The sequence below is a fragment of the Oryza sativa genome, chromosome 6 (genome assembly GCF_034140825.1).
Source record: "Oryza sativa Japonica Group chromosome 6, ASM3414082v1".
Classification (NCBI taxonomy): Eukaryota; Viridiplantae; Streptophyta; class Magnoliopsida; order Poales; family Poaceae; genus Oryza; species Oryza sativa.
In genome coordinates this window covers 31,028,800-31,168,680 of record NC_089040.1, presented here as the reverse complement: position 1 = coordinate 31,168,680, position 139,881 = coordinate 31,028,800, and the positions used below count along the sequence as shown (strand labels likewise).

The 139,881-nt window shown below is 44.0% G+C and overlaps 13 protein-coding genes across 25 annotated transcripts; 8 read left to right on the top strand and 5 right to left on the bottom strand.

Moving 5' to 3' along the window:
- Positions 1 to 18,162: 18,162 nt before the first annotated feature.
- Positions 18,163 to 20,489, top strand: LOC4342058 (NADH dehydrogenase [ubiquinone] 1 beta subcomplex subunit 9). Its single transcript, XM_015785886.3, has 5 exons — positions 18,163 to 18,381; positions 18,470 to 18,511; positions 18,638 to 18,719; positions 19,421 to 19,476; positions 20,169 to 20,489. Exons 1-5 carry the CDS (start codon positions 18,256 to 18,258, stop codon positions 20,202 to 20,204), a joined length of 342 nt encoding a protein of 113 aa, XP_015641372.1. The 5' UTR covers positions 18,163 to 18,255; the 3' UTR covers positions 20,205 to 20,489.
- A 444-nt stretch (positions 20,490 to 20,933) lies between these two features.
- LOC4342057 (PHAF1 protein At3g51130) lies at positions 20,934 to 25,456 on the top strand. Of its 3 annotated transcripts, none has more exons than XM_015785696.3 (16): positions 20,934 to 21,240; positions 21,439 to 21,521; positions 21,610 to 21,684; positions 22,041 to 22,108; positions 22,238 to 22,343; positions 22,450 to 22,510; positions 22,622 to 22,791; positions 23,007 to 23,069; positions 23,174 to 23,221; positions 23,808 to 23,921; positions 24,028 to 24,127; positions 24,204 to 24,277; positions 24,707 to 24,811; positions 24,914 to 24,962; positions 25,085 to 25,140; positions 25,222 to 25,456. In XM_015785696.3, the coding sequence occupies exons 1-14, from the start codon at positions 21,075 to 21,077 to the stop codon at positions 24,959 to 24,961; spliced, it is 1,281 nt and encodes a 426-aa protein (XP_015641182.1). In that variant the 5' UTR covers positions 20,934 to 21,074; the 3' UTR covers position 24,962; positions 25,085 to 25,140; positions 25,222 to 25,456. The 3 variants fall into 3 exon arrangements, with proteins under 3 accessions (XP_015641182.1, XP_015641180.1, XP_015641181.1); XM_015785694.3 differs by having other exon boundaries at positions 25,055 to 25,140; XM_015785695.3 differs by having other exon boundaries at positions 25,027 to 25,140.
- Positions 25,457 to 27,113: 1,657 nt separating this feature from the next.
- LOC4342056 (uncharacterized) lies at positions 27,114 to 29,952 on the top strand. Its single transcript, XM_015785818.3, has 5 exons — positions 27,114 to 27,452; positions 28,040 to 28,209; positions 28,588 to 28,645; positions 29,357 to 29,411; positions 29,503 to 29,952. The coding sequence occupies exons 1-5, from the start codon at positions 27,248 to 27,250 to the stop codon at positions 29,621 to 29,623; spliced, it is 609 nt and encodes a 202-aa protein (XP_015641304.1). The 5' UTR covers positions 27,114 to 27,247; the 3' UTR covers positions 29,624 to 29,952.
- Positions 29,953 to 33,013: 3,061 nt separating this feature from the next.
- On the bottom strand, positions 33,014 to 37,151 carry LOC4342055 (alpha-amylase isozyme 2A-like). The gene is made up of 4 exons (NM_001421904.1): positions 36,761 to 37,151; positions 36,547 to 36,679; positions 34,197 to 35,017; positions 33,014 to 33,653 (listed from the first exon to the last, which is right to left on the bottom strand). The coding sequence occupies exons 1-4, from the start codon at positions 36,839 to 36,841 to the stop codon at positions 33,351 to 33,353; spliced, it is 1,338 nt and encodes a 445-aa protein (NP_001408833.1). The 5' UTR covers positions 36,842 to 37,151; the 3' UTR covers positions 33,014 to 33,350.
- Positions 37,152 to 59,764: 22,613 nt separating this feature from the next.
- LOC107281435 (uncharacterized) lies at positions 59,765 to 65,082 on the top strand. Its single transcript, XM_015788284.3, has one exon. It carries the CDS (start codon positions 60,091 to 60,093, stop codon positions 61,051 to 61,053), a length of 963 nt encoding a protein of 320 aa, XP_015643770.1. The 5' UTR covers positions 59,765 to 60,090; the 3' UTR covers positions 61,054 to 65,082.
- A 3,551-nt stretch (positions 65,083 to 68,633) lies between these two features.
- On the top strand, positions 68,634 to 74,661 carry LOC4342053 (F-box/LRR-repeat protein At4g14103). Of its 7 annotated transcripts, none has more exons than XM_015785825.3 (6): positions 68,634 to 68,990; positions 69,113 to 69,208; positions 69,818 to 69,922; positions 72,942 to 73,835; positions 73,916 to 74,077; positions 74,185 to 74,661. In XM_015785825.3, the coding sequence occupies exons 1-6, from the start codon at positions 68,808 to 68,810 to the stop codon at positions 74,494 to 74,496; spliced, it is 1,752 nt and encodes a 583-aa protein (XP_015641311.1). In that variant the 5' UTR covers positions 68,634 to 68,807; the 3' UTR covers positions 74,497 to 74,661. The 7 variants fall into 7 exon arrangements, with proteins under 7 accessions (XP_015641311.1, XP_066167996.1, XP_015641312.1 ...); XM_066311899.1 differs by having other exon boundaries at positions 68,689 to 68,990; positions 69,821 to 69,922; XM_015785826.3 differs by having other exon boundaries at positions 68,689 to 68,990; positions 69,110 to 69,208; positions 69,821 to 69,922.
- A 1,405-nt stretch (positions 74,662 to 76,066) lies between these two features.
- LOC4342052 (uncharacterized) lies at positions 76,067 to 78,418 on the bottom strand. Of its 3 annotated transcripts, none has more exons than XM_066311911.1 (5): positions 78,069 to 78,418; positions 77,155 to 77,882; positions 76,665 to 76,889; positions 76,458 to 76,583; positions 76,067 to 76,306 (listed from the first exon to the last, which is right to left on the bottom strand). In XM_066311911.1, the coding sequence occupies exons 2-4, from the start codon at positions 77,327 to 77,329 to the stop codon at positions 76,474 to 76,476; spliced, it is 510 nt and encodes a 169-aa protein (XP_066168008.1). In that variant the 5' UTR covers positions 77,330 to 77,882; positions 78,069 to 78,418; the 3' UTR covers positions 76,067 to 76,306; positions 76,458 to 76,473. The 3 variants fall into 3 exon arrangements, 2 of the variants coding, with proteins under 2 accessions (XP_066168008.1, XP_066168009.1); XM_066311912.1 differs by having other exon boundaries at positions 78,138 to 78,405; XR_010742220.1 differs by having other exon boundaries at positions 77,155 to 78,418.
- A 14,369-nt stretch (positions 78,419 to 92,787) lies between these two features.
- On the top strand, positions 92,788 to 96,981 carry LOC4342051 (protein FMP32, mitochondrial). Its single transcript, XM_015785861.3, has 7 exons — positions 92,788 to 93,200; positions 93,427 to 93,558; positions 93,643 to 93,702; positions 95,357 to 95,433; positions 95,524 to 95,580; positions 96,340 to 96,406; positions 96,492 to 96,981. Exons 1-7 carry the CDS (start codon positions 93,042 to 93,044, stop codon positions 96,609 to 96,611), a joined length of 672 nt encoding a protein of 223 aa, XP_015641347.1. The 5' UTR covers positions 92,788 to 93,041; the 3' UTR covers positions 96,612 to 96,981.
- Positions 96,982 to 102,357: 5,376 nt separating this feature from the next.
- On the bottom strand, positions 102,358 to 103,980 carry LOC4342050 (B-box zinc finger protein 20). Of its 2 annotated transcripts, none has more exons than XM_015785885.3 (2): positions 103,035 to 103,980; positions 102,358 to 102,944 (listed from the first exon to the last, which is right to left on the bottom strand). In XM_015785885.3, exons 1-2 carry the CDS (start codon positions 103,644 to 103,646, stop codon positions 102,633 to 102,635), a joined length of 924 nt encoding a protein of 307 aa, XP_015641371.1. In that variant the 5' UTR covers positions 103,647 to 103,980; the 3' UTR covers positions 102,358 to 102,632. The 2 variants fall into 2 exon arrangements, with proteins under 2 accessions (XP_015641371.1, XP_015641370.1); XM_015785884.3 differs by having other exon boundaries at positions 102,358 to 102,947; positions 103,035 to 103,826.
- A 6,710-nt stretch (positions 103,981 to 110,690) lies between these two features.
- LOC4342049 (uncharacterized) lies at positions 110,691 to 112,850 on the top strand. Its single transcript, XM_015785684.3, has 3 exons — positions 110,691 to 111,124; positions 111,470 to 111,576; positions 111,776 to 112,850. Exons 1-3 carry the CDS (start codon positions 110,708 to 110,710, stop codon positions 112,515 to 112,517), a joined length of 1,266 nt encoding a protein of 421 aa, XP_015641170.1. The 5' UTR covers positions 110,691 to 110,707; the 3' UTR covers positions 112,518 to 112,850.
- A 260-nt stretch (positions 112,851 to 113,110) lies between these two features.
- On the bottom strand, positions 113,111 to 117,074 carry LOC4342048 (probable methyltransferase PMT24). Of its 2 annotated transcripts, XM_015785683.3 has the most exons (4): positions 115,246 to 117,074; positions 114,177 to 115,156; positions 113,678 to 113,872; positions 113,111 to 113,568 (listed from the first exon to the last, which is right to left on the bottom strand). In XM_015785683.3, the coding sequence occupies exons 1-4, from the start codon at positions 116,914 to 116,916 to the stop codon at positions 113,352 to 113,354; spliced, it is 3,063 nt and encodes a 1,020-aa protein (XP_015641169.2). In that variant the 5' UTR covers positions 116,917 to 117,074; the 3' UTR covers positions 113,111 to 113,351. The 2 variants fall into 2 exon arrangements, with proteins under 2 accessions (XP_015641169.2, XP_015641168.2); XM_015785682.3 differs by having other exon boundaries at positions 113,111 to 113,872.
- Positions 117,075 to 121,932: 4,858 nt separating this feature from the next.
- Positions 121,933 to 126,511, top strand: LOC4342047 (MADS-box transcription factor 16-like). The gene is made up of 7 exons (NM_001421903.1): positions 121,933 to 122,334; positions 122,436 to 122,502; positions 122,707 to 122,768; positions 122,938 to 123,037; positions 123,486 to 123,527; positions 125,720 to 125,764; positions 125,888 to 126,511. Exons 1-7 carry the CDS (start codon positions 122,147 to 122,149, stop codon positions 126,056 to 126,058), a joined length of 675 nt encoding a protein of 224 aa, NP_001408832.1. The 5' UTR covers positions 121,933 to 122,146; the 3' UTR covers positions 126,059 to 126,511.
- A 10,442-nt stretch (positions 126,512 to 136,953) lies between these two features.
- Positions 136,954 to 139,033, bottom strand: LOC4342046 (protein SHORT INTERNODES 1-like). Its single transcript, XM_015786689.3, has 3 exons — positions 138,882 to 139,033; positions 137,814 to 138,587; positions 136,954 to 137,738 (listed from the first exon to the last, which is right to left on the bottom strand). Exons 2-3 carry the CDS (start codon positions 138,502 to 138,504, stop codon positions 137,350 to 137,352), a joined length of 1,080 nt encoding a protein of 359 aa, XP_015642175.1. The 5' UTR covers positions 138,505 to 138,587; positions 138,882 to 139,033; the 3' UTR covers positions 136,954 to 137,349.
- Positions 139,034 to 139,881: the final 848 nt, after the last annotated feature.

The following is a 139,881-nucleotide window of genomic DNA, read 5'->3' as shown; positions in this document are numbered from 1 at the left end:
AAAAAAAAGAGGCCTGATAGATTGACAGCGGCAGCTTGACCTGTTGCAACCAGTGATTTCATCTTTTGCTATCTACTGTGGAAAGGAAGAACCATGTGCCTTTTCAAAAGAGATTTTGCCCTTCTTCAAGACAAGATCATCTCAGATGCTTACAGCGCCATTGATTTTCAACATATGTTTAACTATTTGTTTTATTAAAAAAATATGTACTCATTATTTATTTTGTTGTATATTATTTTTGGCATATCTGTAATTTTTTGTTAAATAGATGAATGGTCAAACGTATATCTAAAAGTCAATGATATCGTGCATAAAAAACTGAGGAAGTATATTTTTTTTTACTTCGTGCTTAGCATCGCGTGTGGGATCATACAACAGGAGATGGGAGTGAAAAATAAGCAGAAGTGGCAAAAGGTTTTATATTCTGTCTGCATGCTTTTCTATCTTTATCCAAAAGGCTTGATTATTACCATATCATTGTCAGTGTAGCACTGTACTTATCTCCTTTTTTTTAGGCTGTCAGCAAAAGCCCCTTTCATTGCCAAATGACAAGCTTCTGTGCATTAATCTGAAGAAAGAAATTACAGGAGAAGATTTCTTCTGCTGCTAACCAGGGCTTAGAGGATCATTAATATCCTTTGGGTCCAATATTTCTTCTCCTCTGGAATATCTCTGAAATTTTTAATTACAGAGTATGCACCAAGCCTTTCCTGATGACTACATTTAACTGTAGATGAACACGACCTCATCTTGTTTCAGAATACATATTCTTTTTGTACTTTTATCTTGGTCAGAATACGCTGCAGGACGAACTAATCCAATAAAAAATATATAAAATTATAAGGACTATTAATTAATCAAGGCATGTACTTAGATACTTTCTGGTGATGAATACTAGCTAAGCACGTGTGTAATCCCTGTGGATAGGTTGATGACTGACGGTGACACTTGAGCACTTGTATAATACTACGTAGTTAAGATTTTGTATCTAATAATGTGTCATCCATGATGCAATTGGCATGCTTTTTGTATGCCTACCTGAAGCTTTTGATGCTAACACATTTCTTAATCTTGCATATATATAATTGCAGCTGCAATTGGATCATATGATCGATATCTGTGTGCATATTTAAGCATATTCATGTCGCCTAACCGCGTTTAGGTATAGTATTTGAAGGCTTTGGAAATTTTCTTTCTTTTGGATTTGAATGCGGACTGCGAAGCTGAGCTGCGCCAACCTTTGAGAAGTCATAAATTTTGCTGACCTACCCTCTCGTTATGAATCAGATCAATGTTTGTCTCTGTAATGTAGTCCAAACCAAGCTTAAAATTCATTATTTCACACCATGTGACTATGTGAGCCATGGCCACCTCACCATGAATGGTGCCAGCAAATTTGTCGATTGAGCTTTATTGTTTTCTTTTAGTTGACACTTGCCACACTGTACAATTGATTAGTACCATGTATTGACAGACGATCAATGATATTATGGGAATCAAAATTGTCGAGTGTTTCCATTTTTGGTTTTTAACGAAATTATTATTATTATTATTATTACTCGAAGATTGTTATGTAATGTGTTAAATTATTGTGCCACAAGAAGGAGCGAAATTACATGATCTTCAACAACTTATGCAGAGTTAGGATGCACACAGCTAAACATATTCACGCTTGATGTAATAGTGCTTCCTAGTTCAATTAGCCCTTAACTTCATTTCTGCTCTCATAAATGACTAGAGGTTTTCTGACTAGCTTCACAAGGTGGTGGGCTAGGCAACTTGGGTTCGAAGCCTCACCCCTTCTAATTATTTGATATTAGTTCTTTCCCTAATATTCACGTTATTTTGTAACTTCATTTCCTCTCTCCCCAACCCCTATGGCCGCCGCTGAGTGGATCACATCATGTATAATTAATAGTACAAAATTTTCAATCCTCCTAATATATCAACACACAAGCCTTTTGTCCATTCGCGAAAAATGTAATTATCATGTCTGGAGAGTTTAAATCCATGATAGGCACATGGCTAAGTTCCATCAGCAATTAGGTTGAGAGCGTCTTTTCGCGACGAAAACTCGCACCTTTGGCATCTGCTTCAGGAAGAACCACAGTGTATAGTTTGAAAAGATCCATTCTGTCCTAATATTTTCTTTTGAAAGATCCACTCTGTCCTAATTTCGAGGAATTATTAGCCACAGTTGTCCATTCTAACAGCCACAACTTTTTTGATCAGTTGAGTTACTGAAACTGCACGAAACTGGACTAGACTTTTTTTTTTCTAGCAGAAGAACAAGTTAAGCGTCTTAATCAGTGGCTGCTCATTTCAGTGGCCAAAAGTAAATCTTGCGACTACATATCCAGCCGTTTGTTTTTACCTGCTCAACAGATTTTTCACACCAGTGTAGCTGCAATAGGATTACTACCTCTGTTCTCGAAAGGATGAAGTCTTAAATGCGTAGAACCAAATCTTGAACTCTTAAATCATTAATAGATTACAAATATTAGGATTTAATGTGTGAAAATGCACTAATAAATTTGTCAGGAAAAACTCTTTCATACGGTTATATTTTCAATAAATTTTATAAATACATAATTAGGGAAAATGATAATGATAAGACATGCGCATTGGAGATTGCTTCGATGTCCAAAAGAATAAGTAAAAAAGAATAGAGGTAGTAATAGGATAATTTGTGCAATAATTTACACAACTGTAGCTGCCTCAGTCCGTTTTCTGCATCAGGGACCACCTGCATCGATCTGTACCTCAGTTAATCTTTTTCTTCTATTTAAATAATTTTCCAGGTATTCTGCTGATGATTCATGGCTTGTCATTTTCAGTGAACAGCTATCAACATTTTAATCCAGAGAAAAAGATGCACGCAGCAAAATCTGGAGAAAAGCTGAGATGAGCTGCTGATAATGGATTCAGATTCAGGCAGAGTCAGCAGTGTTAGCTGGAATTCTGAATTTGTGTCTGAACTGTGAGGCAAAAGTACAGTTGCATTGCACCCACAAAACTCCAGCAGGAAGAGGCGTACTACGAGAAGACGAACTCGAACGAGTAAAGAAATCACACTATCACAGGCAGGAAGAGAAGGAAGCAGGTACACAGTCTACAGATTACAGAAGCATCTATCTCCTCGTCTCCATCTGCATAATTAACAAACTGACACTGCAACCACACCACTCCATATAATACTCCTACTGCTCCATTGGATGCAGTAAAAAAATTGTCAGTGCTAGCTGCTCGTAATTGGCGCTCATTAGCAGTTGCAGACACTGACAGATGAAGGTTCCAAGCCATTAAACAAGACCCAACCTGCAGCAAGATTCAGAAGAGAGGAGCCTGTGGTAGTTAATTTTTCTCGCTGCTTATTCAGAGCAGATCATGAAAGGTCCGGGAGTTAAATCTCCCACACCCAACTTGCCATCCACAGAGTAAATGCAGCGATGGACAATGCGAAATATGCAATGGCATCCTTGTCTGAACTTGTTTTTGGTTGGACAAACAGAGCTAGCTTTGACACTTGCTCGAGAAATTCCTTGCATGCCAGTCTGCCAGCAATGAACCATCTCATAGGCTGTATTTAGATCGTGTGGTGAAAATTTTTACCGTGTCACATCGGATATACGGACACACATTTGAAGTATTAAATATAGTCTAAAAACAAAATAAATTACAGATTCCGCCCGTAAACTACGAGACGAATTTATTAAGCCTAATTAATTCATCATTAGCAAATATTTACTGTAGCACCACATTATCAAATCATGGAGCAATTAGGCTTAAAAGATTCGTCTCACAATTTACATGCAATCCGTGTAATTAGTTTTTTTTATCTATATTTAATACTTCATGCATGTGTCCAAACATTTTGATGTGATAGAATGAAAAAAACTTGACAGGGATCTAAACAGGCCCATAGTAGAGTGAAGCAGTACTTGCCACAAGAGTAAATGTTGCTACTAGATCAGAGAAGAAAAAAAGGCAGTGCTGCTGCTCATAAATTGGGCTACTGGTACCATGTCCATTCTGCATACCACTATGCTGCACTGTATCATGAGCTGTAGTACTGCAAGTCTACTACCACTACCTTAGTACCATGTACACATATGTACGTTTGAATCATGTATAAATGTACATTATTCTCCTGCTAGTGATTGTGAAGGTGAGGAAGATGAACACTGAACAAACTGCACTAACTGAAAATTGCTCTCACCAGGGAAAAAAAAAAGAGACAGCAACTGAAATACTACAAGTCACATTTTATATTTTTTTTTGCCGGATGTGCTACAGTTGTTTTTCCTATTGCCTCACCTTCCTAGCTTGTACTGTTCATAACTATTTTCATCTTGATGGGAAGTGCAGATATTCTCCTTCCTTAACTTAAAAAAGATAAGTACACAAACTTTCAGTCAATTGAAGATGACGGTGCAGCCGATCTCGATCTACCTACCATATAGATCTGCTCATTATTATAATCTTTTTCTTTAAACATAGAAGGATTGAAAAAATAATTGTGAGACCAAAGAATTTGTGTTTCTCATCTAAATATCTCTCTTGCAGTACAAATAAGACTACTGGCATATAGTCAAAGGTTAGCATGTTATTAGGACTTTTGTTTATTCATCGTGCTACATACGTAGTATTATATTCTGGAGACAACAACCTCAACAAGTATTCACCAATACTGCCAAGATGACTATGAAGTTGAGAAATTTGAAGTTTCTGTCTTCAAACTATCAATATCTGATATCTCAACATCCACGCATTTACAATAATAGGGATGTCCAATGAACATTATTGTACGAAAATAGCATAATTGTCTAAGAGCATTTGATGTACTAAGGTCAACTTGACTAGGTCAAAACTTTGACTTCAACAGTACATTGCATCGATCAGCTATATTGGTTTCATTTTTCCAATTCACAGTACGTTTTTTCGTATGTCAAACTTTTCGACATCTGCACAGGCCACATGCAGTTCAGTACACATGCATCTAAAAGAAAAAAAATGTGTTTAATTTGACATAAATTTTGGGCTGTAAGATTTTGTTTCCTGTTTAGACTTAGAGGCACCACTGTAAAAGGCCTCTTAGCCTTAATGGTATATTTTCTGTAATCCGGTTGAAAATTTTCATGACTGTTCAATGTCATACGACATATCCATCACAAAAGAAAAAACTGACTTTCATTCCTTCGATGGGAGAAAGCTAATTCTAAGTTTTCTAACATCAAACTTCTGCATCCTAGTTAAATAGGCATCCAGAAGGATTAGCAAAACTATTTTACTCGCAGACAATGAGTGAAGGCTATACCTTAACATTGCCTTAATTATTTAGTTCATCGATCGAATACAAGTGAGATCAATATCATTGTACGTAGGTGATTTGGAAGAGAGCTAGACAGCTAGCTCCTCTTATGTTGCATTGTTGCTAGCTAGTCACTGTCACAGCAATCTCAATCTCCTGGCTTTGTCTGTGGTGTTAATATATAGGTTAGGCTCTTAACTGTGCTCCTTAATTAAGGTTTGACTAATTGGAAAAGCTAATAATATAATATAATAAAAATTAGGCGAGACTAACTAATCTCCAAGTCTTCAGACTTCGAATGGGTGGCCTGTCTATAATTAATCTTGTTTCATGCTTTCTGCACAACATGTACATCAAACTTGCAGTTGAAGGTTTGAAAATTTGAACTTGTTATACGCAGAATCATAGTCTAGTCAAGCTATTCTGACTTGACCTATCATCCTATCATCTCGAACTATATGAAGACTCAGCGGGAAACAGCTTAGTTAGTGTGTCGCCGTCTTTTTTCCTGACTTGTAAAGAAAAGAAAATATTTAACCTCAAATCTGAAAATTGTTGAAACAAGCTGGCACTACATAGAAATCCGAGACTTACCGAAGCTTTGCTTGATAATTTAGGCTGTGTTCGGACATCCATTTTCCCAACCTATCTCCCTCGTTTTCCGCGCGCACGCTTTTCAAACTGCTAAACGGTGTGTTTTTTGCAAAAAGTTCACTGGTGGAGAAACCATCTTTCGTTGGTCGGCCGATTTCCACAATAGTCCCGGATGCAATAAAAACCGGGGCAAAAGATGATCTTTAGTCCCGGTTCAAAAGGGTAACGGGCATATTTGATCTTTAGTCCCGGTTCGAATGCTGTCAGGACCTGTCAGGCCCCCCCGGGATCTTTAGTCCCGGTTGGTAGCACCAACCGGGACTAAAGATCTTAACTTACCAACCGGGACTAAAGATCCCGGTGATCTTTAGCCCCGGTTGGTGCTACTAACCGAGACTAAAGATCTTAACTTTAGTCCCGGTTGGTAATACCAACCGGGACTAATGATCCCGGTGATCTTTAGCCCCGGTTGGTGCTACCAACCGGGACTAAAGTCCCACCCCTATATATATGTCTTCTTCCTCCTCCAGCTGCCCGAGCAAGCTTCAAAATTTCTTCAAAAAAGAGGGGAGGTCATGCCAAAATTTCTATTGAATTTATTTTGGTGATTACATACAAATCGGAGGTGCCTAAAAGGTTTGCAACTTCATCCTCCAATGTTTTTTTTGTCATACTACATTTGCACCTATGTTTTGCACACTTTTTTTGTCTCCAAAATTTAGTTGTAAGTTGATGAGAGAGAAAATGTGTGTGGGGAAGAAAGAATATATAGAAATTTAGTTCATTTGCTAAACAAGGTTTTATAAAATAGTTGAGAAGGAAAACTCTAGTGAAAGTTAATATTAAATAATAGAAAACAAACTAAAATAAAAATTAAAAGAAGTAAAACACATTAAAATTAGTTTAAAACTTTACAAATAGTTTTTAAGAATTATTTGGTGTAATATTTTATGATTTTTGTATGAATAAAGATATCTTATAATTATTGTATGACTGTCATTATTGTAAGAATAATTATTTGTGTGCGGTTTTTTTGACTCATGTAGATGGATCGGCAATGGATGTACGCTGACTGGCGGTCCAAAGAGTTTATTGACGGCGTGCACTATTTTTTGAGAGTGGCCGAAGCTAACAGGCAAAGGGGTTTTATTTGTTGTCCATGCAATAAGTGTAAGAATCAGAAGGAGTATTCTGCATCCAGGACTATTCATTTCCACTTGTTTGAGTCGGGGTTCATGCCAAGCTATAATTGTTGGACATCCCACGGAGAGCAAGGTGTTGAAATGGAAGAAGATGAAGTGGAAGACGACAATATTCCGGACTTTGCTCAGTATGTTGGATTTGAAGGAAATCAAACGGGCGAGGAGGAACTAGCTGCTGATGGTAACGACGTTGCGGATGATCTTGGTCAGATGTTGCAGGACGCCAGGGAAGACTGCGAAAGTGAAAAGGAGGCCCATAAATTGGACAAGATGTTGGAGGACCACAGAACTTCGTTGTACCCAGGTTGCGAGCAGGGGCACAAAAAGTTGGATACCACTCTGGAGTTGTTGCAATGGAAGGCAAAAAATGGGGTTAGTGACAAGGCATTTGGCGATTTATTGAAACTCGTCAAGAACATTCTTCCGGGGGGAAACAAATTGCCCGAGACAACGTACGAGGCTAAGAAGATAGTCTGCCCGTTAGGACTGGAAGTTCATAAGATTCACGCATGTCCGAACGATTGTATCCTATATCGCGGTGAGGAGTATGAGAACCTAGAAGCATGCCCTGTTTGCAAAGCACTACGATACAAGATTAGACGGGACGATCCAGGAGAAGTTGACGGGCAGCTAACAAAGAAGAGAATTCCTGCTAAGGTGATGTGGTATTTCCCTATAATACCACAGCTAAGGCGTTTGTTCAGGAACAAGGGGAATGCTAGAATGTTGCGATGGCACGCTGAAGAGCGTCAACAGGACGGGATGCTGAGACACCCCGCCGATGGTTCGCAGTGGCGAAACATCGACAGAAAATTTAAAGAATTTGGAAAGGACGCACGAAACATACGGTTTGGTTTGAGTACGGATGGCATGAATCCTTTTGGAGAGATGAGCAGCGGCCATAGCACTTGGCCCGTTACGATGTGTATCTACAACCTCCCCCCTGGCTATGCATGAAGAGGAAGTACATAATGATGCCGATTATTATTCAAGGCCCCAAGCAACCTGGTAACGACATCGACGTGTACCTAAGACCACTGGTCGAAGATCTTAAACAGTTGTGGAAGAAGGAAGGTGTCCCCGTGTGGGACGAGGACAAACAGGAGGAGTTTAACCTACGAGCGCTGCTGTTCGTAACCATCAACGATTGGCCTGCACTTAGCAACCTATCCGGACAGTCCAACAAGGGGTACAAGGCTTGCACTCACTGTATGGATGAAATAGAAAGTACGTATCTTAAGCACTGTAGGAAGGTTGTATACATGGGTCATCGTCGATTCCTTGCAGCAAACCACCCGGTACGGAAGAAAGGCAAGCACTTCGAACATAAGGCCGACCACCGTACGAAGCCTAAACATCGCAGCGGGAAAACAGTGTTTGCTATGGTTAAAGATCTTAAAGTAGTGTTCGGAAAGGGGCCTGGAAGCCAGCATATAGAGAGCGAAGATGGTCACGCGGCGATGTGGAAAAAGAACTCTATATTTTGGGAGTTACCATATTGGGAATTCTTGGACGTACGCCACGCAATCGACGTGATGCACCTCACTAAGAACCTTTGCGTAAACCTTCTTGGCTTCCTAGGTGTATACGGAAAGTCGAAAGATACACTGGAAGCACGTAATGATCTGAAGCATATGGAACAACGCGGCGACCTTCACCCGGAACCAAAGGAGAAAGGAAGCCATTACTTGAGTCCAGCCAGCTACACTCTTAGCAAGGCAGAGAAGGAAAGTATGTTTGAATGCTTGGAGAGCATAAAGGTACCGTCTGGATACTCCACGAATATCAAGCGAATAATAAGCACGAAGGAGAAGAAGTTCACAAACCTAAAGTCTCATGACTGTCACGTGTCGATGACACAACTGCTACCAGTTGTAATAAGGGGTATCCTTCCAGACAATGTCCGGGCAACAATAACAAAGCTATGTGCATTCATGAACGCAATTTCGCAGAAGGTCATCGATCCGGATAGATTAGAAGCCCTTCAGAATGAAGTGGTGCAATGTCTCGTCAGTTTTGAGTTGATATTTCCACCTTCATTTTTCAATATAATGACGCATCTGCTTTGTCACCTTGTGAAAGAGATCCGTATTCTCGGGCCTATGTACCTACACAACATGTTTCCTTTCGAGAGGTACATGGGCGTTCTGAAGAAGTATGTTCGTAACCGTGCTCGTCCAGAGGCAAGCATCGCCAAGGGTTATGGAACAGAGGAGGTCATCGAATTTTGCGTAGAATTTATCGAAGACCTTCGCCCAATCGGGGTACCTGAATCACGCCATGAAGGGAGACTACGGGGAAAGGGAACTCTCGGAAGGAAAGCAATAATGACGGTAGACAACAATTTATTCCGTAAAGCCCATTTCACTGTTCTGCAACACTCTTCATTGGTAGCTCCTTACATCGAGGAGCACTTGGCTCTAGTTCGCGCCAGGAACATCGGTAAGTCCGATGCATGGATTACACGGCATCACATTGATACTTTCCCCGCGTGGCTACGACAACATCTCATGGGTAACGAGTCGATCAACCAACAACTTGCCTTCCTGGCGAGGGGACCGTCTGGGTCTATCGCGACATTCCAGGGATATGAGATCAATGGGTACACATTCTACACGAGAGCCCAAGACATGAAGAGCATGAACCAAAACAGCGTTGTTCGTGTCGATGCCATGGGACACGATGGAACAACTGCCACGTATTACGGTGCCATCGAGGACATATGGGAACTTGACTATGGTCCTCTCAAGGTTCCTCTGTTCCGGTGCCAACGGGTTAGGTTGACTGGTGGAGGCGTAATGATTGATGACAGTGGGATGACAACTGTTGACCTTAACAAGGTTGGATACTCGGACGAACCTTTTGTCCTTGCCAATGATGTAACGCAAGTCTTTTTCGTGAAGGACATGTCTAGCAAAGGAAAGAAGGGCAGAGGGCCTGATGAGCCTAAGCGTCAAGTGGTTCTCCCAGGCAAAAGAAAAATCGTCGGAGTTGAGGACAAGACTGACGAGGATTACGATCGGTTGGATGGGCAACCCCCTTTCACGGTGACGATTGACCCTAGCATCCTCCTATCAAATGAAGACACCCCTTACTCACGCAGCGATCACAAGGAGGGAACAATAGTGAGGAGAAAGTACGTGCGGTCAACCGTCACCGCCGATGTAATGCCGTAATTATTGTGTACACGATGTAAACTATTTTGGATGTATTGATTATCCATATAAATCAATTGATGTATGGCATATGTTAATTACGCACGATTATTAGAGGTTTCAACAAGTTTAAATCATGTATATGTTAGTTATATGTGATACTTACAATTTTTAAAAGTTTTAAATCACACAGGTGGCAATTTCATATGTATGTTAATTAGAGTTTTTAACATTTAATTTACTAGCATTCATATGCTAATTATAATTGACTAGAGGATTTTTAAAAGTTTTAAATCACGCAAGTGGCAATTTCATATGTTAATTAGAGTTTTTAACATTTAATTTACTATCATTCATATGCTAATTATAATTGACTGGAGAATTTTTAAAAGTATTAAATTTAATATATTTTTAAAACTATCATTCATATATTAGAGTTTTTCACAATTTAATTTACTATCTTTCATATGCTACTTATATATGACTATTCGAATTTTTAAAAGGTTTAAATCATGCATGTGGCATTTACATATGTTAATTAGAGTTTTTAGCATTTAATTTAATATAATTCCTACGCTAAGTACATATGATGATTACAATTTTTATTAATTTTAAATCATGCAGTATGTACATTAATATCTTAATTAGAGTTTTTACCAATATAATAATATCATTCATATATATGCTAAGAATATATATATATTGGAATTTTTATTAATTATAAGTCATATATTTGCTTATTACGATTTATCCACTTAATTTATTACAGACAAAAATAATTTTTCGAAGTAATTGTCATCAATCTTTGTACTTTAAATAATGTTAATGCATTAACTTCTATTTTATAAACACATATGTAAGCGAAAATCATATGCAGTGCTATAATCTTTAGTCCCGGTTCTTAACCCTAACCGGGTTTAAAAAGAATTTCGAAATAGCGGGAAAAGATATTTACTCCCGGTTGTTGAGAACAACCGGGACTAAAGATCTTTTCTTTACTCCCGGTTGTTCTCAACAACCGGGACTAAAGATATCAAGATATCTTTAGTCCCGGTTGTTCTCAACAACCGGGAGTAAAGATTTTTTCTTTACTCCCGGTTGTTCTCAACAACCGGGACTAAAGATATCTTTAGTCCCGGTTGTTGAGAACAACCGGGAGTAAAGATCCAGGGGTATATATATTCCCGGTGCGCCCTCGTCTTCTTCACCAACACTTAAAAGTTTTCGGCCGATCGATCTCTCTCGGCCTCTCTCCTTCGCCGCCACTGCCTAGGGCAAATCCCCGCGCCGACGCCGCCGTATCTCGCCGTCGTCTCGAGCTCGTCGTCCTCGCCGCCGCCTCCGCCTCCTCCGCTGCCGCCGCATCTCTGGGGTGAGAGCCGCCGCATCTCCCTTCATGCATCTCGATCTCTCCGATCTCGATCTCTCTCCGTCGCCTTCAACGTCGTCGCCTTCGACGCCGCCGCCTTCGACGCCGCGCAACGCCGCCGCCGCATGCCAATGCCACGCCGCCGCCGCCGTCGCCACGCCGCCGCCGCCTTCGCCGACGCGCGCGCAATGCCGCCGCCGCCACGCCACGCCGCCGCCGCCACGCCACGCCACGCCACCGCCGCCACGGCCCCACAACGCCACGCCGCCGCCGCCGTCGCCACGCCGCCGCGCCAACCGCCGCCCCGATGCCGCCACACCGCCGTTAACGAACGAGAACGAGAACGATCGAACGAACGAGAGCGAGAACGAACACGTCAACGTACGTTGCCGCGACAACGTGAACGAGAACGAGAACGATCGAACGAACGTGAACGAGCTAGGGAACGTGAACGAGCGAACGAACGAGGACGAACGTTAACGTGAAATGCAATATATATATATATATATATATATATATATATATATATATATATATATATATATACATGTATATATATATATATACATGTATATATATATATACATGTATATATATATATATATACATGTATATATATATATATACATGTATATATATATACATGTATATATATATATATGTATATATATGTATATATGTATATATATGTATATATATGTATATATATATATATATATATATATATATATATATATATATATATATATATATATATATATATATATATATATATATATATATATATATATATATATATATATATATATATATATATATATATATATATGTTACTTCGCATTTATCCTAATACATTTTTTTTATCTTGCAGAAAAGACGTGTTGTCGGAGTCGTCTGTCAAGCCTGAGTGGAAGAGCTAGCCCTAGAAGGAATTGGAGCAGGCAAGTGACGTAATAATATAAATGATTGTTATATTTGTAATGCAATTAATTAAGATTATTAGACCTGTAATTAGACTTATCATATAAGATTGTGTAGTGTTCTAATATTATTTGAGTTTTAATATAAGATTATTTTATTGCAAATTAGACTTAGTATGACATTATTGACTACGGAATTGGTGCGACTCCTAGGAATTGACTATTGTAGTCTTAATTAGACTTAGCATATACGCACGAAACACTTAGCATACATTACTATTTTAGTCTTAGCATGTAATATTATTTGAGTTTTAATATAATATTACTTTATTTGTAATTAGACTTGGTATGTAATTATTGACTACGGAATTGGTGCGACAAGTAGCAATTGACTATTGTAGTCTTAATTAGACTTAGCATATACGCACGAAACACTTAGCATATACATGACTATTTTAGTATTAGCATGTAATATTATTTGAGTTTTAATATAAGATTATTTTATTTGTAATTAGACTTAGTATATAATTATTTACTAGCTAGGGTTGTATAATATACGTCACCTAGACTTAGCTTATATCACGATTTGTAATTAGACTTAGCACGTAAGGTTGTGTAGGGTTCTAATGTACGACATTTACACTTAGCATACATGACTTAGATTGTTAAAACATAAATGTCTCGTGACTTAGCAGATGTTTCTTGTATCAACAGATGGCTGACCGCGATGAGGAACAGATATTGTACGATACAATCGTGGAGGGAAGCAGCCAGTACTGGAATGAAGAAGAGGGGAACGAGGATCCAAACCAGTACTTGAACGAGGAAGGGAACGTGGAGAGGGATGCGGAGGGGAACCAGCAGGGGCACGTGGAAAGGGATGTGGAGGGGAACCAGGAGGAGGAGGCTAGTGGTAGTCAACCCTCCGTTGGACAGAAGAGGGCACGCGGGCAACGAGGTGCAGCGAAGAAGCTTGAGGGTCGGCACATCATAACAGAAGTGGAAGAAGATGGACGTCCTAGTGCCCCGGCCGAAGCCGCCAAGAACTATGTACGTCACAGCGGTTGGGTTGTGCGGGATAACGTGCCTGTCAGTACGGTGTACTGGCGAAGAACAAGGGCACGCGGAGATCATGAGAGCTTTGTCCCAGATTCGGAGAAAGAGATGCTGTGGACCACAATGCTTGAGACATTCACCCTTCCTGCGGGTACAGAGGACAAAGTGAAAAGGTGGACTCTGAAGAAAATGGCAGAACAGTTTCAGAGCTTCAAGGGAGATCTGTACCAGAAGTATATACTGAAGGGGCAGACACCGAACTTCGACACATTCCCAAAGCTAAGGGATCACTGGGACGAGTTCGTTGCATATAAGACAGGTGAACAAGGGAAGGCGATGATGGAAAGAAACAAAGAAAATGCCGCCAAGAAGAAGTACCATCACCACTTGGGGTCAGGAGGCTATAGCGTCGCGATGCCGAAGTGGGAGCAGATGGAGGCTAGCTTGATTGAGAGGGGTATCGAACCGGCAACAGCCAATTGGCCGGAACGATCGAAGTTCTGGTACTATGCTCACGGTGGAACGCTCAACCCAGCTGATGGCTCACTGGTCTTCGGCTATCAGATACAAGAGGCTGCGCGACGACTAACAGATGCAGTGGAAGCCTCCTCTCAGGGCACGTTCCGACCAGACAGAGATAGGGACGAGCTGACACTCGCCCTGCAGACTCCAGAGCATCCAGGACGAACTCGAGGGAAAGGGGTGATTCCTTGGAAGATTGGTTTCAAGGAGGACATCCACACGTACAGGAGTCGGATGAGGAGCAAGAGAGATACCGAGGCGAAGATTGCAGACCTAGAGTTCCGGGTATCGAGCTACGAACTCAACATGCAAGAGGAGGTGGCAAGGAAGGTTGATGAACGCATGGCCGCACATCGGTCCCATGATCCCCAGCCGACCATTCCTCCTGCAATGGTGAGCCCGTCAGGAAACCGTAGCAGCTGCGCCTCAACGGGGCAGGTAGGATCACAGAGCATGGACGCCATGCAAACACAGGACGAATCGACCTGTCCCGTTGATGACATCACTCAGCGGACACCATGTGAGCTGCATATTCCTTTGAAGAACTTATCAATAAAGGTAAGATTTAGCCATTCCGCTAGTTGCTGCTTATATATGTTGATTACTAATAAATAATCTCTCACAACATGAAGGTGGCGTCGGGCATGGCCATCCCAACGGACCCTTCAGGTACTTACCACTGCAGGCCGATTCCAGCAGGATACTCTAAGGTCGAAGTTGAGTTGGTCGAAGACGCGTACGAGGACCTCGAGCTGGATTACCCTGGAGGAGACGGTGAGACGCATCTACGAGACACATGCCATGCCATTATTCTATGGCGCAGGCGGTACATCATCCTCCCTGGGCGACAAGCGGCGTCTCGTGCACCATCTCCTCCGGCTCCGCCATCTCCTCAGGATCCTGCACCGTCTCCTCCTCATGCTCCGCCAGCACCGTCTCCACCTCAGGCTCCAGCATCGACTCCTCAGGATCCTGCACCGACTCCTCCTCGTGCTCCTACACCTACTCCCCCGCAAGCTCCTCTTCCGGCACCTTCAAAGTCAAGGGCCCCCCCAGCTCCACCGCTTGCCCACACAAGGGCAACAAAGAAGGCGAAAGTTGACGCCGCCAAAAACAAGGACCCGGGGTACGATTGCACGCAAGAGGAGCTTGACGCTTACGTTGCATCAGAAGTCAAGAGACAATTCAAGCCTCGAAGTCCAGAAAAGAAGATTCCTATAGACCCCAGTGTCAGGAACTTCTTCAGGGGTATGTCTGCATCTGTCAAGGAGGCCATCAAGCTATCGGACTATGAGCGAACGCTGAAGAAAGCATCTTCTGGAAAGTCCAAACCAGTCCCTCAGCTTGGAGAGCAACCAAACCAGGAGATCGAGCCGTTGGTGACCGGTAAAGAAATGACGATAGAACAATTTATTACTGACACCGGTCTAACTACGGATCAATTGCTAGGAGTCGCACCAATCGAAAAGGCGGAAGTGAAATACATGTACGAACTCGGTAAACCGCTTGTCAAGCCTGAGCTGCTGCAGTCCCTACCCACACAAATGTACAAGTTCCATCAGCTGTACATGGAGATGAGCGCCACCGGTAGAGAGATGATCGGAGCGAGGATCAGGGACACGGACTTCTTGCAAGGAGATGACATTCTCTGGATCAATTTCAGGGGAATCTACGAACTATACCAGCTGGACGCCCTCGACGTCTCTATTATGAGTTGCTGGATTTTGTAAGTATATCGTTCAGTTAGATTTCTTACTATACGTCTCCTTTAATTAATTAGGTCCTTGTATATAAGTAGACCATAGAAAATAATATACTCCCTTTTATCGTTGTAGAATGGAGATTCAAAGGGCCCGACGGCGGAGGGTTTTCGATACTGGATTCATCGACCCTCGGAAAGTAAACGTCGCAATGCTCGACCAATATCCACAAGAAACAGAGGACAATCTCGTCCATCTCCTGAAGGCGCAGCATTACAAGACGTTCATACTGTTGCCATACAACACAGAGTTAGTTTAATTTTACTGTCTTCCTACATACCAAATTTCATTCCCGTACGAACTTGCTAAGTGTTTCATATGTAATGCATCCCACGCACATTGCAGATTCCACTGGGTGCTTTTACTCATCGACCTGGAGGCCTGCACCGTCAACGTATATGACTCAATGGATAAAAAAGAGTCTACGTTTGACAAGGTTTTCGAACTTATAGACAGGTACCGTCATAAGTTCCTTTGTTAATTAAGAAAATCTTGTTATGTTAATTGCTACTACGAATCATAGCTTTAAACTCCATGTAGGGCTTGGTATCGGTTCCATCATTTGGTCCGCGGCAAAGGGAGAGAAAGACTTAGGCGGAAGTTCAAATTTCCTGTGAGTACACATGCTCTACATTTATATTTCTCCGATTCAAATACATACAAGTGTATATTAATTAGATCTCTCGTTGTTTGTCATTTATTTGTAGTGCGCAAAGCAAAAGCAGGGAACTAACTTGTGCGGCTATTACGTGTGCGAGTATTGCCACTGCCTTGCAGACCAAATCATCACCACAAGAGAGCTCGATGTACGTACAAATAAATTCAAAATTTCATTACGTAGCGATTTCTTGTTTAATTACTAATCAATTTCATACATTCATATAGTTTATTCGCATGAGGGATAACCTGGAATTTATCGCGGCGGTTCAAGAACAACTCATGGGATTCATCAACGAAGAAATCCTTGATCCCAAGGGTGAATTCTACTACGACGGAAACACAATTCACTGGTCCTTAGCTTCTGAGCTAGCAGCGAGTACTACTACGTCGAAACCGTAGCTAGCTAGGACATATAATGGATTGTAATTAATACATGACTACATATGTTTCTATATGCATGTGTACACATTTTCTATAATGTAAATATATTTTGTTCATATATATATCTATATACATATGCATTTGCATAACATATATATGTATAAATACATATATATATGTATGCATATATATGTATTGAAACATATATATGCATGGTTTATATATATATATATATATATATATATATATATATATATATATATATATATATATATATATATATATATATATATATATATATATATATATATATATATAAACCATGCAGCACCAGGGGCATGCAAAAAAAAAAGGTCAGCTCTAGCTTTAGTCCCGGTTGGTAACACCAACCGGGACTAAAGATCGATCTTTACTCCCGGTTATTTCACCCGGGACTAAAGATAGCGATCTTTAGTCCCGGATTGGTACTCCCGGTTTGGAAACCGGGACTAAAGGGGGGTTACGAACCGGGACTACAAAGGGTTTCTCCACCAGTGGTTTCTATACAAAAGTTGCTTAAAAAAATCAAATTAATCCATTTTTGAAAAAAATAGCTAATACTTAATTAATCACGCGCTAATGGATCGCTCCGTTTTCCATGCTACTGTTCCAAGTTGGGAACAACCCATAGCGAACACAGCTTTACTCTCATATGAGTTCTTTTCTCCTCTTTTTCTTGAGAATTTCTGTCTGAAGAAATTGCTTAGTATTAGTAGCTCAATGTCATTGGAGAATTTGTTTATTTTGAATAGAGGCCAGGCAATACCAAGGATCAGCTTGTGGTACATTGAATATATGTTTTTTTTAGAATGTTTCATTGAATATATGTTGAGAACATGTTTGTTTTGTATTAGAACTGTTACAATATTTTTTTTCATAAACTTGGTCAAACATAAACATATTTAAATAGGAAAAAAATCAAAGTGACTTGTAATATGAAATGGAGGGAGCAGAAAAATATTTACGGATTTCGCTAGGATACCCACAAATGTAAGAAAAGATAAAAAAATAAAGGAAAATACAAGTGGTTTACAATGAGGTCCTTACCAGATTAGTAGAAGCCCAAATCCATCAAAAATTGGCCCAACTACAATAATACCCTGTGTGCTAAAGCCCAGCCCACTACTATACAAAAGGCCTAGCCCATCAAGGCCTTGCTAGCCAGTATCCACCCTCCTCCGCTTGGGCCACCTGTCAGTTGGGTCTCCTCTCCTCCGCATCCGAATCCCACCACACCATCGGAGAGGAGAGAGAAGAGGAAGCAAGCGGCGGCGGCGGCGGCGGCGATGGCGACGTCGGCGGGGTTCCTGGCGCGGCGGGCGGCGCAGAAGGAGAGGGTGCGGCTGCTCTACCGCCGCGCCCTCAAGGACACCCTCAACTGGGCCGTCCACCGCCACCTCTTCTACCAGGACGTGAGCTCTCCTCTCCTCTCCCCCCTTTCCGATCTGCTCCCCCCGTGCTCGCGGATCTGACCTCGTGTTCCTCCCCCCTCCCTCGCAGGCGTCGGATCTCAGGGAGAAGTTCGAGGCGAACAGAGATGTGGTAACGCCTCCGTTTCCGCTTCCCGCATCTCCGCCTCCGCTTGTTGTGTTGTGTCGCGAAATGAACTCGCGAGTTGTAGTTTACGAATGGTTTTTTGTGTGTTTGATTTTGTGAGGGGAATTGCAGGACAACCCGGATGTGATCGATAGGCTTATCGATGATGCGGAAGCGCAGTACAGGAATTTCCAGCATCCCGATCCCTACATTGGTAAGCTCTGAAATGCTGGAGAATTTTGCTTTCACTGCCGAAACCTCTCTTTCAAGCCGAATTTCTCTTGTTAAGTCATGTAGGATGGTAGCATTTCTGTTTGGTTTGGCGTTTAATTTTTTACTTTCAAGGCTTCAGAACTCTTAAAATGGGTACAAGATAAGTAGGGGTGTTCAACTATGATTTGTAAGAAACCTTCCAAAACAAACTTAAGCAAAAGTAGCTAGTGATTAGCGTTGCCACTGATGTGATTACACGGTTTCACTGGAACCATATATGAACATCCCTGCTGATAAGTATGCGGTGCCATACAGATTTGCTTCTATAAAGTAACTGCCTTACAGATTATTATCTTTCAAATGGCAATGCCAAATCACCATTCAGCTCATAGTTATTTCTACCTATATTGTTTAAGATTACCCCAACTTGCTTGGGAGTTGGGACTAAAAGGCTGCAGCTGTTTCTGAGATGTATTGCTAGTTTCAAGTCAATGTACTGGACTACTGGTGCAATGAGCTGATATGTGAATCTCACAAATCAGACTGACTTTGTATTCACCGTTGCTGTAAACACTACTGCCTTGTACTAGAGATATTCAAACTTCCCTTAGGAGTTAGTAGTATGTTTTAGGCATATTATGATGCCCTTGATGATGTGATCAATAAGGTGGGGTTCTTATATGCTTGTTCGAATCTCTGCAGTCCCATGGGCTCCTGGTGGCAGTAAATTCACAAGAAACCCTCCTCCACCTAAAGGGGTAAGAACATAAATTCATAATTTTTTATCTTATCATGCCTGACTCCTTTTCCTCGTCCAATATTTGCTTGTCCTTAGTAGAAATTGATGTAGTGCTTGTCATTTATAATGGTTTTCTTGGAGATTTGTATCTAAATGTTTAACAAAATTACTCAGCAGATTTAGATCACCTTAATTCAAACATTAGTCCACATTGGAGTACATCTCTGTTTGTCGAAACACATAACTCTTTGTTCTAAATCTTATTTTATGCTTTTAGATGTGTGACTATAAACTGATTAATAAAGAGGTAACTGCCACAAACTGTATGGTTAGTTAAGTTGCCTGTTCTGGTTTTGGTGCTGCATTCTCTTAGTCACCATCCACTTTACTAGCTCAATTTTTATTCTTTTGGTACTACCAGAGAGTATTTTGTTCCAGTTGTATCCAAATTACTTATATGGCATGTATGCTTCAGTCAAAACTTGACAAGCATATGTGAATAGTATGCAAATTTTAGTTTTATGGATAAACATATGTGAAAAGAAGCAAATTCTGTGCAGTTTGCGATGCATTTTAGCTTTATGAATAAGGATTTACTTGCTGCCATACTTGTTCCGGTTTTGCTGCTGTCACATTGTTTTCCTTTGATTTTGTGTTTCGTGCATCAAAGTGTCGCAATCAGTTTATAAGGTGATTATATGACTCCTGCAGATCGAGATTATCTACAACTATGGAAAAGAAGACTGATGAACAGGAGCCCTGCTGCATCTAGGAGCAGAACTTAGCACCTCCAGGGTGCAAACAACTTAATTTCCCTTTTTCCAGTTGATAACGTGCAATCGACATGTTGTATGATCAATAAGAACGAAGCCACTGGTCTGTCACCCTTTTGTTTCGTTTTTCCATCAGCTAGTGCATTGTTGTTACATACACATCGCTATGCCTATGCATCATTTATCTTTCAGTCAAGCATAAACTGCTTAATGTGTTACGTTCGATTGATCCATCCAACCTACTTGCATTTGGTTGTCAGCGTGGCGTCACAACTCTGGGCCGTTGCCTTTTTATTATCCGTTAAAAATGGCGCAAATGTTTGTATTCGTATGAAATCCTTGTGAATTTTTCTCTATCCCTAAACGGTTCGTCCTGAATCCAACTGTTGCGATTCCGAGTCTTGGAAGGCACGGATCCAACGGTTGCCCCGATGCAGCGCACGCGGCGGCACAAGCGATCTCCACCGTCTACCTACTTAACCTTCGTGGCGGGCGGCGACGCTCCTCTTCCTCTTCACGAAACCGAAGCGACGGCAAAACTCCCTCACTGACGACTGGGTCCCACCACTCTTTCCGACCCCACCTGTCAGTGTAACCCACTCTCACTGAGGACCGGGTCCCACCACTACTCGGACCCCACCTGTCAGTCTGACCCAAGCCCCGTTAGTTTCTCGTTAAACCAAAGCGAAGCAAAGCAGTCGACGGAGAGGGGGAGAAGAAGAGGGAGGAGTAGACGCAAGCCCACGCGAACCGAATCGAATCGAATCGAGAGGAGAGGGGAGGAGAGAGCGCAAGGAATAATCCGTAATCCGTTCGCGGCGAGGAGGAGGAGGTGGGCCCAGCGATGCAGGCGCACAGATCGCCGGCGATGGTGGGGGGCGGCGGCGCGGGGGCCGTCGGGCCGCCGTCGCCGGCGACGGTGCCGGTGAGGCGGCGCTGCGAGGGCACGGCCATGGGGGCCATCACGCTCGACCTCCGCCCCGGCAACGGCGTCGGGCCCTTCACCCTCGGTGAGCTCCTCCTCCCCCCCAACCCTAACCACCCACCTTCCGCCACGGTTGGGATCGCCGTCGTCGTCGGTTGCTTGCTTGTTTCCTCTCGCTTTGCCACGGATATGTATATGCTTGTGTTGGAAGCAATCGCCGGGCTTCCATTCTGTGGCTGGTGAATTCTTACGTGGGAGGTCGCGATTGCTGCTGCTGCTGCAGGGATGCCGATTTCCGATGCGTTCGCGCAGATAGAGGGCCAGCCAACACTCTACGACGTTGTCCACGTGAAGTACTTCGATGAGGTTCGTGATAGCGTGTGGCTCTGTTTGCTACCAAATGCGCCGCCAGTAAAGCTCAACTGATTGTTTGCTGTCGTTTCTGTGGCTTCAGGAGCCTCTAAAGTTGGATTTTGTCATAAGCTTTCCTGACCATGGGTTCCACCTGCGCTTCGATCCTTGGTCACAGGTAAGTTTGTATGGTACAAACATGAAACATGTGCTTTGATTTCCTGGTAGTCCGGTTACATCTCAGGCATCATTCGGCTAATTTGTGCCTAACATGTTAATACGAAAAATGTTTTTGTGAATATAGAGTACTGTAGTGCACCTCTTATGTGATCGAATTGAACTTGGAGCGATATATGTATTCTGATTAATTGTAAAGTGTAATGCAGATCCTAGAGAGCATGAAAGTCATTACTCTAGGAAAAAAAATAATCTAGTTTTAGCGCCAAAAAGAATTGCTATTCCTGAACTTGTGTGGTTGGTGAAACATATTCAGCGTACTTAAGCAAGTGATAAAGATAATTTCTCCCCTTACAGAGGCTTCGTCTCATTGAGATCTATGACGTGAAAAGACTGCAACTGCGATATGCAAAGTCCTTAATTGGGTGAGGAGCTTGTTATTCGTTGAGCCAATATTTGGCATGTTTACTCGTTTCACTGAATCACCTTGGCCATTTAACCCAACTCTCTGTGCTATGTTATTGATAATTTTATTTTCTCCTTTTCTCTTTCAGTGGCCCATCAACATTAGCCACTTTTGTGGCTGTTTATGGATTATTCGGACCTACTTTCCCGGGTATATATGACAAAGAGAGGGGCATTTACACCCTCTTCTATCCAGTACGTCATGACAAGTAGCCTGCCTTGTGTTATTCTTTTACATTTTTTTCCTGCCTTTTCTTCTCATGATCAGTAGGGTATCCATCTTACTCACATTTTCTTGTAGGGGTTATCCTTTGCATTCCCTATCCCCAGTCAATATACAAATTTGTTTACCAATGGGGAAGGTACACTGCTGCCAAGTTGCCACATTTAATTATTCAAGCATCAATATTCAGTTGTCCTATATACTTATATTTTCTCAGAATCTCAGCTCAGCTCCCTAATTGTTATGGCAGTGGCAGATTTGCCTCTGGAATTTCCTGACGGAACAACTCCTGTTACTTGCCGGGTTTCTATATATGACAGTTCAACGGATAGCAAGGTTGGGGTTGGATCACTGATGGATAAAGCAGTTGTTCCTGCATTACCTGCAGGCAGCCTGTACATGGAGGAAGTGCATGCAAAGGTATATCACCATATTATATCGATAATATTTTCAGCCTTAGTAGTTGTATAGAAACCAAGGAGATATATATACTTCACAACCCTCATCTCTTACCCAGGAACCTTTTCTTTAAGCAAATGCACATATGGAACAAAAAGGAATTATATTTTTTTTTGGAAAATGTATCTCCATATAATCTTTTGGCATCCCTAAAAAGGATATTATCATGTTTCCAGCTTGGTGAAGAGCTTTTGTTCACGATAGGCGGGCAACATATTCCTTTCGGTGCATCACCGCAGGTAGCAAATTATGCCGTCTACTCTCTCTATCTCTCTCTGCTTTCCCCTTCTCACCACTTTGATGCGATGGTCTTATTTATTTCTTGATTTGGCATCTCTGGCAGGACGTGTGGACTGAGTTGGGTCGTCCATGTGGCATCCACCAGAAGCAGGTCGGTTTTTAATCTATTAGTGAAACCATTGCAATATGGATTCCCGTAGATGTTTTGTAGCATGTAAATATTTCAATATCTATTTCACACAAATAATATGCTCTAAATTGAGTTTGTTGAACATGAAGTATGGTATTGTAGTAAAATCTTTCATGTATTTGAACTTCCACATTTATCGTGTACTTAGCTCCTGTTAACATCTGACCATGCTATAGAACACACAGATCTTCTCTGTTTTAATATGCTATGACATGCCATGCATGCATAATCATGGGCACACAGGCAATGAGTATGTATGCCCTTACAAGATCTCAGGGCATCCCATTTTCACATGGCATATCTTTTGGGTGCTGGGATAGCATAGGACTGTTACTTTGTTAGGAGACGACAATGTGTTGAAATTAGACAACAACTCACTGCTTCACTGAAGCATGTCAAAAGAACTCTTTTCCAAACTATTGCATACTGTTTTCTGATATTGTAAAAACATGATGTGGCACCTTGTGTTCAATATAAAGGAGTGTGCTCCTTAATTCAATCTACTCGCTCTCATCTGCAAACCATATTTTGCTCTCCCATCTGTCAGGTTGACCAGATGGTAATACATTCAGCATCAGACCCCCGCCCTCGGACAACTCTTTGTGGGGATTATTTTTACAACTACTTCTCTCGTGGTATTGATATCTTATTTGATGGGCAGGTATTTATATTCTTACACTAAGGATGTCTGCAGTTCAAAGGGCATGTTTTTTTCAGAGACTCAAAATGCTTGCTAACCTTGCTCTACATTTATTTTCTCCTTGCAGACACACAGGATAAAGAAGTTTGTTTTACACACAAACTTCCCTGGTCATTCAGATTTCAATTCCTATATGAAGTGTAACTTTGTTATCTATGATGCCGAAGGTCTGAACTACTTGCTGTAGAATTAGTTTGTTGTGAAGAAACCAACTACATCCTATTAACTATATGTCTTGATCAGCTGAAGGGACAGATCAGCCTGGTAGTATCCCTAAGAGTTGCATAACGCCTCGCACAAAGTGGGAACAAGTCAAGGTATGGTGGTTGACATGACTTTTGCACTGCCAAGATACTAATTGTCTTGTCTTGATTTAATAGATAGGTTCTCAAGCTCAGCTTTGCTTTGAACTAGGATTTATTTAATCACAAGTTCACAACATTGTGTTCATCTTCTGTTGCAATTCTGTTTTATATCTCCTTAACTTCCTAGGTTATTTTATGAGAGATCCCTTTATTTTTGAATAGTGAATGCCAATTTATTCTTCCAGATAAACATAATGGCCAAAGTTCTTATGTTAGGAATGTCGTTTCTGTTTATGACTGCTGTAAATGTATCTATGCTTTGAGTTACAATGCTGTTTTTTTGTTATGGTTCTTTTTTTTTTTTGACCAAGTATGGATGTCTCTTTAACCTTTTCCCTTGCCTTGTGTTAACAAAACCATCTATTTTGGTTGTTATATTAGGAGATCCTTGGTGATTGTGGTCGAGCAGCAATCCAGACGCAAGGCTCCATGAATAATCCATTTGGGTCAACTTTTGTCTATGGATATCAGAATATTGCTTTTGAGGTGGTTTTTAATTAATCAAATAAGAATAGAGTTTTCCCTGTGCAAACTGTATTGTCATTACTCAGAAGTGAAACCGTTTGTTCTGCCTTCACTGATTAACAGGTCATGAAAAATGGATATATTGCAACTGTTACCCTCTTTCAATCATGAGGTATGTATTTGTCCTTGCTGCACATAGTATGCAAAATCTGTAACACTGAGTCACTGACCAACAGTGAAACGGGACAAAAATTTCAATCTCAGTGCTAACAGCTGATGGTGATGCATATCCAGCCGCATCTGCATTAATGGTTAGACAGTGCTGCTACTCCAAATGGGACTCTAGAAAGGTATTTAGTCGTTTTTGCCTGATCGAAAACTGCATTTTTTTTTGTGACTCTGAGACTAATTCTTTGTTAACTCATTGACAGTGCTTGGTTCTGGCCATGGAATGCAGCCGCAGCGCTCAGCATGGATAAGCATCACTACCTTGTATTCATTCTGTAGATACAACTCATTGTACAGGAACTAATTGTATCCTGCAATCTTACGTTTTGTACATATGATATTTATTTGTTGAAACAAGAATTCAGATATACCAGCTGTACTGCCTGTTTAATTCGATCCCAGTGATGAAATAATGGGCGTGCTTTCCTTTCCATCCAATTAACCTCATCGTTTGTCTTGTCTGGTACTATGATATGCAAAGAGATGGTTTCTGTCAGCTGAATTAAATCATTCAGTGCCCATGTATCGTTGGAAGCCATCGTTTGGTTGATTTTAAGCATAAGCAAAACGGAATATTTGCCAAAAAAAATGTGAATAAACTTTTATATACGTGTTCTTAACGATTTAAAAACAAAGGCTGAAATATAAACTTCGATAAAAAACCTTAAAATCAACTTTAAATTTAAAATTAAAAATTCATATTTTGATTGGTAAATATAAACATAAGCAAGGCCGAAGCCAATTGTCAGCAAATGAATGGTTGAACATAGTTCACGGATTATCTACTTATAATTATCGAAATAAATTAATTATTTTAATACAAAATACTAAATAGCTTAAAACAAAAATCTAAAATTTAATCAATGCGATAGATTTTTTGAAAAACAATATTTTCTAGAGCGTGGAATAAATGATTCAGTGAATAAGCTGAAAAGGAGAGAGCTACTGTACGATTTGATGCACATTTCTAATCTAGTGCTCTTTTTCATACACTGTCTTTGTATATTTGCCGTTTTTAGATTACACATCCTTACTTCAAATACAAAACAATATGAAATTTCAAACTGTAAAAAGGAAGGGGAAAAAGAAAGGGACAATTACATTCTTACCCCTATTTTGGATTGTAATTGTGATTTTACCCCTTCTTTTTAGGGTTTGTGATTTTGCCCTTACTTTTTTCAAACGAAGTTTCAATTTGCCCTTACTCTGTTAAGACCAACTAACAGTGTCAAATGAGCTGCAAGAAGACATATATACCCTTCACATTTTCTCTCAAATTTGACCAAACTTGACAAATTTTGATAGAGTTTGGATATCACTTTTACAGAAGTTGCACAGGGCGCAAAAAATTCACCAAGGATTCATCGCATTCACAGGAAAAAAAATATTTACCAAACAAAATTCTCCCAAATATATACTCTCAACTATGAGATGGGGAAAAAAAAAGAAAATCAGGAGGCAGCATCCCTTGCATTGGCCTCGTGGATGAGCTTGCTTGTCGTGTGTCCTTGTTGCTGCTCCTACTCTGAACGATGTTCGCAGCAAGCTACAGCGTTGCTGAGCCAAGCTAAGCCACCCCTTCCCCTGCTACAGCGTCGCTGAGCCACCACCTGCTCTCTACCGAGCAGCCGCTGCTCACGCCGGCGAGCGCTGCCACCGTCGCAGCCTGCTCGTGAGTTGCTCCGGTGCTGCCACCTCTGTCTCCGTCGCCTGCATCCACCTGTTTGGAATGGGAGAGGAGAATGGGTTGGATGGCTTAGGTGGTGGTAACTGGTAAGTGTTTTTTACAGGGGTACAATGGTCTTTCTATATTTTGTAAACATTTTTTTCTTTACCTTATCCATTTTATTATCTTACAAAATCTGGACCCACCTAACGCCATCTAAAGCAGGGGCAAACTAAAGCTTCATTTTAAAAAAACTAAAAGTAAAATCACAAACGCTAAAAAAAGGGACAAAATCACAATTGCAACTTAAATTAAATAAAGCACGATTGTCAAAAAAAAAGAAAAGAAAAGGGAATGCTTCACAAATCACAACACAAACACGGGCTCATCTCATCCATTATGTTTCCTTGGGAGGCTGAAATGGTAAATAAACGGAAGTTGGAGTAGCCAAAGAGGTGAAGCCCCCCGCTCCACTCCTCCCAACTCCGCCGCCTCACGCCGCCGCCGCCGGTGCCCGATCCCGCACACGCGTATCCCTCCAGCTCGCCGCCCGCCAGCCCGGCATGGAGCGCGTCGCCGGCGGCGGCGGAGGAGGAGCCGGCGAGGCGCGGGGTGCAGACGCGCCGCCGCCGCCGCCGGTGGCGGCAGGGGGCGGGGGCGGGGCGGTGAAGGGGAAGTCCTGCAAGGGCTACCTCTTCTACTCGTCGTCGCTCAGGTCGCGAGACCGCGGTCCCGTCTGCGCCGGCATCACCCGCGCCATCCCCCAAGGTAGTGCCCCTCCCTTCATTTGTGAGCATATGCTATGCTACTGCGCGCTAGCTTTAGGGTCTCACGAGTTCTAGGGTTTCTTCTTCTGCTGCTGATTCAGCCGCGGCTGCCTCTGAGCCGAGCGCCGGAGCTTTTTCTGGCACCTTATTCCAGTGACCCTGCAAACACGCACGCACGCACGCAGGAACAATGGGGAACGTAGATGTTCAATCGCAACTGCTGGATTGGCGCGGTCATAGTAGCAACTGTAACTTTTGGAAGTAACCATGATCCTTACCACACACCACAACGCACGATCGATATTTGTATTCATCCTGACTTGTTGCTAGTTAGCATGCCACTGCCACTGCTAATGCCTAATAGCAGCAGAACTGCAGATCTGGACAGTGTTACATGCCATCGCACTGCGCCGTAACTCCTTGCTTGGTTTGAAATGTTTTGTTGTCATTTACTCTGAATTTGCTGTCATTTAATGGAGTACTTAACTGTTGGCCTAATTTTTATGGATTGTTTAAATGCTCAATCTGAATTGTTTTCTTCGGTCGCAATGGTTGGCATTGGCTGACTGTTCTATGTTTCTGCATCAGTCCCTGATCACATGGTTGGAGAAATTGAGATGGAAGCTATCCAGGAAGGTCGCAACCTTTCCGACTTCAGATATGGATGTATCGGCTATTCCATGTATCTGGATGACAAGAAGAGTTCTGAAGGGAAAGGTGACAAGCACCCGCAACTGCCTATTTGTGTTGGAATCGAGGTATTTCCCACTTAACCATGTTATTGCTCTGAACCTATGCACACATTATTGTCAGTTCACATGTTGGAGCATGTTAGTATGACATAATGTGCAGAGTAAGCAGTTATGAAACAGTTCTCCTACCATAAAGAATTATTGTGATGATTCAGACATGCTGTGAAAAGTATCAGTGTGCTAACTTAGCTCTGTAGTATGTACAAATGGTTAGACTTCGTGGTAGCTTGCTTCCTCATATTCTGCTTACAAAATAGACTTCTTCTTTCTTTTTTATGAACGACAGTACAAACAGATGCTACCCATGCTATTCGCCTATTCCATTTGAAATATATATCTTTTGTGTTTTTTCCTGATCTTTTTGCACTGCAAATGCCCATGCAGCTATTGGCTGATAGAAAAACTTCGACTAATCAGGCTTCATCTCACCATAAAAAGGAAGGTAGGAATATATTTTATTTTTATTGCTTGACTAGCACGTAGAACAGCAACACCAATTCTACCACAGTATGCTAATCACTGACACATTTAGTCTAGCAAAGTTGATTGTCTGTGTAGTGGCTATTGTGTTCTACCTGATGAGCCTTGCCTGTTGTCACATCTAGTTGGTTTAGATATTGGACCTATTATACATATACCTGAATTCTACACAGTATGCCTTTTTTTTTAGCGTTGTAACTGATGTTTCCCTCCTATCAATGAAATGGCAGAGCTCCTGCCTGTTCCCTCCAGAAAAAACTTTGAATGAGGATTGTTAGTGCACAACAATGGTCGAGTGCGAATGTTGCCTCCTTGATTATCCCTATTATTTTTGGTGAGCCTGTGTAAAATTGAAACCGCCAAATGTTATCATGATAGACCAATTTTGCCCTTACTTGTTGACCCTTTGTGACCAACCTGCACACATGGTAGCACACTGTACTTTTATCACGGTTGTGTAGAAATGTTTCCTGGCCACTACTTGTATGACCAATTTCTCATTAATCGGAGTTACTGGATCTCAGACTGGTCCTGACTTTATTGGTGAAACAATCTGGTCACTTCGGAAATTGCATTAATATGAATCTCTTTGAGTTTGTTATGAGTAACTGTCCAAAGTATCTACATTTCATTTCTATTCTTGAAGACTTAACTTATCTTGATAACACTGCAGCTCCCCAACCACGGCGATATAAGCCTGCACAGAGAGGAGATGATTTCTTAACCAAGTGAGTTCCTCTTCTGTTTTAGATTATGTTTAGATCCCTTAAGATCGGCATCAAAATTTAATGAATGACGGATTTCCCGATGAACCTGCAGATTTCAGAGGAATGCTGGACTTGTGGCTAATGGTGTAGCAAGGAACTTAAATAAAGTTGGGGCCTACATTAAAGACACCATGGATGATATCATGTATCCTTACCGCAAACGTCCAAAGTAAAACCTAGATCTGGTTCTTTTTTAATCCTGAAGAAGAGTAGACAAACGGGGGAGTGTCTAATCCACTACTTCCTGAAACACCTGGCTAGCACATAGATAGGCTCTGTAGGCAGTTATATGGAGGCCAAGTTGCACTCTATTCCGCTAGCTGTTTGGTGCCTTCACTTCATATCATGTTTCCCCCCTAGCCTTCTCCCGCTATTGCAATGAGTTCATTTTACTGGGTTCCATCCAGCAATGTATAGGAGGTATGATGTAACACACAATATCACCTGCTTGAGGTCATACTTGCGACTTCTGAGAATAATATCATGTCACCATTGCGAGCCACCAGCTTGAACAATTAGCAGTATAGGAATATGATGGACCTTCTGTTGTATGATTTCTCAGACCTCTGTCACAAGTGCTGAGCATGCCTACTACCCTACAGCACCTGGTGCATTCGCGAATCGCGAGTACTCCCTCCGTTTTACAATGTAAGTCATTCTAGCATTTCTCACATTCATATTGATATTAATGAATCTAGAATGATATATATGTCTAGATTTATTAACATTAATATGAACATAGGAAATGTTAGAATGACTTACATTATGAAACGGTGGAAGTACATGTTAATGGTGACATTTGTGTGAGATTTTGTGCTCTTCACGTTGATGTGATTACAAAGATTATGTGGGGGGCCCAGCAGAGGTGGCCGCCGGCCGTGCCGCCTCGAAGATCAGCGACACGTTGGCGATCGTCTGCACGCCCTTGCCGTGGAGCGCGCCGATCGGTGACTTCAACTCCGCCGCCGTGCCCCTCGACGTGTCTGGCCACATTAATTAACTAATTTTACATCAACAAAGTTAATTATCAATCCTGTAAATTTAAAATGGAACATATCTTGTGCACACGAGCTTTCATGCACACTTCGTAAATATCAAATATTAAAAAAAATTCTAGAAAAAATTAAACACATACTTTCAATAGTATTATACCTATGTATAAAATTTTATCTTCAAATTCATTATATTTTAGACGTAACAAAAAAGACAGAATTTTACCCTTAAAACTGTTAGATTTTTCACATCTTTGTTACCGCTATAATATAATGAATTTCAATATAAGACTTCGCATATATGTGTAATACTATTAGGAGTAAGTGTCCATTTTTTTCTAAAATTTTTTGTGACATTTGTTAGTTGGTGTGCACGGGGAACTTGTGTGTATAGGATATATTTTCTAAATTAAAAATGCTCAACAATACAGTATGTGGAAACGCGTAATTCTTTTTATCAAACAAATTATCTAAGGTATGTATTTTGAATATCCGAAATGCCACATCGCCTCCTTGTGCTCATCTTTTCTGCCACACCCACAGCACGCCACGTGTCACCACCCTAGCCAACCTTCGGCGTTTTACCCTCTAACAGTGCCAGGGTTTACCTAATAACGCTTATGCTGGGACACGGTAACGGTTTACCGTGGTATGGTTTGGATGAAATTTGAGCAAATTAAAAATTCCAAAAAAAATAAAAAAAGAAAAAAAATCATGGATGTAGTTCTTGATTTGTAGTGGCAGATGATGAAGATTTTTTTTTAAAAATAGGGTAAGATAAATTCAAATTTGAGGACAAAACCAAAAATAGTTTAGAAATTGAAAAAATAAAAAAATTATCGGGTTTAGGTCAAATACACTGTGAAAATTTGATGTTTGTTGAGATACGAAGATTTGTGAAATAGCTGAAATATGGTTTGCTAGTGATGCGGAAAATAGTTTTGTAGAGTTGGTATGTTATTTGTTGGGTGAATAGATATGCTCATGTTTCGTGACGTAAATTTATTGTAATGATAATGGATCATTTGTTGTCATGTGAAATATGGTAGTGATTAGGGTGATTTGTGACTCTACAATCACCGCAAAGCGTTTAGGTGTTGCGATTATGTTTGTCTACTTGCCAAAAAAGTTGCCAACAATATGTACCATTGTGTGGTTGAAATGGAGAAGAGTTGAAAAATTGCTATGTTATATTTCATCAAGCCTGACCAAAAGTGTGAACTGTTAGGCTGAACAATAGTCACATGGGCGTAAGGTTTTACCCAATCGAGATATATATTTGTGAGCAAATTTTAGCTGACCCAATCCTCATCATGTATTTGTATAGCTATTTGCTCAACAAGCTTCGTGCCTCATCGTTTGCCCATGGCTTATAAGCCAAAGCCAAATTTAAAATTTAAAACTTGATTTTAATTTGAATTTGATTCTTTTCAACATAGTTTTTTTTTCAATTTTAGCTTTTCAATCACTAAGAACATATATACAAAAATTTTACTCATATATTATTTTTTTAATCGCTAACAAGCCGTTATGACTTATAATAATAGTAGACCAACTGATGAGGACCTTCTATTTTTCAAATCTATTTCATCCCTTGATCATTTGACGTACACATGTACGTTCCAGCTGGCGTCCCTCAATCCTCCGTATCCTTGCTCGTGTGCGTCAACACCATTGGAATTTGGAACAGACATGGCCGGCAAGCATCGAGCGATGCATGACCATGCACCATCGTGCCGCCACGGTGAAGCGTGTTCATGTCGGCCGGGGTTTGTGTCGGTGCGAGCCACCACGTTCAAGTGACTTTAATGAGCTACTCCCTCATTAGTCGTAAAAGAAGTTGTTTAGAACAGCGACACGGTCTCTAAAACATAACTTTGACTTCTTGTTTCTATAAAAATGTTTATTGAAAAATGATATATGTATATTTTTATGAAAATATTTTTCAAGATAAATCTATTCATATAATTTTTACATTTTCAAACTTAATAATTTGAGAGTTATTCATGATTTATATTCCCAAGGTTTGACTTAAACATTATCCTAAACGACTTCCTTTATGAGTATGGAGGGAGTATCTCTTTATCTAATCTCAATTGGATATGAAAATAAAGTTAGTCATAATAGCCATAAGTAGAAAGTTCGAATTGTGTAGATTAATGCTTTTTTTTATAATGGAATATAATACCATATCTGTCTTTACTTAACGAGCTATAAACAATTATTATACCAAATCACTTAAAATGAACAGATTAGTGCCTTTATTTAATATCCCACATTACAGTAATCAGGATTTAATTAGCTTGGAGACACAACTATATATACTCTCTCCGGTTCCATAATTCTTAACGTTTTGGACAATGACATGTTCTCCAAAATATATATTTGATTTTGTTTTTTTATTATAATATATACAATAAATAAATGCATGTTTAATTTTCTTATAATACTTTGAAAGATAAATCTCTAGCTCCTTTAAACTAAATATATTTAAAATTATTGATAATCAAAGTTATAAAAGTTTGACCTCAACTTTGTTCAAAACACAAAGAATTATGAAATGGTAGGAGTGCTCGGTTAACTGTGTATATATTTTTCTCTTAAGATAATATAAATGGTTTACATCTCCAGCCAATACCGACGGTCGATCACAGCCAAGGCAATGTAGTGTATATATATGTCACTAATCATGCGTATGTATATTACATATGTACTTATCTATATACAGGGATTGAAATCCTATATCTTCAAAGTCATCATGGCTTTATCACTAACAGTTAGACCCATGGTTTATCGATCCCACATATCAGTGACGAAAGTACGTACCTTTAAAGGTAGAAGAGCCTGTTCCATATACAGCAGAAGTAAAACATAAGAGGTGGCACACAAGCATCATATCGCTAATCAATCAGAGCGATGCGCTGGAAGAGGTGCGATGATCGGCGGCGGCGGCGGCGGCGGCGATTTTCTCCCAGACGGCGTAGCCGTTGCCGTGGGCGGCGAGGTGGAAGCCGGGCGGGATGAGGCTGGAGACGTCGTAGCGGGAGCCGATCTTCATCACCACCTTGCCGTCGATCTCGGCGACGTAGGCGTCGGCGTCGTGCAGCATGATCTTGAGCGAGCTCGTCGCCGTCACGCCGTTCCGCTGCCTCACCGCCACCAGCGCCGCGATCTGCTCCTTTAACCCCCAATCGAAGAAATGGTCGTAGAACTACATGTACATATATACAGGCACATTATTGTGCAATTTTAGATGACTGATGAGTGTATATATATGTACACACGTGCATTATGCAAGTTTAGTAGACAACTGATAAATAAGGGCAAAAAAGTATTAGACGGCTAATAAATAGCAAAAAATTGATGAAGTATTCAATATTAAACTTTGACTACTTCCTTACTTGGAAAAAATTACAAATAATTATAAATATGTTTTACTACTGAAGTCTGTAGGGTCACAAATATAGCTATTACCAAAGTGTGTTTCTTAAAAAAATATTTATAGTCAACTGAAATGACAATAATCAATTAATAGTGCATGTTATTCGAGAGTCAATTAACCAAATAATCAATTAATTTATGTAAATGTATAACATATAAATCATGCTTAAAGTACTTTGAGTGATAAAACAATTCATAACAAAATAAATTATAATTACATTATTTTTTAAATAAGACAATGGCCAAATATGTGATAAAAAATCAACGACGTCATCTATTTAAAAACAGAGGTAGCAGTAGTAGGAGTACTTACGATGCATGGGTTGCCGGGATGGGTGAGGATGTAGGCGTAGCCCTGCATGACCTTGTCGGAGGGGAATGGCCACATCTGTTGCGTCGAGCCAGTGTCGTGGTTGTCGACGAAGGTGACAGCCTTTGCCGGCCACCACCCGATCACCCCCGGTGCCTTCCCCTGCTGGTCGATCAGCCGCCACAGCTCCCCCTCCACCGCCGTGTTCATGATCCCCTTCGTCGTGAAGTCGAACACCATCCCCGCCGACGCCGTCCCACCCACCCTGTCCACCCAGTCCACCAACGCCTGCCGGTGTGCGTCCTGATTGTACTCCGGCTTCCCGTCTCCGCCGTACGCCATCGAGTCCCACAGCTCCGCCACCGCCAACCCCACCGGCGTTGTCCCCTCAATGTACACCTTGGCCACCTCCGGCGAGTACCCCCTTGCGAAGTCGAGCCGCCACGCATCGAAGCCAACCTCGTCAGACTTGAGCCAGAGGAGCCAGTCGGTGAGCTCCCGCTGGACGACACCATTGAGGTGGTCAATGTCGGGGGCAGCGGCGAAGTCGGCGCCGGTGTCGAGGTTGCCTGTGCCGTCGGAGAACTGGGTATCATCGCGGCAGATCATGTGGGGGCCCCAGTCGAGGCGGCCGTCAGGTGTGCCGCCCTCAAAGATGCAGTAGATGCCGCGGCTGTCCTTGTAGTCGGCGCAGCGGTGGTTGATCACCACGTCAGCGATCGCCTGAATGCCCTTGCCGTGGAGCGCGCTGATCAACGACTTCAACTCCATCGACGTGCCGTACCTAGACGCATCCAAGTCGTACAGCCGCCCAGGCATGTACCCTTCACGCACATCGCCACATTGAATAACGAGTAAATTGCATTGGCAGTATGCAAACTTATCAGGTGGATGCAATCTAGTACACGAACCTATAAAATCGCTCATTTTGGTGCATAACCAAACCAAGACCAAAAGGATACTACATGGCTAAGTTTGTAGATCTAGGCGCTGATTATGATACTACATGAATATATAACAAAAAAGTTGTTATTTGGACATACATTTATTCAATAAAAAAAGATAGAATGAGGCATAGTGATTGTAGAGAAAGATATGAAAATATGAATAATGGTAAATGGTTACAGAGATATGAAATTCACCATTGACATTTTAATGATGTAAGATAAAGTAGAGACCAAGATATAAATATGGCATGCCTTATGCATACTCACTACATGTGTGTATGTCGGCAACATATCCTATGCACACAGTCCCTCACGTGTACACACGTGCACACCAACTAAAAAATGTCACCAAAAAATCTAGAAAAAAATCATACATATACTTTCAATTGTATTACACCTAGGGTTAAAATCTTAACGTCAAATTCATTATATTTTAGCCGTAACAAAAAAAAAACAAAAAATCTGACAGTTTTAAGGTTGCAATTTTGTCAGAATTTTATCTTTTTTGTTATTCTCTATGTAGAATGAATTTGAAGATGCGACTTTGCACGTAGATGTAATACTATTGAAAGTACATGTATGAATTTTCCTAAAATTTTTTGTGATAATTTTTAGTTGGTGTACACGGTGTGTACACGCGAGGGTCTGTGTGCATAGGATACGCTCCCGTGTATGTCACGTCCTAATCAACTTCAACTTTGTAAAATCAACATCAATTTCTATGGAGCTAAAATCGTTTGGTTGAGCTCCAGCTTCGGAAAAGGTTGACCTGAAGCTGGAGCTTCTGAAGCTAGAGTTATGCCAAATAGACCCTGAGTTAGTATGTATTTTGAATACCCGAAGTGGAACGGATAAAGTATGCTAAATTTACACATGATTTTTGCACATCCAGTTTAAATGTTTAGAAATGATATGTTTTCGTACCCACAGGAAGTACAGTAGTAGTTTTTTTTTATTGTTTTTAGAAAATAAAAACATGATAATAAAGTGGCATATTAGTTACTTCGGAAAGTGAAAAAAAAACATATTTTTTTCCTGGAAGGAGCTTAATTACTAGTACTCATTATTACACTAATTATATATCATTAATCTTTTTTTCTAACTGCTGACAGCTTACCTTTGTATTGCATCTGTATAAGATTAGAATGGGGTTGCAAGATTGATTGACCCTTACGCATGTCAGTGTGATATTATCTAGCCAAAAATTCCTCAACTAAATCAGTGAAACATCTCATTCCAACCCAAATGAAATAAAGGCCAAAGTGACAATCATTATCCACACTTCGCAATCAGGGTAGCTTAGTTAGCGTGCTGTCCACTCCACGCTTGCAGGATCCCAAATTTCGCCAACTCCAAAATGTTCAGAGTTTAGTTTCAGACAAGGAGGAGCAGCAGGAGAAACCGACCTTGCGTGGAGACGGAGTGCGACGGCGGCGGCAGCCAGACGTGCGTGACGCCGGCGGCGACGATGTCGTCGACCTTCCCCATCAGCAGGTTGTACCACCCTCCGCTCTGCCTCCACGACTCCCAGTTGAACCCCTGAAGAGAACGCAACAGCTTGTTCAGAAACTGAACTGAAATCGGTCACAACTTCAGTTCAGTCCGTGGCTGGCTGCGTACCTGGAAGAGAATCTTGTCGCCGGAAGCCAAGCCGAGAAGGAGGAGGAGGAGGATCATGGAGAGGCGTCGTCCGGTCGCCATGGCAGCAGCCAGGCTAGCTCTATAGCTCGATCTCTCTCCTCTGCACAGAAGCAGGGACACTCTGCTCTGAACTCTGAATTGATGAATTCAGAAGATGATTACAGGTGTTTTGATGATTGCAGAAGATGGCTACGCGTGTAGGGTATTTATAGGACGCAGCTGCGGCAGGGCAGAATTGATGAATTCTTTCCTTTTCTTTTAGAAAATGGAGGATTGATGAATTCTTTTTTAGATTCCGCGATGTGATGTGATGGAGAGTTGCTTCCTTGGGGACAACTGCTGTATACAGGATACCCAACTCTGTTACGTGCTATTACTCTGCTTCCTGATGAACCTACTCAATCAACACTGTGCTGATATCTTGTATCCTGATGAACCGTGTTTAGGTGGGACTAAAACTTGAGTTTTAACTCCCTATCACATTAAATGTTTGGATACTAATTATAAATATTAAACGTAGGCTATTAATAAAACACATCCATATTCTTGGACTAATTCGTGAGACGAATCTATTGAGCCTAATTAATCCATGATTAGCCTATGTGATGCTACAGTAAACATTCTCTAATTATGGATTAATTAGGTTTAAAAAATTTGCCTCCCGAATTAGCTTTCATTTATGTAATTAGTTTTGTAAGTAGATTATATTTAATACTCTAAATAATGTTTAAAGACAGGGACTAAAATTAAGTCCCTAATCCAAACACCACCGAAATCAGATGAGATGAGATGAATTCATGGCGGTCGTCAAGTCAATGAAGGATGGCGCCAATGTCACGGACGCCTTGGAGAAGAAATGCCTGCAATGCAAACGTACCATTCGTTGCCCCTGCCTTTAGGTTTTCAGGGTACTAGCCACTTATTTCTCTCAAGTTTGACAAAACATGAGCAAAACACACAGAGAGGAAAACAATTGGTTGCATCTGAAAATGTATCAGCTATGTCGAATTTATTGGTTTCGGATGATAACCCGTAGAAAAATAAATGAGACAACAAAAAAGTAATCTTAGGGCGCAGACATTAGCACCTTTTTTTTAAGTACTCCTCGATGAGTTAATCTCGAATTGTTTTTGTGCATTAACCTAAAAAAATACTTTTTTTTTGCTAATATGATGGCCAATCATAATTTAGAAAGTGGGTTTGCTTGGATTATGCTATTTCTATTTTTTTTATTTCATAGGACATCTTGGTCCCTATTTATAGTCATAGCATTAACCGGTCTTAATTAGGTGCAGCTATATCACAAGCAGCTTATGTTTCTTAAATCTCACTTTGTATTTACTTGAATGATGCTATAAATCTTTATCAAAATAAGTAATCTCATAATTGCGTAAATATGAGAAGCCAAAGATTTTACGGGGTTACAACTTGTGTTTCTATTCTTAGTGGTTTAAAAGCTAAGGCTGAAAAAAAGAAAAAAAATGCTTTGGATTGTTTAAAATCAATATGAAAAATTCAAATGTTGCTTGCGTTTTTTTAAGCCAACAAGCAAGCATTTTTTTTGGGAGGGGGGGGGGGGGCAAGTTGCTTCAGATGCACTTCTGTGTGGCTAGTTTGACAAATACTCCCTCTGATTATGAAAACATGAGTTTTTACATATGTCTTTTAAGTTGAACTTTTGAAACATAAAAACATTAATACTGCTACCTTTCTATATATTTTGGATTCAGAAAAAGGGAAATGTAAAAATTCGTTGAACTGAGACAAACAAGACATTATCATCACTGTAGTTTGATAAACCTTCACTTGAGCAATTTTGGAACGCTATTTGATTTCGTTATAGTACCATTTTTAAGCGAATAGGCTGTACCAAATTCATTTATATTTGACTTCATCATAGTACCATTTTTTAAGTGAATAGGCTCTACCAAAAATGGTTCAGCTCAAGAAACAAGACAATTTCAGCAAGACAATTTTAATGTAGTCCTCCGTACGAATGTAGTACCTATAGTGAATAAAAATCGAATAACGGAGGTAAGTAATCGCTGATAATTAGCCAGGATACCAGAACAAAATCTAGCAGAAAACTTCTACTATAATGTAACAAAGAAATCTTGGAAGACTTGGTATTTCGGCAATTAATAACATGAAACAACTTGATCTTACTGTTTTCCCTAATTATAATCCTGAAATGTACTTGCTTGCAATTGCATACAAGATAATGCAGAATAAACACGCATTATCCTCGAGAGTAACTAAAAGACAATTATGAAACAACTTGATCTTACTGTTTTACCCTATTTACCATCCTGAATTGTACTTGCTTGCACACAAGATAATGCAGAATAAACTCGCATTTTCCTCGAGAGTAACTAAAAAACAAAAACAATTATGAAACTACAAGTACAAGGTTGATAGATTTGGGTGGCTGCAAAAGCAATTGTGAAAATGACATCTAACTGTCAAATGCCAATGGGGGTGATGTGCTTATCCCCTAACTGAATAAATTAATCCTTGAATAATTGAGATTGTTAGTAAGTACTTATTTAATCCCTTATAAACTGAAAGTCTGTACGATAAACACCAAATTGTGTGTCATTGTCATGTTACAACTAATTCTAGGACTCTCGTACTGGCATTTTTTGTTTAATTTCATCGAGACAACGATCACAAGAGGGAGTTGCTTAGAGTGCCAAGATTTATCAGAGGAACTCTGTTGATGTGGACAGACTGAATGAGAGAGAACCGGTCATACACTCATACTCACACTACATGGAGTATACATATAGGAGTATCTATCTTTGATCTGGTTAAGAGACCAAGGGGAATGAATACAATCTCTTTTCGTTTATCTTATCCGCAGCTGCAGGCGGTAATTTGATCTCATCTCCTAGAGCATAGTACAATCTTATCTGGTTTTTTCCTATATTCTAATTATATGATCAATATATCCCAATTTGGTAATGATATCTGTATTGACATAGTGAAATGGAACCAATCAACTAACAATCAAAGTATTCAATATTCTCTCTGTTCCCCCGCAAAAAAAATATAATCTGTTAAAAGTTATAAAAGTTTGATTGCTAGTGTACGTACGAAATAAATTCGAAACAAATTCAAAATTAGATCACATAGCAGTATAGAAAGTTATTTTGGCTGACATGGAATCCTAATCAACAAAAAAAAAACAAAAATATGGGACCACATTTTCTTATGGTCTTGAAGCACCATCCACATTTTCTTTATATTTACAGAATTTATTTTAGAGTAAATTGCACCCACGGTGTATCAACTTGGCAGGTGGGTGCAATTTGGTGCAAGAACTTGAGAAATGAGTATTCTAGTGCAACAACTTGGTAGATAGGTGCAATTTAGTATAAGAACTTTATAAGTGATCGTATAAATGCAACAACTTGCAAGATATGTACGCTTTTCATACAATAAATTAAAAAGTTATACGGTAACTTAATTATTTGGAGCATTTTTTTTATACATATTTAATTTTTAAGTACTTATTTTGACAATTAATATGCTAGCGTGGATTTGTATATAAGCATATTTATATTTTTATCCTAATAACTAATAAGTCAATTAAACTGATGTAGAAATTATTATATTTCGGTTGAGATTTGGAAAGGTGAGAAAAAAACAAAAATTCTTAAAGGTAATTGGATGTAAATTGCATGTGCAATATAATTCTTAAAAATTAAATTCAATATTATAAGGTAATATCCGTAGGATTGCTATGTAATGACATATTGACGTTGCGGGAAAAAACCCACCTAGCATATGCTTAGCTAAGTTGATGCACCAAAATATTATATTGTCAAGTTCTTATACTAGAACGCACCCACGTGTCAAGTTGTTGCACTCGAACATTCAATTCTCAAGTTCTTGCACCATATCGCACCCACCTGCCAAGTTATTATATCGTGGGTGTAATTTACTTTTTATTTTAATACATGTTAGAAAGCTTATGGAGTTTACTTCTAGATGGTTTTGCTCCCATGTCAAAATTCCTCATGAGCTGCTGGGAATCTGCAAATTCATCCACGTACTTCATTTGGGTATTTGAATATTGTAATTGTAATTGTGTATTCCGAGTCTGATTTGGGTATTTGAATATTGTAATTGTGCCGTGAGCTAAGCCTAAGGGGCTATGCGCTCTAGGACAAACCCTAGGACGTCATATGTCGTAGTTTCGCGTTGACAAGTCTGATTTGTAAATCCCCAACTACAAATGCTAATCATTCATTTGCAATTTAAGATTAGTCGATACTCTAGACATGCTAACCCTTAACATGCCAAATTTCTAACCCTTAATAAGCCAAATTTCGTAAAGACGCGAAGTTACACGTACGCTGCCGGTAAGTAAAAACACCCAGTTTAACCTCATTTATATGTTGACCGATTAAAAGCTGACATGCATTTTAAGACTTTTGAGACAAATTTAAGCCAAAGAGATCATTCTCCTGTAGAACAGCACATACATGGCGATTCTGAGGAGTTGTTGCCGTGGAGTTGGACAGTTGGACTGCTTGTCATTCTGCTGCCTTGAAGGCTCAGCGTTGGGTTTGTGCATTGAGGAATGAGGTGGTAATGGAAAAATCCATCCAATTCCTCGAACCAAACAACTCAACAAGAAGCAAGTGGTGAACTCATCATCTCACTCCTCAAGCCAAACTGTCCGAAAGAGTTGGATCACTCGACTTTTGTGTTAACTCAAAGCAAACAATCATTGCCACACCTATGCCCAAAAACTCGACAGTTTCAGAGTACACAGTGGACGCAAAGGTAAGCCAAGATACATAAATAAATCAGCATATATATATTACTTTCTACTTTATAGATGGATTCATCAACCCTCCTCGAGCAACAATTAACGCAACTAGCTGATAAGTTTCTGCTCACAAAATTATACTCGTATATGCCCAGCAACAGTACTCCTTAAACTCCAATCAGCCAACAAACTACTGAGCCGACAATATTCGCATCCGGACAGGCATCTATGTCACACCCTTTCTACCGGCGGCTTCTGCGTCCTCCTCAGCTTGATCAACTCTTGTACCTACATTATAAATAAAATAGTTCATGATCCATCTGATAAAATGTCCTTGAAGCAAGAATTACTGACCTTTTGGATCAAGGGACAAGGGAAAGAGCATTCATGTAGTCCACATTGTATACAATAGGACAAGAAAAACCTAAGGCTATATAAATATTAATAACTGCTTTATTCAAGTTGGCCTTGGTCAATACCTTATTACTTGCTCTATTCTCTAGTTCTTTGGAAATTGACATGCTGTGAATGCACTTTGATTATTACTTCTTTATATTTAAATGAATGCTAGCAAAATATATTAGATGCATAATGATAAGAAAATAAGATCGATGACGCGTTTACTGATATGAATTTTTATGAGAAATGCAAATAATTTTATAGTCGTCAACATTTTATTAGGTGTTGTACCGTAGTTGTGCACATGGGAATGGAGGTGTCGTGATCATGTTAACAATGTTCATTTTAATAATCGTTGCACCAAACACACAGCAGTTCATTTCAACAAAGTTCAAGTTCTATTTTCTGACTACGGTAGAAAACCCCAAAGTTTGTCTTAAACTCACACAGAACAGTATGCTGCATAATGACTCTTGGTACTACTCTGCCATAATGACTCTAGGTACTGCTCTGCCATTGCAGTATATCAACCTCATCAAGCTTATTGTCCTAAATTAAAGTTCACTACTCCTAGTCTCAGTTTGCTCATTCAGACCATCCTGAAAAAAGAACTATAATAGAAGATAGAGGCACTCCGATGCAATATACTTGCAGTATTCTACTACAAATAGAATTAATCTTGGCCGTTTATCTTAAACGGATAGATTAGTAATATGTTAATATAGATTAGAGGTAATTTTGGAATGGTATGATTTCTCTGTCTCATCAAGTATGGCGGAATCGGTGGCTCGACGCAACGCATCTCGCCCCCGACGCATCACCACGGTTTCTGCTCCTCCTCCCGGCAGGCGGCGGCGCGGCCCCCGAGCCCCCGACGCAGGCACCGCATCTCTCCCGAGCCCCCGACGGATCACCGCATCACCGCGGTTTCCGCTCGTCCTCCCGGCAGGCGGCGGCGCGGCCGGCGGCGCTGCCCCTGAGCCCCGGCGCAGTCCTTATTTTCCCATATATTTTCTATAATCTAGTTGACGGAGCGTGGGGCTCCTCACCGGGAGACCGCGCAGGCCCCCCTTTGCCGGTTCGGCCGGGGACTCAGGGAGAGATTCTAAGCTCTCTGTATGTGGAAGGCTCGCGAGACCGGAAACACACAAGACACGGGCGATGTATACAGGTTCGGGCCGCTGAGAAGCGTAATACCCTACTCCTGTGTTTTGGGAGATCTGTGTATAAAGGAGCTACAAAGTATGAGCCAGCCTCTCCCTTGTTCTGGGTTTCTAATCTGGAAAAGTCCAGTCTCGTCCCTCATCTCAGTGGGCAAGGTCCTCCTTTTATATCTTAAGGGGATACCACATGCACCATTTCTCTCTTTTTTGTGGGGACTTACCCCACCTTTTCATAAACAGACGGAGACTTGTATGGTTGCCGTCCGAATGACCTTCTGATGGGACGGCCCATACCTACCTCCACTTCCGCCGGAAGCAGGCGCGACGTGGAATCGTGGCTGTCTGCTGACGACATGACCGGTATCAGACCAGTCACGTCGGTCATTCTTGTCCACCACGTGTCAGCTTAGCAACCTACATGCTCGCCCTTCTTCACACAACATCTTGCCTGTAATGGTTAGGATGAAGCCTGGCATATATCTGACTAGGACTAACGTGCCATCTCTGGGAGGTAACACGCTAGCTCCAGCTGGGGATGAGCGCCTAGAAGCCCTCGTCCTGACGGGATGGGGCGAGGCGTGCGTCAGATCGCCTGTCGCCACCTAACCCGCGATCTGACCGGTCTGTGACTGGTCACAGACCGGATAAACGAGTGCACTGCACTGCGTTACATGCGGCGTGACACGCTCAGCCAAACCGCAATAAATGTGGTTAGGTGAGCCCCACTGTGCTCACCTAACCCATACACACGGAGCAAAAACCCACGAGGGGTCGGGGCGCCTCGGCCCTCGGGGCCGAGGGGGGTGCGGCCCGACCCCCTCGGGGGGACTAAGAGGAGGGCGAACGCATCACCCTCGGGCCCGACGTCCCTCGGGGGTACCAGGCCACGTGTGCGATTGTGTCTGCCTCAAACCTCTAGTCATGATACTCCTGATCCCATGTCACCGACAGTAGCCCCCGGCGTTATGCCAGGGCGATCGCCCTCTTTAAGGGAAACGGTCGGGCGTGACGCCACTCCTAAGACCTGGTGACAGGTGGGACCGGTCTCCACAATTGGGCAGAAACCCAACGGTCACAAACCACGCACATCGGCAATGGTAACTCGGCTGTCAACAATGAGCGGTCTCTTCAAGACTGCCACATTACTTGAGTAGCACACGAATCTGGACATGGCGATTCGTTTCGTCTGGAGATATGGTAACGTCGCTTCGGTCGGCGAGCGTAATTAACGCGCGCACGATATGATCTATCTCGACTGCCACAACCGCATATCCACCTCATGCGCCGCAAGCGGGTGAATGGGATTAGTGGAAGCGTGGGCGCGAGAAACGAGGGGGCGAAATAGTGGGCGCGAGAAGCGAGGAGCCGGGCACAGCGTTGGCAAGAGTATAAAGGCACTGAGGAAGGGATCTGTTTCCTTCCTTTCGCCATTATTCCCCTTGTCTTCGCTGCTTGCGCCCTAACTCCTTCTTTCCTGTGCCCTACCTTCGCCACACGCGCTCGCTCTTAATCTTCTCTTCCTCCGGCGCCATGGCACGGGGTTCCGCTCTGCTCGATGGTAGCGTGCTGCCGCCTTCCCGGATCGTGAGCGAGAGGCAGGCTGGGCTGCCGCGCCGCTTCATGCCGGAATCTGCCACCGGCCGGGAGATAGTCACGCTGGGCGAGGGACGCCCGGCGCCAGACTACCCGGGGCGGTCCGTCTTCTTTCTCCCCTTTGCAATGGCAGGGCTGGTTCCACCATTTTCTTCTTTCTTCATGGATGTTCTGGAGTTCTACGATCTCCAGATGGCGCACCTCACCCCCAACGCGGTGATGACATTGGCCATCTTCGCGCATTTGTGCGAGATGTTCATTGGGGTGCGCCCATCTCTTCGGCTGTTCCGGTGGTTCTTCACCGTGCAGTCGGTGTCGCCGCCATCGGTAGTCGGTGGCTGCTACTTCCAGCCATGGGGGCCGGTGCTGAACCGCTACATCCCCTGCGCCCTCCGCAAGAAGTGGGACGACTGGAAGAGCGACTGGTTCTACACTCCCCTCGCCGACGAGGCGCGCCTCCGACTTCCGAGCCAGCCTCCGGCGCAGGCCTCCAGCTGGCGGGCGCCGGTAGATCTGGGGGATGGCTATGACGCCGTCCTCGACCGCCTGGCGGGCCTGCGATCCCAGGGGCTCACAGGGGCCATGGTGTACGGCGACTACCTCCGTCGTCGGATTGCGCCGCTCCAGCGACGCGCTCGGGGCGCCTGGGAGTACACCGGGTCCGAAGACTTCACGAGGACCCACCAGGGAGTGAGATGGGACTGGGCTCCTGAGGACTTCAAGATATTGGTCCAACGGGTGCTGAATCTCAACTCCGTAGAGGCGGCCCTCATTCCCCAAGGAATCCTCCCCCTCTGCAGCGATCCAGACCACGCCTCCATCCTGACCATTATGATGGCGGTCGGGGCCTCAGAGGAGCGAGCTCCAAAGGGCCACGACGGCGCAGGCGGGAGCCGCAGGGGGGAACAATCTACCCCGAGAGGGGGTCGTGCTTCTGGGTCCCGCGACAGGGGCCCGGGGAGCAGCCGCCCTGCCGACGCCCGGGGGAAGAGGAAGCAGGGAGGAACACCTCCCCCATCTCCTCCCCGAGGGGGCGGGGCGGCGCGTGCCAGCAGCAGGCGCCCGGAGGGGGCCGCGCCAACATCGCAGCCCGAGGGGGAGCGCAAGAAGAAGCGGCCCCGCAAGATGGGGGAGACAGAACCATCTCGGGGAAACCTCATTTCCCCTCCAAAGTGGTCGTTTAACCGACCCCCTCGCAGGTTCGTCTCTCACCCATCGTGGCTGTATTCATTCTCTCAACGCGAGTTTTCACTCACCCATCTTGTTCGTCTTCTGGTTTTTTCTTTTGTTTCAGCGAGATCCCATCGCATCCCTCCCGCCATTCCAAGTCCGGCCAGTCTGAGGCCGAGGATCCGGCGGCCGCAGAGGCCCTCAGGCGGGAATCTGACCGGCGAGAGGCCGCGGATCGCCTACGGGAAGCCGAGGAGGCCGCCCGGGCTCGCCAGGCCGAGGAAACTGCTCAGGAGGAGGCCGCCCGGGCCCGCCAGGCCGGGGAAGCCGCTCGGGAGGAAGTCGGATTTCTCCAGGACGAGGCGATGGCGACTTCCGAGGCAGCTCACGACGAGGCCGCGGGCGCGTCGCTTGGGCCCACTCCCTCGGGCGACGCTCAGGCGACAACTTCTGGGGCAGCTGGCGACGAGGCTGCGGGCGCGTCGCTTGGGCCCACTCCCTCGGGCGACGCTCAGGACCAACCGGGTCCGGGGGACATCCCCGAGTCCGGCACTTCCATTGGCGGCCCGAGCCGCGTGGCATCCTCTCCAAGGCGGCTCTTCCCCACGCCTTCTATCGCCCCACTGAACGCAGAGCCTCTTCTGCAGGCCTTGGCCGCCGCAAACACCACGGTGTTGGATGGGTTAAGTGCCCAGGTGGAGGTCCTGCAGGCAGAGCGGGCAGAGCTCGACGCCGCGTGGGCGCGTGTCGAAGAGGGGCGACGCTCGGTGGAGGCCATGGTGGAGGTGGGCCGTAAGGCTCACCGCCGGTACGTCTCGGAGCTTGAAACCCGTAAGAAGGTGCTGGCGGAGATCGCCAAGGAAGTGGAGGAGGAGCGGGGGGCTGCCCTCATTGCCACCACCGTGATGAACGAGGCGCAGGACACCCTCCGCCTTCAATACGGGAGCTGGGAGGCGGAGCTAAGGAAGAAGCTCGACGCCGCCCAGGGGGTGCTTGACGCTGACGCTGCCCGAGAACAGCGGGCGGCGGAGACCGAAGCGGCGTCCCGGCAGCGTGAAGAGGCCCTTGAGGCACGTGCCATGGCGCTGGAAGAGCGCGCCTGCGTCGTGGAGAGGGATCTGGCGGACCGCGAGGCCGCTGTCACCATCCGGGAAGCAACGCTGGCGGCGCACGAGGCTGCCTGCGCCGAAGAAGAGTTCACGCTCCGCCTCCGCGAGGACGTGCTCACCGAGCGGGAGCGAGCTCTCGAGGGGGCCGAGGCCGCGGCGCAACAGCTGGCAGTCAGCCTGTCCCTCCGCGAGGCAGCGCAGGAGGAGCAGGCGCGCCGCAATCTGGAAGGTGCCCGCGCCGAGAGGGCCGTACTGAACCAACGGGCCGCTGAGCTCGAGGCGTGGGCGAAGGAGCTGGACGCGAGGGCGCGCAGCGGCGGGGCGGCCACGGGCGAAAGCGACTTAGCCGCCCGCCTCGCAGCTGCCGAACGCACCATCGCCGATCTGCAGGGCGCGCTGGACTCGTCCGCCGGGGAGGTCGAAGCCCTCCGCTTGGCAGGCGAGGTAGGGCCCGGCATGCTTTGGGACGCCGTCTCCCGCCTAGATTGCGCCGGTCGGCAAGTGGGCCTCTGGAGAGGGCGGACCGTAAAGTACGCCGCCAACCAGGGAGGCCTCGCCCAGCGCCTCTCGAAGATGGCCGGGGCTCTCCAACGGCTCCCCGAGGAGCTCGAGAAGACAATTAAGTCATCCTCGAGGGACCTCGCCCAAGGAGCGGTGGAGCTCGTCCTGGCGAGTTACCAGGCCAGGGACCCCAATTTCTCCCCATGGATGGCGCTGGATGAGTTCCCTCCTGGGACCGAGGACCGCGCGCGCGCGCAGGTCTGGGATGCCGCCGACCATATCGTCGACAGCTTCGAGGGCTCGGCCCCTCGGCTTGCGTTCGCCCCCAACTCCGACGAGGAGGGCAATGCCGGTGGTGCAGACGACAGTGACGTCGAGGCCGGTGATCCGGGCGCATCGGATTGAGCCCCCAGACCCCCGCCATTCTTCAGTTTTTTCTTCTTTTCTTTCTTCTAAGGCCTTCGGGCCTCTTTTTTGTATAGATCAACTTAATCTGTAATCAAAAATGAAGAAATTTTTGTGTTAATTTCATCTTGCTGTGAGTATGAGATGAGGATGATCTGTGCCGTGGTCCTTTTGTGTCTTAGCTTGAATAAGGGCTCGTGCCCAAGTTCTAGTCCTCAAAAGGCGCGGGTCGGGGCTAGTGCCTGGGGAGATCCACATGTCGAGACTGGCCAGGCCGGGAACGTGGTGACCGAGGGTTATGGGTGACCCGATTGTGGGTTTTTGCCGATTCCCCCCCGGAGTTCACCACGCCTCGGGGCACGGCTCGGTTCTGGGCTCCGTTCGGCGATTTTAGCCGACCCGAGCCCCCGAGGGCAGGATTGAGCACGAGTGACCTATTTCAAGTCAAGATTCTTCAAAAGGAAAAAACAGCACAGATACAGCCTTTAGGAAATTGAAACTGCTTTTATTGAAATACAGATGTAAGAGAAAAAAGAATATGCATATGTTGTAGCCCCCGGCCAACCCTGCACGCCCGAGGGAGGTGCGGGGTTGGCCCGAGCCCGAAACCTGACACCCGACCCCCCCCTCAGGGGTAGAAGCGACGAAGGTGTTCGATGTTCCACGGGTTAGGCAGCTCAGTGCCGTCGCCCGTGGCCAGCCGTATGGAGCCCGGCCGGGGGACGCCGACCACTCGATACGGACCCTCCCACATTGGTGAAAGCTTGCTCAATCCAGCACGCGTTTGGACGCGGCGTAGGACGAGGTCGTCGACGCAGAGTGATCGGGCCCGGACGTGGCGCTGATGGTAGCGCCGCAGGCTCTGCTGGTAGCGCGCGGCTCGGAGGGCCGCGCGCCGCCTTCGCTCTTCCAAGTAGTCGAGGTCATCTCTGCAAAGCTGATTTTGATCAGCCTCGCAATACATGGTAGCCCGAGGAGACCTCAGGGTGAGCTCGGATGGGAGAACCGCTTCCGCGCCGTAGACGAGGAAGAAAGGCGTTTCCCCGGTTGCTCGGCTTGGTGTAGTTCGGTTTGCCCAGAGCACCGCTGGCAACTCCTCGATCCATGAATCGCCGTGCTTCTTGAGTATGTTGAAGGTCTTGGTTTTAAGGCCTTTGAGGATTTCCGCATTGGCGCGCTCCACTTGGCCATTGCTTCTGGGGTGGGCAGGTGAGGCGAAGCAGAGCTTGATGCCCATGTCTTCGCAGTAGTCGCCGAAGAGTTCACTAGTGAATTGGGTGCCATTATCCGTAATAATACGGTTAGGCACTCCAAACCGGGCCGTGATGCCCTTAATGAATTTAAGTGCGGAGTGCTTATCGATCTTGACGACCGGATAAGCCTCGGGCCACTTAGTGAACTTGTCGATCGCGACATACAGATACTCAAACCCGCCCGGGGCCCGCCTAAACGGTCCCAGGATATCGAGTCCCCAGACAGCAAATGGCCACGAAACTGGTATGGTCTGCAGGGCCTGGGCCGGCTGATGGATTTGCTTGGCGTGGAATTGACACGCTCTACATCGCCGGACCAGGTCGACCGCGTCATTAAGAGCTGTCGGCCAATAGAAACCCTGGCGAAAAGCTTTACCAACCAAGGTGCGCGAGGCGGAGTGGGCTCCGCATTCGCCTTCATGGATATCGGCAAGAAGCACAACACCTTGTTCCCGAGGAATGCACTTCAGGAGGATTCCATTAGCCGCGCGCCGATAGAAGGTCCCTTCTACCAGCACGTAGCGTTTGGAGATGCGATGGACGCGTTCACTCCCTTCGCGGTCCTCGGGTAGAGTCTTATCTGTGAGGTATGCTTGGATCTCGGCGATCCAAGCAATCAATCTAAGGGAGTTGGGAGCACTCCCCTCGGGTCCCGAGGCCTGGACTCCGACGGGCCTCGGGGGCCGGTCAGGCGCATCCGTCTCCCCTAAGGGGTCGGGTCGCGCCGACGGCTGGGCAAGCCTTTCTTCAAAGGCGCCCGGTGGGGTCTGGGCTCGCGAGGACGCGAGCCGTGAGAGTTCGTCGGCAATCATGTTATCCCGTCTGGGCACATGCCGAAGCTCAATCCCGTCAAAATGGCGCTCCATACGCCGTACTTGGCGCACGTAGGCGTCCATCTGCGGGTCAGAGCACCGGTACTCCTTACAGACTTGGTTAACGACCAGCTGGGAGTCGCCTAACACCAGGAGGCGGCGGATCCCCAGTCCAGCTGCCACTCTGAGTCCGGCAAGGAGTCCCTCGTATTCTGCCATATTATTGGTCGCTCGAAAGTCGAGGCGGACCAAGTATCTGAGGACGTCTCCGCTCGGAGAGGTCAACGTGACCCCCGCACCGGCGCCCTGAAGAGACAGGGAGCCGTCGAACTGCATCACCCAGTGGGCGGTGTGAGGCAGCTGCGAGGGGTCCGTGCTGGCCTCGGGGATCGAGACGGGCTCGGGAGCCGGGGTCCACTCTGCCACAAAATCGGCGAGGGCCTGGCTCTTGATAGCGTGGCGTGGTTCAAAGTGCAAATCGAACTCAGAAAGTTCGATTGCCCACTTCACCACCCGTCCTGTACCCTCTCGATTACGCAAGATTTGACCGAGGGGGTAAGACGTAACTACAGTGACCCGATGCGCCTGGAAATAATGGCGCAGTTTCCTCGAGGCCATCAGAATAGCGTAAAGCATCTTCTGGGCCTGAGGGTATCGGGTTTTGGCGTCCCGGAGGGCCTCACTAACAAAGTAGACGGGCCGCTGCACCTTTCGGTGGGGCCGATCCTCTTCGCTAGGGGCCGCATCCCTGGGGCACTCTTCGTCCAAGCAGCCTCGCGGGGCGCACTTATCTTCTGTGCTGATGACCTCGGGGTCGGAGGATAACAGGGGTGGCCTTCCCACAGTGGCTTCGGGGCCGTCCTGGGGGTCGGGGGCTCCTGGCGTCGTTGGACAAGCGGGCAAAGGGCCAACTCCGGTCGTCAGGGGCCTTAGGCCTCCGTTCGGCTCGGGGGCCTCTTCTCCCTGCTCTTTCCCGGGTCGGGTCAGCACAGGGTTAGCCTCGGGGTCGAAGGGCGATAGGTGCGGCCTTCCCACAGTGGCCTCAGGGCCTTCTTGGGGGTCGGGGGCTCCTAGCACCGTCTGACAAGCGGGCAGAGGGCCAACTCCGGTCGTCGGGGGCCTTGGGCCACCGTTCGGCTCGGGAGCCTCTCCTCCCTGCTCTCTCCCGGGCCAAGTCGGCACAGGGTGGGGAAGCGTGAAATGAGAATTGTTCTCATCGCGCTCCACAACCAATGCCGCACTAACTACTTGCGGGGTCGCCGCTAAGTAGAGTAACAAGGGCTCGTCTGGCTCCGGGGCGACCAGAACTGGGGGAGAGCTTAGATACGCTTTCAACTGGGTGAGGGCATTTTCGGCTTCCTCCGTCCAGGTAAACGGTCCGGAGCGTTTGAGAAGCTTAAATAAGGGTAACGCCTTCTCTCCCAGCCGCGATATGAACCGACTTAGGGCGGCCATGCAACCGGTGACGCATTGCACATCCCTAAGTTTGCTGGGGGGGCGCATCCGCTCTATAGCCCGTATCTTCTCAGGGTTGGCCTCAATGCCTCGGGCAGAGACCAAGAACCCTAGAAGTTTGCCCGCAGGTACACCGAACACACACTTATCGGGGTTTAGTTTTATGCGGGCGGAGCGGAGACTCTCAAAAGTTTCCGCTAGATCTGAGAGTAACATTTCCTGGTTGCGCGTCTTTACAACCAAGTCATCGACATAAGCCTCAACATTACGTCCTAATTGGTTACCCAAAGAAATTCGAGTAGTACGTTGAAAAGTAGGACCTGCATTCTTTAACCCGAAGGGCATTGTCGTATAACAATAGGTTCCTATGGGGGTAATGAACGCAGTTTTTTCCTCATCCTCCCTAGCCATGCGAATCTGATGGTAACCAGAGTATGCATCTAGAAAACACAAAAGGTCGCACCCCGCAGTGGAGTCGACAATCTGATCTATGCGAGGCAGGGGGTAAGGATCCTTAGGACATGCCTTGTTAAGGTCGGTGTAGTCGATGCACATCCGAAGCTTGCCGTTCGCCTTGGGAACGACCACCGGGTTCGCCAGCCACTCCGGATGGATGACCTCACGGATGAATCCGGCCTCCAGAAGTCGCGCCACCTCCTCGCGGATGAAGGCTTGACGTTCCGGGGCCTGCCGCCGCACTTTCTGCCGGACCGGCCTTGCGCCCGGCCGCACGGCGAGACGGTGCTCAATCACCTCCCTGGGGACCCCGGGCATATCCGCCGGTCTCCATGCGAAGACGTCAGCGTTTGCCCGCAGGAAGGAGACGAGCGCGTCTTCCTATTTGCCGTCTAGAAGACCACCGATCCGTGTGGTCTTGGACGGGCCGTCGCCCAGGGCAACCTCCTTGACCGGGACCTCGTCGCCTGTGATCATCCGCTGCCTCGGGGTGGCGGGGGCGGAGGCGCCAAGCCTCTCGTCGCCACCCTCAGGCTCGGATGCAGCGGCGAGGTGGTCCGCGCGCTGCTCCAGACAAGCGAGCGCGACTTTGAGGTCGCCATGGACAGAGATGGGGCCACCGGGGCCCGGCATCTTCATCTGTAGGTAGGCGTAGTGAACCGCCGCCATGAACTTCACCAACGCGGGCCTCCCCAGGACCGCGTTGTAGGGCAGACTGAGGTCCGCCACATCGAAGTTCACCCGCTCCGTGCGGAAGTTGGCGGATCCACCGAAAGTGACCGGTAGGTCGATGTGACCTAACGGCCACGTGTGCCCCGGCGTCACACCGATAATTGGCTGGGACGGCCGGAGCACCATCCCCGGGGCCTTGATTGCGTCAAAGGCCGCAGGGGAAAGGATGTTGAGGGCCGCTCCCCCATCAATGAGGACACGCCCCAACTTCACGTTGCAAACGGTGGGAGAAACCACCATCGCAATCTGCCCTCCCCGGGCAACGCACGGTGGTTGGTCGGTCTGGTCGAAGGTGAGGGCAACCTCCGACCACCGCGCCCGGCGCGTCGCCTCATGAGTAGGGGCCGCGGCCAGAAGCTCTCGCTTCATGGCCTTGAAGCTCCGGCGAGAAACGTGAGCACACGCTCCCCCATCGACGGTAGCAATGGTGGCCCCAGGCTCTTGGAAACCTAGGTCATCATTGCCGTCATCGATGTCCTTGGCGGGGGCCTTCTGCTTGGCCTCACTTCGCCGATTACCGGAAGGAACCACCGGGGATTTGCCCTCTCGGCGCTCCTGCCTCCTCTCCTCCTCCCACTTCCTCGTCCGCTCAGCCAAACTTTTGACTGCACGGCAGTCCGCGAGGTCGTGAAGGGAAGTATTGTGGACGGTGCACCACTTGCCGGTTGGGCGTTCCCTGTTGGGAGCGCCGGCCTCGTTCTTTTTGCCTCCCGCAGGCCTCCCCTTTCGGGTGGCCCGCGAAGCGCCCTCGACGGCGAGGACATGACCCTCGTCGTCGGTATGGGCTGACCTCTTCTTCCTCCTCCTGTCACGCCGCCCTATCTGAGCGGCGGATCCGGGGGCGGCCGAAGCTGCCACACCGGAACCGGAGGGGTTCCAGGTCCATGCCTCCTCCTTACGAGCCACTCGGTCCGCGAGCTGAAAAAGCTCCGCGGTAGTCTGGGGCTCTTTGGAGGCGATCTTTTCGAGCATGCGGTTGTGCCGCACACCCCCCCTGAGCGCGTAAATCACCGCGTGTGCAGGGATGCATGGTATGGTGTTGCGGACTTGACAGAACCGCTGAATGTACGAGCGAAGTGACTCATCATCCCTTCGCTGTACTGCGTGCAAGTCCGCTTCCTCACCTGGGCGCGGATATGTGCCTTAGAAGTTCATGGTGAACTGTTGGCACAAATCCTCCCAAGAGTGGACAGACGCGGGTGGCAAGTTCATTAGCCAACCCCGCGCCTGTCCTTTCAGGGCCATGGGAAAGAAATTCGCCATGACCCTGTCGTCACCCCCGGCGGCCTCGATCCCGGTCGTGTAGACCTGGAGAAACTCGGCGGGGTTGACGCTCCCGTCATATTTTTCGGCGATGGTGGGCCGGAACCTTGGGGGCCAACGGACATTCCGAAGGCTCGCCACAAAGGCTCTACAGCCGACACCACCAACCGGGGGCACGGAGGGCTGATCCCCGCGTCCGTGGTGATGCGACACTCCGGACGAGGAGGCGCCCTCCGTTGCGTGGGGAGCACGTCGGCCATTACGCCGGCGCTCGATACTGATGCGAGCATCCGGTTCCCCACGCAGATCTTCCCGGGTCGGAGGCGTTGACGAAGGAGTGGCGGCCGAATGGCGAACAGCGGCTGCCGCTCGCCGCGCCCTCCGTCTTGACGACGCGGAGCCGGTGGTAGCAGCACCAGAGGCCTTGGTGGCGGAGGACCGCCCACCAGCATCTAGGCGCTGCCGTGCAGTCATGACCAATTTGGCCACATCGTCCAGCCAACGTTGGGCTGGAGACTCCGGGTCATGGGCGACGGGCGGGTGACGTAGGAGCGCGCCCGCAGCTTGGAGCGCGCCCTGGGGCGTGCTGCCGTCGCCGTAGACGAGGAGGCGACGCTCCCCATCTCGCCGCCCTTCTCCACCTCCTGTGGATGTCGAAGTCGCGGATCCTTCGGCCCTCTCGAGCGCCTTCTCCCGCCTAGGACTTTGGCGTGGAGGTGGCGGTGGAGTACGAGCTCGACGGCGTGGGTTTGGCTCCCCGTCGTCACCGCTCATACTCGGGGAGAGGTCGTGCGCCTTTGCTGGCTCGGCTATTGGGCTGAACAGGAAAAGCTTGGCGCACACGAAAGAGTGCGAGAGCTCAGAAAATCCCTCGCAGGGCCCCCTACCTGGCGCGCCAGATGACGGAGCGTGGGGCTCCTCACCGGGAGACCGCGCAGGCCCCCCTTTGCCGGTTTGGCTGGGGACTCAGGGAGAGATTCTAAGCTCTCTGTATGTGGAAGGCTCGCGAGACCGGAAACACACAAGACACGGGCGATGTATACAGGTTCGGGCCGCTGAGAAGCGTAATACCCTACTCCTGTGTTTTGGGAGATCTGTGTATAAAGGAGCTACAAAGTATGAGCCAGCCTCTCCCTTGTTCTGGGTTTCTAATCTGGAAAAGTCCAGTCTCGTCCCTCATCTCAGTGGGCAAGGTCCTCCTTTTATATCTTAAGGGGATACCACATGCACCATTTCTCTCTTTTTTGTGGGGACTTACCCCACCTTTTCATAAACAGACGGAGACTTGTATGGTTGCCGTCCGAATGACCTTCTGATGGGACGGCCCATACCTACCTCCACTTCCGCCGGAAGCAGGCGCGACGTGGAATCGTGGCTGTCTGCTGACGACATGACCGGTATCAGACCAGTCACGTCGGTCATTCTTGTCCACCACGTGTCAGCTTAGCAACCTACATGCTCGCCCTTCTTCACACAACATCTTGCCTGTAATGGTTAGGATGAAGCCTGGCATATATCTGACCAGGACTAACGTGCCATCTCTGGGAGGTAACACGCTAGCTCCAGCTGGGGACGAGCGCCTAGAAGCCCTCGTCCTGACGGGATGGGGCGAGGCGTGCGTCAGATCGCTTGTCGCCACCTAACCCGCGATCTGACCGGTCTGTGACTGGTCACAGACCGGATAAACGAGTGCACTGCACTGCGTTACATGCGGCGTGACACGCTCAGCCAAACCGCAATAAATGTGGTTAGGTGAGCCCCACTGTGCTCACCTAACCCATACACGCGGAGCAAAAACCCACGAGGGGTCGGGGCGCCTCGGCCCTCGGGGCCGAGGGGGGTGCGGCCCGACCCCCTCGGGGGGACTAAGAGGAGGGCGAACGCATCACCCTCGGGCCCGACGTCCCTCGGGGGTACCAGGCCACGTGTGCGATTGTGTCTGCCTCAAACCTCTAGTCATGATACTCCTGATCCCATGTCACCGACACTAGTATTTGCTAAACTGATTGAAAGGTTCTTTAGCGGTTGACAAGGTATTCTGAGGCCTTCTTGCAGGTATATGAACCTCAACTCTGTTGTTCTGTAACAAAATCAAATCATTCAATTGCGACTGTAGTTTATGATAGAGTATCTGCAGAGTTTTCCACTGATACTGAACAATGGCACTGCATAAATTGTTTCCTTATTGTTCTTTCGAAAGTTCGCAAGTTATTTCCTCGTTAATTTCAGTATTTTGATATTTGAATGGCTGAGTTATCAGATTAGTATCTGATCCGATGTGTTCAATTTGCATTGTTGTATTTAAGCCCAAATAGACCCCCTCGCTGCTGGAGCAAACGACTGCCGGCAGGAAGATGTGGCAATATCTGGCTTGCTAGATGGAACTGGGGAGTACACTTTGGTTTACGAGGATTATGAAGGTGACAGGGTGCTTGTTGGAGATGTGCCGTTGGGGGTGTGTTTTCCGTTCTACCTTTTATTTTCAGAGTAGTAGACAAAGTTACTACATTTATAGGATACTGATTACGCAAATAGCAATGCTTAAAAATGATATGCAGTCTATTGCCTTAAATTTTTTTTCAGTTTTATTGATTATCAAACTGGGAAAAAAGAATTCTACCATCAAACTGGACCATGCCTCCTATCTGATAGTCTGATACTCCAATTCATGTAGGATGTTTGTTTCTTTAGTTAAGAGACTGAGAGTACTGAAGACATCTGACCTATCTTCATCTGTCAGTACCTTTTTCCACCTTCCTTCTGTTACATCAAACTCACGGTAATCTCCGCATTATTCTGAAATTTGATCATGCCATGTAATCCATGCAGCTTATAACTTCTGGACGGAAAAGAACAGCAGCTGAGTGTTGACCTTCTTTTTTTGATCTGCTTTGACACTTTCAGTGACGCTGTTCAGAAGAATATGATCTTCTGAGCTTGTATCATCGTCTCTTTCTCTCAATGTCTTGCTGTGCTGAGCTTGGAATAGAGTCCTCGATCCTGATGAGATTAGGGCAAAAGGAGCTCCATCGAAGAGACGAAGGCCATGCCGTGAGACATTGTACACAAATAACCAATAAGGTTACTTGGCTCACAAACTTTGTATCTTTTGTATTAATGGCATAGTTTTTTTTATTGGATTAATGGCAGCAATAGCTATTATATGTAGTGTGCAAACAGGAGGATTTTTAACCTTCCCCAATATTTTTTTTTCGGATCAGCTCTGAAAATACATATAGGCCACTTGAGCACTGTATCATGTCTCTTATCAAGCCATGCTATGATTTACAGAAGTTTGAAGTGACTTTTAGAAGCACTGTATGAAAAGGGGGAAATGTTGCACTGCGCGGGTGAGCAAGCAGTGACGGTGCGTGGGCAAGCACACGGCACACTACACTGGACGGGCTAGCGTCGCAGGCGCACGGGGCAGGCAGAGGCAGCTCAAGATGGTGATATCAGGCCAAGGAGCAGTGGCGAATTTAGGAGGAAATTTGCTACAAACACCTCTTCCCATATACATATAGAAAAAAAAGGTAAAATTTGCTATGGAACACTCAAAAATTTTTTTGTGGTTTTTGCTAGTAAAAATCTCGAAAACATAAATTTGTCCAATAACCTTTTAAAAATATGGTAATTTACCGTATGACACTAAGGTCATTAAAATATTATTTTCATTAGAGCTAGAGAGAGAAACAAACTAAAATTACTTTGCTGCCATGTCTTCTTTCTCCATCCATTCCTCCATTGGTATTGCTGAAATCGGAGAATATAAAGCGCTGCGGACTGGGGCGATGGAGGCGTGGGCCACGTCACTCTTTTTTTTTCGCCCGCCGGATTAGGTATGGATGTCTGAGATTGAGGCGCGGAGTGAAAATTTTTCAAAAGAGTCATCCAGTTTTCGTATAATTCGATATAGATCCCTCATGAACAGTTCCTTGCTCCCTGTTATTTTACATGTAGGCCCTTTATAAAGCCAAATATTTCATGCAATGGCAAGATAAAACGTGAATTAGGACCGCGCTCTAAAATGTGGAAGACGAGGGGCTTTTTAGCAAAATGACACCCACTAACCCATTCACACTCCAAACCCTAGCCGCCGCTCACATCTCCTCCTATCTCTCGTATCACGCTCTCCCTCTCGTGCCGCCACCGCCTCCACCGTTGCCGAGCGCCTTTCCCTCGCGGCATGCCGTCGCCGTCGCCGAGCGCACCACCTCCGCCTCCGCCTCGCGTCGCTGCTGTCGACCGCCGACGTCTGGATCCGGCCTCCATGTGCTCGGGGGACGTGGATCTGACTGCCCACGTCCCCTCCTCCCTCTCGCCTCACAGTCTCACTCTTCCTCTGGCCACCCCAGTCCAGATCCCACTTCGCCGCCGCACTCCCTGCTCCTGCCGCCGCCGCTCCTGGTGCTGCAGATCGAGGGACGACTCAAGACGGCGAGCTTCATGGTGGCACACATGGGCGGCGGCTTGCGCAGACCACATCCATGACGGCAAGGGCTACTGGTGGCGGCAAACGAGCTCTAGATCTGGCAGTGGCGGAGTATTCCTTGTGGCGGCGGCGACTACATATTCCCGACGGTGACGGCGTCTTTCGGCGACAACGGGTAGCCAGAGAGAGGCGCGGCAGCGGTTGGCCGGCCGGTGTGACCGGCGACGGAGGTGGCTGATGAGGCGCGGCCAGGGACGGTGGAGGTCGGCGGCGACGGAGGCGGCCGCGGTGCGAGGAGGCTTGGCCGCCGGAGGCGGAGGCCGGCGTTGTGCTAGTAGAGGCTAGCGCAGGCGAGGTTGGCGAGGCGTGTGCCGGTGCGGCACGACGAGGCTGGCCGGCGTGGCGCGAGGAGGTGCGGCCGACAGAGGAGGAGGCCGGTCTACTGGGCGAAAGCCCAGCCTCGGTTCTCTTTGAGACCTCGACAGACGGCTGCGGCGGTGCTTTCGTCGTTTCTCTTCTTGTAGACGACGTCTAGTCATCCCCCTTAACGAAACCTCCGAAGCATTCGGTGCAAGCTCGCTCTAGATTCTTAATCTCTTGTGTCGGCGTCCTAGCTTCTGCAAGGTGGCCACGTCGGAGGGCCTAGGGGGTGAGCGGTTCCATTATTCTCTCTCACCCTCTCTCCCTCAATTCCAAAGATGTGGATAGAGCGGGTTTTTGTGTAGGCTGTAAGGGTCGGGTTTTGGGCGACCTCGGTTATAGTTCTATTGTTGGCCTAGCGATGCTACCCTTCTCTTAGGTCTATGTGTTGGTGCTATCGGTATGTGGGTGGTAGTATATTTTTTTTGTTTTCCTGGTTAGGATCTCTCAGGGCTATAATCTTGTAATTTTTTTTCTGCTATATCAATATGAACTTCAAGTCATTAAAAAAAAGAAGAGAAAGGAGAGGAACTTAAAGTGGACTTATTCCTTGCCCGGTTGAGAAGTAGTAGTAGTTATTTAGCCCATTTAAACAGAAAGCACGTAAATGGACTGGAGTAGGGAGTGAAGGGACAATTTTTTTTGGCAACAATTAATTATTTACTATTCGCTGTATTTGATATGTGGGCCGGTCCAGTGGCAAATAATTTTAGCACGACTGTTAAGAGTGGAAAATAGTAAATTATTGCGGGAGGGAAACCTGTCAGGTCTACTGATGATAACTTGACTCAGGAGAGGCTGGACATCGGCAAGCAGGAGCTGGGGAACATCGACAACGAGCTAGAAGGTGTACAGGATGGAGGCGTACTGAAGGAAGGCGCTGGCTCACAAGGAAAGCGTGTTCGTATTGCTAATAGAAAGTATGTGGGCTCTGAATGGGCCGTGTAATGCGTGAGTTGTAATGGGCTTGCCCAGCTGAGAGGGGTTGGTGAGGAGAGAGAGAAAACGGTATATGAGACACTGTTGCGTGTTCGAACGGCATCGAACTGGAACTTGGAGGCGATGGCGGCGGAAGCTCCGATCCTGTTGGATCGAGAGAGTTACTAAAGTTCCAGATAATTTCGTGTGTGTTCTTGATTGGTGCTTGCTGTGAGTTAGGGTTCTAACAATCTGGTATCAGAGCTCGTTTCCGATCCACTAATCTCTTGATTCGGCCGTAGAATTACTGATTGGGGATTGGATTCCGCCCTTGGGTGGAAACCGCGAAAAGGCAACTTGCCTCAACCGGGTTGGCTGAATTTGGAGCGGATTGGGAGCTGTGATCCTGGAGAAACCACGCTATATCACCAAGCAGGCAGCGCAGATTATGGCGCAGGAAGGGAAATTGGATCTGCTGCTCAAGACAATGGAGGAGAATGAGAAGAAGAGGGCGGAAGCGGAGGAGCGGAGTCGGCTGGATCTGAAGGACCTCAAGGCGGCGGTAGAAGCAAGACTTCCACAAGTGGAGAAGCAGGTGGTGGATCTCCATGCATCTCTGGGTAACCTCAGTGCGAAGGTGGAGCAGATGGAGAGTTCTCTGTTGAAGCAGAGCCGCGGAGACAAGGGGATTGGAGAAGTGAAGGAGGATCCGTTTACTACATCACCCTCACCGTCTCCTTCATTGATTCATGGTAAGAGAGACCTAACACTCAACACCAGTTCGCCTTTTGCGTTTGAGAATTCGACTGCTCAGTTTGATAACATGATGGGACCGGGAATGGTGGCTGGAAGTATTCCTAGTATGACTTGTCCGCAGTTTAGTGGGGAGAATCCACAGATGTGGCGTGCTAACTGTGAAGTTTATTTTGATGTGTATGGAATTCCTCCTGGGCAGTGGGTGAAGGTTGCGACACTGAATTTTGTGGGAAATGCAGCATACTGGTTGCAATCTGTTAGAAATCAATTGATTGGGGTGACTTGGTTCGATCTATGTGATAGGGTGTGTGCTCTATTTACCAAAGATAGGCAGGAGACCCTGGTTCGCCAGTGGTTCCATATCAGACAAACTGGATCAGTGTCTGAATATGTGGAGAAGTTTGATTGTTTGATGCATCAGCTCTTGGCTTATGAACAAATTGTGCCCCCAGTTTATTTTGTTCAGAAGTTTATAGATGGACTGAAGGATGAAGTGAGAAGAGTGGTGATTGTACAGAGACCCCAGGATATGGATGCTGCGAGTTCAATAGCACTATTACAAGAAGAAGCTATTGAAGGGGTGAAGTTTGGTATGGTAAGGAAATCTGAGGGTGGTACCTATGTTAAGTCCCTGCACAAGACTAACTCGCAATAACAGTTAACAACCACTCAGCACTCCCACAGTAACAGGGATACATGGACCACTCCGGTGGATGACAAGAAGAATGGGGATCCTAGCAGAATCAGGGAGGATAGGGTATCAGCCTTAAGAACTTATAGAAGGTCAAAGGGGCTGTGCTTTACTTGTGGAGAAAAATGGAGCAAGGATCATAAATGTTCTACTTCTGTGCAATTGCATGTGGTTCAGGAGTTAGTGTCACTTCTACAAGATGAAAGTAACAGCAGTGAACAGGTGGAAGTACAGGATGAAAAGGAGGATTTAATAGCCATGGCCATCTCACAGCATGCTGCTAGTGGAACTGAAGCTGCTCATTCCATTAGGCTGAGAGGATGGATTCAAGAAACTGAGTTGTTAATGTTGATTGACTCTGGCAGTACCAACTCTTTTATTGATGAACAAGTGGCAATGAAATTGAAAGGAGTGGAGGTATTGAAACAGCCTCTGAAGGTGCAGATAGCTGATGGAGGACAGCTATTATGTTCTAAAATTATTCCAGGATGCACTTGGTACATGCAGGGCCAAAGTTTTAAGAATGATTTCAAATTAATTCCATTGGGAAGTTATGATATCATCTTGGGCATGGACTGGCTTGAGCAACATAGTCCTATGCAAGTGGATTGGGTTGAGAAGTGGATAGAATTTCAATATCAGAATAGAGCTGTGAGGTTGCAGGGTATCTCTAGCAGTAATCCTTCTTGTTCTTTGATTTCTGTACCACAGTTGGTGGGGATGGCAAAGTCTGGTGCTATTATGTACATGATAAAAATTGATGAGGTTGTGACTGAAGGGGAAACAGAAATCCCAGCTCCTATCCAGCAAGTAATTCAACAGTTTCAGGAAGTTTTTGCTGAACCTAAGGGTCTGCTGCCCAGAAGGAATTGTGACCATAAGATTCCATTGGTTGAAGGGGCACAACCAGTGAATTTGAGACCTTATAGGTACAATCCAGAATTGAAAAATGAAATTGAAAAGCAAGTTTCTGAAATGCTTGATTCAGGGGTAATACAACCTAGCCAAAGTGCTTGGTCTTCACCTGCTCTCCTAGTCAGAAAGAAGGATGGGACATGGAGACTGTGTGTAGACTATAGACATTTAAATGCATTGACCATCAAGAGTAAGTACCCTGTACCCATCATAGAAGAGCTTCTGGATGAACTGTCCGGCTCCAAGTGGTTCTCCAAACTAGATCTGAGGGCAGGATATCACTAGATTAGAATGTCACCTGGGGAGGAACATAAGACTGCCTTTCAAACCCATTATGGACACTTTGAATATAAGGTCATGTCCTTTGGTTTAACAGGAGCACCAGCTACATTTCAAGCTGCCATGAACAAGACCCTGGCTCCAGTGTTGAGAAGGTGTGCACTAGTATTCTTTGATGACATACTTATATACAGTCCAGATTTAACTTCTCATATTAATCATGTCACACAAGTTTTACAACTGCTTAAACAAGATCATTGGCAAGTTAAACTCTCAAAGTGTTCTTTCGCACAACAGCAAGTGTCTTATTTGAGACATGTGATTGGTGTTCATGGTGTAGCCACTGAACCGAAGAAGATACAAGATGTGATTAATTGGGCTGTTCCAACTACTGTCAAGAAACTTAGGGGTTTTCTTGGTTTAGCTGGGTACTATAGAAAATTTGTGAAGAATTTTGGTGTCTTGTGCAAACCTTTAACTCAGTTATTAAGGAAGGGAGTTCCATACAAATGGACTGAAGAAACTCAGCAGGCCTTCCAACAGATAAAACAGGCCTTGGTAACAGCACCAGTTCTGGCTCTACCAGATTTTTCTAAACCCTTTACTGTTGAAACAGATGCTAGTGACTATGGCATTGGAGCAGTACTTTCCGAAGATAATCATCCTATCGCTTACTTAAGCAAGGCTTTGGGTCCACGCTCTAGAGGCTTATCAACTTATGAGAAAGAATGCATGACAGTGTTACTAGCTGTGGAAAGATGGAGACCTTATTTGCAGCAACAGGAATTCATCATCCTGACTGACCACCACAGTCTTGTTCATTTGTCTGACCAAAGGCTTCATACACCCTGGCAGCAAAGAGCATTTACCAAGTTACTAAGCCTACGGTATAAGATTTCTTATAGAAAGGGTAGCACTAATTCAGCTGCAGATGCACTGTCTAGAAAGGAAAACTTATTGGAGGATCAGGTGATGGCTATATCAGTTGGGGTGCCACTATGGTTGCAGGAAGTAACAGAAGGCTATGATAAAGATGCACATGCCTCTCAGTTAGTCACTGAATTGTCTCTTCACCCCCAAGCCAGAGAAAACTACTTTCTTCAGAATGGTCTAATAAGGTACAAGGGAAGGGTGTGGGTAGGAGACAACCCTGTCTTACAGCACAAACTGATCTCTGAAATGCATGATAATCCCATAGGTGGCCATTCTGGGTTTCCTGTAACTTACAGAAAATTGAAACGTTTGTTCGCTTGGAAAGGAATGAAGAAACAAGTGCAACATCAACTTAAACAATGCCAAGTATGTCTGCAGGCTAAGCCAGAGAGACTGAAGTATCCAGGGCTGTTGCAGCCGTTACCAGTGCCTGAAGGGGCTTGGCAGGTGTTATCTCTTGATTTTATTAAAGGTTTACCAAAGTCAGAGAGATTCAATTGCATTCTTGTGGTGGTTGACAAATTTTCTAAGTTTGCTCATTTCATTCCTTTAGCACACCCTTTCACTACGGCAACAGTAGCATAAGCTTTCATGAGAAATGTATATCGTTTACATGGCATGCCAAAGGTAATCATCTCTGATCGTGACAGAATTTTCACTAGTCAGTTCTGGGAGTGTTTATTCACTATGGCGGGTATCAAGTTACATATGAGTTCTTCATATCACCCGCAATCTGATGGACAAACCGAAAGGGTTAATCAATGCTTGGAAATTTTCTTACGTTGTTTTATTCATGCCACTCCTCGCAAATGGGCTGCATGGCTGTACTTGGCAGAGTTTTGGTACTATTCGTCTTATCAGTCGACTGTGCACAAAACACCCTTTGAAGTGGTCTATGGTTATCAACCTAGTCATTTTGGTATAAGTATGGAAGATTGTGTAGTTCCGGATCTAGCTGAATGGCTCTCTGACAGAAAATTCATGCACCATTTGATTCAACAACATCTGCATCGTGCTCAGCAACAGATGAAATTCTATGCTGACAAAAACCGCAGTTTTAGGGAGTTTCAGTTACAAGACTGGGTTTATCTCAAAGTGCAGCCTTATGTGAAATCCTCTGTTGCCAAACGTGCTAATCACAAGCTCTCGTTCAGATATTATGGTCCCTTTCAAATTTTGCAAAAAGTGGGTAGTGTGGCTTATAAATTGGATTTGCCTCCTGATTGTTTGATCCATCCAGTGGTGCATGTATCGCAGCTCCGAGCTGCTACTGGATTCAGCCCGCCAGTTCAGCAAGCTTTGCCATCTCCTTTGGACAAGTTGCAAGTTCCTGAATAGTTCCTGGATCACTGTATTGCCAAGAAAGGTAACACTGTTATTTCTCAGCTATTGACCAAGTGGACAGGTGGTGCGATTGAGGATGCCACTTGGGAAGATGAGGAGGACTTGCAGACTCGTTTTCCTCGTGCACCGGCTTGGGGGCGAGCCGGTTTTCAAGGAAGGGAGATTGTCAGGTCTACTGATGATAACCTGACTCAGGAGAGGCTGGACATCGGCAAGCAGGAGCTAGGGAACATCGACAACGAGCTGGAAGGTGTACAGGATGGAGGCGCACTGAAGGAAGGCGTTGGCTCACAAGGAAAGCGTGTTCGTATTGCTAATAGAAAGTATGTGGGCTCTGAATGGGCCGTGTAATGCGTGAGTTGTAATGGGCTTGCCCAGCTGAGAGGGGTTGGTGAGGAGAGAGAGAAAACGGTATATGAGACACTGTTGCGTGTTCGAACGGCATCGAACTGGAACTTGGAGGCGATGGCGGCGGAGGCTCCGATCCTGTTGGATCGAGAGAGTTACTAAAGTTCCAGATAATTTCGTGTGTGATCTTGATTGGTGCTTGCTGTGAGTTAGGGTTCTAACAAAACCCTAGCCTAGCCTTGCAAGGATAAGGAGCAGACGTGAAGTCGTGAACTCGTCGTGCCTTGGCGGCGGCGGCGGCGGCGGCTGAGGCCTCCTCCACCTCCTTCCTAGACGAGCCTTCTCCTTCCTCCTCTCCAAATTGCACCTTCGTCTTCCTCCTCTACTAGAAAGAAGCAGCGCCTTGTCCTCCGATCCTCAACGCCCGCCGCCGCTTCAAACCACCACCATCACTCCGGATGCCACCGCCCCTCCCTGATCGCTGGGGTATCTCTGGGCAAGGAGCTCGCTCGGCGAAGTTCTCACTGCTCCGGTCTCTCTATCGGAGCCTCGTCGCGGTCACATCCTGATTTTTGTTTCAGGATTTATAAATTATTTAATAAATTATTATTTGAATTTATATTAAATGTTCATTAATTTACAAGTGAAGTTAAAGGTGGGAAATAAAACTTCCTAAATATAAAGCATGGATGGATTTATTTTTTATTAAATTCTCCATGGTTAATTATACTCTCTTGAATATTCTCGGATTTTTCGGAGCTCAATTCCTAATTTTTAATCATACAAAGAGCATTTCAGTAATTACCCACATATTAAATTAATCATTAAATGGTCTAATTATAATTTTGTTAAGTACTTTGAGTGTCCAAGTATTTTCAGGATTTTTCTTGAAATTATTTGAGCATTGGAAGTATTTTTAACAATTCAAAGATCATTTAAGTGATTATTTTAATTGGAAAAGGTTCTAAAAGTCCTCTTTTGGCTTTGGGCCGAAAATCGGCCCAAAACCTTCCCTCTCTCTCCTCTTCGGCCCAGTCAGCCCGCAGCCGCCCGCGCGCGCGCTCGGCCACTGACAGGTGGGTCCCACCTGTCAGGCCTGTCGTCGTCCTCCTCGCGCCGTCGCCCGGCCGGAACCCTAGCCGAGCTGCGCCGCCGTCTCCTTCCAAATTCGCTCGCGCCTTTCCTTCTCCGGTGAAATCTATAGAGGGGAAATGATCTTCAGGATCTCCTCTACCTTTTCTCTTTTGGAATCATGGGCTAAAATCGTTTGGAAATCCGTGGATTCGAGTTCGATTCGGATCGATCTCTCTCCTCCGAACCCTAGACTTTCCTTCGCGTTGCCGGTCGCCGTGGGCCTTCGCCGCCGCCTCCTTGCCCCTATAAAAGGACCCCCAAGCCCGCCGCTACCCGCTGCCACCCTCGCTTTCGCCTCTCGTCGCCGGTAGAGCCCTAGCACCGTGTAGCCTCGCGCCGCCGTCGTCGCCGCCGCTCCAGCCGTGCGTCGCCGTTGCTCCAGTCGTCGCCGTCGTTCGGGAAGGCCGCCGTCGTGGTCGCCGTCGCGTCGCCGTCCTCGTCCGCCCCTCCATCGTTGCTGTAGACCGCCAGAGCACCGCCGTCGTCGTCAAGCCGATCTTCTCCGCCGCCTTTTCCTCGACGCCGTCTCCGTCCGTTGATCTTCCGCCGCCGTTTTGGTCACCGGTGAGTTCGCCGCGTCGCTCTCTACGTGCTGGTGCCCTCCGTTTGTGCCGTCGCGCCGTCGTTCGCCGACGAGCTTGCGCGCCCGAGCCGCCGCCGGTGGTGACGTCACCGCTGACGTTATCGTCGTCGTCTCTCGTGGTCCGGCCGTGGACCGGTCGATCTCGGCTGTCCGTTTTGGATGGAAAGATCTCGGCCGTTCGTTTCTGTGAGCCGCCACCGTGCACCCGGTCCACTGCAAACCCTAGCCGCTGACGCAATAAACCCCTTTTTCCTTTTCAAAAAAAATTCATTATTGCGTCATAATTCAATTAAAACCCATATAATTGATTTAATCCGATTTAATCTTTGAAAATTCATAACTAATTCATCTTAGCTCGGATTTAGTTGGTTCAAGTCTCTAAATTTTTCTAAAATTGAGATCTACATGTTAAAAATATCCACATGTACTTTTCATGCTTATTTATGTGCTGTTTTGGTGTTTTTGCTCTTTTCTGTTTAGATTCCGACGTTTCAGGAGAGTCCGTTTTCGCAGGAGAAGAATTTGAGTAGTTCCAAGGCCAGCAAGGCAAGTCACACAGATCCTAAACACAATCCTTTGAGCATGTTGATCCTATATTTAAATTCTCTATTTATTTCAACTGTGCATTTATTTTCGAATGTCACTGGGTGGTGTGAATCTATTCCTTTGTTATGGCATGTTTGCATTGATTACTTTATTCCTTGATACCTTGGGTTATTATAACTTGACTAGTTGAGCTTTATATATTGGTTCAGCTAGATATTAGATATGATTGCTTAGCCATGCTTAGAAACATTAACACACTATTGGGATAACTTATGACTCACTATTATTTAATGATGGCTTAATGATAGTTCACGATGGTCAATCGTGATTGGTTAATTAATTACTTGCCAACTAAAACTTGATAATGGTGGGTTGTGAGCACATGGTTTTGAGAGTCGTGCTCATGACAATTAAGGACCGGTTCACGAGTTTCGGTTGTGAAACATTAACCGTGCCAACCACAAGCCAGCGTGGGCAACGGCTTTACCTTTTGTATAGCATGGTTCATTGCGGAGCACCAGACTGAGAAGTGGCGGAGATAAGCCCACGGGGGTCGCTGGGGAGTCCATGCCTTGTTTATAAGGGGGTGATTATGATCCAGGAAAGGTGCGCTGTGGTGGATTGTGTTGTGCGAGGGGTACTGTCACAGCTCCTTTCCGAGGTACCATGGTGGTATTGAGGCACATGGTGACATGTTGTGGGGCTGTGTCTTGTGGGTACAGTGGTACACCTCTGGCCAGAGTAAAACTATTCGAATAGCCGTGCCCGCGGTTAAGGGCGGGTCTAACAATGTCTTTCGTGATTAGTCTCACACTTCTCATCATAATAAAAGATGCTATAACTGGTAATAATTTGATTAGCTCCTGGTTTGGAATGGTATATTCCTGGTTTGGAGATAGAACTGTGCAGCCGGGATGGTTGTTCAAAATGGTTGGGCCTATGCAACAGGGTATGTTGTATAGCGTTGGATTAATATTGTTTATTTATTACTTAACTGTTTTATTAAATTCTGAAATGTTTATTAAATGTTGTTTATGCAAATGAAACCCTACTATGCCATCCTTTGTTATCCTGTGCACTTGCATATTTGCTGCGTGGCTTGCTGAGTATGTCATATACTCACCTTGCAATCATTCATCAGAGGAGGAGTTCTACAGTGATGCTGATGGTGTGGAGGATTAGGTGTAGCCCTGGTCAAGCTGCCTGTGGAGTGGAGTCGTCTGTGCCGTTTATCTTATTTTTTCCGCTGCTTAGATTTTTATTGATTGAGAGGAACTATCTACCTCTGTAATGACATTTTATTCGCTTATTAATTAGAGTAATAATTGTACTCTATTACCAATTTGTTATTGTGTGCCTCGGCTGATTTCTGGACAAGGGTTCACACACATGTAAGTGTTTGGAATTTTGGATAGAAATTCCGGGCGTGACAGTCGCCTACGGAGACAAGTAAAGCTCCAACTCAGTCAATGATTGTTGATTTTGATTCATGGTGAGGGATTAAATATATCCATGCGTTTTGCTGTGGGGAAAAAGCTTGGATTTTGGGGGCACTTCAGGCAGATGCGCGGTTCCATGTTTAATTTCACAAGTATTTGCAGGGTCCCAGCTCCACTTGTAAGTGTTTTTGGTGTTCATGCTAGGTTTGGGCTTCCTTGGTAAATCTGCTGAATACCTCGCGAGGGACAAAGACAGGATCTGTCCAGTTCTTTTTTTTTACTTGTGCAAGACAGAAGATTATGTAATCCCTATTACAAAACGGAAAGGATTCCAAATACACAAACTACTTCTGCGTAATAACAATATTTATCCAGTCAAGGTTCGGAGTCCTGTGTCAAAGTCGGTGTTGGTACATATGATAATTACTATTATATCTGTCTTCTGTATAGACTAGATCCGTGATGTTCTGTTTTGTGGTTGTGGCCTCCTTTGTAGCAGCAGCTTATGGAGAACACGATGGCGGCCAAGCGGAGCTGGATGGAGCACCATCGTGTGCTCAGCGACGACTCCTCCTTTCACATGGAAGACCTCCCGGAGGTAAAAAAAAAAAAAAAAAACTACTTTTCCTTGATCTTTCGTCACCTCCTAATTTGGTTTGGTTGGGAGCCGGACAGCACTGGGCTGTTGTTGGCCTGCAGCTGCCTTCTCACTCCCACTCACTGAATGATTGATTTCTGGCGAGGGATTGATTCTCCGTTCCTTTTGCTGAGGGGAAAATCTTGGATTTTAGGGGCTGTTCTAGCCTTCTGCTGAGGCCTCTTAGTTTTCCTGTTTTGTTCTGGGGCAGGTGGATTTCTGTTTTCTGGGGATTATTGGGGGAAATATTGTTCCTTGTTTATTTCAGAAGTATTTGCAGGGGTAATACGACATTTTTTGGGGAGTAAAATAATGCTTTATATACTCTCAGAAATATACTGCCTAAAGTTTTTGTGGACAGAACCAGTCCAAATTTTTAAGTAGAGATTACTTGATCCCTATTACAGAGGTAAATGGTTCCAATTGAACGAATTACACAAGAATATAGTATCCCATCGAGGTTTGGAGTTCAATATTGGTGCAAGGATTGGTTATATAATGTGTCTTCCTGCTGCAGCTGTGTATGGACTACTCATGATTTGTTTTGTTTTGTCACATGCCTTCTTGCAGCAGCAGCCGCAACTTATGGAGAACGTGGCGGTGGCCAAGCGGAGCAGGCTGGAGCAACACCGCACGCTCAGTGACAACTCCTTCCGTGTGGAGGATCTCCCTGAGGTAATATTCTTTTTTTTTCCTCACCTGTCCTCACCTCCCAATTTGGTTGGGTTGGGGAATCATGATTTCATCTTTAGGAGTAAAATGATTATTCTTTGATGCTTTCTTTGTCAACCCCTTACTTTTTGAACCTGCACACAGAATGATCAAGCGTGTTTTGATCTTATATTTGATTTTTTGCTTTACTTTTCTCCTCTCTTATCTGTGGCTATGTATGAGGGATGGAGTATAAATTCAGTTCCACCATGGAGGTAACAATCCCACTTACACGCACATCAGTAGTACTTTTAAATGCCTCCATCTGTAACCCGCTCCTTTGGAGACTCTTCTGTTGCAATTTGTGCACACAGTACAGGGATTTTCAAGTTTGAAAAAGATGGATCATTCACTAGGACCTTCCAAGCAAGATGCTGGATTTTTTCCTCAATAAAATATCATGTAGTTTTATCTCCTCACCTTTTCTTTCTTCCCTGCATAATTTTATCAAAATCCCCAATTTTCTCCTGGTCTTTTTCTACTAAGGGCTTATAAGCCAAAAAGGCTAAGCCTAAACAAATGATGAGTTTTTTCGTTGGGATTTTAAAAGCCGTAAGCCACCCTTACATTGTTAAGTTAAAAGCTAAGTACGAGTAGTTCTTTTTTGGCTTATTTGAAGTGGAGGTAGGACTCCACCATTGAACTTGAGGCTTAAAAGCCACCAGCTGTAAGCCAAAAAGAATCAGCTTAAAATCCTAAGCCAAAACAAAGATGGCCTAAACATTAGCTATCTCTGCATGGCTTTGCGCTTGACATCAGCATTTGCACCCATGCCCTTCAATTCTTTTATTGAAATTCCTGACCCTACTCTTCCTATTTTGCCATATGTAATCTTAATTTCTTATATTGTTTTCTACACTCAAAATTAGAGGCGGGTCATAAATTGTAAGTAAATAATCATCTAGCATTCTCTGCTTTGCATGCCTTAAATATCTAGCACTCCTTAATGTTGTATGTGGCATAACATATACTCCCTCCGTTTCATATTATAAGACTTTCTAGCATTGCCCATATTAACATATATGAATGTGGGCAATGCTAGAAAGTCTTATAATATGAAACAGAGGGAGCAGTTAAAATGTGCTTGGCTTCAAATCCTCATCATTTTACCTATTGGGATGCTGCGAATTCCTTAACAAGGTTGTTATCTTTTGTTCTCCTATATTTTAGAATGACTTTACTATCAGAAGCCAACATTTATGCACACCACATTGTTCTAGATAGAACCTTGCAAACCTGATTTCAAATATTATTTAGGATGCATCAGTTATAAACCTACTGCGATGGACCACAATTCATCAAGGGGTAAGAACCGCCAAGAGGATAGCGGTCTGTGTCAGCTGCTTAAAATGGAAGGAGACGTAGGGTGGGGCGACGATTGATGGACTGGGAATGGGACTTATCCTTCATTGCTTGTGCACTAATTGATGCACACTATCCTTTTATAGCCATATGTGGTTTAGGGGTGGATGTCAAGTTGGCTCGGCTTGGTTCATCTCGTCTCGTAGGCAAGCTCGAGCCAGCTTGTTTAGCTCGTGAGCCATGGGCAAGAGATAAAGGCACTCAAGGTAGGAGATGATCTCGAGTTCATCGATACTTGGACCACGGGGGAGGAGCATGGAGGAGATGAGCTCGAGTTCGGCGGCACTTGGACCACGGGGGAGGAGCTTGAAGGAGATGAGCTTGAGCTCGCTAGTTGAGGAGACAAGCTCGAGCTCATAGGCACTTAGAACACGGGGAGGCGTTGCTGCTCACTGGTGGGTAGAGGCGCTAGGGTCGGGTGGCGGTGCAGGCTTGAGGCGGCATTGGGAGTGGGCGCTTGCAGCATCTGGTAGTGGCACTTGGTCGAGTGGCAGTGTGGGCAGGTGGCGAGTGGCGATGTCGGACGCTTGGGGTTGTCATATGGGTGATGCTGGGCCGAGTGGTGGCACCGGGTGCTGGGGACAAGCGGCTGTGGTTGCCTTTGCCTGTGAGGATATGGTTTGGTGTGGTGTGATGGCTTTGGTCTGGGCTATCACGTGGTATATGTGGTGTGGTGGGCTGGTCCCTAGTGGATTGATGGGCTACTGTTGGTGGTGGGCCATGGTTTGATGGGTTGGATGTAACCTGTATGCTCCACGCCTCCAGCTCGTTTGGCTCGCGAGCTAGCTCGAGCTGGCTCATTATCTTTAACGAGTTAAAATGCCAGCTTGGCACGTTATGAAAATGCAACGAGCCAAGTCGAGCCGAGCAAGCTAACGAGCCATGAGCTTTTTCGTCCACCCATAACTAGGTTATTAGCAGCTAGGGCATAAGATCAACAAATAGATCAAGTAGTACTTACTCCAATCACAAATATGAACTTAATCTAGGCTCAAGTCTTTTTTTTAAAAAAACTTTGACTAGCTATGTTTATAAATATAAAAGGTGTCCAGCCAATAGTGCAATACATGAGTTGCTTTGGAGAATGAATTTTGCTCTGTATCTTTTCTTTGCTTGCCTGAGTTGCTTCCTCAGGACCTTCGATCTAGAAATATAATCACCCAATTGTTTGCCCTTTTCACAAAACATTATGCATTCAATGTTTGTTACTCCTTCAACCTCTTTTTAGCTTTTTCTCTCCATTTAGTTGCCCATAGCGTGAGTTTCCTCCTAATTGTGTTTTAGATCCCTGGGTCAGGTTCTGTCATGCATTTGATTTCCAACTTTCTAGAAATAGAATCACCTCATTGTTTTGATTTTCTTCATTGTATTCAGTGTTCCATCCTAGCTAAATTTGGTGTTAGTAGATGCATTATTTTTAGTATTTTTGGTTCTTCTGTACTATCTCTTATCTATTTCGTCATCGGATTTGAATGTGCTAGGTGACTGGGAAAAGAAGAGGAAAAACCCATTGAAGTACTTTTCTCATTGTGTCCTGACTCAACCTATTGAGTACTTAATGATTATCACGCCTGTCTGTTTCTTTGATCAAAACTCAACCCTCATCATCCTCTTGTTGCAGGAAATTCAATCTCTTCTATTATCTCTGCTGTCACTGAAAGAGGCTGCTAGTACAAGCATCGTGTCGAGAAACTGGAGAAAACTTTGGACACGGTATCCTAATCTATGCTTTGATGGCAGCAAGGACGGGCCTGCTGATATGGATAGTGTGAAAATAGAAAGAATGAAGTTCATTGATACAGTAAATTCTATTATTCAGCAACACAGTGGAATAGGGCTCAATAAATTCAGTATCAGGTGCAACCTTCTGAAGGACGACTCAGACATTCTTGATAGGTGGATTCGCTTTGCCACTGCATCAAAGGCTAAGATTATAGATATGAACCTGTGCACAAATAGAAATAATAAAGGACCAACCAAACATTTGTATGACTTCCCTCTTGAGGCTTTCGGTGATCAAGATATCCCTTTTATCCAGTGCTTGTTTCTCAACAATGTTTCTATAAAGCCACACTCGGATATTGGCTTTACGAAACTCAGGAGCCTTCATTTGCACTGTGTTCAAATAATTGGAGATCTTTCAGGCTTGCTATTTAATTGCTCCAGTCTTGAGGACTTGGAGGTCTTTGCGTGCTTGGGTGTGACTGCTCTGAATATTCCACACCAACTCAATAAACTTAGGCATTTGCTAATTTGTAATATGCGTATCCAGATGCTGGAGTTTCATGTTCCTGGTCTTTCTCATTTTGAATACAAAGGTACTATGATTCCTATAATGCTTCATGGTTGCTCAAAATTACAGAAGGCAACCCTGAATTTTCACCAGACATGGCTTGAAGAAGATAATAATAAAGTATTGGGCCATGTATTCCATGGAATTCCCAGTGTTTCGGCAGTTGAGGTGCTCAATTTACTTGTTGATATTTGCACAAAGCAATCGGTCTGGTCCTCACAGGTACATCCTAATAATTATCTTTGCTCACTTAGCTGTTCAAATGGAGATGCGCTTCCTGATTTGTTCTGGTAATGTTTCAGGTGCATACGTTGACAGCAAGACCAACAATCATGTTTATGAATTTGAAGCATCTGACTTATGAGATACTTATTTTTACTAAAGATCCAAACAGCCACAGTGGAGTTCTTCAGCTGGCTCAGTATTTAGCTTTTGCACCGCAGCTGGAGACTCTAGAATTGCATGTGAGTGCTCTCCTGCCTTTCTTGTTTTTGCTTATGCTTCTTTCTTTGTTGGCTATGTATAGATTGCAATAGTTAGTAGTTACATATATTTTTGTTTCGAAAAACAGATGTTGTATCATTCGACTCACTGCCGCTGCTGGCATGAGGGTGCGGGAGTCTCCTACGGACATATGCCCCATCATCACCTCAAGATGGTCTACATGAGTGGGTTCAGGTGCTACCGGGCTCAGGTCGAGCTGCTGTTTGCCATTCTTGAAATGGGTGATGAGCTTGAGCATGTGACCATTGATCCAATGACGAGAGTACCGTATAGCCCTGATTTGATGAATTTAGGCATACCTGAGGACGAGATATGTCAATGGGCGAACCGTACCTCACAACGGTTTGGTAAAGCAATCTCTGTTGTAAAACCTCCCTAGGTGGTGTTGGTAGTCCTGTGCATATACGACTTATTACCACCTAGATAAGTGTTTGTTCAGATTCAGTACTGAAATTGCTGACACAGGGGTTTCTGTTTTGTTTCCATGAGTAAATTGTTTTTTATTTTATTGTTTGACAATAAAAGGCTTGGACTTGTTTCTTAATTTTGTGACAACTTTCATATGTCAGTTTTATTTACGAGTGAAGTACACAATTGATTCTTAGACTGCGAGTGTCATCTAGCTCTCTAACCTCTCAAGATATACTTTTTGTCGTATAGGTTTAAAAGGGGTTCAACCGACTTCTGTGTATTGATCTACAATGTCAATCACATAAAAAAACAAAATTAGAAAAAAAAAGCATCATCTTCTCTTATTATGTTAAGGTGAGAAAATATTAAATAATTGCATATTTAACACAAGTTTGAACCGGTATTATGGATCTGCCACTATAAAAAGTGTAATTGGATATTTACCATAAAAAATGGTTGGAATCCAATATATTGCCATGGGACTGACAGTTTAGATGAACACTGTTACAAGATTGACTTCTATGAAAATCAGGACAAGAATACCCCTTCCCAAGAAATTGAAAGATTAACACATCATATGCCAAAACTCACGCATCACGAGCTTAGATGGTGTTTGGATCCAGGGACTTAATTTTAGTCTCTGTATTTAGACACTAATTTAGAGTATTAAATATAGATTACTTACGAAACTAATTACATAAATGAAAGCTAATTTGCAAGACAAATTTTTTAAACATAATTAATCCATAATTAGAGAATGTTTACTGTAGTATCACATAGGCTAATAATGAATTAATTAGGCTCAATAGATTCGTCTCACGAATTAGTTCAAGATTATGGATGGGTTTTATTAATAGTCTACGTTTAATATTTATAATTAGTGTCCAAACATCCGATGTGATAGGGACTTAAAAGTTTTAGTCCCATCTAAACAGGTGCGGTGGTGGTGGCGAGTGCACGGAGATGTTGCAAACTTGCAGAGGCTCTGAATATTTTGTGGCACGCTCTAGTCCATTGGTAGTCCAAAAGGAAAGTAATCGTGTCTTATCTCAGATTATAACATGGTGATTAGTCTGAACATGCATGTAGAAAGCATGATGAAGAACTCGAACAGAAATGAGAGAGAGAGAGGGGAGGGTGAAGGAAGACGCATTCATGGCCAATACATGTAAAAATATGTAGACCAGTGGCATATTTTAAATTACATGTAAATTGTAATGGTATTGATCCAAATATGTAAATTATAGTGACATATTTCAAAACTGTCAAATTTATAATGGCATGGGCATGTATCCAATTAACCCTAGGGCTAACGGGTCAGTTTGGGCTGGTTACACGGTTTAGACTGGCTGAACCAGTGGTTAGCCTGCTTATCAAGTTCTGAGATCCTGAAGGGAGTTCACTAAGAATTGAGATACCTTGTTATCTTGATCATCAATTCAGAGACTTACAAAACACTGCGCAACCATTCACCAGGCAATTCACGACGAGGTAAAGATTACGCATGTCAAACTGATATTTCAGTACCTCAATCAGACTTCAAAAGGCAAACATGTATTTTAATTGCATGCTTCACATCTCATTTACATAATCAGACCCGTGATAAAAGAGTACCACTTCTAAATGGAAGCAAGATTAGGCCTGAATCACACCCCCAAGTTCCCTGACAAAACATAAAGAGTATCACTCCGAGTTGGAAACAACAGATTATAATTGAAATCGCAACCCCTCCCCCACACCCGTGTCTGGTCACCTCAATCTCAATCCAGTGCCTCAACCTGTGCAAAATTACATGCCAGGTAAATCAACAGGTTGTCAAAAAGAAGAGTACGTAATATTGATGAACTATAGTTTTCTCATTAGTGTTTTTTCTTTCAAATGCACCATTGGTACTTGAAAAAGGAGTACCAAACAAAAAGAAATAAATACCTTAGTGTTTACGACTCTATAAACAGAAGTCAAGGGATGCACAGTATCTTTGGAAGCGCTTTGCCCTCTGTTCTTCAGGTTCCCCTTCCATCTCCATAAATTTCATGATCGCCACTTCCTCACCAGCTGCATAGAATGACCTATTTCATTTCATGGACTAACACTTGACAATATCCGAAATCGGACCAATTGTCTGTCTATACATACCATCATCTGAAGAAGCATCAGATGCTTCAGCTGGGGTAGCATCATCTGGTACAGCAGTTGAGGCAGCAGCTGGAGCAGCAGTAGAGGCAGCAGCTGGAGCAGCAGTAGAGGCAGCAGCTGGAGCAGCAGTTGAGGCAGCAGCTGGAGCAGCAGTTGAGGCAGCAGCTGGAGCAGCAGGTGGGGCAGTACATGGGACGGCAGCTGGGGCAGAAGATGGGGCAGCAGCTGGGACAGCATAGAGGAGCAGCGTTAGAACAAAACTGGATATCAAAGGCTCTTTTCAGGTACCATTGATGGATCATCTGATTTTTTGTGATAGCTGTACAAACAAATGAATTGACTTGTACAAACTTCAAAAGTTGTTCTAGGAAAGTCTTCCGACAAAATTTTATATAGAAAATTCCAGTGCAAAACACACTATTTAGGAGCTTAGGAAGCATGCAAATGAAAATCCAAAAATCTAGAATCAGAAAGGAAGCCTTTATATCACCTTCTTTCTTCTCATGGATTACCGTAATGTCCAAGACCCCTTCTCCAGTGGTGTCACCAGGCATGTTAATTGGGTAGCTCCCTATTAGCGACTTCTTGTTCATTAGACGTGTTAGGACCTCAAGCTGAGACCTGATATCCATGACAACCTGGGATCTTGAAGTAGGATCTGTCATGAACTGTTGAATGGCTGCGTGTCTTCTCAAGGACTTCCTGGACTTTATGCTCAAATTGGAAGCGGCCGATCACACCAAGCAAGGAAGTGCGGGAGTTAGCCAAGGTATCGTTCGACGTAAGCTTGTTGCCCATCATGTTCCTGATGTTCTGCACGAGGCCATGAATAATGGGCCATGAGACGGTCCCATCATCATTAACTGCCACAGCATACTCATCTGGTCTGTGGTGTTTAAGGATCCAAATCATGTCAGCGGAGTGAGCAGATGATGCCCCTTCACCCAATCCAAGCACCAAGACTCTGTTAAGAGCGTCCACCTTCATCTGCCGCAGCAGCTCTGTCCTGCATGTGCAGAGCTCATGTTCCTGAGCAAATTTGGATCTCAGGTTAAACATCTCCACCAGATTCCCCCCAGCCTGGACCTGCCGAAGGGCTTCCCGAAGGCTACAGCAGTAGCCGTTCAGCTTGGACAGCATTCGGCTTTTCTCTTTAGCCACATCAGGGTTAAGTACCCGCATAGAGAATGGAGTACGAGCAATCATATACTCCATGTCCTGGACACATCTCAGAGAAATGAACTCAGAGTAGAGAAATCTAATCTCATGTAAGCCTAGAGATTGATAATGATGTGTTATATCAAGTGCATCACTATGAGACCAAACCAGCCCCTGTGCTTTGCCATCAGATAACTCCCAAGCAGACAAATAAGTTGGAGGAATGGAACTCAGTAAAAATCTCACGGGCAATCTATACTTGTCAGATAGCGCTTGAACAAGCTCACTCTCCGAATGGGGTGGGGGTGGATCCACCTGAACGGCGACGGCGGTGGCGACGGAGGGGGTGGGAAGGAGACTGCGGTGGGCGATCGGCGACGAGGAGGCGGCGCCGAAGATCGGATGGGGTGGATCCACCGGAGCGGCGATGGAGGTGGGCGGGATACCGATCGGCGGTGAGGAGGCGGCGCCGAAGATCCGCTGGGGTGGATCCATCGGAGCGGCGGCGAACTGGCGATGGAGGGAATGGGAATAATTTGGTGGGCGATGGCGATGGCGATGGCGATGGGCGCCGAGGAGGGCTAGAGTTGGAACTTGGAAGGACTCAGCTTGGGTGACATTGCCTAGCTAAGTCATAACGTGACATTGCCAAAATCTGGACCATGCGAAACTGATCGGACGGATATGCTGCTTGAGCCTGCCTGTAGGTAAAAAAAAATAATTCCCAACCCATCATCCTGGCGGGAGACGGCGTCCCCAATTCCATCCCGCGCGCCACCGCGCGAGGCGTCTAGCTCGCCTGGCCCTCGTTTGCCCGCCACTGCGCCAGATGACGCATCAATCCCGCGTGCTCGCATCGCTGCCTCCCCGCGCCACCACGAGTGAGGAGGCGCCAGGCGAGCTAGACGCCTCGCGCGGTGGCGCGCGGGATGGAATTGGGGACGCCGTCTCCCGCCAGGATGATGGGTTGGGAATTATTTTTTTTTACCTACAGGCAGGCTCAAGCAGCATATCCGTCCGATCAGTTTCACATGGTCCAGATTTTGGCAATGTCACGTTGTGACTTAGCTAGGCAATGTCACCCAAGCTGAGTCCGGGTTGGAATTGATCCGACGGGATTGTGGTCTTGGGGATTTGCCGGCCTCGTGGCTCGTGCACGTTGGACGTGTGCGCTTAACCGCGTCGCTGTCTGGGTCTAGTCCAAACTCCAAACTGACCGAATCGACCTCTTCTCCGGTCCAGTTGCTCCAACACGGGGTGACAACTTTCGGATTCCGTACCTATTTTCAAAAACAGAATCTGTCGGTCAGAATTTTTTGGAAACGAAAACGGATTTAGAAATATTTTCTTGGAAACGAAATCGAAAATCGAAAATGATAAGGGCAGTTTCCGTCGGAACTCGAATCGGTCAGAAACTTTTCGGAAATTTTCTCGGAATTTCCAGAAATCACAAAATACCATGTATTCTATTTTTTAAAGCACTGAATAGTTAATACCATAGTGTTTGGTTGCTATTTTTTTAAAAAAAATATTTGTTATGCAAATCTAATATTACATAAGAATATTTTTTTCCTGCATTGGGATTTATCAACAGCATTACTAATTTATTCCGTAGATTATGTTTTGTGACGTACCGTTGATACTTAACAATTAGACTTATATGATTGTGTTTTATGATGAATTGTTGACCGTTAAGACTTGAGAATTGGGTTTATCAGTTTGAGGGGTTTTTTTATTCCGATAAATTTTCGTTACCGTATTCGCGCCGGCTCGTTTTCGCTCCGTTTTCAGTTTCGATAATATTCGATTCCATTTTCGTATCCGGGGTTTCCGATTCCGATTTCGATTCTGAAAAAAAATTAAAACGAAAATGACAAAGATGATTTCCGTCCGTTTCCGTACGAAAATGATAAGGGCAGTTTCTAGTACTATTTAACATTTAACACTAATGACAGTAATTAGAAAATATTTTAAAGATTTCTTTTTTACTAACAGATTGAAAATTTTTTTAAGTTAGATTTAAAAACTTTTGATTTAAGGTTCAAATTTTAAAGTCAAAATTTGAAAACATTCAACTCAGATTTGAAAACTTTCAACTCGAGATTTAAAAACTTTCAACTCAGATTCGAAAACTTTCAACTCGAGATTCGAAAAATTTCAAGTCCATATTTGAAAATTCTGAAAACTTTCAACTCAGATTCGAAAACTTTCAACTCGAGATTCGAAAACTTTCAAGTCCAGATTTAAAAATTTTGAAAACTTTCAAGTTGAGATTTGAAAATCTTCATATCCAAATTTGAAAAAAAAAAGTTAAGATTCAAAAATTTTCAAGTCATGATTTAAAACTTGCAAAAAAGGAAAAAAAAAGGAAAAAACACACAAAAAGGGGAAAAACACGTGGGAAAAAGGAAAAAAAAGAAAAAAAAATGAGGGGATGCGACATGGTGGGGGCCGCGCGCGCCAGATACGGACTGGCACGCGCACGCCAATTAGGAATTCTGCCAACGCTGACCAGGCTGGGACAACCTTTTCTTCTCCGAAACCCAAATGCAACATTACCTTTGGCCAAATTTATTTATTTTAAGGGTTAATTGGATCCATTGTAATTTTACTAGTTTCGAAAAAAATATCATTTGAAGCATCTAGGCCCCCGGTGTTAATTTTGGTAATTAATGACAAGCACTAATTGTGGACTAACCGTTGTCTTTGAGCTATACATTTTAAGTTAGGTCCACGTCATATGTGCGCATGGATGATTATCAATGGATTAAAATTGACGGCGCAAAGCAAAGGGAAAGAAGACGGTAAAACTAGCGTTTTAATTTAGAATTGATCGAGGTGTAGGGCGATCAAATTTGCTAGTTTAATTTTAGTTTCGCCGTACTATTAAGAGGGGTAATGACCTAGCAAAAAGATGATTTTAATTGCCACATTAGGTCATTGCATTTTCATTTGTGAAAATTCACTACACAAATTCACTGGGTTCGGCCTGACCAGGGGCGGTCAGACCGGCCATATAGTGGCGGTCTGACCGGCGTGCCCTGGCCGGTTAGACCGGCTACATAGTGGCGGACTGACCGGCGGCACTTTCCCGGTCAGACCGGCCTCCTGGAGGCCGAGATGATGCTGCTCGGGATGGCCGATACAGAGCCGACGGAGCCGTAGTCGGTCAGACCGAGCCAATGGCGGTCTGACCGAGCCGAGGCCGGTCTGACCGACCACCCCATGTCGGTCTGACCGGCCAGACCGATGGGGCCCTCTGACAGGGCTACAACGGCTAGTTTTCTAGCCGTTGCAGAGTAGCACGGTCTGACCGGCCACATACCTCCGGTCAGACCGGCAGAGCACAGAGTTGGGGGATTTCGCCCCCAACGGCTAGTTTTGGTGGGTGGGAGTATAAATACTCCCCCACCAGTAGCAAGGGGGCTCTCTTGGCACCCAATTCAATTGCATACACCCCTTGTACCTCTCTCACACTCACTTGAGCTTTGTGTTCATCCATCTAGTGTGTTAGAGGGTTGTTTAGCTAAGAGTCAAGTGCATTTGCTTCCATTGTAGAGCTAGTGTGGCACTTGATCATCTCCACACCGGGTCATTGCGTGTTACTCTTGGAAGTTGCCGCCTCCTAGACGGCTTGTGGAGGAGTTGCCCGGTGACCTCTCCGAGAAGATTGTGGAGGAGGCCCGGCGCCGGTTTGTGAGTGGTTTGGAGTTCACCACCTTCGGAGTGAAGGAAGAACTACCCCGAGTGATCGAGGCTTGGGTAGTCCTCTCCGTGGGCCGGCTCCCGCCTTGCCCACCCCTTGATGAAGGGGGCGTGCGGTGGCTTCGTGGTTGAGCGGTGGAGTTGGGCTCGCCTCAACGGGGAGTAGGAAACCGGCAACTTAGGTTAGATTTGATTAGGTGTTATTTAGTTTTAAATCGCCTATTCACCCCCCCTCTAGTCGACATCTCGATCCTACAAGTGGTATCAGAGCTTGGTCTCTCTTGATTGGGCTTCACCGCCTAAAGAGAAGATGTCGAACGAGGTGAACCATGTAGGGAAGGCTCCCATGTTTAATGGCACAAACTACTCCACTTGGAAAATTAAAATGTCTACTCACCTCAAAGCTATGAGCTTCCATATTTGGAGTATTGTGGATGTAGGCTTTGCCATCACCGGCACACCCTTGACGGAGATTGATCACCACAACCTCCAACTCAATGCCCAAGCCATGAATGCCTTGTTCAACTCTTTGAGCCAAGAGGAGTTCGATAGAGTGAGCAACCTTGAGACCGCATATGAGATTTGGAACAAGTTGGCGGAGATCCATGAGGGTACAAGTGAGTACAAGGATGCCAAGCTTCATTTCCTCAAGATCCAATATGAGACATTCTCCATGTTGCCTCATGAGAGTGTGAATGACATGTATGGGAGGCTCAATGTCATTGTGAATGATCTCAAGCGGCTTGGGGCAAACTACACCGATCTTGAGGTTGCCCAAAAGATGCTTAGAGCCCTACCGGAGAAGTATGAGACCCTTGTCACCATGCTCATCAACTCCGACATGTCAAGAATGACACCCGCAAGCCTCTTGGGGAAGATCAACACCAATGACATGTACAAGTTGAAGAAGAAGGAGATGGAGGAAGCCTCACCCTCCAAGAAGTGCATTGCTCTCCAAGCCGAAGTTGAAGACAAGAGCAAGAGCAAGGTGAATGAAGTCAATGAGGACTTGGAGGAAGAGATGGTCCTTCTTGCTAGAAGGTTCAATGATCTCTTGGGAAGGAGAAAGGAGAGAGGAAGGGGCTCCAACTCCAATAGGAGAAGAAATAGAAGACCCAACAAGACTCTCTCCAACTTGAGGTGTTTTGAGTGTGGTGAAAAGGGACACTTTGCTTCCAAGTGCCCTTCCAAGGATGATGATGGAGACAAGTCATCCAAGAAGAAGAGTGGAGGCTACAAGCTCATGAAGAAGCTTAAGAAGGAAGGGAAGAAGATTGAGGCCTTCATCGGGGAATGGGACTCAAATGAGGAGAGCTCCGCCTCATCCGGGTCCAAGGAAGAAGGTGGTGATGATGCAAGCTCCAAGAAGAAGAAGATGGCCGTTGTTGCCATCAAGGAGGCTCCATCACTCTTCGCTCCACTTTGTCTCATGGCAAAGGGCTCCTCTAAGGTAACATCTCTTAGTGATAGTGAGAGTGATGATGATTGTGATGATGTTTCCTATGATGAGCTTGTGAGTATGTTTGAGGAGCTCCATGCTTATAGTGAGAAGGAGATTGTCAAGTTCAAGGCCCTAAAGAAGGATCATGCTTCTTTGGAGGTCTTGTATGAGGAGCTAAAGACCTCTCATGAGAGACTCACCATTTCTCATGAGAAGCTTAAGGAAGCTCATGACAACCTCCTTTCCACTACTCAACATGGAGCTCACATTGATGTTGGCATATCTTGTGATTTGCTTGATGATAGTGCTACTTGCCATATTGCTCATGTTGCATCATCTAGCATTTCTACCTCTTGTGATGATCTTATGGATATGCCTAGCCCTAGCTCTAGCTCTAGCTCTTGTGTTTCTATTTGTGATGCCTCACTTATTGTTGAGAACAATGAGCTTAAGGAGCAACTGGCTAAGCTCAACAAGAGTTTGGAGAGATGCTTCAAGGGTAAGAACACTCTTGACAAGATTTTGAGTGAGCAACGGTGCATCCTTAACAAGGAGGGACTTGGATTCATTCCAAAGAAGGGTAAGAAACCTTCTCACCATGCCACTCGTTTTGTCAAGAGCAATGGTAAGTATTGCTCCAAGTGTCGTGAGGTTGGGCATTTGGTGAGTGATTGCCCCGGTGGTAAGCCTCCTAAGACATGCATGTTCGATTCTCATTATATGCTTAGGAAGGCTTATGATGGTAGTATTATTGCTAGATATGTGGGTTCCCCTATACTCGGTGGTAAAAAGAATGCCATTTGGGTGCCCAAAGCTTTGGTCTCTAACCTCCAAGGACCCAAACAAGTTTGGGTACCTAAAAGAGCTTGATCTTCTTTTGTAGGTGAACTACCGCACCGGTGGGAGCCATTGGATGCTTGATAGTGGATGCACTCAACACATGACCGGTGATAGGGCTATGTTCACCACATTTGAAGTAGGAGGGAATGAACAAGAGAAAGTGACATTTGGAGACAATAGCAAAGGAAAGGTAATTGGGTTAGGTAAAATTGCTATCTCCAATGATTTGTCAATTGAAAATGTCTCTCTTGTTAAATCTCTAAATTTCAATTTGTTTTCGGTTGCTCAAATTTGTGATCTTGGCTTGTCATGTGCCTTCTTCCCACAAGAAGTTATTGTTTCTAGCCTTCTTGACAAGTCTTGTGTGTTCAAAGGTTTTAGATATGGAAATCTTTATTTGGTTGATTTCAATTCTAGTGAAGCAAATTTGAAAACTTGTTTAGTTGCAAAAACTTCATTGGGTTGGCTTTGGCATGGGAGGCTAGCGCATGTTGGCATGAATCAATTGAGCAAACTTTCAAAACGTGATCTAGTTGTGGGCTTGAAAATGTGAAGTTTGAGAAAGATAAGCTTTGTAGTGCTTGTCAAGCCGGCAAGCAAGTTGCATGTTCTCATCCTACTAAGAGTATCATGTCCACATCTAGACTATTGGAGCTCTTGCATATGGATTTATTTGGCCCAACAACCTATAAGAGCATTGGTGGTAATAGTCATTGTCTTGTGATTGTTGATGATTATTCTCGCTATACTTGGGTATTCTTTTTGCATGATAAGTCTATTGTTGCCGAGCTTTTCAAAAAATTTGCAAAAAGGGCCCAAAATGAATTTAGTTGCACTCTTGTGAAAATTAGAAATGACAATGGTTCCGAATTTAAGAATACCAATATCGAGGACTATTGTGATGATCTTGGTATCAAACACGAACTTTCCGCTACCTACTCACCTCAACAAAATGGTGTAGTGGAAAGGAAAAATCGTACATTGATTGAGATGGCAAGGACTATGCTAGATGAATATGGTGTTTCTGATTCCTTTTGGGCGGAAGCCATAAACACCGCTTGCCATGCAACCAATAGGCTTTATTTGCATCGTCTCTTGAAAAAGACTTCCTATGAGCTAATTGTTGGGAGGAAGCCAAATGTTGCCTATTTTCGAGTTTTTGGTTGCAAGTGTTATATTTACCGAAAGGGTGTTAGACTAACCAAATTTGAAAGTCGGTGTGATGAAGGGTTTCTTCTAGGTTATGCCTCAAATAGCAAGGCCTACCGGGTCTACAACAAGAACAAAGGTATTGTGAAAGAAACCGCCGATGTTCAATTTGATGAGACTAATGGCTCCCAAGAGGAGCACGAGAATTTGGATGATGTAGGTGATGAAGGCTTGATGGGAGCTATGAAAAACATGTCTATTGGAGATGTCAAGCCTATTGAAATGGAAGACAAGCCATCCACCTCCACTCAAGATGAGCCATCTACTTCCGCTTCGCCAAGTCAAGCTCAAGTTGAAGTGGAGGAGGAGAAGGCATAAGATCCACCTATGCCTCCAAGAATACACACCGCTCTTTCCAAGGATCACCCAATTGACCAAGTGTTGGGTGACATTAGTAAGGGTGTTCAAACTCGATCTCGTGTCGCTTCGATTTGTGAACATTACTCGTTTGTTTCTTGTCTTGAGCCAAAACATGTAGATGAAGCTCTTTGTGATCCGGATTGGATGAATGCTATGCATGAAGAGCTCAACAACTTTGCAAGAAACAAGGTGTGGACTTTGGTTGAAAGACCTAGAGACCACAATGTCATAGGGACAAAGTGGATCTTTAGGAACAAACAAGATGAGAACGGATTGGTGGTGAGAAACAAGGCAAGGTTGGTGGCGCAAGGTTTCACACAAGTTGAAGGTTTGAACTTTAATGAAACTTTTGCCCCCGTGGCAAGACTTGAGGCTATTCACATCCTTCTTGCATTTGCATCATGCTTTGATATAAAACTATTTCAAATGGATGTGAAAAGTGCTTTTTTAAATGGTGAAATTGCCGAACTTGTCTTTGTTTAACAACCTCCCGGTTTTGAAGATCCTAAAAATCCTAACCATGTTTACAAACTCTCAAAAGCTCTTTATGGTTTAAAACAAGCTCCTAAGGCTTGGTATGAAAGATTGAGAGATTTTCTTTTGTCAAAGGATTTCAAAATTGAAAAAGTTGACACCACTCTTTTCACAAAAATCATTGGTGATGATTTCTTTGTGTGTCAAATTTATGTTGATGACATCATATTCGGTTCTACTAATGAGGTATTTTGCAAGAAATTTGGTGATATGATGTCTAGGGAATTTGAGATGTCCATGATTGGAGAGTTGAGCTTCTTCCTTGGACTTCAAATCAAGCAACTTAAGGATGGGACGTTCGTGAGCCAAACCAAGTACATCAAGGATCTACTCAAGAGGTTTGGCTTGGAAGATGTGAAGCCCATCAAGACACCTATGGCAACCAACGGGCATCTCGACCTTGATGAGGGAGGTAAACCGGTAGATTTAAAGCTTTATCGTTCCATGATTGGTAGCTTGCTTTACCTTACCGCATCTAGGCCGGATATCATGTTTAGTGTTTGCATGTGTGCACGATTTCAAGCCGCTCCTAAGGAGTGTCACTTAGTGGCCGTGAAAAGGATTCTAAGATATTTAAAGCATTCCTCTACTATTGGCTTGTGGTACCCAAAAGGTGCTAAATTTAAGCTTGTTGGCTATTCCGATTCGGATTATGCCGGTTGCAAAGTGGATAGAAAGAGCACATCCGGTAGTTGCCAAATGCTTGGTAGATCCCTTGTATCATGGTCATCCAAGAAACAAAACTCCGTAGACCTCTCTACCGTCGAGGCGGAATATGTTTCGGCGGGTAGTTGTTGTGCCCAATTGCTTTGGATGAAACAAACCTTGTTGGACTATGGTATATCCTTCACCAAAACCCCACTCCTATGTGATAATGATAGTGCCATAAAAATAGCCAATAACCCGGTCCAACATTCTAGAACCAAGCATATTGACATTCGCCATCACTTCCTAAGAGACCATGTTACCAAGTGTGACATAGTCATTAGCCACATAAGAACCGAGGATCAACTAGCCGACATTTTTACCGAGCCTCTTGATGAAACCCGCTTTTGCAAGTTGAGGAATGAGTTAAATGTCATAGACTTCTCTAATGTGGCTTGAGATGGTGCACCATGGTTGCTTCTTTTGCATATTGTATATTTGCTCCTATTTGCTCTTATGCTTTGGACTTATTACCATTTGGTTCTTCATTGCGAAAATGGAGCATGTCACATTAAGGGGGAGTTTTGGACTCTTGCATGTGCTCTTCTTCCTTTTATATGTGAGCAAATCAACTAAAAGTGCTAGTAGTATTTTCAAAATGCCCAAGTCAACATAAGTCAAAACTTTTGCAAAATCAATGTAATTTGAAAACTAACTCTTGGAAAATGTTTCAAAAGGGTCCCTATATGTTTTCCAAGCCTCACATTGCTAGAAAAATGATTTTTGAATGAAAAATGCCATTTTGGCTCTCTTTTGAAGAATCTAGATTCTTGTTTTTGGCCAAACTGAGATTAAACCCTAAAATGAGTTTGAGAAGGAATCTGAGAAAAGATTCAAAACAAAGTTGGTAGAGAGGAGGATTTGAAATGTTTTTGGTATTCAAATCATATTCAAAAACCAAATATTTCAAAAGTTGTTTGTAAATCAAATTCGCCCAAAAACCCCTATAGACCATAAAAGGCCAACTCCTAGCACTCAAGTGAGTTTTGTTGCAAATCTTCATAAATTTCAAATATTATGAATGGTTGGCAATATTTCAACTCACACATTTCAAAATTGCTCCAAAAATCAAAATTTTATTGATTTTTATTGAGTGGGGGCAGCCAACTGTGCAAGGGCTGTGCACAGTCGGCTGGGGGGCCAGGCGGTCTGACCGGCGCTATATGCGCGGTCTGACCGGCGCTATATGCGCGGTCTGACCGGCCTGGTAGCTGCGGTCTGACCGGCCACTAGGGCACAGTCTGACCGGCGGCAACCCGGCGGTCTGACCGGCCGCGTAAAGCCGGTCTGACCGGTCGGGGTTGGTGGGCCTAGGACTTTGTCCTTTCTTCCTCCTCCTCCTTCTACCCGACCCCTCCTCATCCCATCTCATCTCTTCTCTTCTCCAACTCGAAAAAACTCCTCCTCTCTCCTCTCCCAAACCCTAGCCACCTCCCTCCACCAAATCCATCCGGTTCAACCGTCAAAATCACTCCGGTTACACCGTAAGTGAATCTCCTCCTCTTCCTCTCTCTATTCCATGGATTCATTTGAGTTCTTATTGAGTTTGTGATCCATGGCATGGAACCCTAGGTGAAGGAAGAGGTGTTCATCGATTTGCACCAATAGAGGGTAGTTTCTTGGTGTGATTCAACTCCTTCAACCGGTAAATCCCTCTCCCTCTTGTGCATTGCTCTCAAACCGGTCTATTTCAATCTTTAGGGTTAAGGGTAGTTTCCCCATTGCTTCAATAGACCTACACCTTGATGTTCTAGTTCCAATCTTGTGCAACACTGTTCTAGCAATTTTTAGAATCATTTGTGTGGATTGTGGAAGGATTTGGGTGTGCTCGTGTCAGTGGCGGTCTGACCGGACGCGGTCTGACTGGCCGTGGGCCGTTGGTCTGACCGGCCGAGGGCCGGCGGTCTGACCGGCCGTGGGCCGTCGGTCTGACCGACATAGGGCGTCGGTCTGACCGGCCTTGAGCCGTCGGTCTGACCGGCCGTGGCTCTCGGTCTGACCGCCCCTGACAGGCAGCACTCGCCCTTCTTCCACTTCACTATGTGGCTTCTAAAATTATTGCTTATCCATCCTTTGCTCCATGTTTTTCAGCTATGCCTCCCCGCACTCGCCATGGTCGTCGTGAGCCCACGCCCGATCCCGTTAGTGAGAATGAGGAATCAAGCGGAGATGAGTATGTTCAAAGTGATGAGGACAATATGGAAAATGTTGAGGGAAATGAGATGGATGTAAGTGATGATGGTGATGACAATGGGAGTGGCAATAGTGAAGATGATGAGGCAAGTGATGATGGGAGTCCTCTCGATTCCACCATCCAATTTGTGCTAAATTTGAGGAATGCTCAACAATACACTATCCTCCGTCATCATGATCAATTCCGGAGGCCTAACGATTGTAATGATCCAAGATTTCATACACGGTTCCAAAAGTCCGTGTATGAACAAGTGTATGCCAACAAAGCCTTCGCCGAACACAAGTGGATTTCTTGGAGGCACATTGGTGAGACACCGGAGTTTGAGAATTTGCAAGAGATGTTCCAGACCGTTGGGATTGATAGAATTGTCACCATGAAGCAACCTTTTGATGAAGATCTCATCCGGCAATTCTATGCCACCGTATGGGTGTCCGGCGATTGTGATGCAATGAAGTGGATGTCGGGGACCCTCCGATGCTCTATCAACCGCCGTGAATTCAAGGAGCTCTTGCACATTCGCTTCAACAGCGGGGATGACCTTCATGATGAGCACACCCACAACCCCTTCCCCATTGATCACTTTTCTTAGTTTTATGAAGAAGGGGGAAGGCACACATATGGAAAGGTGGCGGGTTTGAGGGCTCTCCCAAGTGTGATCAACCGCATAGTAAGGGCCACCATCCTCCCAAGATGCAGCAACAATGATGACATACGCGGAGTTGCTTGGCATGTTATTGATGCCATTATGGATGGTCGTCGGTTTGATGTTATCAACCTTATGATGAAGGAGATTGCCATCTCAAAGGGGACTATTGGACAAGGAATCTATTATGCTCCCTACATAATGAGGTTGATTCAAAGCAAGTTGGGACAAATTGGTCACAATTTAAAAGAACATAAGGAGTACAAGCCTCGTCTCCAACTCTCCTCCCCTAGAGCTCCTCGTGTGCGCCAACCAACTTTTGATCAAGGTGCAAGCTCAAGTGCAGCCCCTCCTCCTCCTCCTCATGGGTATGATCCAAGTGCGTTTTTCCATCCACAATATGCTTACTTTGGAATGCAACCCAACGAGTACTTCAACCCGGTACTTGGGGCTATTAATACCCTAAGTGAAAGCATTCAACGCTTATCCACCGGGCATGAAGCATTACATGAGGATGTTCGTGGCTTGCGCACCGATGTTGGCAACTTGAATACTTCGGTGGGAAGATTGCATACTAGGGTGGGTGTATTGGATTCTCGCGTCCAAACCTTGGAGAGTACCCAAGCTTTTGTCTATCATCGCCGCCGTGATGCTTCTCATCCTTCCACTTCGGCGCGTCCTCCTTCTCCTCCACAAGAGTGAAGACCTTTTTGGAGCTTGATGCCAAAAGGGGGAGAATAGTGTGTTTTATGTTTTGTGGGTTGGGACTAGTAGTAGTGAGGTTAGTCACCTCATATTTAATAGGTTAAGGAGGATTGGGCTATATTTGGTATGGGTATGGGCTATTACTCTATATTATGTGTTCCTTTTTCGTTTTGTTGTTCTCTATGTCATTTGGACCCTTCGTGGTCTTGTAATAGCCTATATTTATTTGTGAGCCCTTTATGTGGTCTTAATGTGAACTTGTGCTATGATGGATGGTTGGTGTGACATTGATATATTTGTGACCATCTTATGCTCATGAATGAATATTTCTTGAAGTTCACATTGAGATATTGCTCTTGTGTTTGTGATATGTTGAAATGTGAAATTGAATTGTGCATTGGCTCCATATTTGCTATTTGTGATTGTTATGCATATGTTTAGGGGGAGTTTTTGCTTGTCAATACAATATATGTCCATGTGCTCTATGTTTGATTATACATATTTGTGGTGTTTGTCATCAATTACCAAAAAGGGGGAGATTGAAGCATCTAGGCCCCCGGTGTTAATTTTGGTAATTAATGACAAGCACTAATTGTGGACTAACCGTTGTCTTTGAGCTATACATTTTAAGTTAGGTCCACGTCATCTGTGCGCATGGATGATTATCGATGGATTAAAATTGACGGCGCAAAGCAAAGGGAAAGAAGACGGTAAAACTAGCGTTTTAATTTAGAATTGATCGAGGTGTAGGGCGATCAAATTTGCTAGTTTAATTTTAGTCTCGCCGTACTATTAAGAGGGGTAATGACCTAGCAAAGAGATGATTTTAATTGCCACATTAGGTCATTGCATTTTCATTTGTGCAAATTCACTACACAAATTCACTGGGTTCGGCTGTGTTTTTCTTTCAAAGTTGGAAGTTTGGTTGAAATTGGTACGATGTGACTGAAAAATTGTGTGTGTATGACAGGTTGATGTGATGGAAAAAGTTGGAAGTTTGGATCCAAAGTTTGAATCTAAACACAACCATCATTTCCTTCTAAAATTCACAGGTCGATCATCTGTTCAAAGTTTTGATTTGCCTTTGTTACATGTTTCTTGCCAGATAGTCTCTATGTTTTAGATTTTATCTTAAATCGAACTTCTCCAACTTTAACTAAGTTTATAGAGAAATAGTATATTACATCTATAATGTCAAATAGATATCATAAAGTTTATATGTACACATATAAAAATCTTTGTATATATATATATATAAAAAATATATGTATACATATAAAGTTTGTATGTGCACATACAAAATAGTACGTGTACATAGGTTACGCACAAAATTGGACAACTATGTACTTATGCATATAAAGTTTAAGGGTTGTTCAGATTGAGATTATTTTAAACCATACCAGTTTTTGTTAAAGTTGTCAAAAATGTGCATCCATTTAGGCTTTTACCAAACTTTGATAAATACATAAGAAATCCTGCCAAAATTTAACAATATTATCAAATTGCCAAATTTTGATAAGGTTTATTTTGACTACAATCTAAACAACTTCTAACTTTACACATACAAAGTTTATACTTATAAATTCAAAATGTAATTTGAAAAAAAAAACAATCCTGCATGTGGCTAAGAGGCCCAAAATAATCCGTGTTTACAAGGGAATAGGCCCAGAAAAGAATTCCTAGCAACATGAAGGCTCTTGATTTCCCAAGCCCAATCCAGAGCTAAAACTGAGCTAGATTTGGGCAGCTGGTCGTTCCCAAGCGCTAGGGTCGCGCGTAGACACGCGTTGGACATGCGTTGGGGATTCGCCTCGAGCACGTTGGACATGCGTGCTTAACCGCGTCGCGTCGCTGGCTGGGTCTAGTCCAAACCGACCGAATCGACCTGACCGTGACGAGAAGAGGGTCGTTGGTCTGGTCCAACGCGGACCAGGCTGGGATGCCCCTTGCCTTCTCCGAAACCCACGGGAAAAGCAACCGCACCATCACGTTTCGGTTTCGCAATTTTTAGACAGAATCCGTAACTTCATTGAACAAAAAATTTGGCACGTGATTCGTATACTATAGTACTACTCACGTTGGAGACATGCTTACCAAAAAATAAATCGATTAATACTAATCTTTACCATTCAACCGCGTTCCTTGAACAAACCGTATTCCAAAATCCCAATAAAATCCAGAAATGTAAAGAATGGTAGCAAGAAAGACAAATCAAACACCACAAAATTAACTAAGGGTGTGTTTAGTCCGTGAAAAGAAAAATTTTGGGTGTCACTTTAGAAGTTAGAGCAGATATCGGAAGGGCTTTTCGAACACGAATGAAAAAACTAATTTTATAACTCGCCCGGAAATCGTGTGACGGATTTATTAAGCATAATTAATCTATCATTAGCACATGTGAGTTACTATATCACTTATATCTAATCATGGACTAATTTGGCTAAAATAATTCGTCAAACTGTGCAATTAATTTTTTAATCTATATTTAATGCTCTATGCATGTGTCATTCTTTTAGAAAAAAATTTAGGAACTAAACGAGGCCTAATTTTAACAATTCATTTTCCCAAAATAAAAAAAAGAAAAAGAAAAACATTTCTTCTCAAACTCACCAACCAACCTTTCCCCCCTGGCCGGCGGCCGCTTCTTCTTCCTCCGCAAGCCTCGAATTGATAGCCCCCTCTCCTCCATCCTCCTCTCCTCTCCTCACCTTTCCCAAAATTAGCACCCGCCTCCCTCCGCCAATCCCCACCACCGCCACCGACCTCAAGCCAAATCCACCGCCGCCTCCTCCTCCTCCGCCTCGCTTCCCCCCCTTCCCCCTTCCCTTCCCTTCCTCGGCGTCCCCTCCGCACCGGCTTGTGGGGGAGGAGTAGGAGGAGGAGATGGCCGCAGCGGCTGTCGCGTGCAGGCGCGGGCTGCTCCTGCAGCAGCTGCAGCAGCAGCTGTGGCAGGCGCACCGGTGGGTTGGCCCCGCGCGGAGCATCTCGCAGCTCGTCAAGACCAACGGCCGCCGCGCCTTCCTCGTCGACACCCTCGCCCTGGTAACGTGCCTCCACCCGCCGGTTTGTTGCGCTTGCGTGCCCAATGCGGCTCGGATTTTGTGTTCGAGAGGTGTTCGACGGAATGCGCACGCGAGAAATGCTGGGTCGTTGGGATTTTTTTTTTTTGGGTGGGGGGGAGTTGTGTTGAGAGGTGTTCGACGGAATGCGCGCGTGAGAAATGATGGGGTTGTGTGCTTATTTCCGTTTGGTGATCGTTGCATCGCAGGTGAGGAAGCTGGAGTCGCAGGGCGTGCCCACGAAGCAGGCGGAGGCGATCACCTCCGCGATCACGGAGGTCCTCAACGACAGCCTCGAGAGCATCTCCGAGTCCTTCGTCTCCAAGGCCGAGATGCAGAAGGTAACGCCATTTTTTTTTTGGACCGTACGGCTAGGTTATTTGCTCCCACGGTTGGTTAATGGGTGGTTTTGCTTTTCCATGCAGGCTGAGATGCTGCAGGAGTCCAATATCTCCAAGTTCAAGTCGCAAGTGCAGAGCTCGCAGGTATTATCTGAAGCAAACTGTTAGCACGCACAAATAGGATGCATATGCTGATGCTTCTAGTTGTTATTGTGGGTGAATTTTGCAATCCGTTCGTTGAACATGATTAGATAGATTTCACAAGTTCCACTTAGCATTGTTTTCACCGTGGATTGTTTTGCATTGCCTCATTTTGCAATGGTGGATTGTGAAAATCACATTTAGGCTCCACTTTGGGCTGTTGCTATGTTGGAATACATCTGTTGGGATGAGATTTGGAGGTTTTGGTGGCCATTTTGCCTACCATTCTTGCTCTCTCATCTTAATAGCGACAGCCGACATGTATAGATTTCAGATTGCCCTAAAAAGTGCCATTCTATCTGGAAATCTCTTAAATGTCACTGCCATTGGTAATAATTGGGTTCCTATTATTATGGAAGTTGCCAATCTGATAATGTGATACTGCTTCCTGTCCTGTCCTTTGGAGGATATGTATTATGCATATCTTCACAATTTTGTTTATGTGTATATTCATATTAAACTGATCTTACATTTTGAAGCTAGATAAGATTAACAGGTTATTCTAGAAACTAGAGCTTCGCTTGGAACATGTTGAGGCATCACACCAAGTCATTTTAGTCTCAGGCTTAGTAGGCTTGTTACTTATCTTGTAGTATCAGTTACTGGACCTGTTCTCATATTAGCTCTAATGCTTTGTACACCTGAAATGTTTGTCTGCAACCTGCTATAAAGGACTGCATTTCTCTCAGGCTCAGTTTATATGAGTATATGCCTTTTAAACCTTTTTCATATATTTCAAGTATAAGTTTCAACATTGTGTTTTGTTGTTGCATCATATACTCAGCCTGCATTTGATCATGCATGCAATCTATGGGGTTATCTTTTCTGTACAGAAGGGAAATCTTGGCTGTTATCCACATTTATTTTGTATACTTGTTTACTGGGTTCTTCAAATAGCTCTAAGGTAACTACTAACAAATATTTAAGCAAAGATATTTCACTAATGAAGATTCACCTTAATGTTGTTTTCATATATTTATTAGCTTCTATTTTTTGTTTGTCATGAAGTTTTAGTTGTCTCCTTGATGGTGCTCGTTGGTTGGACACAAGCTTTTTTTCATCCCAATGGCACCTTATTCATCTTATACTGCAATCTTACAGAGATTAATTAGGATAGTAGTTTCTAACTTGAAACCTTGACATGCACAGGATGGCTATTAATATTGTGTCCATTAACAATCCTATGGAGCTAGTATTGGCCTTTGTTGTTTCAGCCACCTGTCACCATTTGCATTGAGTTATCCATATTAAGTTTGGAGAACCAAGTGTGATGTCTTGTTACTTTATTAGAGAACTTTGGGGGTATAGGTTTCAACTTGAAAATCCAAGCCATTCAACTGATACTTTCATACTTCTGATTTTTCATGTCAATTCTCTGTGCACTGTGTTTTCATGGATTCAGTTGTGCTCTTATTGCTTTGATGATACGTTAGTATTTGCAACTTCTTTCTTGAATCTTGATTCCTCTGTCCTGTTCATGTACTTCTCTCTCTACAGATTGTTGGGGAAATGTGTTTCCAGTACTTATCTATCTAGACAGTGTTGGAAAAATATGTAGAGTGCTTACTATTTGCTGAAATGGACCTTTTGTCTGCAGGAAAACCATTTCTCTTTGTTGCAGCGTGAGACTGAGAAACTCCGTGGAGATATTGATAAGATGAGGAGTGAACTGAAGTCGGTATTAAACCTATGAGATTTTTGTAACAGTAATGTGAACTAGCACACTTGGTCTGATTCTCTTGTTCTTCATTTTGTGTGAAACAGGTATGAGATTGACAAGGTCACTGCAGGTCAGCGGCTGGATCTAAACCTTGAAAGAGGGTAAGATTTATGTTGCTGTTTATGTGTACTACCTGATCATGAATGTATCATTCAATTGCTGCTTGATAGCTGACCAGAAACTTCAGAGTGCATTCCAACCTTAGACTTTGTAAGAGAAAGGAAATAGAGAATTAATGGTTAGCGTGTTTGCTTTAATCAAAAGCTCTGTGACTGATGGCCATGATCTTTGTATGTGGTCTTTATCAGTGGGCCTTCAACATGGACTGCTTATCTGCTCTAATAAAGTACTTTCTCAATCTGTGCATAACAAAATAATGCTCTTAAGTCTTAACTTTTTGCAGAAAAATCTTCCAGTTGTATCAATTTGCTGCATTAAGTTTCTTCTATTTTTTATTGTGATGCTTGTAAATTTCTATTAAGAAAATACTCCAATGAAAAGGATGTAGATTCAAGTAAAAAAGGATGCCGATTACATGAAACCTTTGATCTTTTGCATCTTACTGCACCTGTTGAAATTATGACAGGGGATGACACTATCTAGGTTCTATTGCTACCATGAGAATTATTGCATCCATCCTCAGTCCTCCCTGCATGTATGATATTTTAAGATAAAATTGCGTATGATTATTTTTTGAAGCATTGATTACGTACCCTCCTTAAAACTTTCTAAATTGAAACATGGTAGTGTCATAGTGTGCATTTAATGTGTGCTATGGTCGATTTTGTTTTTGTCATTTATCTGCCAGAATGAATAAACCTGCGGTTGCATATTATCTGACTAAAACACTTTCATTCCAGGCGCATCCGTGATGAACTCGCCAAGCAGAATGAGGAAACTACAGAACTCACCACAAAGCTAGACAAGGTGAGTAAAGTGGCCTTCATGTGTGGGCTCTGTTATCTCACTGTCGGGCATTAACAGGGTTTGTCTGATTTGCTACTGTTGGCAGGAAATTCACTCACTGAAAGCCCAGCTCGAGGCAGCAAAGTATGATGTCATCAAGTACTGCATAGGTACCATTGTTTCGATATCAGCTGTTGGACTCGCCGTGCTCCGCATTGTGATGTGAAGCACAGATACGTTCTTTCCTTTACCCATTCATCCATGGAAACTGCAAGAAAGAGGATAGGTTGTGATTCTGTTCCTAGTTTTTTTGGAGGGGACAAAACGTGGTCAGGGGAAATGTTGTACCATCATCCTATTAGGGAGGAGAAAAGAGGTGGTTCCTCAAAACTTGTAAAAATAGATCGACCCGCAGGAGAAATGCAGCAACCAAAAATGATTCTTTTACCTTTGTGTTTGTTGGAGCTTCTGATATTTGGTCAACATATGCTTCCTTTGTCTGTGAGACAGTGGGAGCCCACTTGTCACCTTAACACGCAATGGGAATCTAATCCAGTTATTAGCTGAGGGAACACTAGCTGTTACCTTTCCCTGCATACTCTGGAAAAGTGTTTTCTCATGTGTTGCTTGCCTTTTCCTGCTGTTGGATGCGTCCGTTGATAGTACCATTTTGGCTTCACCTTGCACCTATTCCTCGTACTACAATCTATTGCACTCGATGAGCCAGCGGCATCGAGAACCGTAGGTTGCAAAGAATATAAAGTGCTGATTAAAACTGATTTAGAGACTGCTACTACTGCTCGGTAATTGCTGTTTGGTGGCATATTCTGTTGTCTATTTCATTGACAGAATATTATTTTACATAATTGCGAGTATTTTAGTAGACTTTATGCTTGCTACTTCTGCTATTCTTATCTAAAATATTCCATCCCAAAAGTACTGTGGGAAAAGAAAATATTTTGTTAGATAGGAGTAGATTAGATAGAGACCTGGGCGTAACACTGTAACTGTAGATGTTGCGGTTGCTAGCACGTGGGCGCAAGTTGTGGCTGAAAGTCGTGGAACCAACCATCGGCGCTGAGGCTGATTTGCTGAAAGGCACTTGGAAGGAACAGTTGCGGTCGCAAGCCACCTGAACCCTGACGCTGACATTCATCCTCTCCTCTCCTAAAAATTCCATCCCTCTCTCTACAGTAAAACGTCCCCAGATCTTATGTGTTCATGCCAAAAAGTACTCCATTCTTCATTCTTGGAGTGCTCCTTGCTGCTTGCAGTCACTAGAACCAAAAACAATAACTGATCTGTTGGCGCTAACTTTGACAGGGAAAAAAAAGCACATGTTACTGCTCCGTCCCATTTTAAATGTAACCATAAGTTTTCGTGCTTATTTTTGATTGTCCGTTTTATTTGAATTTGGTTTATAATTAGTATTTTTATTGTTAAGAGAAGATAAAACATGAATAATATTTTATATATAACTTATATTTTTATTTTTTAAAAAAAATTTTAAGTAAGATAGACAATTAAAGTTGTGTACGGAAAATCATGGCTGCACTTAAAATATGATGGAGGGAGTATCTCAGTACCTCTGTCCAAGAATATAGGGATTTTTGAGGTGGACACGTGTATTAAGAAAACTAGTAAAAATGATTTAAGAAATTTTGTGATTAGTAAAGAAGAGAAAATATGTGAGGTGATTAAGTGGAGAATGATTATGATTGGTTGAGAGCAAAGAGAATGATTATGATTATTTTAGGATAAATTACTGTGCTAGAAATAGCTATATTTTAGAATAGATGAAGTAGTAAACGTACATCTTGCATAATTTCCCATCATAGTTTCTGCCCTCTTCACAGAGTCAACAACTTTCACATCAAAACAGTTCAATTCTGACTGGAATATCAAAATTCCAAGTGAATACCGGCTCACATGCAAAACTGAGGTAATGATCCAAAATGTGATGGCAGCTATCTTGTATGCTCCGCTTTCTTGCAATGTATTCTGAAGCATCTCAATCTCTCTAGAAAACATGGTCCATTTGACAAGCCCATGCCGTATTGTCTCAGCCTAAATACACGCTCACCGCCCTCCAATCCCATCCCATGCATGTACACCTTCATGCTTCCATACCTCCATTTTAAAGTAAAAGAGCATTTGCAAATTGTCTCAAATGTTCAAGAATGCCACTTAAATAACAATTCTAATGGTATTTTATTACAATTTTTGAATGGTAATATTACAATAATAATTTAAACCAGTGGTAAATTTACAATTGCCATTGAAATATACGATGTTATTGACTTATATACATTTGAACATTATTATACCAAAAAAAATAAAACAATATATAAATACGGAGTATTATTTATTTTCCTAGAACATGTTTTATCATCAAAAATATTTAAATAGGATTTATATCTTATATATTCGCACAAAACTTTTAATAAAATAAATGTTAAAAAAGCATGTTCAAAGGTTAATATATGAGCAATTTTACGGTTCTTGAGGAGGTACCATGAGGTACCATTTTTTCTATTGTAAATTTGGTACCTCTTGATACCTAGGTACTATAAGGTACCATGAGGTACCAAATTTTACGCTAAATTTTTGGTACCTCATGTTACCTACTCAAGGACCGTAGAATTGCTCTTAATATAATCATAAAATTTACTTAAACAAACAAAGATAGCATATATTATATCATTAGAGCAGGTACAATAGCAGACTATTAGCCAGGTACAAATATATTTTAATGAGATAAAAGATGAGAGAGAAGAGCAGTGGGCTACAAATCTATAGCCAGCTGCAGCACAGACTCCAAGACAAAATGTGTGTATGACAGGTGGGACCATATACTAATAGTATAGTAAGCAATTATTATATGAATTGGCTATTAGATTGGCTATAGATAAATTAGAGATAGCAGTGGGCTATACTGTCATACTTGCTCTACTCCTTTGTGGTACCAATAATACGAGTACTAAAAAAAAAATCTTCACGTGACGCGACAGCGACTTCGGTGCCATTGCCTCGCCGGAGACGAAGGTGGCGATCGAGAGGGTGGTGGACCATCGCCTCGATGGATCGTGGCACGGATGGGCACAGCGCGCGTCGCCATAATTAATCCCCCGCGCCACCCTCCCCTCCATACCGCTCCTGGTCCCCGCCGGCCGGCCGGCCGGCGGCGACGTGCGCCAACCTTAACACGTTGGCAGGTCCATGTCGCCGGGATTCCCAACCAATCCGGCGAGCCACCACGGCGGCGGCGGCGGCGGCGGCGGCGGCGAAAGCGGATTTCAAGCTTTGCCACCTTCGCACGGCGGCGCCATGTGATCGATCGACACTGATCATTGTAATTAGCAGCAGCGATTTGATTTTTTTTTTGATGGGGTTTTGTTTGGTTGATTTGGTTTTGGCTCGGGATCTAATGCGAGTGATGATCTCTCTCCACATCATGATCATGGGCGTAATTATCAAACTAAACCCGGGCCCGTACACATGGACAGACGGCGAAAATATTATGAAATCTTTCGTGGAAAGAGACCCAAACTGTTTGGGATTAATTCTCAAAGTTGGAGTTGGACTTATCACGGCATCAACTAGATTGGAGTATTGTAGAAAGGAATTACAAAGGAATTTCATAGGAGGATTGAAATCTTGTAGGAAATTTTTCTATCTAGCCCTTTGATTCAAAGGATTAAACTTTTTCTATTCCTATAAAATTCCTATGGAATGGCTTATTGCATATAGGTTTTGGAGGAAACTTAACAAGAGGTCCAACCTCTTGGTAAAAATTCTCTGAGTCTATCTCTCTCATCCGATTCCTGTGTTTTTCCTGTGGTCCAATCAAACCATCATTCCTGTGTTTTTCCTGTGTTTCGCAATCCTCTGTTTTACACTTACATTCCTGCCATAATCCTATGTTTTTCCTATTCCTCCGTTTTTTCATTCCCCTTAACATGCGTGCTATGTTCAACAAAGCTATTTTTAACATGTCCATTTATTACGTACTAGTAGTAATTATTGAAGCCTAGAAATTATCACATTAATTGAAAATATTGTAAATTTGATGAGTTAGCGTAGATTTTTTTTAATATATACTATAGTCTATAGCATTGTAGTTAAAATTGCTTTTAAAAAAAGTTATAACACATCCTCGTCAGCACGGATTGGCTGTTGGGGTGTAAACTTCAGCCATGACCAGAAAAAAAGGGTCAAGTAACTCGAAAAAGGACATAGCGAGTACTATTATGCAACTGGCCTTTGTATATATCCATACACAGAAACTCTAAAAAACACATGCTGTTAGTCCCAATTTGTATGCTGATAGCAAATTATCAACTAATCCCCAATGTGTTTACAGTATGAGCAAGATTAATAAGCAGCTTGCAAGAAAATTAAGAAGTCATCGTACTATGTCAACTACACTGATGTTGTTGTTCATCTTACTGGTGGCTTTGGTTGACCAATAATAAGTCGAAAGCTGTACAGCAATGAATGAGTGCACACACTGAAACTAACTCAAATTAATTAAGAGAGTATTAGGGTTTGGACCATATCCATGAATCTGATAGGTACTTCCTCCATCCCAAAATAAGCCTATCTCATACTATAATATACCGACATATTCTAATATAATGAATCTAGATAGATATGGAGTATGTCGAAATTTATTATAATAGAATGTGCTATATTCTAGTACGAGATTAGTTTATTTTAAGACCAATTAGGCCATATCTAGGTTAGAACTTGCATGCCATAGCTAGTGCTATCATAATATTTTCGCACATGAATCATCCAAGATCAAAAGCATGCATGATTTGACTTTCTGAGCCGGACTAATTAACACAAATTAACATCAATTAGTACAAAGTTCCAAGCTTGCACTGCAAACAAGTAGTAGACAGCAATCTTGCTCCAACTACCACAATGTAATTAGCTCCCCTGGTTAATTATATACTTCATTTTCCTTTTCTCTTCAGATCTCATCTGCATTATGTTGTAGTATGGGTTCACTTGTTGATCTTAGATGAAGAAATTAAGAAGATGAAACATTACGAAATACGATATTTAACAACATCTCAGTTCAGTTTGATACACACTTAGAGCAGGTGCAATAGCAGTTATTAGCCAGCTATAAACATATTTTAATAAGATAAAAGATGAGAGAGAAGAGCAGCGGGCTACAGATCTGTAGCCAGCTGCAGCACGGACTCCAAGACACAGTGTGTGTATGACAGGTGGGACCATATATTAATAGTATAGTAAGCAACTATTGTATAAATTGGCTATTAGATTGGATATAGATGAATTGGAGCTTGTAGTGGGTTATACTATTGAACTTGCTCTTAGGCTGTGTTCTTCCCCCTATTTTCCCAACCCACCTCTATCGTTTTCCGCGCGCACGCTTTTCAAACTGCTAAACGGTATGATTTATGTAAAAACTTTCTATATGAAAGTTGTTTAAAAAAATCATATTAATTCATTTTTTTAAAAAAAATAATTAATACTTAATTAATCATGCAATAAAACAAACTTCGTTTCCCAACCCCCTCCTCCAAACACAGCCTTACATAGTAACAAAGTAGCATAGGTTCACCAAAATTAACTAGTACTAGCTTAGTACACATTGTGATAACACTAGTAGCTTAGTACTAACATGATATTTTCGCACATGAATCATAGGGCTAATAGCTTGTGATAACACTACAAGTCATGCAAGATCAAAAGCGTGATTTGACTTTCTGAGCCGGACTAATTAACACAAATTAACATCAATTAGTACAAAGTTTCAAGCTTGCACTGCAAACAAGTATACAGCACTATTTTCTTACAACCACCACAATTTAATTAGCTCCCCTGGTTAATTATATATCATTTTCTTTTTCTCTTCAGATCTATGTTGTAGTATGGGTTGACTAAGACTAGCTAGCTTGTTGATCTTAGATGAAGAAACTAAAGAAGATGAAACATTACAAAATACGATAATTAATTACCAACATCTCAGTTTAGTTTGATACACATACTTCATTATATAGTAACAAAGTAGCATAGTTTTCACCAAAATTAACTAGTAGTAGCTTAGTACTCACTAATTAAACAGCAGCAGCTAGTAACAGTGGCACATCAAGCTTGCTGATTGCTACTTGTAGTAGTGACCAGCTGAGTGATTACACAGGTGTTCGATCGATCCATCGAGGTGTTCGTCGAGCTCGCCGGCGGCCAGATTGTACGGCGGCGGCGGCGTTCAGAAGCACCAGAACTGCGAGCTGGGCCGCGCCCTCTTGGCCGGCGGCGGCGGCGGCGAGAACTCCGGCACGGCGAACGCGTCGCTGTCGCTCCAGTGGCTGTCCCGCACGTGTCCCTGCTTCGCCTTTACAGGTGTCGCCGCTGGCGCCGCCGACGCGGCGACGACGACCGGCACCTCGTCGAGGCACCACGCCGGCAGGTGCGGCACGTGCGGCGCCCACGCGCCGCCCTTCTTCTCCGGCCGGCCGGCGACCACGTCGAACAGGTCGGCGTCGAGGAACGGCACGCGCTCGTCCTTCTCTTTCCCCGCCTGCTGCTCCAAGGAATCGTAGGTTAGTCTCGGCTTCATCGATGGAGACGTAGCAAGAACACGGCGGAGCGATGGGTTGGTAGTACTCACCGCGGCGGCGGCGGCGAAGGCGTCGTCGTCGGGGAGGAGGTCCTCGACGCGCCAGCCGGGGCAGATGGTGGTGAGGTAGTCGGAGATGCTGCTCCCTCCTACTCCTCCTCCGCCACCGGCGCCGTTGCTGGAGGCGTCAAGAGGCGCGCTCACTGCGGCGCCGGTGGATGCGGCGGAGGAGTGGTACTCCTCCTCGGTGGCGGCGGCGGCGGCGTCGTCGTCGGAGCTGCAGTCGGAGGACGGGAGCGGCTGTTCGGCGAGCGCGGCGGGGGAGAGCTTGGCGCCGACGAGGAGGAAGCGGGTGTGCTTGGCGGTGAGGTCGTTGGCGGAGTGGATGGGCTCGTCGCAGTCGGCGCACAGGATGGCGCGGTCCTCGACGCAGAACACGAGGCCCCTCTTCTCCCTGCACACGTCGCACAGCGGCGCGGCGGCGGCGCCACCGTCGCCGGAGGAGGAGGAGGACGGGTGGACGAGCGGGAGGCGGCGGTGCTTGCTGGCGAGGCGGTTGGCGCGGTGGACGCGGCGGTCGCAGGCGGAGCAGAGCGCGGCCTCGTCGGCGCAGCAGAGCACCGCGGCCGGCTCGGCGGCGCAGACGTCGCACTGCACCCGCATGGCCGGCGATCGACGAGCTAGGTCTCCAAGTCAAAGGCAGACAGCGAGAGGAGACGAGGAGGAGGACATGGGTGGGTAGCTAAGCTAGGTAGGGTACAAGGCCAGCTACTAGTGCATCCGATGGAGGATGGGGATGGAGGAGGAAGAAGAGGACGAAGTGGAGGGAAATATAATAAGCTCAGGCTCAGCTCAGCTAGCTACTGGCTACTGCTAATAAAACAGAGGAAGAGGATGATGGTGAGAGATTTTTTTTATTATTTTCTCATTATTTTTTTCCCATTGTACCTGGGTTCCATTACCCAACAAAATGGAAACAAGCTTTTTTTACATCATTTTTATTACAAGGGACTGCACCTATTCATCTTTCAACATATTTATAGTTTTAAATCTTGCAGAAATTTTAACCAATAGATATAGCCCGTCTTAATTTTTTTTTAAAAGAGAGATAAAAAGTTGTTGTAAAATCTAATGTTACTTAGTGTAGATGTAGGTTGGATATACATAAATATGAATCTTAATGTAAGATTTTACAACCGAAAAACTGAAAGATAGAGGTTCAAAAATTTGTCGCAAGTGAAACATCAAAATCGTTTTTATAAGGAAAAAGTACGAATTACTCCCCCTCGAACTATCGTGGTCAACTAAATTACCCCCGTAAACTTTCAATACTGGACAAATTACCCCCCTCGACCCAATCCAGAGCGGTTTTATCATACGTGGCGTACGCGTGGCAATCCAGTCAGCATTTTATTTATTAAAAAATATGGGACCCACCTATCATACTCCTCTTCCCCTTTTCCTCTCTCTCTTCTCTCTCTCGTTCTTCCTCTCTCTCTCTCGGCATGCGCACGTACGGCTGTGCCGGGACGACGGCGGATGGCGCGGTCGGCGGCGGAGAGGCGGGCGAGGCAGGCGGCGGAGAGGCAGCATTAACAAATGAGGCGACTCAGGCAATAAGCTGAATCAAACGCATCATCCCCTTCCTATCTCATTGGTTAATGCTGCCTTGGATTTGTACAGCAACTCCATACATAAGCAGTCAACTCCTATTCCCTCCACATTAACTAGTTGGATTTTGCATTGTTAGTCTTCTATTCATCCATCTGTAAAATCATTATAATTCTGAGAGACCAGTTATGCACCAAAGTTTGTTTTTTTACATGTTGCACACACCTTGAAGCATTGTAACTTGTAGGAAAAAGTTCAAATACCCCCCTAAACTTTGGATGGAAGTCCATCTAGCACCTTAAACTTTAAAACCGGATATTCAACCCCTTAAACTTTGCAAAAACGTTCATATTACCCCCCCTAAAGTGGTTTTGAATGGTGGTTTTGCATGTTTTAAAAGCTTAAACGAACAACTTTAAATAACTAATATAATATATTTGCATATCATCAACTGTAAGCCATCAATTTATACTTATACAGTGATACCGTACTATTATTATGTTGATAAAAAGAAAGATTTAGGTGGAGATTTTAATATATATGTTCGATGTGTATGTCACGTGATCAAATTCATCCAATTTATATACTAATTAGATAAAAACCACTGTAAAAAACACCATAGAGGGTAATATATGAACGGTTTTGTGAAGTTTAGGAGGTTTGATATCCGGTTTTAAAGTTCAGGGTGCTAGACGGACTTCTATCTAAAGTTTAGGAGGGTATTTGCACTTTTTCCTAACTTGTAAGTATCTAAGTGCAGTACTCTTTTCTTTTTTTACTTGGTATTTCTAACCTTTTTATTGCCTCTAATGAGTGATTTTGATAATTGCTTTTCATAGCTTTACATTAAGACATCATAGTAAATTTGCAATATTACTAAAGCATATGTAATGAAAAATGTAATTATACAATATTCATTAAACAAATCTAGATAATTTAAAATATACTGTTAAGGTTGCTAACTTAGACTCTAGGGCGAAAATTTTATCTCTTTTCAATGGGGTGGCTGCAGAATTGCCCCAGCCAAATCCTATATATCTATAAAATTCATCACCACTAAATATAGTTAATGCTATTTTTCTCTTTTCTCATTAAGCCACATCATCTCAATTATTTTTAGTCCTAGGATGATTGATCTATGATCCAATTTATTTCCGCCATTTTCTTCTCTTATCTATTCATATCACTTTGATTTTGCCTTTGGACGATTAATCTGTATTATATTTCTTATTTTCCTTCTCTCATTGCACCACATCGTATTAGTTTTGTATTTGAATGATCAACCTATATTACAAAGTTATGTCGTCTAGCTATGTTACATGTTTGTTTTTTTTTTTTACTATTTTCATACAAAACTATCATAGAAAGGCGCGAAGTTTCATCTAGTTTATAAGATGGGGATGAGCGTTCGGCAAATTCGTCTGGATTAAAAGCAACCATGTGTATGTTGCATATCATTTTTTAAAAAAAAATCAATCAAATTATAGATTACGATCGTAAATTTGGCTAGATAAACCTCAAACAGTTAATTATGGTAAGGAAAATCTGTCACGAAATAGATTGATATCTGTAGTTGCTATATGGAGTCCTTGAGTAAAATTCTCCTCGTTTCCTACCCTTGTTTTGTCATCTAACTTTCTGCATGCTAATAAAGTAGGGTAGTGTGTCATCCTGAATGAAGAAAATCTGGCCTCTGGGGACCATATGACCAAAGATATTATGAATTTATAAACGGAAGCTGCTAGTGATCAAAATGCCAAGGCAGATGCCATCCCATGATCCAGGCATGTTCCTGGTAGTAGCTAATGAAAAGGGCACGAGTGAAAGGGAGAGGAATGTGTGCTACTCCTTCTATTTCATATTATAAGTCGTTTTAACATTTTTAAGTCGAAAGTTTGTAGAAAAATATAATAACACTTATAGTACCAATTTAGTTTCGTTACATCTAACTTTGAACATATTCTGATAGTTTCTTTATTTTGTGTTAAAAATACTATATTTTTTATAAACTTAGTTAAATCTAAAAATGTTTAATTTATATAAAAGTTAAAACGATTTATATAATAATATGAAATGGAAGTAGTAATATCTTAGCTGCTGCACGCAAGCATAATTCCAACACAGTTTTTTCAGTGATCTGCACCATTTCTACAATGCAAGTCGTCTTTTTCTTTGGAGGTACGCAAAAGACTTGCGCGTCGTTCTATTAAGGGAGGCGCCTCTGCATACCGTCATCTTAGATAGGATACAGATACAGACGCCACTGTCACCAAAGAGAACTTTGGTTTCTGATATCGCCAAAGCTTTGTTCAAGTTTCTAAGATATATATACATGCAGGCCAACCTGAAAGAGATTTAATTTTCTTTTAGTACACAGCTGATGGTAACTTTATTTCTTGACCTTCTTGAGAGTCTCCTTTTGGCAAAAAAGATGCCTTTAACTCGGTAACCATCATCTTCAATATATCATGAATCACTGAAATACTAGCACAGAGACTAGTATTACTAAGATATTTTGTAGGAACGCAAGGATTATATAGAACTTGCAAACCGCTGAACAAATCAACGGTAATTAATGCAGATTCTCATCAACCATATAATAGTCCATAGATAAAAGTTTAGCAATAGATGTTCAATATAACTTTACTCGAGTATTTATATTAGTTTTCTTGTTTTTAACAAAACGGTGATTTTGTATTTCGTAGTCGTTCGACGACCTAGAACCTCTGTATAATTTGCCGTAGCATTTTAAAGCAAAGCCTGAAATAGATTCCATTATTCTCTTTTAAAAGAAACTGCATGTTGTGCCAAGCATTTCGAAGCTGGTAGTAGCAACTGTTTCCGAATTCCAGAAGCTTCTCTTTGCAATGTGCATGCAGTTTGGCAGGTGGAAGTGGCACCGGGCTTGCTCACTTCCATGCCCAAATGCAGCTTACATTCCAAAGTTATTCTTTAAACTTTCAACTTTTTCATCACATCAAAACTTTTCTATACACACAAATTTACAACTTTTTCATCACATCGTTTCAATTTCAACCGCACTTTCAATTTTGATGTGAACTAAACACGGCCTTAATTGGTAGCCAGGCAGTAGCACAGTTACGTTTCGGCCGCCTCATTTCGATCGCTCTCACCGCCGGTCACGAACCCAAAAGCGTGAGGTGATCTCCGGCGCTTTCCCGGCCACTCATCGCCGGCGATCAAGCCCAAGATCAGGCGGTCACTGTCACCACGCGGCACACGCTCCAGCGTTTTTTTTCTTCTTTTTTTTTTCAACCAGTTTTAATTAAGCCAGATAGGGATGGATTGGCTTCACGATTAGGCTCTTCTCTTTCTTTTCTTAGCTAGCCAAGCTACTACTCCTTCCATATTTTAATATATAATACCATTGACTTTTTTTTCAACATTTGACTATTCGTCTTATTTAAAAAAATTATATAATTATCATTTATTTTATTATGACTTGATTCGTCATCAAATATTCTTTAACCATGACATCAATATTTTTATATTTGCACAAAAATTTTGAATAAAACAAATATTTAAACGTTAGTCGAAAAGTCAACAGCGTCATATATTAAAATACGGAGGGAGTACTATCTCATCCTTAATTGATTAGTTCCAGCTCAAACCACACCCAGTTGATGCATACTAAGATTATATAGTATTATATCATTAATCATTTTCTGAAGAATGATGCATGCATTGATCGAAAAGGAGTTTCTCTTAATTGTTTTTTTGTTGAATCTTAATTATTATTTTTTTCTGGAACCAAACTGTCTTAATGAGGTGATGCAATTGTTAATTGCAACTAGTGTCAAGCTCGACTGTACTGTGCATATAGCCTGATGGCTCTAACCTGGAGTAGAATGGTAGATACTTGTTTTCGTGGAGAAATGTTCTTGGATTTTCTGTCTCAATTACCACTAATGGTCTGTGATGCAACAGAGATTGGTAGATGTCATTTCTAAGCACATGCATGCCACTTCAAAAGCTAAGGCCCCTTTAAATCAAAGAATTTATGTAGGAATTTCATAGAATTCAAATTCTATAGGAAATTTTCCTATTTGGCCCTTTGATTTAAAGGATTGAAGCTTTCTAAATTCTATGAAATTCCTATGGAATGGCGCATTGCATGTGGATTTTGGAGGAAATTTAGCAAAAGCTCCAACCTCTTGGAAATTTCCTTTGAGTCTATCTCTCTCATCTGATTCCTGCGTTTTTCCTGCGCTCCAATCAAACGACCATTCCTGTGTTTTTCCTGTGTTTTGCAATCCTCTGTTTTACACTTCAATTCCTGTCAGAATCATGTGTTTTTCATATTCCTCCGTTTTTTCTACCCTGCGATTCAAAGGACCCTAATTCAGTTTCTCTTCTACTAAAAAAATCTGCACCTGTTCTGGATCCTTCTTCCAATCTTCAGACTGAACAGTTCACTGTTTATTTTTGTAATCATATTCCTTGAATAAAACATTATTATTATGTGCCACGTATAATACTAATTGATGCTACTTATTGGTGTAAAAATGATCTCTCCGATGCTGACGACAATGGTTTGATTTAAAGTTGAATTAATTGCACAAACTACACATGCAAAAGCAGCGTTGCATACTGGAGTTATTTCTGAACCTTTTGTTTATTCACTTCCATTAATATACTTTTTCGAATAAGAACTTCCAATTAATATACTTGATAGTACCAACTTGGCCATACTGCTTTCATCATAAAAGGAAAATTATATGCATATTTTCCTTTTGGAATGTCAGTAAGATGCTCCCAAGTTCCGATGGAGCAAAAATGTTTATCACCAAGTTGCCTTTTAGAATTATTCTCAAGCACAAAGTAGGTTTTAAAACTCATTAGATTTGTGCAAAGCCAGCTCTAGTGGCCATTTGGGCAAAGAGGAGCTGAGCTGAAGGATTCTTATTTATCTCCCACAAACAAAAAGTAACCGAGGAATAATTATGGGTAGTAGCTGCTGTTGTCATTGTTCAAGATCCTCTGAATCTAAATCAAGGTAGCAACTTGGGCAACACATCATATTCACGACTAATTTACTCTAAAATTGTGAGGGATTATGCATGTATCATCTCAACCAGTTGAGATAAAAAAAATGCTACTTATATATGTTAAGAAAAGCAAAAAAAAAAAAAGCATTTTACCTCGGGAGCCACCATTCTGAATATGTAACTATATTTTTCAGGTGTTGATGTACCATTGTGAGATCCGACAAGATCGACAAGTTAATTTGGCAGACAGCTGTGATCTTGGCTCTCTACATCTAATGCATCTTGGTAGGGCTATTACTTTCACAAAATAATCAGGTTGCTTGTCCTATCTAATTCTGGTAGCTGAATTAAGTCCCTACACATTGCAAATTGCAGTACTTTCTTTAACATATCTTGTAAATAAATTAAAACAAACTAATTGGTTGTCCCATCTGGAAAGGACATCTTGTCTTTTTTTAAAGAGAAAGTTGATCTCCTAACCAATAACTGAATGTCCCACCTAAGAAGACGCCAGACAGCTCTGAACATTATGTTGCAACTTCAGTTTGATCAACAGTGAATGCTGATCATCAGAAAGGATGTACAGATGTACTGTTTATTGCCAGTTTGTTAGGAAACATTTCCATAAATGTCTCTGGTAAAAAGCTTTGGAAACTGTAAGCTTTAGAATCCAGATCATCTAAACATATACTCCATATAGATTTTCCACAAGGGTATGAAAGGAGCACATCAGAATTACTGTCAATTTTTCATGAACTTTTCTTTCTTCAAGATGCTTCCAAGCTCCAATTCAGCAAGACATCTGTCACCAAGTTGGGTTCAATAATTACTCAATTGCAAATTTCATTTTCGAAATGGCTCTAAATTGAAAGTGTTGCAGAAATTTTGAAATGACACCAGTTCAGTTTCAGAAATTGTTCAGACATGTGTTGCAGAAATTGTTCAGTTCAGACTAGATCAGATGAAATTTTACTACTCTCTACATGGGCCGGATAAATATTCATGGGCCGAAAAGGCCCATATAACTGGAATCCATCTTGTCTCTCCCCCACTGACAAGTAGGGCCCACACACCAGGACCAGAGCCCAGAGGCAAATCACTAGCATGCGATTCGCTCCCATCCTCCGGAACCCGCGCCGCCGCCGCCTCCTCCGCTCCGTAAACCCTAGCCTCGCCGCCATGTCGCCGCCGGCCGCCGCCCACCTCGCCACCGCCTCCGATCCCGACGAGGACCTCTGCTTCACCACCGAATCGGTCGCGCCCGCGGAGGAGACCGCCCCGCCCTTGCCCGCCCCTCCGCCGCCGGTGTCCGCGGAGGAGAGGGTGGAGCGCGCGTGGGCGCACTGGAGGCGGCTGGGCTCCCCGAAGATGGTGGTGGCGCCCATGGTGGACAACTCGGAGCTCCCCTTCCGCATGCTGTGCCGCCGCTACGGGGCGACCGGGGCATACACGCCCATGCTCCACTCCCGCATCTTCTCCGAGAACGAGAAGCACAGGGCCATGGAGTTCACCACATGCAAGGTAAATTCTCCTTGATGGTTGGTTTATACGATTTCTTTTCTATTCAATTCTTGGATCCTTCAATTAGAGCGCCCGGAGTAGTTTAAGCTAATTCTTCACTGGAGTAATAATTTTGATGATGCTTTGATAATTCGTAGTTACCGAGAAAATTCCGAGCGATACATCTGTCATATCACTACACAAAGGATTAGATAGTAGTTTGATAATTAGCTTTTATTTTAGATAGTAGTTTGATAATTACTAGCTTTTATTGTCCTGTTACCTCTGTAATCCATTAATCGTTCTTTGTATTGGTTATGGAACATACTGAAAATAGAATGTGACAATTGGTGGTATGTTATACAGGAGGACCGTCCACTTTTTGTTCAGTTTTGTGCAAATGATCCTGACATTTTGTTACAAGCAGCAAAGATTGTGGAACCGTACTGCGACTATGTCGATATCAATTTTGGGTAATGTTGTATTCCCTACTCTATGCTGAAAATTTCCTCTGCTCTGACTTATTTGGCATTTTACTGTTTAGTAGATCTCCCCCTTTTCTGCTCAGTTAATTGAAATGTCAGTTCCCCCGATAAATAAGCATTACTTCATACCATGTTTTGTTCTGGATGCTCTTCTAAATGGCGATACCACCTCTCTGAAATCTTGCAGATGCCCACAGCGCATTGCTAGAAGGGGGTACTATGGTGCGTTTCTCATGAACAACCTTCCTCTCGTAAAATCCCTTGTACAGAATCTATCAGCAAACCTCCATGTTCCAGTATCATGCAAGATTCGCATATTCCCGCGACTGGAGGACACACTGGCCTACGCAAAGATGCTTGAAGAAGCTGGTGCTTCTCTGGTAGCTGTGCATGGGCGGACTAGAGATGAGAAGGATGGGAAGAAATTTCGAGCTGACTGGGATGCCATTAAAGCTGTCAAAGATGCTCTTAGGATACCTGTACTTGCAAATGGAAACATTCGCCATTTGGATGATGTGAAGGATTGCCTTGAACATACTGGTGCTGATGGTGTGCTTTCAGCTGAAACTCTTCTAGAAAATCCAGCATTGTTTGCTGGTTTCCGGACAAAGGAATGGAAAGAAAATGGTGATGAAGATGAAGCTAGTGGCTTAGACCAGGCTGATCTAGTCATTGAGTATTTGAAACTGTGCGAGCAGTACCCTGTTCCATGGAGAATGGTTCGATCCCATGTTCACAAGATGCTAGGGGACTGGTTTAGGGTGCATCCTCAAGTGAGGGAGGAACTCAATGCTCAGTCCAAGCTCACTTTCGAGTGGTTGCATGATATGGTAAAGAGGCTGAAGGATCTTGGTGGAGGAATACCGCTTTACAGAAACAATAATGCTTTACAGACTACATCAAATGGGCTAGCTGCAAGCAACGCCTGATGATCACCTTCCAATTTTGATCATTCAACATATAGCTTACCAATTTATCAACCAAGATTTTAGCAACAAAGCACTTGGTTTTAACTTACATCAGTATACATCGAAACATCATTGTTGTAGTGCAACATCACATTTCCTGATAAGAAAGGAAGTTTTGAGTAATCATTTTTACCTGTTGCTCAGTTAGCATGTTTTGAGCAACTACTACGATCACCTTATTATCTGTAACAACTGGTGTATAACTAATTCTATACTTGCATGCATTATTGTAATGTTCCGCATACGGTCGATTTTTTATGAGAATGATAGCTGCTTGCTGGTTGAGCTGGTGCAGATTTGGTCTGTTCTGGATTTTTACTTGAAATTGTCATCTGTGATCTTGTCTATGGTTGCCACTACAATCATGTTCATTTTTACACCAGTTTCGTTTGATCATGTCATATAAATTCTAATACGTGGAATTGTTTGAAATATACAAATTAAGAATATGGGATAAAACTGATGAAACTACCAACAGAGCCCAAGCCATCAGACATCTCAGTTCTGTACTTTTGTGTTAGTGCTCAGAAGGTACACATACTATACTAGAACAGTGACAAAACCATGCATATACTACCATTGTTGTTGCTGATGGCTGCATTATTTGTGTTTGTAGGATAATAACCACTACAGAACTATGTCAAGTGCTACCAATCAAAGAAGCAGACAAAAAAAAGACAAAAAAAAAGAAGAAAAGAAAAGAGGAGAAGAGTTCTATCTAATCTTGTGTTGGGGAGTGCTGCTTTGCCATCCTGAGATGAGATGGCCACGCCGCGCGCCGGTCGCTGGAGATCATCACAACGGGTCGGCGAGCAACTCCGGCCGCCAATCCGACTTCTCGGCGTAGAGCAGCGCCTCGCCGTTCTTGGAGAAGGTGAGCCGCACGTCCCAGTGGAGCGACCTCAGCAGCCTCTCCACCTCGCCGACGGCGCCGGAGTCGTCGCGCACGACGATGCTGCCCCCCGGCCTCACGATCCTGTCCACCTCCACCACCACCGGCAGCACGGCGCACCTGAACACAAAGATACCAAAAAACATTTCTCGATCGATCGCCGGCCATGGCGAAGGCGAAAGCAAAGATAGGAGAAGATCGATCGAAGGGAGCATCAATGGCGGCTGACCTCTCCTTGATCTTGGAGAAGAGGCGGTCGGCGTGCAGGAGGTCGTATGTCCTCGGGTAGGTGCTGAATGACTCGCACCAGTCATGGTACATCCCGATCAGCCCTCGCTCGAAGATGATCGGCAGCGTGTCCGCCGCGTCGACATTGACGACGTTCATCACCCAGATCTTGTGGTCTCTCATGGCCGCCGCGAACCTGACAAGGAGAGGTCAGCATAGTCTTCTTCTTCGTGGTAAGTACTACCACCGTTTGAGCCTTTCAAGTTATATTTCAAGTTATAAGTTATAAGACGTTTTAACTTTGGTTAAAATTAAACTATTCTAAGTAAGTTTATAGTCAAATATAGTAATATTTATAATATTAAGTTAGTTTTATTAAATCAATAATTAAATATATTTTTATAATAAATTTATTTTAGATTGAAAATATTTTTTTCTATAAATTTAGTCAAATATAAAACAGTTTGACCAAAGTCAGCAATGGCGATGGTGTGACCTACCCTCCGTAGGTGGCTCTCATGTCCATGACGTTCCTGACCCTGGACCAGTCGATGCCGAGGCCGTTGAGGTACGACCTGTCGACGACGCGGCGCCAGTGGTCGTAGTCCACGGCGAAGTCCTCCGGCGCCGGCTTGCCGTACACGCCGGCGCGGGAGGCGTTGAGCCAGTGCGGCGGCGCGCGCAGCCGCCGCGGCCACTCCGCCGGCCACGCGACGCCGCGGTCGGACGGGGCGACGGGGACGCGGTGCATGCAGGCGTTGAGGCGGATGTACCACGCGACGTCGGCGTCGTCGTCGTCGCTGCACATCGGAGGCTGCTGCCGCCGCCGCGTCTCGTAGCACTCGTTGGAGGTCGGCTTGCGGTAGAAGGCGGCGCCGATGCCGTTGAGGCGGTCCTTCTTGATGGCGACGAGCTCCCAGCACATGGACTTGGTGAGCGCGGTCATGGCCTTCCAGATCTGGACGTCCTCGGTGAGCTTCTGGTACACGGGCGTCGCCGACCAGACGAAGAAGCCGCCGGGTCGGAGGACGCGGTTGAGCTCGAGGAGGAGGGCGCCGCCGTCGGCGTGCCACGGGACGCGGCACCGCGCGCAGTGGACGAGGTCGAACACCTTGCTGGGGAAGGGGAGGCGCTTGGACCCCATGACGGCGGAGATGGCCGGGATGCCGCGCTCCAGCGCCATCTGCACCTGCGCCTCGTGCTCGTCCTTGGGCGCGAACGACATGGCCACCACGTCGCGGTCGAACAGGTAGCCGCCGAAGCTCGCCACGCCGCAGCCGACGTCGAGCACCACCCGCGTCCGCTTCCCCCAAGCGATCCCCCGCGCCGACTGCTGCAGGAAGTCGATGTAGTGCAGCGCGCCATGGATGAACTGCGTCCCGCCGCCGGGGAACGTCAGATACTGCCCGCTCACCTTCACCCAGTTCTGGTGCCCCTTCACCTCCACCAGCTTCGTGTGCGGCACATTGCTGTACCAAACCTGCACGCCGCCGCCATTGACATGACACGAAGCAGCAGCAAAATGTGTAATTAAGCAATGGATGGCGATCGAACAGGTGGCGTGCATACCCTGTCTCGGCTCTTGGGCCACTCGATGGGGCGGCGGTAGCCGGCGGGGAGGGGGACGAGGCACGTCGGGCCCTCGTCGGGGCAATGCCGCTCGCGGTGCTCGTACCGCCGGTAGTTCTCCGGCCGCAGCTTCTTGATGGCCTTGTCGTTGTCCAGGCATGGGATGTAGTCCGGCCCGGCCTTCACGTTGCACAGCCGCCACTCCGGCTCCTCGCCGCCGCCGCCGCCGCCGGCGGTGGCGTCGGCGATGTTGTCGTCGACGCCAGCCGCCTCGTCGCGCCGGTCTTTCTCCTGGTGGGAGTGATCGGCTTGCGTCGCCCACGCGTTCTGCTCGTCGACGCCGGTGGCGGACACCTCCGCGCGGTCTTCCTCGCCGGGGAGCGTGTCGACCATCTCCTCCGTCCGCTCTGACACGGTTGGCTTGTCCTCCGGGTCGACCTCGCCGCCGGCGTCGGACTCCGACGTGCGCGCCGCCTCTGCATCGCCGCCACGCTCCTCCTCCGGTTGCTGCTGCTGCTGCTCGAGCAGCATCTCCTCGCCTTCGCCGTGATCCGCCATCACGTACCCTTCACCGATCTGCCCTTCCTCCTGCGCTTCACGGCGCAAGCTCGCGCCGCCGTCGACGCCATGATCGATCTGCTCCTCCTCGCGCTGCCGCTGCCCGGCGTTGCTCTCCTCCTCGACGCCGCCGTCCAAGCTCTTCTCCTCCACGGCGGCGGCGGCGCGAGGGCGAGACTCTCCTAGCGGCATCTGCAGGTGCAGCTCTTGGCTCTCTTCTCGCGCGGCTTCTTCCTCGTCCTCCCCGACGCGGACGCGGCGCGCTCCAGTCGTCGCCGCCGCCTCCTCCTCTTCGGCGTTGGCCTCGCTGGATGACACGCTGCCATCCTCCTCGCGTCGCTGGGCGTCGTCCATGGCCGCGACGGCGCTCTTGGTCTCCTCCTCGTCGGCGCCATGGTCATCAAGATCGGGCTTCCCACGCGGGTCGTCGTCGCCATCGCCGTGCTCCTCCTCGGCGCCCTCCTCGTCAGCGATTCTCCCCCGCGCCGCCGCCGCGTCATCGACCCGCTCGACATCGCGCGGCGGCGCCGGGGGCGCCTTCCTCTCGGGCCTACTGACCTCGTACGCGAACGACGAGCGCGTGGTGTGCCGGTACGTCGTCGTGACGGTGCCGCCGCCGCCGCCGCCGCCGCCGCCGTCGCCATCGACGACAGAGCCCGCAAGCGACGCCGACGAGGCGGACGTGAGGAAGTAGGCGCCGGCGACGCAGAGCGTGACGAGCACGGCCGTGGTGGCGTAGTAGACGCACGCGGAGGCGGCGGCGGAGGAGGAGGACACCGACGAGGAGGAGGAGGAGGACGCGGCGCCGCGCTTCCCGGAGGCGCCGCGCGAGCTCCGGCCAAGCCCCGCCATTGATCGGACAAGGACGAGTAAAGTGCGGGAGGGCGCGGGTTTAGGCTTTGTGTTGGTGGGTGACGTGGCGCGCCATGCGCAGAGCTCCCGGGAGCGTGGGGTGATCCCGGCGAGGCGGGGGCGCGTCCGGGTGTGAGGATGACATGTGGGGCCACGCCTGGCCGGTGGTCGTGGGGCCTCAACTCGCCGGCGGGTTGCGTTGCATGGGGTGCTTGAGAATCGGGGGGACAAAGGAGAAGCGTCGTCGTCTCTCCTTGACATTCCTCTCTAATTTTCTCAACCATTTCGTCTTCTCTTCACTATTTCCTTTTGTTTAACTAGCTACTCAATCCGTTTCAAATTAAAAGTCGTTAATTTTAACTTTGGTCAAAGTTAAACTACTTCAAATTTAATTAAATTTGTGGATAAATATAATAATGTTTATAACACCAAGTTAGTTTTATTAAATCTATAGTTCAATATATTTCCATAATATATTTGTCTTGAGTTGAAAATATCGATAATACTCTACTCCGAGCGACCGCCCCTCCCCCACGTCCGTATATGCTGGACCCACCTACTTCTCTCTCCCTTTTTTCCACAAAAGATGTTTCACTTAGTATACTTACAATGTTTCACTATTTATAGATCTAATGTTGCAGTGAATTAAAATATTCTTTTGCAACAAAAAATCAACATATTTTGGAAACTCTCTATTAAGGGAATTTAGTTTATTTTTTGTTCCACCAAAAATGTTTCGCATAGTGTACTCACAATGTTTCACTATATATAGATCTAATGTTGCAGGGAACTGAAACATTCTTTCGCTATTTGCTGAAACATTGTTTTTATATAAGGTGAAACAACACCCGATTTAAACGAGTGAAACATTTTCGATCTACTTAGTGAAACATTCCCGATATGCCTGGTGGAACATCGTGCAACATTTAAAAATAATTCAATAATAAGCTAATTTTTTTTGTCGGAATATATCAATGTGTGGTCTTGTTTTGAAGATTTAATTGCAACGAATTTAATGGTGCAATCGGATCATGATTTGGATAATTAATTTAGGAGAAAAATCAGTTTAGAGTAGTTTTGCACGTAAATCGGTCGCCCGAGCGGTAGGCTTGTCCTGAAAATATTACTATTTTTCTACAAACTTAGTCAAATTTAAAGCAGTTTGACTTTGTCCAGAGTAAAAACGACTTATAATCGAGAGTATTATATTGTGCTAACAAATTTATTACAACTCCCTCCATCCTTAAAGAACTATTATCATTCTAGCTCGTCGAAGATAGATTAAGCACAAAGTTAAAATACTAGTAATCTAGCTCTTTATAAAATGCGGAGATAAAATAAGAGGGATATGCACACTGGTTCAGCGGCTAAAATGAGAAGAAAACTTTTAAATAATATTAAAATAATATCAAAGAAGTCTAGTGAACTTGGCTCTGCTTTGCAGCATGCTCACACAATCTTTGAAATTAAAGCACGAAATGCTATGACATTCAGGGAGGGAAATACGAACATTGTACACCTCCTCATCAAATCAAAGATTGTGTTGAGCTCTGGTAGCATCTTGTCAAGCCAAATATTCATGCGCAAATCTGTTGTTGGGCGATAAAGATGGATTAGCCCACACGATGATCACCATGTTTTCCTTTTTCGCTTTCTTTCCCTTTTTTTTTTTTTTGCCTCCTTTTCTTTCTTTGTGTTCTATATCACTCTTTTCTGTTTTCCGCTGTGTTTCGGCCATTTGGCCTTGTAACTCTTGACCACCAATGGTTACAAGGTAAACTCTCCACCTTTTGCATAAAAAAAACTCCACTCTAAAAAAACTTTCTTTGTGGGATAAATTCTAAAACTAAATTATAGTCTTTTAAGAGACAGAGTAACAATATTACTTCGATGAGTTTTTAAGGATAAATACAACAGTTAAGCCTTGCAATGATTTAAATAACGAATGCTCTAACCCTAATCAACTAGAATATTTTTATTATATTTTACTCTTTCACTTATATTATATCTCCTCCACATCAATAGATTGGTGAGGAAATGTATATGCATATGTAATTCTGATGAGACAAGATGGTGATGGAATCTGAATAACTTTGATGTTTGATACAAATACATATACAATATGAGGATGACATCTCAATAAGTACTTTCAAGGACCAGGGAAAAAAACCATTTTGAAAGAGTCATCTCTGAACCAAAGTATATACTCAGTAACACAAAGTCATCAGCAGGTAGGAGTACAGTGTAATTGCAGGATGTGTACTGTAACGTCTCAATCTCGTACAACCGTTGGAAAGGCACATCAGCGTCATACCTGAAATGTATGTGGCTAGCAGGTGAAAGCATTGCACGGTAGGTGGGTGTGCATATAGTGCCCTCCTGCCTAGTGTAAATTAAGGCGCACTGTGGCTTGGCTACTGCTACTTTTATAAAGTTTTTGCACTATGGGATGGGTTGTTTCTTAGGGAGTTGCTTGGTAATATTGTGCACGGCAGTAGCTAGTTTCTTCTTCAAGGGTAGTTTGGTATAAGATTGTACATGAGTTGTTCGGGTAACAATATAGCAATATATATAAGATGATTTTTACCATTATTAAGGAGGTACCACCAGGTAATTAAGGTATTGAGTATAGTTACCATTCAAATCTAACCGTTGAACTATTATGTCATGATATTATATATGGTCATAACTTTGGCTTGATATATCTTCCCTATCTAGTTTTCGCTCGGTCTCCATGGCATCCAATATCTCTAAGAGATTTACGCTGGCCTCTGTCACCCGCCCCTATGGTCGTCGTGTCTGTGGTGCTAGTACCGGGTTGGAGGAGATCAAAAGGTCATCGAGCCGGTCCATTGCTGCATCCACCGCACTAAGCTCATCGCTATGGCCGCTAGGTGACAGCGGCGATACGTCGGGGAAGGATGTTAAGGACGAATGCATTGGAGGAACATGGAGTGGGTGGTGCGAAAAGAAAATTAATCATAACCTTTATAGGGTGTCGGAAGGCTTGGTACCCGGTGGGACTAGGCACCGACGCTACTAGATACGAAATGATTCTCAGCCATTTGATGATGCTCAATAGACGGCCACGATTTGGTCTATGTCTCCCCTCAAGGATTGTAAAAAGTTCTCTATATGTATTGGAATTTTTCTTTTCTGGAGAATTTTTTACTTGATGTAGTAATTGCTATGATACTTGGCATGAATCAAGGAATGCAAGCTAGAAACCTTTGTGCATGTAAGCATCGTTGACCAAAATATATAGCCCAAAATTTCCAACAATATGTATTCTTTTGGATCACATATGTATGCACTCCTACCTTAGTCAATGGAAGCATATGAATGCCCATTGAGTATTGGAGTAAACCTACACGAAAGAGAAGAGAAAAAAAAAAGTATCGTTGCTGCTGGTAATAAAAGAAAAGGAGGTACTCCTAGATGGAAACAGGTCTCTTGTCACTCACCCCTGTAGTTTGTGCAATGACAAGTCACATACAAAGTGCTGGAAGTGATAGTATGTGGGCATTAAGTGGTGCCTGGACTAGAAAGTTGCAGCGAGTGTTTTCCACTTGTGTCCAATGGCGCATGATTGACCGTGTCGTCCTCGTCGCCGTTGCATTTATGGAACTGAGCTGCCCATCCCCTCTCCTCCGTAGCAAAGGCATCACAGATTCACAGGTCGCCCATCACGTCGATCGATCAGTAACTGTTACAGCAAGCATGTAGAATAGCCATTTCTGAACCTGCGAGGTTGCATCTATCCATGGTTAAAACAAGTCGCCGTACTACGAACCATTGGTGCCATATGTCCTTTGATTCGTTGGGGGTGACATGACTAGTCACGAGCTGCCTATATGTAACACTAGAAGAGGCTTCTAGTGGTCGTAGTAGCTTGGTTTGGTTGCTGGACAATGAGAGTTGGTAGCAAGAGGTGCACCCTGCTGTCCCCCCGGTTCAGGGATAAAATGAAGCACAGGCTGGAACTTAGATTGTCTAGAGATGGTAATTGGTCAATTGGTGAAGTTGTGACTTGTGATTACGAGCATCTTGCTCTTGCAGGACATTGCTCTCCCCTTCGCTCGTAATTGGTAGTTTGTTGTCATTGGCCTTGTTTGGATCCTCCGGGCTATTAAATAGCTATCCGGAATCTTGCTATTTAGGATTATTAAACGTAGATTACCGACAAAACCGATCCCATAACCCCTAGACTATTTTGCGAGACGAATCTAATGATGTATATTAATCCATAATTAGCGGCTGATTACTGTAGCATCACTGTAGCAAATCATGGATTAATATACCTCGTTAGATTCGTTTCGCAAAATAGCCTAGGGGTTATGGAATGAGTTTTGTCAGTATTCTAAGTTTAATACTCTTAAATAGCAAGATTTCGGAGGGCTATTTAATAGCCCTCCGGATCCAAACAGGGCCATTGTCTTTTAAAAACACCTAGGGGTCTTCTGGCCAGCTCCACGAGATGGTGGGTTAGACGGCCTGGGTTCAAAACCTCACCCCTTCTAATTATTTGATATTATGTCATTTTCTAATATTCGCGTCTGTTTTGTTGTCATCGTCTTTCTAAGCGTGCGTGCTTGCAAAGGAAAGGAGTAGAGAGAGAGAGAGGCACATCAGCAGATCGAGAGAGAGAAGCTGGTATGACAAAAGAAAAGAAAAGACAGAAGATGACTCATGCACACTTGCGAAATCAAACCAAAAGAGAATCAAAGCGAGGCAATATGTACGCGCAGAAGCAATGATGAAGCGAAAGCCGAAATGGTGCTAACCGTTGGGCGGCCAGCCACGCATGCAGCGAATCGGTCGATCGATCATGCAGCTGCTAACACACACACAAGAGAAGACGAGACGAAACTCAGCCGGCCGGTGATTCGATCGAGAGTAGGTGACACAGCCAAGCAGGATAGAGGCTATTTTTAGGAGAGCTTCTAGCTGCTGCAACTTCTCTCAGAATTAGAAGCTCCCCCAAACAGTATATCTTTTGGTTCATATTCTAAGAAGTTGTAGTTGTAGAATCCAGAAAGTGAACCAGAAGCTAGAAGCTGAAAAACCTAGCTTTTCAATATTCTCAGAAGCTGTAGTTGTAAAATCTAGAAAATGAATCAGAAACCAAAAAAATGAAAAATCCAGCTTTTCTAGATTCTTATAAATTGTCTACAAATCAGCTGCTTCTCATAATTTTAAACTCCACAAATACTGCAGGATCCGTCTCCGCGAACCGAGAGACGTTACGGTATACGGAGTGGGCACGATTGCTTTCACGAGTTGGGAATCCGTTGCTGTCGTACGTCTCGTCTATGGCGTGCTGTATGTCCTCTCCTTCTTTCTTCCTTTCCAAATAAGCACTCCTCTTCTTCCTCCTCCTCCTCCTCCGCCTCCTCTTCTCATTCCCAACTCATCGATCCATCAGTAGCTAGCTAGCTAGCTAGCTAGCTGCATTGTCCGGCGAGAGAGATAGCTGCTGCAGGGGGCGGCCATGGGGAGGGGCAAGATCGAGATCAAGCGGATCGAGAACGCGACCAACAGGCAGGTGACCTACTCGAAGCGCCGCACGGGGATCATGAAGAAGGCCAGGGAGCTCACCGTGCTCTGCGACGCCCAGGTCGCCATCATCATGTTCTCCTCCACCGGCAAGTACCACGAGTTCTGCAGCCCTTCCACCGAGTCTGTATCTCCATCTCCACTTCGACTCTATGATCTTCTCCATCCTGATTATACTATATATATAACTGCATCATATCGATCTTAATTGCATCCTGCTGCAGCATCAAGGGGATCTTTGACCGCTACCAGCAAGCCATCGGCACCAGCCTTTGGATCGAGCAGTATGAGGTTGATTTGTTTAATTTCTTCCTTTCTTCCCCTCCGCTAGCTGCAACCAAGCTGCTCACTTCGATTCTCTCCTTATGATTTGTTTTCTCATCTTTTGCTCGATTCGTCTTCTCAATTTTCACTCCAGTTTCTTTCCTTTAATTCTATGTCCCAACTCTCTTCTGCTCGTTAATTGGTTTGGTTTGGTTTGTTTTCATCCATCAGAATATGCAGCGCACGCTGAGCCATCTCAAGGACATCAACCGCAACCTGCGCACCGAGATCAGGCCAGCACAAATTTCACCCCTTTAATTACTTTCCTCTCTTCTCCTTAATTAATCCCTCTTAGTATATAGTTACTGGGGGATTTTAGCTTGAACAAGAGATCCAAATTTACAACGTTTTTCAAGATATGTACTGCTGGATCTGAATATAAACAACCATACGTGTGTGCAGGCAAAGGATGGGAGAAGATCTGGACGGGCTGGAGTTCGACGAGCTGCGCGGTCTTGAGCAAAATGTCGATGCCGCCCTCAAGGAGGTTCGCCACAGGAAGGCATGCACGCACGCACGCCCTAATTAAACTACGAACCCTAATTTGCTCAATACTAAAACGTCGTTCAATTCCTTAATTCAAGGGTGGTAGATCCTTGTATTTTGTGCACACTAGATCTACGGTTCATGATCAGATCCGTGCATATTTCATGCTTCTCGCTACAGATCTACGAGTTTCTTGAACCCTTCTTGGCTTCTTGCATGTGTGGAAATTATATTGATGGTTTTTAATTTGGCCTCGGTTGCTTGCTCGTATTAAACAAGATAATTTTAAGGTTTATGCTTTATAGAAACATAATTTATGTGTACTATTGTTTTATCTTACAACTAGTAGGATGTATGCTCATTGATCTATTGGACTGTAACATATTAAACTTTCTGCTTCATGTATCCTAGCCTTTTAATTTGTTTCAGTTTTCTCATGATTAATTCGGTTTTAATTTCTGCAGTATCATGTGATCACCACACAGACTGAAACCTACAAGAAAAAGGTCAGGAATAAGCCATGCCCATTTTCTCAGTATTTGTTTCTGGTTAAATTTATATATATATATATATATATATATATATATATATATATATATATATATATATATATATATATATATATATATATATATATATATATATATATATATATATATATATATATATATATATATATATATATATACCACCAATTTTATTCCTTCCTCTTGAAACTGTTGGCTATAGGTGTACATCTACTGTGGATTTTATTCCTTCCCTTGGAAGCTGTTGACTATGTGTGCATCTCTTGTGGATATATAGGCCGGATTTAATCAATCCATTATCTTAAAAAAAATACTGCCAATATTATGCCTAATAATGCAGCAATATTAGTATATATATGTATGTTCTTCTGGTGCAGTAATAAGGGTATATCTAGATATCTGCACAAGCCTATATAAGTGTATATTTATCTTCCCCAATTCCTTACTTTAATTGCTTCACTTTTGTGGCCACCATCACTGCTTAAATTTGCTTAGTTTGGCCAATAAGTTCGCACTTGCAGTGTCGTCTATGTTCACATGTCTTTCTGAAGAGCTATATGCTATCCCTTTGATTGTACGTTGTTCACATTTTTCCTGACGATATTAAGTTCCTCCGGGTAAAATATACATTGATCCCGTGAACTAAATTGCACTCACCCAATAACCTGCATTTTGCCTTATTGCGTGCTAATTTAGCCATATACATAGCCATGGATCTCCCAGTTTCTGTACTTGAACAGTCGAAGCTAGCTAAGCTAGCCCTTGAATCGATCAAAAGCCAAAATAAAAGATCTGACAAGCACCATGACGCCTCTCAACCGAAACATGCATGCTAATGTACAGTGTGCATTACCATGCGTGTCTGTGCATTTCCATACTATCTACACATCAATATATTTGATCGAGGCTACCTGATCTACACATCTAGTCTAAGCTATACACATAGCCATCAGTAGATGTACATCGATGTTAATTGGAGCATGCATTGTCATGTGCATTCCTATACATTACATGATGAACAACGCACGCAATATAATGCGATCTGCGATGCAGTTTTCTCTGTCTTTTTTGCAAGCTAGAACTCATGACAAACAGCAAAGGACAGTAGTATGAATTGGGCATGTATCTGCATATATATGCGTATATGTATCTCCTGTTAAGCAAACAACTAAGCCAGGATCGGTAGCTATATAAACTAGCTGTACCTAGAGACGATGAAGCATGCATGCTTATTTTGGTCCCCCGGCTATTTAGGAGAGTAGCATGTCAAACACGGATTTTTATGAGAGATTGCATCGCGGCGTGATACCTTTTGGTAGATAAGGGACGGCATTGAGGCTTTATGATTTGCAAGAATTTGGAAACCAAACCATTACGGCCGCTGGCTTACTGAATCTTTAGTGGGGTGTACTACTAATTAATTACTCAGCTTGAACAACCGAGCAAAAGCGAATACTTTTGACTTTACATTCAATCGACTTTAATAGGGAGTACTCTTTGTTCATTGTTTTGTAGTTTTACCTGCGGTTAGCTGGTCAGAATTAAACATATATATATATATATATATATATATATATATATATATATATATATATGTAGCTGAATAAGTAATTCATTGCATCGAGGGGATTGTTAACCATTCATGCATATCTAACTGTGTTGTCGGCTGAGGTGAAAATTAACCAGTTCAAGCATGCATGTTGGCATATAGTATAAGCTAGCACATCACAAATTCACAATCACCTTCAAGTGTTTAATTTCGCTGCATTAGCTACTCCTTTGGTCTTGTTACGTGAGAGAGCTGACAGAGAGTAGTGTATAAACTCTGAACAAAGAACTGCACTTTGATATGGAGCTAGCTAGAAGATGACTTTGAATCTGTATATATATCTTTGTCATTGTGATATGGGAGAGGATAACTTGCTTAAATTTTATGTGAGTGACTGTTCATAGAAATAAACTTGACGATTGTTTCTTGTGTGCTATAGCATGCTGTCCGAAGATGCAAACATGTATATATACACATTGCAGTGACACTCTACTTTTACTTGCACACATATGCTGGACCCTGTGTCTATACATGCATGCACATGATATAATTTGTCTGTCTATAGCTAATAGAGATTGGTTTCTACATTAATTGATCCGGTGTGTGCATGCATATAATGCAGGTGAAGCACTCCTACGAGGCGTACGAGACTCTGCAGCAGGAGCTGGTAACCTATCAAGCATTTTTTTTTCAGTTATAGCCAGAAAATTATTTGTTAATTAGTTTCTCCAATGCAGGCTAGCTAATTTGATTGAACTCTACTGTTGGATGAATGTTTGAATTAATTCAGGGGTTGCGCGAGGAGCCGGCGTTCGGGTTCGTGGACAACACCGGCGGCGGGTGGGACGGCGGCGCCGGCGCCGGCGCGGCGGCGGACATGTTCGCCTTCCGCGTGGTGCCCAGCCAGCCCAACCTGCACGGCATGGCCTACGGCGGCAACCACGACCTGCGCCTCGGTTGATATATCATCGCCGCCGCCGCCGCCGCCGCCGGCGGCCTGCTCGTCGCCGGCCGGCCGGCCGCCGGACACCGTATCATCGCTCGATCTAGATAACAAGCCGACGAATAAATTGCAGTGCTCGTGTTACTTACCTGCATGCGCATGCATTATTATCGATCAACGCAAGAACTTCATTTCATTTACCAAACCACTTGATGTGTGCTATGATCCAGCGGTTAAACCGTGTGTTGTCTCTTGACATTTTGTACCAGTTACTGATGATGTTGTATTATGTATGCGTGGTGTGCAACTGTGCTTGGATAATTTCACACTTATTTGCCACGCTTGCTTTATTAGCTTTGACTATCAAGCTACTGATCAGAGAGTTACCTAGCTCAAAGGATTAATTATTATGTATACAGCTCAAATACATTAATGGGCTACTGGCTGCTGCTGTCCGAGTAATTATTTACACCTGTGGTATATCGCTTAGTCCGTTTTGTTGGGATTTTGTTGTTGGTCTTGTGTCATCTTGGTGTGTTTTGTTGTTTTTTTCTCTTTATTTGTGTGTTTTTTCTTTGGCTCTTTGGGGAGGTTTTTACCTCCTATGTTCTCTTCTTAATGAAATGGCGCACAATTCTTTTGCGATTTTGAGGAAAAAAAAAAGATTACCTCCGTGGCCAATCAGCAAGCTCGCCCTCGCCGGCGCCGGTGAGGGCGAGGAGATCGCCGTTGTTGGCTGTTGTTTGGGCTGGACAGCCCAACAATTACTGCTCAGTAGCCCACTCTGGGTGAAAGCCCGCTCATCCCGATAGAGTTAACTTCCGTGGGCCGATTTGTCGCGCAACCAAGGTGGCCCGCTCCGCCTCCTTCGTTGCACGTGGGCCCATACCACGGTGAAACCATGTGTGGGCCTTATTTGGGCTTAACTCTGGCCCATTAATAATCGCTGGACAGCGTCCATGCTAGCTACTGCATTTCTTTTTTCGATTTCAGTACCACGGAAAGCTATAAGCATCACCAGAATTTGGACGAAAATTCTATATAAACATCACCTTGAATTTACACGAAAATTTCACATTTTCAATGTATATTCGTTTAAAAATGTAATCACCGCAGGTTAGTGCACTACACAGCCAAGGAGATAATTGCTGTAATTAACAATGTTATCCTCGACTAAATTAAGGTATTAAATTTTCTGTACGTACTTTCAGTCGCCTGTTCAACATGGAAATTAAGAAATGCAAAGTAGAAGAGACAAATTAACAGCGGCTTTTGGCCGCCTACTTTTCAAGTTCATGTGCTAAGCATATGGCATTGCTAATCATGGGGTCGTATTAAGGAATCATAATCATCATGGTGATCATCATCATCACAAGGTGATTAATTAAATAATAAAGATTTAAAGGCGGCCGGCACCAGCTGAGACTAAGACTGGGCTCTGGGCTCAATCAGACGCACCGGACTTTCAGCTAAAAGGGCCTCGTCAAAGGTGCTTGGGCCTCTCCAAGATAATAAAAAAAAAGCCCTTTAAATTAAAAGTGTTAATCACTTGATCTCGCACTAATCTTCTTCTTGTATGGGGCTCTCCACTTTACTAATTTTCTTTCAGTCAAATTGGCAGTAATTAACTACTTCAGATTATATATGTATTATTAAATACCTAAGTTTTAGCAGTTGCATATGGTTAGCTCATGAGAGTACTGTGAACACATATAATAAATATTCAGTTTCTTTTTGCAGCTATAGGTCAATGTGACTGATATGTATATATTGGTGGTAGGGCCCAGATGTCTGGGGGACAAAGTTGCTTGCTCATCTCTTGCATTGCACAGGAGCCTACCATGGCTATGGATCAACCTAAGCTTGTCGTTACGAATTGGCAACCATTGAAGTTGGTCGGATGCTATCTTTACTAGCCCATATAGTCAACATATGATCATCAGAAGCAACCGTAATAATATATATATGAATCGATCATTGGGACAGGGACACCTTGATCCATACCATCCATCGATTCGATCATATCTCTCTCGAGATCATGAGATGATTGAAATTAACATCATCTTGATTTCTCAGGTGATGTTTGGATACATGGACTAAATGTCACATCGGATGTTTGACACTAATTAGAAGTATTAAACATAGACTACTAATAAAACTAATTGCATAAATTTGCGAGATAATTTTTTTAAGCCTAATTAATTTATAACTAGCACATGTTTAATGTAGCATCACATATACTAATCATGGATTATTTAGGCTAAATAGATTCGTCTCTTGAATTAGTCTAGAGTTATGGAATAGGTTTTTTTCGCGAACGCGTTATGGAATAGGTTTTGACATTAGTCTATATTTAATACTTTTAATTAGTGTCAAACATCCAATCTGGCAGGATCCAAACATCCCCTTAGTGTGTCTGACGAAACTGAACACACTACTGTCCGGTTGATCAACCACGCAAAATCTTCAGACTGTTAATAATTTCTTCGTGAAAAAAAAAGGAGGAGAGGAGCAGTTGGATTATTGTTCAGAGAAGACGACGAGATAGATGACATGCATCATCTATCACCAAATTTCAGTAAGACGTGTGCATGCATCTTCCTTGCAGATTAAGCACTGTATTAGCTGGGATATATAATTATAATTAGAATTCGTCGCTATCATGATTCATGCACAAGATTTTGTGTGGTGAATGAAATCTTACAACAGTAATTAGAGTCTAGAAGCTAGGTAGGTAGGTATAGGTTAATTAGGGACGAATAGATGGTTGGATTTGGAAGGTTTAGTGTCTCTTACTAATAATTTATAATTATCTTTTGATGGTTCTTTCAAAGCCTAGCTAGATACCATTACCTACATATCATTGCACTACTAATGCACGCTCAATGCTCTTCGAATAGATGCGACAATTCGTTTACTGTGTTAAGCCTCTACACATGATCCATTCATGTAATTTAGGAGTAATAATTAATCTGTTTGCATTGTGCGTAGGATACGGTCTATAAGGGATAAAATCCAGTCTAATTAATCATACTCGGTATGAACATTTGAAGAATTAATGGCAGTGTCGCGTAGTACATAATTAGTAAGAGCAATATTAATTACAGAACTTCTCACAAATGCAAACAGCTAGCAAAGCAAGAGGCCGTAATTTGCGCTAAAAAGAGAAAGGGACAAGCTAGCCGACAAAACGAAAGAAGCATCAAGGAATATTAAATCAATCAAGCAATTAATTAATCAAGTAATTACACGCATAATATACACTGACATCATGATCACACTGTCGATGCAATGCCATGATTTTGTCAGCATTTAGATCACTCCCGTTCCTTTCGTGCACTTCGCGTGATATATCAGTAATTAGCAAAGGAGAGAGATAGATACGATCGATGTGATGCTTAATTAAGCCAATTTTGCTAATTAGTTGAATACCTTTGCCTTCACGTTTACGAGTACTAACTAACTTCAAATTTACGATCAAAATCAATGGATCGATCACGCATGGAAGACGGGATATGTTTCGTATATGTGCAGTACTGTCCGGATTCTAACTCTGAATTGGATCTTGTGTTGTGATCTGGCAACATTCACGTACACTGTCAGATGGAGGAGGAGGAGGACCATGCATAGCACAAATGTACCAAACCTAGCTAATTAACCTGCTAGCTAGCTAGGTCATGCATGCGGCTTTGCAGAGACTATTGCAGAGATGAACGATGGACGATGGATCGGTCGATCTCGATCGATCGATCGAGTTCGTCAATTATGAAAGATATGAAGTACAGTACACTAATAATTCGAGCTGAATATAAGAAGGACATATAGGTAGATCGATCAGAAATCAGAGTTGTAGTATGCAGCAGACTGACTCGCCGCATATGCCTCGCTCTGCTAGTGCTTAGGTGTAGCAGCTGTAGTAGTATGCAAGTGCAGCAGCAGCTATAGCAGCTTGCAGCCACTGATGAACAGCTAGCTGAAGAACCTGCATATATGCGACATGCATGTACACATCTCTTGGAAGCTCCCGTGTGTCTGCATCTACTTGAGCCCCGTGCATGCATGCCCATTGCCACCAATCGATCCATCCATCCATTCACCTCAAGCATCTTCCCTCAGTAATTAATTAATCACGCTAACTGCTTCATGCCACTATAATTACTGGAAATAACACAACACTACATGCTTGATTAACAGTGTCAAACTTTTGACCTGTTGCTATAGCTTACTCTTCTTGCACAGTACTTTGCACTGAGTCTGATGAGGAGTATAGCATTTAGCAACAAAGAAAGACACACAGATAGAAATGAAAAAAAAATTAATAACACTATGGTCCTATATATAAATAAAATTACTACTACTAATTAAAAACTTTGAGTTGGCAAGTCACTGTGCTGCCTCCCATCAGCAAGCACTAGAAAACACAAAGTACGAACTCTCCAGCCTCCTCTCATCTCGGTTCTGATGATCTCACACTGCCCAAGGCCAGCTCTTTGCGTCCACTAGCTTTATTTTTTCCCCTTCTCATTTGCCTAATCAAATATACTTATTAATTAACAACTAATTAACATGGGGGGATATATTAGTAACAGTGCAAGTTTCATAAGCTAGTAGTATATCCTGTTGGTTGTGGATTTGGCATCAAGCGATCCAGTTAACCATCTTGTCACCGGTGATAATTAATTAACTAATTAATCTCACGCTAATCGCCAGAGCCTACACGTAGCTAGGGTTCGTAATTATATCGATGCGAACGGCGCGAGCACATGCTAATTACAGTGTCGCGCGCATACGTGACAAAGCTAATAAGGTTCAGCGAATTAACGCGCTTAGCTTACTTAATTCGCATGCACCTAGCATGTGCAGGGTGTACGCGGTTTCCCCTAATTACTTAATTAGCTATAGCTTGGAGTGCGCCTAATTAATTAACTAAAGCTAGCTTAGCTAGCTACTGTAGCTAGGAGCAATGTAGCTAAGCTGCTGTAGAGTGCAGTGTGTAGTACTCTAGCTACCAGCTCTACTGATGATGAGTCGACGCCCTAATCTTCTTTCTCAGGCTAGTTAAATACTCCTTTTTAGCTAATTAAGTTAAGCGCACCAAAAAGCATTTATGCATTGCATTGCAACGCAGCACAAAAAAAAAACTACTATACTTCTCTAATTCATTTTTTTTCATATCACTTCAGTTAGCTCCACTTCTTTTGTGTGAAAAACTAAAACCGTTTGATTAGACTTTAACTTCATAAAAGATGGAGCTAAAGCTAAAGCTCTGTCAAACAAGCCCACAAGTTCCAAACCGATCGATAGACATGCATGTATGCAGGGTAATTAAGATATATTATACTATATATATTCTTGTATGTATTGCAATTCATAATTAATTATAAGTGTATATATAGCCCTACATTTTTACAAACTAATCACGCACATAGATATGCATAACATGCAAGACAAAAGTGGTTGTTTTGAGAGGGAAGAAATAATTCAGAAACTACAGTATGAATTATGAATTGTCCTTTTTAATTACAGTAGCATTATAGCTTATAGGTCAACTCACATCGTAAAAATATACTCCCTCCATTTCAAAATGTTTGACACCGTTGACTTTTTAGCACATGTTTAACCGTTTGTCTTATTCAAAAACTTTTGTGAAATATGTAAAATTATGTGCCTACATAAAAATATATTTAACAATGAATCAAATGATAGAAAAAGAATTAATAACTACTTAAATTTTTTTAATAAGACGAACGGTTAAACATGTGCTAAAAAGTCAACGGCGTCGAACATTTCGAAACGGAGGTAGTACTAGTATATAGCAGTATAGCACTATAGCTTACTGTTCAGAGCATGTGTGTTATTATTCTCTGAAACTAGAATAATTACGTACGCATTTACGCATTCATGCACGGCATATGTATATCGGATTTAACAAAACGCTGTGGCCATTTAAGTCATCACTAACTCCATGCATATGATTAATTATACAACAATTAACTTATTGATGCAAAATATACTCAATTCGCAGATGATATATAATGCATGCATATGATGCTTTGAACAATTAGTCATTTAGTACCTAAGGAAGGATATACTATATGTGTATAACTGTATATAGAAATGTCCTTTGTAAGATACTACTTTACTATATTACTAGCTCATCATCATAAAGATAAAAACAAAAAGGACATAGTAAGATATGTACTAGCTAGTGTACTCTAGCTACATGCATATAAATATATCGTAGTATACTATATACATATGGGACATGAAGTAGACACCATTAATATTAATTAAGATTTGTGACCAATTAAACCTTGTGCTTGTTTAAATTTGTGGGATGCATGTGAGACGCCGCATCCCCTTTAGAAAGCCTTTTTCTCCCTCTTTGGGTTTTGGGACCATATGTACACTAGTTGTTTTTGCTCTTGTATCCCTGGCCTCCTTCTTATATATATATTCTCTAACCCCACACTATTAGCTACACAATGCATGAATGATAAAACATCCATCTTAGGGTAAGAGGTCTTAACCTAAGCTTATATAGCTGAGCTCTCTCTTTTATCATGTGTATGCAAAGCTTGCAAGAGCAGACAGCTGACTAGGAGGGTCCCAAGCACATAAGCAGGCCCACAAGCTCAGTGTACAAGTCACTGAAAAATAAATGAATCTTTGCAATTAGGACCCTAGATGGAGGAGGAGAAGCCTATAGTTGTGGGTGTTAGGTGTGTGGATAGCTTGGCCCAATAAATTGTTATGTCTCTTTATTTATTTTTTTTTTGAAGAGCAATAAAACTTTCTTGTTAGGTCAGATTCCTTGTTTGTTGTAGTAGTAGTAGGATTCTGGTGATAGCAAAGGGAGAGCTAGCTAGCTTTTTCTTATGACAAGGTCAAAATTGAAATTTTCTTGTTAGAGGTCATGCATGGAGGGAAAGTGGTCCACAAAATCTAAGAAGGCCTAACTCATGTCTCTTTCCTCCTATGTTTGTGATGGATAGTGAACTGCATTCTAGGCTTATGTAATGTGGTTTATAGCCATCATGTTTGCCATAAAAACCAATATTATTAATGATATGGAGATTGTACATATGTTTATAGCTCACATATAACTTCTATTGTATAAAGAAATAGATCGATCTCATGCTTATCTAACATAACAAGGCTACATATAACTAATATTCTTTTAGACATCTTACATTAATTTGGCATTGTTTGGATTGGTAAAATGTTTGCCAATGCTATTATTACAAAACAAAATTAGTATATATATGGAATGTTTACTACTAGATTTGCCACATTGCACATGACGGGCTTCTTTGGAACGCAAGATTCTCAAACGCATATATAGGAAGGAAAAATGCTAGACTGAAGGTACCCTAGCATCTCAAATCATATATGTACGTTGAAAAAACAAATAAAACTGACCATTTGGATGTAGCGCAACAAAAAATGCAGAAATTAGGGGAGAGAGAAGGGGGGGTCAAAAGGTTGGAGCTCATGTTAGAATTCCTCCGAAATTTATATCTTTTGAGCCAACCGAAAAGAATTTCATAGGATATTTTGATAGTTATTCCATTGATCTAAATATAATGACCACATAGGAAAATTTTCGATGGGATTGAATTCCTCCAAGAACCCTTTGTTCCAAATTAAAGGAGCCCGATTCATGGTGTTAAACTTTACAATATATAGCTGGCTAGGATTGTGTCCCTTTTATCTTCTTAAGTATGAAACCAATGAGGTTCTTGAGAATTTGCTCGTAAAGGATCAGAACAGAGGGGATTCATATTCTCCATATGATTGGATTGTGCTGAGCGATAAGGATGGATAGATCAGTTGGAATCGATGATATAAAATATATGTGCAGGGAGATCGCGATAGGTGGTCTCAAGGACAAGAAAGTGATATATACATACATGCTTGTAATGCATCATGCAATGGTTCAAGTCATGATATATTCATCGCAAAAAGGAAAATGGCCTTGTACTATAGCAGGAAGAACTAGCATTATAGACTCAAGAACATTCAGTACTGCCACATCATTCTCCAGTGTATAGTATTAGCTAGTTACTATTTTTGTTAGTCTGCTTGCTAGCTAAATATACCAGAAAAAGGTGGATCAATGCATCAGAGGTTGAATCGAGGCTTTGAACTATTATATATATGTATGATGTGAAATATCACTGGAAATCAAGAAAATTTCATGAATAGTACACAGAGATCACGCACTAGTTTTTTCTTCTTCTTTTAGAGAGAAGGGCTGAATAATGTTTAGCAAAGTATTAACAGCAAGTTTCATTCATATAAGTATTCTTTGCAGTATCATTTATCTGTTAATTTCCCCCCCCCCATTATATTGCACACATTATAATTAAGTACTGAACATATATATGTGAGCAGCAAATTAAAAGAAAAAAAATCAAAGAGATGCCGTATTACACCATCATCAATCAAACTAAGCATGGAAGAAATCTAGCAAAAAAAAATTTTGCAACACAGACATACTCTAGTACAATTAATTAATTGCATGCATTTTTCTACAATTTTTCATACATAACATGCATATATAACAAACCAATGAACATAATTGTGCGCAAATTAACTTTGTTGCTATATATATACATGATATTCGAAATAAGAACTGATCGTATAATTTTAAAATGGTATTATACAGCATTTGTGTGTTCTTTTTCAGAATAACTTGAGCTCTTATTGTATTAATTAATAGTATTAATTATACATGATTGGTCTCAAGATAGTTAGAACATAAGATATAAAGGATTGAATGGATGTATTGCGTACAGCGAAATGGCTGTAGAAAAATTATTTAACAATGCCATGGATTTTTAGTAGGGGATGCTACAGAATATATATAACATTATATATATCCTGAGAAATATAAACCTAGCTTATCCATGAGCATGAATATACAAAACGAATGAATTGAACCATGACTAACAACAAGATCAATACATATATATGCATATAATTAAAATATTAGATGAAATTATATCATATATATAGCTAGCTTAGAATTCATTAGTATACTAAAATGCTACGAATTGTACTATAATAGAACTCAAATCAGTGATCAGAAACAGACCCAGATCGAAGGTACGTGCATATATATATGTTCTTCAGTTATATATATGCTACTCCATCTATTCCAAAATAACTTCATCTTTGATTATTTTGGGAAATGTGTTGCATTTCTTACAGTATTATATATATGCACATGCATGTAGTTTAGCGACGCACAATATACCTCTCTTTGATCGATATGTATAATTCTTTTTTTTATCGATATATAGAGTTAATGTGTATCTTGCAACAGAGTTGTGACACTCCAAGCACATTTAATGAAGTTACGCAAATTAAATCTTAATCTGAACTCCTGAAAAGCCCCTCACAATGTAGAACATATCGTATATATATATACTAATTAATCATGTGGGCAATAGTATGAATAACTAGCAACACAATACCAAAGTGTTTCAGTGCAAATGCAAACAGATAATGATGGACAATTTGAAACGCAGAAATGCACTTGATGTGTATGTACATCGTTAATCCAAACATATGCTGAACAACTGTGAATTATGCACTGCATTACAATCTCCTAGCAAGCTAGCTAGTAGCTATATTGTGTACTTGAGCTACTACGACACCCCCATATGAAAAGTTCAGTGATGATTTTCTCCATAATAAAAAGAGAATAAGTGTTCAGATGGAGTAAAAGAAACAAAGTAGAGATGAGGCTACAGCTAGATGCAGCATATGGACAGTACTATACATCACTACTGTACCACTCTACACTCTACGTATAGGCCGGCCGGGAGTGAAGCAAATTTGCATAGTTGCTGTACTGAAGGACAAGAGATCATACCAGTAACTGTTCTTTTATCCTTTCATATATTTTTTATTAAATAAAAATTGTACTCTTGTAAGAAGACAGTGCTAGCTAGCTAGTAGATACGTACAGATCGAAGAACAGAGAGATGAGAATGAAGACGAAACATGCATACACCTAGCATTAATTAGCAGAGCTAGTATAGATTCAGTTCAGACAATGTAGAGAGAGACTAATGGTTGCTTAGGCTAACTAGGTAGATTAATTTGTTAGTAAAAACCAACCATACACATTGTTGACATTCCATCATTCCATGTGACTTGTATTGGTTGGTATAATGCATTATTTTACATTTGTTTTTTTTTAATTTTTTTTGAAGGATTGCAACATGGCTCTACGTCACTTCAACATAAGAATATTAAAAACAGTAGCCTAGGAAAAGAAGGAACAGTGGTGTGACAAGGTCACTATGTACCCTAGAGAGAGGAGAGAGAGAGAGACCAATAGCTAGGCCATGACCATGAGAGAGAGATGAAAGAGAGTCCAAAGATGATGCATAGCACAAGGCAGTAGCAGCATTGTCGAGTAGATTAGCCAAAGAGAAAAAAAAAACCTACATCAATCCCAGCAAAAAAAAATGCATGGAATTTATGTACTTTCCCTTGATCTGGATCAGGAAGAAGAGAAAGAAGCTAAGGTAGGAGAAGCTGATTGCTCATCCATCCCAAGGCATGAGGCAGCAGCTGAATGTACAGAATAGCTGCTTAAAAAGAAGCAAACTACTGGTAGAAGAAAAAGAAAGAAAAACAACCGCAGGTACTACCGGGTTAAAACATGCAACAAATCATATAAAAAAACACCATCAGGTGAAGGGCCAGCTTTACCCATGCCAAAGCCAGAGAGAAGCTTCTCCCATGCACACACACACAACACATACGTACACGTACTAGTACTAGCTAAGTTAAGCTAAGCTGGAGTACTTAATTAATTACTCAAGAAATTTTAAGCATGCAGTAGTAATTAATCAACTCATCACATGCCAAAATCAACTGGGGAAAAGAAGGGATTTTAATCAAGGGGGAAAAGCAAATTAATTAATTAGAACAAGTTCGATATCATCATTGAAGCTACACTTGGTTCTTTTTTTTTCCTCTCTCTCTCTCTTTGCATTGCATTAAATTAAGTCATTAATTAATAAACTCGAAATTAATAAGCTCATCGACGACAAGCAGTAGTACTAGCTAAGCTCTAGCTAATGACATGCTCTCGATCGACCGTGCATTAGTGTTCATCGGCTGAAATAACAAATAATCTCTTAATCTCATCATCATCATCTTCTTCTTCTTGTTCTTCTTGTTGTTCGATTGATCTTGTTTTGTTGAGACGATGATGCAAATGAAACTAGCAAATTGATGATGATTTGATCATGGAAGGAAGTAGATGATGATAGGTAGCTAGGTTGCTAGGTTCTAGGGTTATGAGGGAAGAACTGGGTGCCTGCAGCGAAGGCGCCGATGGGCGTCGGGTAGGGGTCCATGAGCACCGCCGCGGACGTCGCCGCAGTCGCCGCCCCGTGGCCGCCGCCGACGCCCTCGCTGCTCCCCGCCGGCGACGATTCCTCCCTCCCCTGACCCGTCAGCTGGTGGTACTCCGCCGACGACGGCGGCAGCTGCCCCGCCGCCTCGTCCGCCGGCCCGTGGTCCCGGAGGATCCCCTTGAACGTGTGCCCGCCGATGCTCACCGCCGTCTGGTACGCCAGCTCCGCGTCCGCCTCGTCCACCGCCCCGATCCGCACGCACCGGAACACCGCCTCCACGCTCAGCTCCGGCGGGAACCTCCCGTCTCCCTCGCCTGCACACAACCATGGCGGTGTCAGCGTCAGTGTCACCATTATTGACAGTGTGGGGGTGAGAATTGGTGGTGTACCTGAGGATGTGGTGGTGGCGACCATGGCGGTGTTGGCGGAGGGCAAGCGGCCGAGGGTGCGGACGAGCTCGCGGGGGCGTTTGCTGGCGGCGGCGGCGGCGGCAGCGGCGGCGCTGTTGTTGGCGGCGGCGCCGCGGAAGAGCGCGGCGAGCTGCTGCTGGCGCTCGCGGCGCTTGGCGGCGGGGACCCAGGTGCTCTTGACGTGGGTGGCGCAGCTGAAGCCGCGGCTCCGGCAGCAGGTGCGGCACCGGAGGTGGGAGCAATCCTTCTTGGCGTTGTTGCCGCAGTCCTGGCAGCTGGTGCCCGCCCTGCCGCCGCCGGCGCCGCCGCCGGGGCCGCCCATATGCCCGCCGCCGCCGCCGCCGTCATGCGACGAGAACCCCAGCACGACGCCGGTGGCCACGCCCGAGGAGAAGAACTGCGACGTGTGCGGCACGGCGGCGGCCGCGGCCGCCGCCTGCTGCTGCGGGTGCCATAGCTGGAACCCTATCCCCCCACCCCCGCCGCCGCTGCCCGCCGTGTCGGCGGCCGCGGCGGCCGCGCCGCGCGCGTACAGGAACAGACTGTCGGCCCCTATGGCGTGATCGCCGCCGCCGCCGCGTTCGCCTCCCCTCCCCCCGCCTCCGCCGCCGCCGACTCCTCCTCCTCCGCCGCCTCCTCCTCCTCCTCCCCTCAGAGAGAATCCCGCCATGCGCCGCCCATCAAGAAACCTCGAGTGCAACACCACCTTCTCCTCTTCTTCTCCGATAAAATCTCCCCTTTAATTATTATCCCCTACACACACAAAAAAAAGGAGAAAAAAAATCAGATCTTGGCCACACAAGAAAAGGCATGGGATTGTAAGCTCTAGCTAGGTCAGAATCATAATCTTCTGCAAAGATGACACACACTTGCTACCAAACTAGAAGCCATAGATAGATCTGTAGTGAGATCATGCAAGCCATAGCCATGGAGGATGAAGAGAGAGCTAGTGAGTATGAGTGGCATGCAGTGCAGTACACTAGTATACAGTACACATCACTCCACTCTACTAGCACAAATACAGTTACTACTACCACCACCACTCACCTCTAGCTAGAATTCTCCACTTCTCTCTACAAAGATTTCCTCCTCTTCTTCTTCCTATCTTGAGAGCTTCTTGCTACTAGTTGGGGTCTAAGCAACAAGGGTTAGGAGGAAGAAGATGATGGGGGTGATTAGCTTAGGTAGCTTTTTGAGGTGGTGAGAAGGAGAGGTGGATGGGCTATATAAAGAAGAGGAGAGATGAGGAGTAGTGGGTGTAGCTGCAGCGGCAGGAGGGGAGGAATTCTAGGGCGCCGCCTGCAAACGCCGCCATGAGAGCGGCTAGCTCCGACCTTTAATTTTCTATTTATTGCTCATCTTCTCTCTCTTCTTCCTCTTCCTCCTCCTCGCAGTTGCTGCTGCTGCTTCTGCTTCTTCTCTCTCTCTCTCTCTATCTGACCTTATCTCTGTGCTGCTTGTTTCCTTGCTTCCTTCTCTGTCTAACCAACCGGATGAAAGAACAAAGATGCAAGAGAGAGAAAGTAAAAAAGGGAAGAAGAAAATGGTGGAGAGATTTTGCAATGGCTGTGGCTTTGCTTTTGCTCATCTTTGTGCCATGCCGTTTCCCGCGTAATTACCGGACCTGCCATTCGCTCTCCTGCCTGCCTTGCTTCTTGTCAAAAACAGTATGACTACTTGGCGACAAAGGACACGGCCAGGAATTTTTACTGACAGGAGAGAATACACACACACCTTTGCAGTCCTCTTCTCCTCGTCTTCGTCTTCGTCTCATCTCTGTACCCGGCCGGTCGCATGCGGCTGCTTGGGCTAATTACTCCATCCTCCATCCGTCTTTAAATAAAAAAGATAAATCTAAAATTAGATGTAATATATTATATTACAACAAAACTGAATAGATATATATCCAGATTCGTAATACTAAGATGTGTCACATCTAATATTGTTTGGTTTTTATGTGACAGAGAGAGTAGGTACTCTGATTTTGGTGTGTTTAGTTCAAGCCAAAATTGAAAGTTTAGTTGAAATTGGAACGATGTGACGAAAA

Bases quoted from the DNA above. Each gene is read 5' to 3' on its own strand.
- LOC107281435 (XM_015788284.3), top strand. From the start codon at position 60,091: ATGGCGCAGGAAGGGAAATTGGATCTGCTGCTCAAGACAATGGAGGAG.
- LOC4342049 (XM_015785684.3), top strand. From the start codon at position 110,708: ATGCGATTCGCTCCCATCCTCCGGAACCCGCGCCGCCGCCGCCTCCTC. The intron at 111,125-111,469 runs GTAAATTCTCCT...TATGTTATACAG, and splicing joins TGGAGTTCACCACATGCAAG to GAGGACCGTCCACTTTTTGT. The intron at 111,577-111,775 runs GTAATGTTGTAT...GAAATCTTGCAG, and splicing joins TATGTCGATATCAATTTTGG to ATGCCCACAGCGCATTGCTA.
- LOC4342057 (XM_015785696.3), top strand. From the start codon at position 21,075: ATGCAGGCGCACAGATCGCCGGCGATGGTGGGGGGCGGCGGCGCGGGG. The intron at 21,522-21,609 runs GTTCGTGATAGC...CTGTGGCTTCAG, and splicing joins ACGTGAAGTACTTCGATGAG to GAGCCTCTAAAGTTGGATTT. The intron at 24,128-24,203 runs GTCTGAACTACT...TGTCTTGATCAG, and splicing joins TGTTATCTATGATGCCGAAG to CTGAAGGGACAGATCAGCCT.
- LOC4342047 (NM_001421903.1), top strand. From the start codon at position 122,147: ATGGGGAGGGGCAAGATCGAGATCAAGCGGATCGAGAACGCGACCAAC. The intron at 122,503-122,706 runs GTTGATTTGTTT...TTCATCCATCAG, and splicing joins TTTGGATCGAGCAGTATGAG to AATATGCAGCGCACGCTGAG. The intron at 123,038-123,485 runs GCATGCACGCAC...TAATTTCTGCAG, and splicing joins AGGAGGTTCGCCACAGGAAG to TATCATGTGATCACCACACA.
- LOC4342058 (XM_015785886.3), top strand. From the start codon at position 18,256: ATGGCGACGTCGGCGGGGTTCCTGGCGCGGCGGGCGGCGCAGAAGGAG. The intron at 18,382-18,469 runs GTGAGCTCTCCT...CCTCCCTCGCAG, and splicing joins GCCACCTCTTCTACCAGGAC to GCGTCGGATCTCAGGGAGAA. The intron at 19,477-20,168 runs GTAAGAACATAA...TGACTCCTGCAG, and splicing joins ACCCTCCTCCACCTAAAGGG to ATCGAGATTATCTACAACTA.
- LOC4342055 (NM_001421904.1), bottom strand. From the start codon at position 36,841: ATGGCGACCGGACGACGCCTCTCCATGATCCTCCTCCTCCTCCTTCTC. The intron at 36,680-36,760 runs GTACGCAGCCAG...CGTTCTCTTCAG, and splicing joins GCGACAAGATTCTCTTCCAG to GGGTTCAACTGGGAGTCGTG. The intron at 33,654-34,196 runs GTAAGTACTCCT...ATGTACATGTAG, and splicing joins ATCCCGGCAACCCATGCATC to TTCTACGACCATTTCTTCGA.
- LOC4342053 (XM_015785823.3), top strand. From the start codon at position 68,808: ATGCTAGGTTTGGGCTTCCTTGGTAAATCTGCTGAATACCTCGCGAGG. The intron at 68,991-69,109 runs GTTCGGAGTCCT...CCTTTGTAGCAG, and splicing joins ACAATATTTATCCAGTCAAG to CAGCTTATGGAGAACACGAT. The intron at 73,836-73,915 runs GTACATCCTAAT...GTAATGTTTCAG, and splicing joins AATCGGTCTGGTCCTCACAG to GTGCATACGTTGACAGCAAG.
- LOC4342046 (XM_015786689.3), bottom strand. From the start codon at position 138,504: ATGGCGGGATTCTCTCTGAGGGGAGGAGGAGGAGGAGGCGGCGGAGGA. The intron at 137,739-137,813 runs GTACACCACCAA...GGTTGTGTGCAG, and splicing joins CGCCACCACCACATCCTCAG to GCGAGGGAGACGGGAGGTTC.
- LOC4342051 (XM_015785861.3), top strand. From the start codon at position 93,042: ATGGCCGCAGCGGCTGTCGCGTGCAGGCGCGGGCTGCTCCTGCAGCAG. The intron at 93,201-93,426 runs GTAACGTGCCTC...GTTGCATCGCAG, and splicing joins TCGTCGACACCCTCGCCCTG to GTGAGGAAGCTGGAGTCGCA. The intron at 95,581-96,339 runs GTAAGATTTATG...CTTTCATTCCAG, and splicing joins GATCTAAACCTTGAAAGAGG to GCGCATCCGTGATGAACTCG.
- LOC4342048 (XM_015785682.3), bottom strand. From the start codon at position 116,916: ATGTCAAGGAGAGACGACGACGCTTCTCCTTTGTCCCCCCGATTCTCA. The intron at 115,157-115,245 runs GTATGCACGCCA...GGCGGCGTGCAG, and splicing joins GGCCCAAGAGCCGAGACAGG to GTTTGGTACAGCAATGTGCC. The intron at 113,873-114,176 runs GTAGGTCACACC...TCTCCTTGTCAG, and splicing joins ATGAGAGCCACCTACGGAGG to GTTCGCGGCGGCCATGAGAG.
- LOC4342050 (XM_015785884.3), bottom strand. From the start codon at position 103,646: ATGCGGGTGCAGTGCGACGTCTGCGCCGCCGAGCCGGCCGCGGTGCTC. The intron at 102,948-103,034 runs GTGAGTACTACC...TCCTTGGAGCAG, and splicing joins CCTTCGCCGCCGCCGCCGCG to CAGGCGGGGAAAGAGAAGGA.
- LOC4342052 (XM_066311911.1), bottom strand. From the start codon at position 77,329: ATGACAGATCCTACTTCAAGATCCCAGGTTGTCATGGATATCAGGTCT. The intron at 76,890-77,154 runs GTGATATAAAGG...ATGCTGTCCCAG, and splicing joins AATCCATGAGAAGAAAGAAG to CTGCTGCCCCATCTTCTGCC. The intron at 76,584-76,664 runs GTATGTATAGAC...CATTCTATGCAG, and splicing joins TGATGCTTCTTCAGATGATG to CTGGTGAGGAAGTGGCGATC.
- LOC4342056 (XM_015785818.3), top strand. From the start codon at position 27,248: ATGGAGCGCGTCGCCGGCGGCGGCGGAGGAGGAGCCGGCGAGGCGCGG. The intron at 27,453-28,039 runs GTAGTGCCCCTC...TTTCTGCATCAG, and splicing joins CACCCGCGCCATCCCCCAAG to TCCCTGATCACATGGTTGGA. The intron at 28,210-28,587 runs GTATTTCCCACT...ATGCCCATGCAG, and splicing joins CTATTTGTGTTGGAATCGAG to CTATTGGCTGATAGAAAAAC.